Here is a 115,796-nt window from a genome sequence, read left to right as displayed (position 1 = left end):
CCTTTTTCACTCGTGCATCCTTGAGTTTGTTTTGCTTTGGGGAGCATGTGGCAGGAAATTATACATGAATCCTTCCAGTTACTGTGAGCTTTGCCACGCTTTGCATTCACACCCTTGTTTGCTCCCGTCTCTCACAGTTTTCCTTCTTCTCTTAGAAAGAACCAGTAGACTCCAACCAGTGTATTTTTACTTAGGATTATTGCTAGGCTTCAGCCTGTCATTTTTCTTGCATGTCTCAGTCCTCATTTCTCCTCATTAGCTACCCAGACAGACACACCACCTTTGACATCCAGTTTAGGAGCTTGAACTCTGTACGTAGTCAGCAGAGAGCAGAAGTACCTTAGAAGAAAATGAATCTGAGCGCTTCCTGTTTGAAGGTGTGAGAGGGTGGGGAAGGGACTTGGCTCTGGCATCAGAGCTCTCTGTAGCTCTCTGTAACTGGAGTTTCCGGAAAGGAAATAAGTAGATAGCCTGCTCCTCTCTATATAGGGAGGACAGCTGACAGAGGAGAGAAACAAGTGAGTGTCTCCATCTGAATTCATACACTCCAGGCCCAGAGAGACATTCAGGTCCTGTTTATATAGTAAAGCATCTTTGCTATACCAGGTAGCTCTAGTGAGATCCTACTGCTGCCCATATCTGTATGAGTGTGGGCATTGGCAGGAAAGCAGAAGTCAGAGCAGAGGCAGGATTGTAAAAGTCCTTGAAAATAAGAAGTCGACCCACAGCAGTGAAAAATGCTGTGCTGGAGCCTATGGGCTCTCTTTTAAAGCTGTGTCAATGTTAGGACTTTTCTGTCAAGCAGAAGATTGCTAGAAGTCAAGGGTGTGCCTTGTTCTCTCTCTCTCGCCCTGTACAAATGTACTGATTTTTGTCTGGGATAGAGTTAATTGTCTTCACAGCAGCTTGTGTGGGGCTATGTTTTGGATTTGTGATGACCGTAGTGTTGATAACACAGGGATGTTTTAGGAATTGCTGAACAGTGCTTGCACAGCATCAAGAGCTTTTCTGTTTCTCACACTGCCCTGCCAGCAAAGAGGCTTGGGGTGCACAAGAAGTTGGGAGGGGGTGACCCCAGCTGAGCAAAGGGATATCCCACACCGTATGACATCAAGCTCAGCAATAAAACTGGGGGAGTGGAGGTTGGCTGGGGACTGGCTGGGCATCGGTCAGTTGGTGTTGGGCAATTGTTTTATTTTGTATCACTTGTTTTTCTTGGTTTTGGTGGGATTTTTTTTTCTCTTTGTTTTTTTTCCCTCTTTTAAAAATTATTAAACTGCCTTTATCTCAACCCACAAGTTTTCACACTTTTACCCTTCTGATTCGTTCCACCATCCTGCTGGAGGGGAGTGAGCAAGTGGCTGTGTGGGGATTAGCTGCCTACTGCTAAAAAAAATAATCTCCGACTTGTATACCTGTCGCATGGGCCCACCATGGACACCTGACAAGGCAGTAGCAGATGCAAATACCCTCACTCCTCCCCAGCCACCCCAGACTCAGTTTGACGCAGTCACTTAAATCCTTTGTCTAAATTGATATAGTTTTGTTGTCAAAACAGAGATTCCCTGACTAGATAGGTTTTACTGTTTTCTGCAGATGTACATGCTACCTTTTTTTTTTTTTCCCAAGTGTAGTAATACAAATAAGGTTGCCTTTTCAGCCTGGAAATAGGAATAAAGGCATCCTGTGAAGTCCTGCTAGTCTGTGATCCCTTTTGAGTGGGTGAAAACAATGGGATTTCAAAAGGCTGTCACCTTAAAATGTCTATTGTAGGTACAGTGCACCTACAGGCAAGGCTAGTTGTTGTGGTGTGTTTCAGCAAAGGCTTATTCTTTTCTTACGTATCTGGTATTTTAATTTCTTCTGCAAGGATCGATATTTCAGTGAAGGAGAAGGAGAAGCATTTCAGAATGAAATACTTGGTGATAACATGAGAAGGTGGAAGAAAAATCACCCTCCTGACTAGACTCAAGCTGGGAATTCCAGTGTGGGTGTTATCCCATGAACGAGTACTCAATGAGGCAACAGGACTCTTCTGTTACCTGGGTGGCTTTTCTTCTTACCCAGGTATTCCACAGCATTGGATATTGCTGGTCTTGAGACAGTCTTAAGAACTGTCTTGGAGAAAGCAAGCAATAAACAGAGGGAAGTGTAAAGCAGACTGATCTTTTATTGTTTCCATCAGTGGTCAGGGAAACTGTATAGTTAAATAATTAGTTGTTATAGTTAATATTAGTTGCTGTAGTTGTACAGTCACTTAGAATTAGCTCCTTGAAAGAAACAATCCAAAGGGTTGAGAGGGAAGTGGCCAAGCAATAAAGCAGAAGGATGCCTCACATCTAAGTGGAGGTGTTCCAGACAATAAAATAGCAGGAAAATGTGTGGCAAGAGGGAGTATGAAACATCAAAGGACCAAACTCACTCCTGTGAGTGGGAGGACGATCTGTGTAACACCATAGACTGTGTGCCACAGCAGAAAGCTGTACGGATGAGTGACAGCTGGTGTTCCAGCTCCTTCCTCTGCAAATCTTTCCATCTCCCAGTGTAAGTGTTGGTGCTTTCTGCCCATAGGGTTTGCTGTGTTATTTTGCAACAGCTCTTGTTGCTTAACCTTTGAGGTGCAAGACATATTATTCCTCCTCATGCTCTGAAGATGATAGATAAAGTTAGAGGGTGGTGATAAGGTATTAAAATGAGAAGAGTGTCAGCCACAGAGAAGGGGCCAGTGCTGAAATACGAAGGGCGCAAATTAGCACATCATATCTCCAAATCTGAACTTGGGAGCTGCAGACTCTTTGACGTATTCAGGTTATTGGAATACATGAGACTTCCATTCCTTGCTTGCCTTTGTACTGAACTCTTCAAAAAGCTGGCAAGTTCTCTGTGTGCGCCGTTTAACAAACAGCCTACGTCACGCAAAGCTCTGGGCTCTACTTCCAAGGCTCCTGGACGCCTCGGCCTGCCAAGCAGCACAGGTGGTACCAGGAGGAGTGCAAGCAGGGACCAGCCAGGACAGCTGGGATGGGAGGTTTCTTAGGGTACTGTGACCCTGCTGGCAGCCTTTTCTGTATGTATTTTATTTGACCCTGATGGTTTTGCAGCTGCTTTGAACACCATTCCAGCTGAGATCTACAGGGCTAGAGGACTAAAGGGAGTGAGTTGTCTCTGACTTGGTCTGCTGAGCAAACCTAGTCTTGTCAGGTGTTGCCTTGGAGTGGTGGTAATGGAACCACATGGTGGTTTAATGTGACATTCTTGTATCTCCAGGAGATGTGGCAAAGAACCTGGAGTATCTAATGTCTTTCAGGAATCCCTCCACTTAATCAGGCAAAATGTGTATGCTTTCTCTTGAATATGAACATTGTCCCCGCCCTGGGCAAAGAAGATAAAAGCTGATTATAGGAAATGGCCTAGAAAGAGGTGGAAGTGCAAACATTGTATAACAAAAAAAAGTTGAAAGGGATCAGCTGAGAAATTAAGACTAAAATGGCAAAAATACAAGCCTGCGGTTAAGTCGTTCTCTTTACTTCTCTGCCCACTTTCTTGTGTCAAATTGATTGTCAGAGCAAACTGAGGGAGAGTAGAGGGTTATTGCTGGTTTAGCATTAGTGATGAATCACGCGATTAACTTGTATGCTGTGGTTTTATATAGAGCTCTGCTAATCTTATGGAGCCTTTATATACATCAGAAAATCTAGTCTCTTCAGACTTGCAAGTTGCAGCACTTTGCCCAAAAGTTCCTGCAGCCATCCCACAGACCCCTGGGACAACTAGAGTGCAGTTGTGATGGTTTGATTTCTTTTAAGTACTTCCAATCTTGATTTTTAAAGACCTCTAGTCTTGACGAGTCTCTGCTTCGAAGTTGAACTTGAAGTAGCAATCCAGAGTTCACGTTCTAAAAAAGTTGCATCTTGTTTCCAGTGTGAAATTTGATGATGTGTTAATAAAACATACAAACAATGTTAGGACCTCTCTTGAGACAGCCCTCTTAGCACTGGTAAGGGATGATTGATCACATAGGGAGAAAGTGTGGAGCTGTGTGAGAATGTGGTGTGGAGTGGTGGTGGCTCTGTGTGGAGAGGTAATTTGGGGTGAAGGATAACTGATTCTCTCCAGCCGTCAGTAGCAGCAGCAAGTTTTCAGTTTAACTCCACTGCACGAGGCTATTGCTGGGATGTTGGGGTTTAAGCGGTGGCAGAACTGTTTCCCCGAAAGCCCTGATGACAGTTAGGTATTTCTGCTGTTTGGCATTTTGAAGTCTGCAGATACATCACAGCTGGCTGTATTTGCCAGTGTTTAATTCAGTTTATTTCAGTGTTTAACAAGTAGAGAGGTGGTTGGGTTGCCTTACCAGGTTTTTCCCCAGCCCATTTGCTACTTAATGGTTAATTCTTCTGCCTCTGGTGGAGTGTGCTGAGCAATCTCTGTGTCTGGGTGGTAGGACATTTTTTTGCCAAACTGTGTTTTGTGAGGCAATCATGTCTTGGAAGAAGCAGTTTTGAGAAGAGATGTCATGCTGGGCATCACACACTTAGAGGCCAGGCTCTGAGATAGGAAGCAGACATTCATCCTGCCCAACCTTCAGCAGAAATGAGACCCTGTAGTGGAGGGTGGGGTACCTGGGAGGGGGACAGCCACCACTTCAGCCACAAAACAGGAGCTAACAACTCTAATATGCGACGGTGTGCCAGTGCTCTGGGTCCTTGCACTGTCTAGTGCTGAAATCCAGAAGGGTCTTCAGGGCTTGCACTTGGAGGAGGAAGAGAGGAGGCTGCTGCTTGGCACAGCAAACTGCTGCTTTTTTTTTTTTGGTGCTGCTTTTCTGTCAGTGAGTGAAGGGGACAAACTCTGGGTTCCCTTGTGAGCCTTTGGGACCATGGATTGCTCTACTGTGCCCTCTGTACTACTATCCCAGAAAGGTGGTAACCTTTCCTGTGTTTGCTTCAGCTTGGTTCCCAAAACTGCCTCTCCTCCACAGCAAAAACACTGTCAAGATATATTTACCATGAAGGATGATGAGATTTTGAGCAAGTAATTGAGATGTAAAGCTCCACTTACAAGAGCAAATAAACTAGAGCTGCTTCCTAAGCTTGTGTTTTAATTGGAAGAACTGATTTCAGTACTTCCTTCCCAAAGTCCTTGCACTATCTCTGGGGCTTGATATCCCGTGGCCTAGTTTTCATGGAGCGCTCTCGTGGCAGTGCAGTCCCTCACCGAGCTGCACTTGGATGAGGGAGAACAGTGCACGTGGATGGTGACGCTGCGTATGCCTGGAGTTTGATTGCTCTGCTATTCAAAGTTTCCAAAGTGGAAATACTATTTGATGTTTACTTGGCAGCTCTTCTCCTTGTTATTTGTTCTGGTTTAATTGTATGGAGTCGGGTCTGTTCCCTGGCGTGCTGTCAGTAGTGTGTACTGCTGAATACGATGCCTTTGGGGGTGGTAGTGAGTGACACCTTAATAAGGGGTCCTGGAGATGTGGCTTTAGTACTAAGCTGCCCCCATTTCCCAACAATTGTCAGTTTAGGACTTATTAGTCACACATCCCTCCTCTGAAACAACTATTTTTAATGCTTCTGCTGTGTGCTGAGTCCTCAGAAGCCCTGCTAAGTTTTGCTGTCTTTGCTGAGGATGGCTGCTTTTTAATTGCTCAGGTGGAAGAAGCAGGACTTGAAAACTCAATCAACATTATCTCAGCTTATCTCCCCGTGACCAGTAGATTTAAGCAGATCAAGACATTCATAGGGATCATGTGCTGATGCAAAACAGAGCTAGCTCTAGAGGCCAGGGCAGATTACATGCACCTAGACTGTTTTCCCCGGTGTCAGCTATCCACGCCCTTGCTTTCAGCCGGTCTCTGCCACCCCAGTGCCAGATGGGCTCTCTGCTGTCATGGCTGGACAGGTCTTTCTGCCAAGTGAACAACCTGGCCCTGTTGGCGCATGACCTCTCCTAACTTCGTCTGCAGCGTCAGGCCCTTTTCTCCTCTGGCCTTGATGCCCCCTTGCAGCACCTGTGTCTCAGGGCTGTGACTGCCAGCCCAGCATGTTAATTTAACCCACTGTGCAAGCTGTGGCACTGCATGTGGAGAAGCTGTTACCTCTTAGCTTCTCCCAGAGGAGTCAGGGGAAGAAGTGACTTGGGATAGCACAGCCCAGCACTGAGGGGTGTGGGGGAGAAGGGCAGGGTTACCGCTGAAGCACAGTGCAGGGAGCTGAGGCTCAGCTGTCCAGCAGGATTTGGTACGGTTCCTCTGCTGGAGCCCTGTGTCTGCCTGCCCCTGGGGTGTTTTCGATCCCATCTCTCTCTTGTTTCATGGTTTATGTCAGTGTGGCTTGGACAGTGGCTAGCGAACAGGCTCCGGGCTGCCATCGCTTCCTTGGAGGAGATGGGGAGAGCCTGGTGCCTCTGCTGGATAAAAGCTTGGCAGAGAGCAGGCTGGGCAAAGCAGCTGCTGCTGCTGACAAATGGGATTTTGTCCCCAAACCTCTGGGGGCTAGGCCGGGGTCTGGCATTATCCCTGGCCTGCTTCTGGGCTTAATGAGCTACCTTATCTATCATGTTCCCCATGGCAGCTGGGGTCTCTTCAGGATTAATTAAGGATCATAACTGTGACCTAGTTACCAGACTTGCACTATTGTTACTGGAGCTCTCTGAGCCATCAGGCTGTTGAGAGAGCTTCTTACCTGTGCCTGCTCTGGTTACTCGCTCCGTATATCCTTCTGGGACTGACTTGGAGCCCCAGGCAGGATCACGTTACATTCATTTCTCTAATAGATTCTTGCCTTACCCTTGAGTAGCTAGCTAACCGCTTCCTGCTTGCAGCACACCAGTTGGTGTGGGGATTAGATGTGCTGGCCTACATCTTTTGCAGTCCCCGTTTGGGAGCGAGGGCTGAAGATGGGGAGGGATCAGGTGCAGGACTAGAGAGGATGGTGCTGGAGACAACGTTTTGAGACAGTCCAGTTCTGTGCTGCCATGCCTTAGACTACACTGAGGCTGAAGGGATATTGCAAGGTCTCTCTTCTCTCAGCTCCGCAAATCCTTCTGATTTCCTGTTTGTACTTTATTGTAGCAAGCCTTTAGGAATGCTCCACATAAAGAAGCAGAAATGACTAGAGCTTGAGAAGTAAATTAAGTTCACGCTCTTCTGACTGTGCTTCTTGCCTGCCAGATTTTCAGGCAGGGCACTGTTTCAGCTGGGGACAACTTGGTCTCATATTCCTGTGGTCTGCTACAACCAGATCCTTCCTGCAGCTGGGGAGGGCTTGTAGCATGGGGATCATGGTGGGGACTTGTCCCCTTCACATCTTCCTGGCCTCTGCTTCCCTCCCTTGGCTGCTTGCTTGATGAGAGCTCACCTTATGCAGTGCATTGAATCTCATGCAGTCGGGCCATTGCACAGGCTCACAGCATGGTGCACGGGGGCTGCACATGGCGTGTTTACTGTTCATGTGAAGAGGGTTTATGTTCCCAAAGCTCCCCTTGGTCGCCCGTGGAGGTAGTCCTTAACTAGCCTGATGTTCTGCTCAGGGTCTGATCGTGTCCCCAGCGGGATCCCGGCAGCTCCCAACTGATTTTAAACAGGAAGAGCATGAAGGAGGCTGTTGAGTGGCACCCCTGGGAAATAGCGCTTCACGTTGTCCTCAGAAGCACACGCAGCAGGGGAACTGCTTGGCTTTTCTCCTCTGTGTCGGAAAACATCTTTCGTGTTCCGGTGACCTGCTTATTATATAGGTCATCATCAGCTAGAAGGAAAAAACAACTTCAAAAGTAGGAGAAATCTAGCAGGATTCCTCCACTGAGCAGCTCTTTCTGGAAAAGCAGGGAAAGCTGCCTTGGGGGAGGGGGCAGGCAGTGTGGCCTGGGTCTCTTCCACCCACCTGGGCAGACCAGTCAGAGAGGAAAAACTGCAGCTGGAGGGGTGTGTGATACCCTGAAAGCAAGCAGATCCAGTGTGGCCTGTGATGGGGGAACAGTGCATTAATGTAGACAATAGGATCTTGACTTGAGTGGTCAGGGTTGTTTGCCCTCTAATGGCTTTCTTGGGATTGGTTGTGGTAATTAGGAGGTTGTTTCTGCAAGGTCTTACCTTGGTGCCATGTCTGCACAGCGGAGACCTGTGCCATATGTGCTGGACAGACAAGACTGTCACACCAGGAGTGAAAAGGGGACACAGAACAAACAAACACCTCCGGATGTCAAAGGTAAAACTGAGACCTAAACCAAAATTCATCTCAGTGTTGTTCCAGTGCCATTACCCCAGGGCTGCTCCACTTTGCTCGTATCAGAGCTGACACCTTGTGATACCCACTGAGAAAAGAGAAAACTCTTCGTGTAAACTCCTGACTGTAATCTAAGCAAAGGGATAAATTGTTCTGTGAACAACAGGTTTGGTGAAGTCTAACATCAGTCATACCTTGGCTCTGGTGCAATAACTCATAATACCCCTCACTATCCTCACTTCTCTCCCAAATCCCCTAAATATCAACTGGGCTGGAGACCCCCTGTGCCCTGGCTACTTCCTGCGTGGGGAAGTGTGTGTATGTGTTTCCTGGCCAGCCAGCAGGCAGCCCTTTCCTTAGAAGGAGCACAAGTGTGACTCCCCTCTCTACATGCTCACTGAGGGATTTCTGTTTTCCTTCAGAATGCTTAGAAATGTGATGTTTTTGAGACAGCTAGGCTTGACTGGAGAAGCTGAAATCGCTCAAAGGCTTCACTAATAATCAGGGTGAGGCAACATGATCTCGTAAGTTGTTAACTTAGGATATGAGATTTCAAAATGCTGTGTTCTTGGCAGTGAAGAGGTGTATGGGGAGGTGGGTTGTGCAGCGAGCAGAGGGCTCTGCTTTTCTGTTTGCTGGGCCCCCTCCTTGGGTTCTCATCATAGCTAAGTGGCTGCTTGCTGTAGCAGGGCTGGCTGAGCAGCCCCTCGCTGGGCACTTGTGCTGTTGCTGCGTTCGCCCCTGCTAAGCCTGAGTGAACCCTCTCCAGTTGCAGGAGGCTCCTGGCACAGAGTCATGTGCTTGAAGGTGTGACTGACCTTTTCCTAGAAGACAGGTTCTTGCAGAGCTGCTTGCTTTGTTTTAGGTGTGCTTGTCTCCTGCAGCCATTGCTCCTTGCTTTATACCAGCATCTGCTGCGCTATCTAGATAAAGCACATACCTCTGTCTGTGACTGGACTGTCCTTCCTCTTCAGCATCCTGATCTTGGTGGTTTCTATTTAATATGTGCAGATACCTCTGTGGAACCCAGTTCCCCTGCCTTGTTGATCCTTAGGCTACACGTGGACAGTCATTTCTGGCTCCTGGCTTACCACCTTGGTGAGATGAGCAGTGAAAAAAAATTATTCTCCAATTATAACCTCCCTACAGGTTTGCTCACCTGCCAGGTGATTCACATATTCTCCCAGTGTCTGGGCAGACTCCACCAATGTGCAGCGGGGCTGGGGTCTGGGGAGACAAAGCAGCTGGTGGTGGATAGTGGCTCATGGTAGCTAGTGCCAGAGCTGCTGAGCCTGGAGCTTGGTGGCCAGAGGAGCCCTGTGCTCCCCCTTACAGTTCGGACAGGTCAGCTGCAGCTGTTGGAGAGAATCTCATGAGCTGCTCCTAAACCAAGTCCAATTCTTGCCTTAGAAAAGAAGGACTGTCCTTTTCTGAAGAACTGCTGATCCTTCTCCTAAACTACTGGCTTTGAGCAAGTCAGAACTCGGTGGCTTCCGGGGGCAAAGCCTGTTGCTTGTAGCTTATTAGCTGTCTAACCCAGGGTAGGCAATCCTCCTTGTCTCCTCACACCACAGCAGTCCAGAGAGAAGTCAATGTAGGAAGCAATTCAGCACTGACATTTTGAACAGAATGACTTTTTTCTCACCTACAACAAAAAGACATCTCCCGTGCTTTGTGAGCCCAGCCAGAGCAAAGCGAGCAATGTGCCAATGTGCTGCAGACAGCTTGGAAGTCTCACCCAAGACGTAGGATTAGGGTAAGTTCCTAGCACAAGATTTTCTGAGTTAAACGGGATGAGTGCCCTGAGGCTGGGATTGTCACATTTGCTTTATGGGTCCTTGCACAATGAGGCTGCTGTGTGCTGCGGACAGCAGAGCACTGGAACTGTCATGTACTTGTGCTGAGAACGTTAAGGATAGCCTGTTGCCTTTGCTTGGAGGAAGGGTTTGATTAGAAACTGTCTTGTAAATGTGTGGTTATTGAATAAATTGCTTCTTCAGTATGTATGAGCCATCTCCATATACGTGCCAAGTGCATCTGTCCTGGGCAGGCATGCAGCTGGTCTAAGTAAAGCAGATCAGCTTTCCTCGTCACAAGCTTTTCCTCATCAAGCTTTTTCTGAATTGCTCCCTGCGTGGAGCAATTCTCCAACAATATTAAACACAGCAACAGGGGTGAGTCAAGCAGATCTTGTCAAGACTGCCCTATTTTTGCTCTTTTTGGTTTTATTATAAATTGAATCCACTGTTTCACAGGGCACAGTACTGTTACCAGCACAACTGGTGGCAACAAATAGCTACACCAGGAATGGTATCTATTGTGTGGTAGCTGGGGAGAACCTCCTGTTCCCAGCATCTCCGGCCTGTCTGGGGCTTGTTCCCATGAAATTGTGGAACTTAACTAAAGGATGACTGGCCTGTGAAAAAAATCATTTTAACCACTGATTAACTGAGTTTACTTACGTGTGTCTCATTGTCTTCAGAAGTTGGTGAGGCCATACATTTAGCAAGATAGAGTGTCTGACTTAAATTCTTAAATGGGAAGCAGGGTGACCTGGTGTTGTAATGAGCAGTGATACTTTCCTGAGGGGGCAATAGGTGTTATAGTCCAGACACAAACCAGCCCCGGGGTACTGGAGGGCAGGTTGAGACCTGTGCGGGCAGACGGGGATTCTTGCACCTCCTTGGGAAGTGTCTGGTGTTGCTCTGGATAAGAGATGAGGTGAGGCGGCCCTTGGACTTGACGTCTTGTGATGGAGGCATTGGCAACGCTGCCTAGCCTGTGGCTCTGCACAGCGTTCTGTTGCGAGAGCACAACTCCAATTTGCTCAACTCTGCTTAGCTCATCCAAATATAAGTCTTGATATGTTTAACACAGGTTTTTACACAAACCATGGGACAACAGTTTAATGGTTACTGTAGCCTCAGATGTTGCCGAACTGTTGTGGGTAGTAAAAGAGCTGTACTGGAGCACGGAGGGTCTGTAAACAGCAGCCTGGGTCTTGAACATCCACCAGTTACTTGTCTTGCAAGCTGCAATTGTCCTATGAAAGAAATAACTTTTATTTGAATTAATTTCAAAGTAGAGGATGCTTGAAGGAGTAAAACACTGTGGCTGTTTGTGCTTCAGTGAGCTTGCTGCAACCTGGAGTTGCTCTTTCCTGCGTGCCCCCCACCCTGGCAGTGCTCAGGTCCTGGCTTCCACCTCTGGCATAGTGTAGTGGCCCCAGCCTGGGCCTGGGCTGCCCAGGGTGGCAGTGAGGAGCACAGCTGGGCCCTGCCAAGCAAGAGAGGAAGGATGGGGAGAGGACTGTGTGCTTCTGGATGCATGTCAAGGGATGTGAGGAGGCAGGGTGAGGTCACTGGAAGCTCAAAGTGATGGTCTTAGCATGGCTCTGCTCTTCTTTGTGCAGCCTGCAGGTAGTTCCCAGCAGCCTCTGTCCCTGCACGGCCCCCTTGATCACACGGTATTTTCAGACACCTGAGTAAAGCAGGCAGGATACCCTTCCCACCGAGCCTTCATCAAGAAGAATGACATGGCTTAATTGCAACCAGTCAAAGCCTTAAGGATCACAGCCTCTAGTACGCTACTGATGTCTCTGGTTGCTCAGCCCAGTCCAGTGTGGCCGCAGCAGCTTGGAGTGGGACCATGCAGGGAAGGGACACGCGATGGGTGAGTGAGGTGTGTTCCTGCCTGTGCGGGAGACCCACTTGCAGGCTGTTTTGAGAGGCCGTGGTACTTGGTGCTGCTGCTTTCTTTGAGGATAGAAATAACTGCTTGCTAATCTGCCTATTCCAGAATGGGCTGGGCTGTGTGGAATAATTAATTAATAAAACTGGGAGTAGGTAAGGATGAAATCTGGGGACAAATCTGCTCAAGGTGACTGCCGGGCAGTTTTTAGCACTGTCACTGCTGGTGACTGTAGTATGTGCAAAGGCAGGAATGCAGTGTGCCTTTTGGGTTGCATTTGGTGAGGAACTGGCTTTTATAGCAGGGAGAAGTTTGTATGCAGCTTTCAGCTAAACTTCCTCTGATATCACCTAAAAATTACCAATCATTTTACATCAACCTACACTAGGGGAAAACAGTTCAACAGGGACCAGAAACCTTGCTTTACATTAGCCAGTTGCCCTCAGATGGCTCCAGAAGGATCCTAGACTCATGTTCTTCAGTGCCCTTTGTGGTGTGCCTCACGTGGGCCTGGGACTCACAGGTTTGGTACCCTGCTCTACCACTTCTTGCCTGGATGTCTGCTCTACGCTGGTTTCTCTGCCTTGGCTTCCTCCTTCCTAGCGTCCTTGCACCGACCTCTGAAGTATACGGCAGGGTGCTGCATGCTGTTGGCCAGTGGAAGGCTTCTTGTTCTCTCCATTTGGTGTTAGAAATAAAGGTGGCAATGCCATAAGCCCATGTCCAGCGTTGGACCTGTCCTAAGCACCCAATGGGTAGGCTCAAGTTGGGGGATGATAGAGTCTCTGTCATGACAATCTGAAGTGCTCCTTTGGGATGGCCTAGCTTTAGGGACATCACCTAGTTCTTCAGCCCACCACCCTTGTATGGGAACGGTCCTGTGCCTGGAGAGTCCTGAGCGTGTAGAGGGACTAAACTGGATTTACAGCTCTCTTGTGCTGGGTGAGATCATGTTTGGGGGGACAAGAAAATAGAGCAGTGTCCCGGCATGAATCAGCCATCCAGCTTCTCCAGTGGTACCAGGCAGTCCTGCAGGGTGATGGGCTGCAAGGATAAAGGACTGACTCTGCTCTTGTGACAGGAGGGTTTATGCTAGGCAGTTGTGGCTGGCTACTGTTCGTGAGAGAAGAACAAGACTCCAGCTTTGGACTGAAGAGCTTCCCTGCTGTCTGGGCATTCAGAGCTGAAGATCTGGTAGCTAGATCATGACTGTTCAAGCTCTTTAGTTTGGAGATTCAGGATTTATCTCTGGGAATTGAGGAGACGAGGCTACAAACAAGATTTTTCTGATTGGATGTCATTTCAGATTTGCAATTGCAGGTATTGCAATTCTCTTGCTTTTTAAAGGATTTTTGCTAGCTTATTTGACTATTGGCTTCCTTTTCCATCTGTTTTAAGCTGAACTTCGTGATGGCACGTGGTTGTGCTGACTGCCTGTCAGTGGCTTTGAACGTGGTGGCCGTGTTTCAGTTCAATGAAAAGCTCAAACAACAGTAAAGCTTTTAAAGGTCCCTAAGGGATCTCTGAAACCACATACCCAGTGGAGAGGCCTTATATACACTGCCCAAGAAAGAGGCTGTAGGAAACTTGAACTATAGTACCAATGAGAAAAAAAAAACCCAAGCATGCAGAAACTAATTATCCAAATACTAAATCTGTGAGGGACCAGGCTTCGTTAGATCTGCTGTTGATGGCAGAGAAAGCAAAGTTGCTCACAAATTAGAAACCAAGTAAGTGGAAAAATAATCTGGATTGCCTGCAACTATTTGCCAGCAGTGTAAGGCAGACAATGGTTAAACATTAATTTCTATCTAGTATCTTCTGTACTTTTTTTCACTTGCCCAGTGCTAATTCAGTGTAACTCTCTGGAGGGTGAGATGGCACACACAGAGCCGGGGGGAAGAGGTGCTTTGGGGTGAGGATATAGCGTGAACGTCCACCTTTGTGGGATATCCTGCCGGGCCAGGGCTGCTATTGCCACTTAGACCGAATGCCACTGAGCTGCTGGAGCAAACGTGTGCTGCTGTTGCAGAACTCTGCCTCAGGCAAGGTGCTACTCAGGGCAAGCATGGGCAGGAGGAATTTGCCTTGACATTCAGGGCTGCTTCCTCTCTGGAGTTACCCTGCTCCAGTCAGCCCCATTATGTACAGCGGTATCTTTGGACAAATGAGAAGGTGATGACTTAGCTTGTGTTATAACCCCTGCCCTGGGTTTCTCCAAGCCCATCAGTTATGAGTCACTGTTTGTTTATTTACAAAATGCACGCAAATGATATCAACACTGATTGCAGATGCTGGTGTTTGGACATCAGGCTGTGTTTGCTGAGCAGACGGAGGAGTTGCACAATCTGTGTTAGTAGTCACCCACTCCTAAGAAAACCAGGCAGATATCTCAGTTTGTCCACCTGACCAATTGCTTTAGCCTAATGACCTAACTTTCTGTGGTTGCTTGTAGTGCGTAAGGGGTTTGATTTTTCCTGCTGCGAAGGTGGTTTAGCATGTGTGCGCTTTGTATCATCTTTCCACCTCCTCTACCGCATAAAAGCATTAGGTCAAAAGCTGTAAGAGCATCACGTCTGCACAGCTGTATTTCACTTGTGAAGAGGAGGGGTTGTATAAAGGACATCATAGAATCACAGAATGGTTAGGGTTGGAAGGGACCTTCAAAGGCCATCTAGACCAACCCCCCTGCAGTGAGCAGGGACATCTCCAAACAGATCAGGTTGCTCAGAGCCCTGTCCAACCTAGCCTTGAATGTTTTCAGGGACAGGGCATCCACCACCTCTCTGGGCAACCTGGGCCAGTGCTTCACCACCCTCATCGTAAAAAAAATTTTTCCTTATGTCTAGTCTAAATCTACCCTCTTTTAGTTTAAAACCATTACCCCTTGTCCTATCACAACAGGCCCTATTAAAAAGTCTGTCCCTATCTTTCTTATTAAGTTAAAACAATTTAAGGAGTTTACTAGTGGTTTTTTTTTTTTAATGGTAAAGTCTCCTCTCCACAGTCTAAGCCCAGAGCAACCATTGTGAATGCTAATACCACCAGCAGAGCAGTAAGCACGGCTCAGCTGAGAGGCAGAGTTTGGTGCTGTACCCCGCTGAACAAGGACATTCACCTATGTAAGAGCTTATGGTGTGGCTGGCACCAGGAACCTTTAGTTTACATCATCTGGAGGTGAGATAAGGGTACATCTTTACAGCAGCAAGGAATTGTTCCTGTAACTGTGTGAGAAACATGTATAAAGCAGTTGCAGTAAAATCATGCTCTTACTGTCTGGTTGAAGCTGTAAGAACAAGGCAGCCCACTCCAGAGTTGTGGCAGAAAATCTGCTCTAGCATGGTCCTGAGCTAAGATAACAGACAACAGGTAGGTGCAAGTAGTTGTTGGGCTAGTATAAGAGAGCTGGGAGTCTTTGTTTAATGTAAATAAGCTGTGATGGAGGATTCTCGTACTCCTCTTCTTTGAGTCGTTTTTGTCCATGACACCAATGATTGCAACATCAGCGTGATTAATCCCATGCACGGCATTTATCTAAGACGTCTGTTCCATCCAAGGTTAGACTGTTTGTTTGCACAGTGTGTTGTAATACTTTACAAACAAGAAGCAAAGCAGCCCTGTCTGGAGGTGTCTGCCCTCTTTAGAGATGGTGGCCTGTCTTCTGCTTATAAGAGACAGAAGGAAGAACCAAATGCATGAGACACTGAGAAACAAGCCTGTAAAATCCCATACCACCAGGCGGGGAGGCTTTGTTTCGTGCAAACAAAATTGGGCCCTGAATACCTGAGTCTTGGCTGACTGTGTGTGACAAGCAAGTCAGATCAAACATCCATCCAGCTAGCAGCAGGCACTAAGCGAAGATGCTGGGGTGCACTATGCTCCTGTCAGTCCCCTGAGCCAGAGGATACAGCCCAGGACATAAAAGTGCTGGTGAACCCACTTTGCACTGATCTGCAGAAGGGATTATTGATCCCTTTTTGAACTTGGCTTGATTTAGATCCAGAACTTGGCAATGAGTTAGACAGTTCTGTATGATTTGGAAATGAACTTCCTTCAAAGAAATGAGTATTGTGTGTTCAATGTCAGCTGCACTTTCCTGTCCTCTAAACTCTAGGATAGCATATCACACTGTCTTGCTGGTCTTTACAGCTCACAGTTTGAAAGGCATAAGGTTTCATTTTGGCTAAGCAGCCTGTAATACCAACAGCTTGCATTTCTGACATCTTTTGTCATGGTGTAAGTATTTATGGCAACTCTGTTATGCTGGAGGGTTTTTTCCCTAAAGGTCAGGACAGTTGCAGAGGAAATAGCTTATCCCTCCCTGTGGCAGTTCGTTACTGTACCTCTGCAATTTCTAATAAACTTTTGCTGGTTAGAAAAATTACCCTTGGAGTAATTCAACAGAACTAAATGCTGCCAACCCTAATTGTTCAAGAAGTTGACTTAGTGGGATCTTTCCCCTCTGCCTTCTAGTTATGAGCTTTTGTGGTGCACTTAAGTTTGTGAGCAGGACCATTCTGCATTACTAGGAAAACAAAAAACTGGATGCTCTTAGCATGAAGTTCTCCTACCCCCTGAAATAGGACACCAGATCTCTTCAGGTGAACACAAAATACTGAAAGACTTGTAATAAAAATAATAGGAGTTGGAAACAACTGGCCTGGCACCGTGGCTCTAATTATAACAGTGTTCAGCCACTGCCTGCATTTGGCAGAGGTGCTGTCCCCTGTGAAGAAAGCACCCAACTTGAACCTGTGCTTGGCCATTCTCCAGTGCCTGGTTTTGTGCGGCACTTTTCTGGGCAGGCAGCACCATTCTCGTGCTGTTTCTCCAGGGAAGTCCCTCACACAGGACAAGTTTCAGTGGATCACTTCCTCATTCTGCTTTTTTGCTTCTACTTGCACAGTTTAAAAGTTACCACAAGCTTGAAAACTGGGCAGTAGCTATGTGGCTCTTGAACTGGTGTAGGTATGAATGCAGCGATGGTGTAGGCTGTGGAGCCTGCTCACGTCAGCTGAGCATCTGGTCCTTCTGTGCAGTGGTCGTTATTCAAGAAACCAAACGACCCCCTGAAGAGCAGCTGAGTGTAATATCTCCTCTCTTCTCCTCCTGGCTGCTTGGAGGATCCCAAAGCTCAGCAGGTATTTTCCGTTCAGCTGTGGTAGCAGGCTCTGTAAATAAGTCTCTATTCAGCAGGCTGAGCAGGAGAGTTTGTGTGTGTCTCCCTTTAGGCTGGTCTGGGCTTTATCATGTTCTGCCCCCCCTTCCCAGATGCTTCCTTCCGTGCTTCCATAAAGCGGGATATGGCATGGCTTTTGGTTTGGTCTTTGGAACAGTAAACAAAACAGAAGGCCAAAAGCCAGCTACTTAAAACACACTTGTCTGCTGTGACTGGGAAAAAATCTCTACTTCAGATACAAGCATTGCTGAAAAAAATCTCTCCTTCAGATACCATTTGCATTACTCATCCTCCTGGCAGGGGTTCTGGGCTTTGTCTGCCTCACTTGGTTTGACCCTAACCTGTCTGATCTTTCTGTTTTTGGGACACCTGATATGCTGTCCCTTTCTCCCATGGATTCCGGGTTCCAGCTGCTTCCTACATCTCCAAGAGCTGATAAAAAAGATCTCGTACAATGGGTCAAGGTACAGTGATAGAGAAGAATGCTCTTGGTCTTGACAGGGCTTGGTTTATCAGGCGCACTGCAGACCTGGCATTGAGCTGAAAGGCAGAGGCAGAGGAATGTCTGCTCTCCTAGAGGGAGTAAACCTGACCAAGAAATGCAGGGCTGAGTGACTTCTGGTGGGAAATAAATTCTTCTGAGAAGGCCTGAGGTGCTGCAGGGGACAGTGGCTTCTTCTACACTTCAGGATGACTCAGAGCAGCACATCTCAAACTCACTGCAGCTGTAGCACTGCTCTTTTTTTGACCTATTCATCTTTCTGTGACAAACAGCTCCTTTCTTCCCCTTTCTGTTCAAAACCAGAATGTGTTGCTTCCTGAAGGTAGAGAAGGGAGAGGTGGCTGCAATCGCTGGATCCTGGCTCTCCACGCCAAAGGGTTTGCCCTGCTGCCAGCAACTGCATGTTGCTTGCTGTTCCTTGGCTTGTGTGAACACTTGGTGAGCTTCATCCTTAGAGCAAGCCTAAATTGCTGAGGATTTTCTGGAGGTAAAGTGAAAGCCAAAAGCTGAATATGGACTCTTTTCAAGGGTCAGAGCGTGCTAGGAACTGGCTTGTTAGTTGAGTCCGTGTTGTGGTTGGAGGATTCACATCCATTTGCAAAATTCTGAAGCTAGATGGTGAAATACCCTCTGCTCCTTCCATTTCCCAGCACTTAGTCCAGTATAAAAGCTCTATTACAGCATTTTGACACTTAGATATAAACCATTCGATAGAGGAAATGCTGTACAGTAATGGTTGTGCTGCCTCCTTGTCCTGCTGCTGGTGAATCTCCCTCTGTTGGCAAGCTCTCATTCATTGGCATGACAGCAGCAAGCCTGCTTTTAGCACCGCTTCCAAACTTAGACAATGCTTGTAACAGACTGTTAGGGAACAGTAACCTGGGACTGCTAACAAGGTGAGCTTAGGGGTTGTTCTGGGCTCTCAGCTGGCTGCTGGGTCTCTGTCACTTAGAAATAGCCTCCCCTGTTAGAGTTGCAAAATGCTGCAGCCAACCTGTCTCAGGCTGGGCTGTGAGAGAGAGAGAGAAGCAGGAGCTCAGGTATTGGGTACCACAGACGGGTCCTTTGCATTGATCCTGCTGGCATGAAGAGGGTTTATGCCACGCTAAGGCTTGCTGCAATGTGTTTGAACAAGAGAAACCCTTTCCTCTTGCTTGGTAGAAGTATTCATAGCCCCTTTGAAAGGTTAGTTTGCTACCAGGGAGCTTTTCCAGCTGCAGGACAGATCTCAGGGCAATCAGTTCCCCTCTGTAGGGTGCAGGAATGATGTGGAAAGGAGAGCAACTGGCCACCCTGTGTCTTTGGGATGTGCAAGGCCACTGGGACTGTAGAGCTTTAGAAGAAGAACTAGACAGTTGTGTGCTGACCAAACTCAGTACTGTCAACAGGAGTTTCTCTAGAAAGCTCAACATCCTCCTGCCCACTCTGCTCTCGGCGTGGCTGAGTGTGGATGCTTTTGGCTCTTCCCCTCTTCCATCTTTCCTATGGAAACTTGATGCCCTTTAGCAGGGGTAGACTGTTAGCTTCCTCTAATCTGGAGCGAGGACCCAGACTTTGGATATTTTGGGACAAAGATTTTCGACTGTAGGCTTAAAAGTTAACATCAAATGTGATCCAGCCCAGTGATCAATGTTGGTTGGAAACCAGCCTAATGAAGTGAGGTTAAGAACTCGAAGCATGCTCCTCTAGCACTGTTCAGGCTGATAATACCTTTCTGGTTTATTAGGTGGGTGGTGCTGCACTGTGCAGCATTACTCGCTCTGGCCAGGCCTGCCCCCGTGCCAGGGTCTGTGCAGCAATGCCCCTGCTGGGTGAGGACACTGGGTACATGCCCCACGAGTGGGGAGCTCCATGTCCCAAAGGTCCGAGATTCACTCCTGTGAACTCAGCTAGCGTTTTCCTAGTACTGGTCTCCCTGCGCTTTGGGTACTGGGCTGACGCAATTGTGAGCTCAGTGAAGTCTGAACTCCGCTCAACCCTGCAGGCAACAGCAGAGAAAGTTCAGGGACTGAAAGCAGCTGCCTGCCCTTGGTCAGCAAGATCAGCAGAAAGACTCTGCTTGTTTAGCAAGCACCTAAATTTCAATAAAACAAAAATGCTTCTGGGGCCAAGGAGTTTGGGGCTAGGCTGTAATGTCGGGAAGAGAGGGCTTATTCATATTTTGTCCATATTCATATGGACAAAAGAGGTGCATGTGTCCAGAAGGAAAAGCTCCATGTCTGGGGCCACCTCTGCTGGGAGATATTTTAAAGGTGGGTTTGATCTACATTTGTGTAACAGATTTCAAGATCTTACAGTGGCTTAAGACGCTACAACCAATGTAAGTGGTCAGAGACAACTTTGTACATGCCCAGAAAGCTGTTGATGGGATTCTGGCTGGATCCAGTTTGCTGGGATTTCTCACTCCTGAATCCTTCTCTTCCTTTAGGTCAGTTCTGGAAACTGTACAAGTGCATGAGCTCCCTTCCCTCCACCACTCCTGGGTGGCTGAAGAACTATATAGCTTCACACAGGGAGTAGCAGTGTATTCCTCTGCCGCTGCAGGATATGTCCTGGTGTCAACGTGTCTCTGTCCCCTTGTCACCCTTCCCCTCACCACTTCAGCTTTACAGGTGAGTAGTGAAAGTAGTTCAAATCACCTGCAAAAACCGGTCAGCAAATAGAATACAGTATTGCAATTAATAGGGTGCTTTCGATCTGAGACAGCCAGAATTTCTCTTAGTGGCCTGAGCAGTTCCAGAGCCTGGGCACTGCAGACTCTTTGCTTTACAGCAGTGGAGCACCCCTGCATCCTGGGTGCTGAGGAGGGGTGATGGGCTCCCCCAGGCTCTGTCAGTCTTTTCCAGTTGTTGCTATAATTGGCTCATGTCACCTTCCTACCTCTTTTCAAGGCTCTGATAACAAGCACCTAGGACAGCCAGGTGACCTTTGGCTGAGCTTCCTCTTTAAACTCTGGTGGCTTTTGCTTCATTGCCTAGTTGTTACACAGCAGTAAAGACCCGTTCTGATAGCAGTAGAGTCTGCTCCCTCCCCTTTCCCCTCTTACTCACACAGGATCAAAGCTCTCTGAATTTGCTTGAACAAATTTGCATTTAGGTCAGTGAGAGATTTACTTGAAGAAAAGATTTTTTTTTTTCTCCCATCTTTTTCTTAACTTCAGAAGAAAGGAAAATAAGCACAAAGGCAGATGGGAAAAAATTGTGGGCTATAAATAAATAGGTTTGGCACACATGGGAGGACAAAGTCATTAGTAAGAGAAAATCACTGATGTGGCAGCAAGCTACATCTTCAGTTGATGTAAAGCAGCATCTTCCCACGGAAGGAATGGGACCGTGTCATTGTCATCAGCTGAGCTCCTTAGTGGACCTGTTCCCATATGCAGTGCCTGAGCTGACTGCAGCTGTGTCCTTCCACAGCAGCAACAAGGGAAGCATGGACAGCAAGTCTTTGGACTACATTGATCTTCACCTGCAATTTTTGGCTACTTGTAGCTGTCTGCTTAGGCTGCCTAAATCCCTGCTGTGCTTTCTGGATGGAAAGCGGCAATAACAGGGTGGCTGTCCCATCCCAGCCCGTTGGGTTGATGTAGGCCAAAGCATTGCAGACTTGGTTGCTCAAGGCCTGTGCCTCCATCTCTAGAATGTATTGGGATGGGACACAAAACAGCTATGGAAGACCCACACTGGGATCATGGTGGTCATGGAGACAGGACAACCTTGTTCTGAGAGTGCTGCTAGTGACTGGGAGGCCTGGGTGCGGTTGCTGGTTTCATCTTAGCTTGTGCGTGTTGCCTAGACCAGCTCCACATCTCTTGGTGCTTCCTCTGTAGATGGCAAATACTTCTTTCCACTCGTTGAGAACCTCAGATTTTCCAGGAAAAGTCTCATTGTGGCTTTTGGAAGCCTAGCACACTGTTTTCCTGTTGGCATATTCTTAAAACTGCAAAAGTATGTATAGTGACTGGTGTGCTCTGCAGTTTAAATATTAACAGGACACGTGAGAACTGGGGGTTGCAGAACAGAAGTGGTAAACATTCAGTTTAGTTGCTAAACTTAGACCCATTCACTGTAGCGAGAAGTTCAGGGCTTTCTGAATTGGGCTTGAAGTCAAAGGTTAGCTGTAATTTCATGCAAGAACGACCCACCTGAATTCTGGGCGGGTCTGATGCTGTGCAATAGCTTTGCTGCCCAACATGACCGGGTGCTGCCCTGCAGCGCGCAGGGACCACAGCCCTGGCAAGGCTCTGTCACTACGACAGAGGTGGCAGATCCTGGGGCTTCTGGTCTCCCGATTCATGGTCATACACATAACCCCAGGGAAGGACTTGCTGAGAATGACTGTATCATGTCTAGGTTGCAGGCTGGGAGGTGGTATTTGAAAGAGGCTAGCTCAATGCTTTTTGTGCCCAGTTACGGCAGTCTTAATAAAGAAGCTGGCTAGTTTGGCATGATTCATCTTTAATGAAATCATGTTGCATTTTATCCAATTTCCTGCTTATTTTTGTATCTTTAGAAAACTGAAGGCTGGAGGAGGCCTCAGGCTGCCCTCAGGTGTTCATCTGAAGAAAAGCATGAGTCACACTCCTGGCCGTGTCTCTTCAGCCGGTGGTGATGCCGGGGTGCTGCCTCTGGTGGGGTGGCAGCACATGGGCTGAGGTCCTTCTCCCTGGCTGGGGCATTCAGAGGGGGCTGGCTCCCAGGGCCACAGTTTCTGAGGGATGGGAAAATCCCATCCTGCCCAAACCGAGGGCAGATAACGCTGCAAAGACATTTGGACGCTGGGACATGTGCTAGCTGAACTGGGCTATCTGGAGACCCCATCCTCTCCACTGCAGGACCTGATGTGTCCCTGTTGCTCCTGAGGGACCCTTTTTTTTTTTTTTTCCCCAAAGATCTTGCTATGAATATTCTTTAATTCTTATTCTTTTGACATTTTTTCTGGACCGCTGCAGGTGTGGATGTCTCGCCAATGGGTTGCTGTTGGTGTTGTGCAGTGGCAGCCCAGGGCCAAGGACTTGGTAAGTGAAGGAGCCATCCATGTCCACCACAGATGCTACTAGTGTATCACCTAGAAGATGGGCTGGGGGGTTTTTGGGTGGTGGAATCCTTCAATAAAAGCAAGTGTTCCTATTTCCTGCTTTTATAAGTGGGAGTGCAACCACCGCATGTTTCTGACTTCATAGTTCCCTAAAATGGGTAATACAAGGCTTCTTTAGCGCCTCGGGCATATTTAGCATCTTTTCTGTGTTCTGGTTTATTTCCGTGCAGAGAAAGAAAAGCTAATAGTCAAATGCCAAAGAATTTAATGAGGAACAGATTGAGCAATGCTGGAAATTGCTTCACATGTATAGATCCAAGATCCATAGCTCTGTGGGCAGAAAGGCTGTGTCTGAGGGGAGGCATGTATCTCTTCAAACCCAGTAACTCAAAGCGCAGAGGGAAAGAGAAAGATTTAAGAAACACAAACACTCTTGAGCCAGCAGACTGTTGACCACGGGATGCCAGTGCAGGAGGGAGAAGGATAGCTGGCTTCCCTGAGAAGCACAATTCCTGGGATTGTGTTCATGGCTCTGTGGCAGCCTGCATTGCACCAGCATTGGTTTGCTGTGGCTATGAGGGACGTCAGTAGGCTCAAGAGACAACGTGTAGGCAGTGACTGTGGGCTGGCAGCGGTGTGTGTAGCCTCGCACCAATGCTGACGTCAGCGAGGATTTGTGTCCTTTTCCCACTTGCTGGAATCTGGTGTGGAGGTGCTGGGAGCTGCTCCTGACCGATCGTGACTGCTGTGGGTGCAGCCAGCACATGCTGAGACTGGCTTGATGTTGTTGGCTGATTTAGAGGGGAAAAAAGGTGCAGCTGGTGGTGGGAGAGGTACGTTCAGACACTGCCCAAAGCAAAACTTCCTGGCAGATAAGGAAAAGGTTTGAAATTGTCTGGTGTTCCACTTGGCTCTCCTTTTCATTAAGAAAGCAAATGTCTTTTAACTCTGCATGAAGTAACTTTTCAGTTAGAGATATTAATTTTAAAGAAGAAAAAGGAAAAAAGCTGGAAAAGGCATTTAAACAAAACCAGTTGCTTTCTGAGAATTGGAAAGCTTGATTGCTTGGGCTGATTCACATTATAGGAAACTTCACTTCCTTTTTTTTTTTTTTTTTTTTTCTCTTGATGAGGAGTGGGAGCAAAATAATTTCTGGTCCAACTTCAGCACAGCTTGAAATGTGTCTTAGAAAGATCCTTACTGCTTGGCTGTGCTCCCTGGAAGCACCGTGTTAGAGCCCATCCACTGCCGTACACCATCGCAGGCAGTTTTCAACAACAAAGCCAGACCCGTGTAAACTGGAAGTGGTTTGGTAATGTTGGAACGAAAACTGGAGGATTCCCCACGTGTTGAATGAAGCTGTCAGTTCCTTAATACGTGGAGAAAAATGTTTCATTTTAACCCAATTTCATGTAGTAGAACAAGCTCCCTCTAAACAAAACCAGCTTTTAAATCGCAAAGCCTCCAAACAAGTAAGTGCTTGGCATTTGTGAACAAAGCAGGAGTGATTCAGTTAAAGTGAACAAGAACATCTCCTGCCCAGAGGATGAAGAGCAAGGAATGTTTGATGTCCGAGTCTGAAAAGGAGCCTGTAAAATACAGGCAGGAGAATTACGTGTGGTTCTGCTCTTCTTGGACTTCGGCACAAAGTTAGGAAGCATTTCTCCTGATATGGTAAGAACCGTGCTGGGGAGAGGCGTAAGGGACGGAAAATGTCGTCTTTGCAGTGGTGCAGGCAACGTACTGTATTATGAAAATTGGCAACTGGTCCGTGCGGACCCAGGAGAGAGGCCAGGATGCAGAATTACAAGGGTAAATAGTTATTTATGAGCATGAGGTATCCCAGCCAAATCAGAGCAACCTTCACGTGGTTTGACAGGGGGATCTTACACCCTCCAAGTGTTCAGGTACGATCTGACTGATCCCTGACACCCACACTGCCGATGGCTAATCACAGGAAAACTTTGCAAAGCAACTCCATTTCTGCAGCATTCCTGCTGCTTATCTATTGATCCAGCTGTCCCAGGAGTGGGCCTTGCTGGAGTTACTTGTCTCTAACGCCAGGAGGGTTTCTGAACTGTCAGAGGAGCTGGGACACGGGTGTCATCTTGGTTGTCCAGGGGTGTCCCTGTCCTCCCGGGCACCTCTGAGCTTCCACACAGCACAGGCCTTGTGCCCAGGATGGGCCGTCCTTTAGCTTTTTTTTTTTTTACTTAAACAGAGCAATACCGAAGTCTCTGGTGAAATTTCACAACCTCCTTATGGTGCAGTGCATAACGTGAACTACTGTGTGTTTACAAGGCTGGTATGTAATAGTGTAACGCTGGTGAGCGCCCTCAGAGCAGGCCAGCTCTGGGCAAGGCCTGTGAGGCCCGCTCCCTGCGCTCCCACCCGGGCTCGCTTTACAGCCTGGCTGGCAGGAGGAGGAGGAGGCTGGGCCCCAGCTGCAGCCGCTTCCCGCTCCCTCTCCCGCTGCCGTAATGGCGGCTGCCCTCGCCGGCCAGGCCCAGCCCCCGCCCGCCCCTTCCGGCCAGGCGCCGCGGCCCCTTTAAGGGCGGAACCGTTGCTACGGGGCGCGGCAGGCGCGGAAACTGAACTGCGGCGCGCGGGAGGTGTCATGGCCGCCGGCTGCCTGGTGAGGGGGCGGCCGGGCCGGGGCCAGCTGCGGCTTGAAGGGTTTAGTGCCGCCGGGGCTGGGCTGGCGGGGGGAAAGCCTGTGGGACCGGACTGGGCTGAAGTCTGTCGCTGCCCAGGGTTTTAGTGTCACTGCGAGGGCTTGGGAGGCCGCTGGGGCCGGGTCGGGGGGTGCTGGAGAGCGGGCCGTGGCCTTTGAGGCCGGGGGGGCGCGGTGCTGGGGGTCCCTCGCGCTGGAGGGGGAGGTACCTGGAGTCCCTGGGCTCGGGGTGTGGTGGGAGGGGTCCTTGGGGTAGTACTGGAGGAGGCACAGTGCGGGGTTGGGGATGGGGAAGGTCTCCCTGGTGTTTTGGGCGAGGGAGGAAGGCAGACCTGGTGCCGGGACGGGGGTGAGGAAGGCCTGGGAGGCACTGGGGTGGTGAGGGGGGGCAGCTCCGAGTTTGGGGGCGTCTTAGTGCCGCTGGGTTTGGGCTGTGGAGTGGCCTCGTGCAGCTGGGGCTGGGGAGGAATTGGGGGCAGAGCTGGGCTTGGAGAGGCTTAATGCTTCTGGAGTGGGCAGCCCTGGGTCTTGGGGTGCTGTGTTTTTATGGAGGGGCGCGTCTAGGCTGACAAGAGGGGCTGGTGCAGGTTGGGGGGAGCTCTGGATCTGAGGAGAAGCTGTTGTTGGGGAGGTCAACCCCATTCTGGGGCTGAGCGGTGTTTGTTTGAGCAGCCTGGGGCTGCGGCCAAGTCCTGAGGGGGAGCCAGGCTGTGATGGGGGTTGCCAAGGAGGCAGAGGCTGTGTATGAGAGCAGGGACTGAAGGCTGATCAGGCTGTTCTGAAGTCTGGACAATTTTCAAGTATTACAACCTCTTGTAAAGGTTCTCTCAGTGTTTTTGTTTTGTTTTTATTTTTGTTTTTAATTTCCCCTGACCTCAGGCACTGTTTTGCCTTTGCAGCAAGGTGTAGGGACATGCTGTGTTCCCCAGGTTAGAGGAAGGATTAATGAGTCAGTCTATTTTGCTGCATTTCTGATTCTTCCTGTCTGTTCTGGCAAATTTGTCCCTTCTGTGCAAACAATGGCCTTTTGGCTACCCCTGGGCTGAGATGAGCAGCTGTCAGAGCAAAGCTGAGCCTGACTGCCTGCTGAAGTGTTCATCAACATGGCTGATCTGTTCTGAAGTCAGCTTTGAGGTCTCTGCACCAGCAGCATGTTGTAAAATTGCGGGAATCATTTGTGCAAGTCACCTAAGATCCAGGGAGTTACCAGCTTGGATAATTTGCCTCTTTTAAAGTTTGTCGATACACGTGAAATTCGCACTTTGTGTTGCGCAGTGTTCTTATCTCTGCCTGGCTTTTGTGAGATGAATACGTGACTTGTTTCACTTGCCATAGAAATAGAATGGTTTTATTATGTGAAGATGGTTCTTAACCTATAATGTCTGAACGTTATTGTCTTCTAGGAAGATCCGTCCCTGGAGAGACACTTCAAAGGCCACAGAGATGCTGTCACTAGTGTGGACTTCAGTCTCAATAAGAAACAATTGGGTAAGTTGTCTCTCTGGGTTTTGATGGCCAAATGATAAAGAAAGAGCTTCTCTGCTTTAGTTAAATAGCGGGAGCGGTGAAGGTACTGAGCTCTACAAGAGCAAAAAACTTGGTTTTTATGGTGAAGAGATTTTGGAGAATTTCAGGATGAACATTTCTATGAGGTTTGGAAAAAATCCTGTTGTTGAGCCATGCCAGTGGCAGATTGTGTGCGTCCTGCTAGAGCTTTAGTGACATCTATCACTGCTTATCATTTCATGTACCTGGCTTTACCATGTAGTCAATTTGAGGTGAAACCTTACTTCTCCATCTTCTATTTCTCTCCTTTGGACAGCTGCCTGTGGTTATGGCAAGGCTTGTGTCCTAGATGCTGTTGAGTAACCCACTGCGTGTGTACTGAGTAGGAACCAGAAGGATTTTTGGCTCTTGGTGAAGTTGCTGGTCAGTCTGTGTGGCGTGGTGAGTGTTGCTTTGGCTTGCAGAGAAGATAAGGCAGAAGTGATAGTTTGAGGCAATATTCATGGTGGGCAGTGAGCGTGGTAGGAATGAATAAATCGAAATGCAACAGTCTGGCAGGTAGTAATCCTGTTCTGGATCTTGCAACCTACACAATGCTCTGGAAACTGCAAGGGAGTGAAAATGAATCAAACTTGTCTTGGAACCCCTCTCTCCCTGCTGCTGTTTTTATTGTTGTCTGCTGTCTTTTCCTTTCCACTTCCTCTGTCTTTGATTGCAGAGTAAGAGTTCGCTCCGCACTGTGTCTGTGATTCTGTTTGTGTATCCCTAAAGCTTTGTCCAGCCAGTGCAGATCTCTTTAGCAAAGGTGCTCTGAATGTAATTTAGCTTTGCTTTTGAATGGCCTTTCAGAAGTAGTACGGGCACCTTTGCCTCCATCTAGATCATGAAAGAGTTACTCTCGATATTTTTGGCAAATGACATGAGGGAAAGAAAGGGAACAAATTCTTTGATTTTAATTTTTTTTTCTGGTACTGTTGGGTCAGTCATGTATACTTGACTCTTATCAAATTCTAAAGTTCTTTTTCCCCATTTCTGTCCTGTAGAAGAAACAACCAAAGCTAGAGGACTCAGTCTTTTTATTCCATTAGATTGCTTGCCCAATCCAGTAAGGATAATGGTTATTGCCAACAAGTCACATATAAGCAGTGTCGTATTGAAGTGCTTTATTGAGATGTCAGAGCATTATTTTCATTGAACTTTTAACATCAGTCCTGGGGAAGCTGTGATATTGCAACTTAATATCTTTGCCAGCCAATGAGTTAGTGTAGTTATCACTGACATTCAAATCTCTTGACACTAGGCCCTGTGCTCAATCTACTCTTACGCAGTTGTCTTCCCTTACGTTTTTATATTGCTAAGGAAAGGTGTTGCCTGTATGAAATACAAAACCAAACCAACATTTGAACTGACAAATGTGTAATGTTTTCGTGTTGTATATTCTGTGTTTGCCTGTGGAAAGTCTACAAAGATTTCTGTTGTTTAGGTATTAAAATTAATTTGAAGGGTTATTTTTACTGTAGTTGTTTAAGACTTTAAGTTACTGCAGGCATATGCTTGCTCTTTTACAAATCACTAGGGTCCCAGTACTGCAAACTTCACACAATAAGTTGGGCTTTGAGGGGTGAGCAGCTCTTCAGCTTTCACTGTGCAGAGGTGGTCTGGGGCCTGAGCAGGGGAGTTTTAGACTGGAGTGGAATTTACTCTTGTGTTTGGGAAACTTGTTGCCTGGTATTCCTGGCAGGGACTGTCATTGCTCCTGTCAAATGGGGAGGAGGGTGTAGCTTGTATGAAATTCAGTGTCATGGAGATGTCTGGAAGCTCTCATTTGAGATGTGCTGCTGTCGAGTTGGAGCTGGCCGCTGCCTCCAGCAAGCAGTATGTCCTGCTGGGGGTGCAAGGCAAAGAAGGGAGCCCTTGGAGACAGTATCGCTTGTGCTCACAATGGATGTAACATGCACACCTGAATTCTGCTTCCTACTTCTGTGAGCCTTTGCTTTTGCTGCTGAGGGAGATCTTGGAAAAGGCAGCATCTCTCCTGGGCATCAGCCACCTTGCCATAAGTAGAATCTTAAGTCTAAGCCTGGGGTTCTGGGGTCTCCCTCCAGCCCTTTCTCTTCTTTCTTGTCTTTGGAGAGTGCCTTTCCCCTCTTCTGTTCCTTTCACCGAAGCCCAAGAGTAAAGGCAAGTTGTGGTGGTGGTTGGTTGGGTTTTCTTCCCACAGGTGAGTGTAGGCATGAGAATGAAAGAGCAGGCATGAGCAGGTGGAAGCACTTCATCTCCATCCATAGTTTCTTAAAGCCTCTCATGACGAACACCAAGTCCTGGTGACCCCTCCTGCTGTTAGGAAACCGAACACTGCTCTAAGCCTTTGCAAGCCTGGATTTTTCATAAGTTGCTAAGAACTGCTGAGCTGACTTTGATCAACATTTTGTAACAACACGAGAGAGATGTTGGAGGGGGATGTAGCTGGGTTGCCTTTAAGTCACCAACTGTCACAGGGCTTCTCTGCTTAATCTGTGGTGTGTTATTTGGTACTTAATGTGCTGCAGCTGTTACTGCCTCTGCCTCCCAATAAAAATGACGAGATAACCTTCATGCAGAGACTACCTATATCTTTCCTTAGTGTGTATGTATTTGTAAGACGTTTTGTGACTTGTGTGGCTTTTGCCTGTGCAGCTGTTGCACGAACTGACTCTTGGAACTGGAATTGTCAGTCCAAGCTGATGCATGACTTTGTTTTGTTTTAATTACTAATGAAATATACAGCATGCAATACATCTGTGAAGTGCAAAGGACAACATGCTTGAGATTGCTGGAAGCTGTGACTGTGAACTGAGTGTGAAATGCAGTTTCAGTGTAACTGCAGTAGAACTAATGTAAGTTTGGTTCTGCTTTGTCTTTTTATTTCAGCAAGTGGCTCGATGGATTCATGTCTGATGATCTGGAGTATGAAACCTCAGATGAGAGCCTATCGCTTTGTGGGCCACAAAGATGCAGTGATGTGCGTTCAGTTTTCACCTTCTGGTCACCTGGTGGCCTCAGGCTCTAGAGACAAAACAGTCCGTTTATGGGTTCCCAGTGTGTAAGTATCTGTTCCCTTCTGTCTCTCTTTTTGTGTTTTAATGATGGGTTGGGATTTCCCCTTGCTTCTTGATAGCAGTTCTTCAGCTGTGGGAAAGGAAAGAGCAACCACTTTATGTGGCAGCCCTGACAGAGGAGAGGTAATTTGATCTTGAAATTGCATTGGAAACAAAGCTAAAATCCTTTGCAAACCTTAAAGTCAGTATTAACTTGCTATGTTAGTATAACAAATCACTAATGTAACTTATCAGTGGTGAATTATTCGTTTTTTCTTCCCCTTCCTCCCTGAGTCTGTTTTTCCTCCTAGCAAATTGATCCTTTACCAGAGTTAATCAAGATGCTGAAAGCGAAGTTGAGTTTTAGTGATGGAGATAGCTGTTCTGTGAGCAGGATGGGTGTTACTAGCTTGCATGGTTACTGTAGTCCACAAAACAATTAGGTAGCTTTAATCTTTGTATCTTGGTCTCAAACTAGTAACTCTGTGTTCCACTGATAGTAAGTGATGGCATATTATTAAGAAAAAACACTACTTTGGATTGTGTATTGACTTTTTTTGTGAGCTTGCTTATGATTAACAAGAACTTACACTTTTAATACCTTGGCCTTCCTAATAAATATTTATAAAGTTTCCATTTTTGTGTAGAGGGTTTGGTTGCCTTAACTCGTTAATGCTTGTGAAGTCCTTGACAATCATCGGCTGAGAGACCTCAGAACTTCTATTCTTTTGCTCTATGATGCTTTAAGTGTCTTCAACAAGGAACACTTGGTTGAAATACAAGACAAGCAGGAGAGCTGCAGAGCTTTTACTTGAAAACTTGCTGCAAGTAGTAAGTTTTTTGCAGCCAAGATGCAGAAAAGCAGCTGCCAGCATTTCCTCTAGTTTCTTGATTCCCACACTAAACAGTGGGATTGTTTTTTCTGAATGGACAGGCATCTGTAAAGGCATTTGAGATTCCTTTGCTTGTGAGGTTGTAAATTGCTGCTATCAAAGACTACAGGATTGTGTCCAGAAGCAGATCTGGTAATTGTGGGGGCAAATAAAACAAACCAAAACCCAAACAAAACCATACCCCAACTTTAAGATAAACATGTTATTTCAGGAACCTGGGAAAACATTTCTAGTTGTTTATTTTTGGAACAGGTTGCCCAGAGAGGTGGTGGAAGCCCCATCCCTGGAAACATTCCAGGCCAGGTTGGCCGGGGCTCTGAGCAACCTGATCTGGTTGGAGATGTCCCTGCTCCTTGCAGGGGGCTTGGACTGGATGACCTTTGAAGGTCCCTTCCAACTCTAACCATTCTATGATTCTGTGATTTTTGATGAGTGATTCTAGTTATGATGACCTATTGGAAGCTTTATTTGATCATATATTAAACCATAAGTAACATCTGCCATGGAAGTGATAGGTTCTGAAAATGACTTCCAAAAAATCTATTATAAAAGTGACTTTTAAATATCTATGATAATGCTTGCTAGAATAATACCCTGCTCCAAGTTGAACTAGACTGATGTCCCCATTTTCCCCTACCCATTAATCATCGTGATGCTCAGCTGAGACTATCAGAATGCCTGAACTCCTGTAAGTGTAAATCCCTGGCACTCACTTTGTATTCAGAATGAGTTATGCATCTGGGGCAGATACTTTTGTCGCATGTGAGTTACAGTGTAGAGGCCCTGCTTTTTGGGCAAATTCCAGTTTCTCCTTTAGCTACAGAACTGTCTCCGTGCTTTCATAATGGCGGAGTAACTAAACAGTAAATATGGTAGAAATTGCATAGAGTTAAAACTTAATTTATAGTGAAATAAAACTGAAATGTACAGCTTGTAACTTCAGTTATAATTAATTTCAGTTTGGTTAAACTTTTGTGGAAGAAATGATCACAATGACATGTCAGCATTTATATTATTAGAAGGCACAAGGTGGATTATGATTAAAATTTAACCTTGCTGCTCATCAGTCTCCTATAGAGAAGCAGTGTCATTTTGCTGTGTCCAGAGCTGTGCTGTTAATACAGAATGTTGAAAATAAATTACAGTGTAAACTTGTTAGATTTCTCAGAAGCTAAAGTATAAATTTTGAGAAAGGACCAGGATGTGATGGAGAAACAGAACTTAAATGATGTGTTGGGTGATTCTGTCTTGGTTGCTTAGGGATGTGAGCTCTGTGGTCTAAACTGCACCTATGGCTGTCACGTAAGCAAAGGGCCAGTATGGAAAGAGAGTTGTTACTGTTAGGCCAATTGCAAATAACTTGGTGCATGGCACCTTTAATCTGTGTTTATTTAGCATTCTTTTGTCAATTTACGTTCTCTAGATAGAACAAAAAAAGAGCACTGAGGTTGAATGAGATTTGAGACCTTCAGCTTGCCAGTTTTGCACTGTCGTTAAAAGGGAAGGGAGAAACTGCCCCATGGTCTGTTTGTTGACCAAAGAATCTGAAAACTTGCAGTCCCTTTCAAGTGGGATGTGTTACTGAAGGAGTTAACATGGGTTTGTGGATTTTTGTCTTTGGGATTTGTTTTTTATAAGCCATGCTGACAGAATTTTGGCATTTCATGTTTTGCTGTGAGTTTTTATCAGGCTTGGGGATGTTCTGTGGTTTTGGACAGGAAGAAAACTTTCCTGAGGAGTAACCTTTACTGTTCCTTGCCTCTGGCAGCTAAAGGATTAAATAAAACTAGGCAGCTCTGACCTTTTCTGAGGAGGGAGGGAATATTGCTGGAAGGTACATAGTATTTTGAATTTTTGGCCTTTCCACTTTTAGTAGTCCTTAGCCTCAGTATACAGCCTGTTAAATCCTAATGGAGAAGGGAACAAATCATCTTGCCTTTTCTGTTGTTCTCTTCTGTCTCTGAATATGGAGTAGTGCAGTACATGCTGGCGATGCATTTTGAACCAAAAGTCCCATGTACCTGTTGGATCTCTAAATATGTTGTGCTTTGGATCTCTGAATACTCCTTGTGCTTATTTGCCAAAAGGCAGCCTCTTGCATTTATTTGGAAATGATGAGTAAAGAAGAAGAATAATAAGACCTTGTCTTTTGGCTTGCCTGGCTGGGTTAATGGGAGCTTGCTCAAAGCTGTACAACATCAGACATGCTGAATTCAGTTGTGTTATTTCTTGTGTGATGCTACATAGGAAGCATTCAGCTGGAATGCGGGCCGCTGCAGGAAGAGCTGTGAGGTAGTTGCCTTTTTGACTCTGCGTAGATGGATGGTGAAAAACATTTACCTCCCTCCTCACCTGCCTTGCAGCAAAGGACCTGGAAACATTACAGAAACGCAGTGTCTTGTTTTATATTGTTGTTTCCATAAATGCTGTTTTAAATGGTTGCACAAATTAACAACGCCGTTTTTCCCCCTTTATAGGAAATATGGATTGTTTCCTGTTGGATTAGGCTCTGGTGTTGAACTTGAACAACTGTTTTTAGTTGTGAATTCTCTGTAGCTCATGAAGGATGAGTGTGGGGTTGATCAACATTTTCTTCCTACTGTAAGCATATGCAGTTTCCCTAGAAATGGTGATTAATAGCACTGCTCAGCACACTTTGTGTTTTCAGGTACATCATGTCTTTGCTGTCCTACTGTGCAATTTTAAAGTATTCTTTCCTTCTGTGTAGCAAAGGAGAATCTACTGTCTTCAAGGCTCATACGGCAACTGTAAGAAGCGTTCATTTCTCCAGCGATGGCCAGTCCTTAGTTACAGCTTCTGATGACAAAACAATCAAAGTGTGGACAGTTCACAGGCAGAAGTTTCTGTTCTCACTTAGTCAGCACATAAACTGGGTTCGCTGTGCCAGGTAAGTATGGCATTCTGATGAGTACAGGTAAGAGATTTATCCCTCAAAGCAGAGACTGAGCATCGTGGTCAGCACGTTCTATTCAGGATGATTCAGGTGTGTCTAGTGACCGAAATATATTGCTTACTTGTGGAGAGATCCCTCGAGCATTAGTTGCGTACCCACTTTGTGATTCTTCAGTGATTTTTGTAAAGCAGAGACTTTCCTGCTTAGTGATTTACTTTTACCTGGTATGGAGACTTTTGCCTTTTAAAGTCGTTAACAGAAGCAAAATGAGAGATTTATATTGTAATTGTTATTTCAGCTTGATTACTTTTAGTCATGCCTCTAATTCAAAATGATCACCTGAGCTCCTTCTGAAATACTGACAGTGCTGCCATAATAAAAATATTATTTCCTGATAATTGTCACAGATTTGGTTTTCAGTTTTCCATCTCAGTTGTTGTGAGGAGTTTTTATGTATATATGTATTTAGGGTAAAGCCACAGTTTCTTTGTAGGTAAAAAGTTCATTGTATTCCTGAATGTGATGGTGGCAGTGCCTGGTAGTGTTATAGATGCTCACAGTAGAGCAGAAAGGATGTTTTTCTAGTATGTACCGTGATGTTTTCTAGTTAGGGACTCAAGTCCTGCTCCTGTAGAATTATGCCTCTGAAGAGGTATATTGATCTGTCTTGTATATGAAATTTTGGAATAAGAACTTAATACATTCTTCTAAGGTACTAGAATGATGAAGCTACTCTTGCTGCCGCTGTTATCTTGGGAGTAATTGTATTGCTCTGAATGTTTGTGGCAAAAGTAGGAATTGTTTAGAATCAGAGTAGAGAAACAACTTGAGATACACTTGAATTTAAACAAGTAGGACAGGAGATCTGAAGTCAGACTGAAGACTTGCCTGAGGGTTGCTTTATGTGCTTATGGAATTAGGGATAGTTTGAGGCCTTACGGCATTGCTTTTTTTTTTTCTTCCCCTTTCAACTTACAGTGATTGGATTTTTAGTCTTACTGATGCCAGCGTGACTTGAGTGAGGTGTGTTTACCAACATACCTTGACAGCTGGCAAAATCCAGTTGACTACACACACCTTTTCTTTGAGGGCACTTCTTAATTATTGTAACTCTTGTCTTAGATTTTCTCCTGATGGACGATTAATAGTGTCATCCAGTGATGATAAAACTGTCAAACTGTGGGATAAGATCAGCAGAGAATGTATCCACTCCTTCTGTGAGCATGAGGGGTAAGTACCCTGGCGGTCCGCAAGGACCCACCTTCTTGTGATTGCTGAAATGGAGACGCCTGGTGAATATGCACCTTGTTTTGTGACTGCAGTCAGAGGTCCTTGTACTGGCAATCATTTCTACCTCTTAAAAAAAAAAAAAAAAAAAAAAAAAAAAAATCATTAGCACCTATTAGAAAAGCAGCCAGCAGAGGATGAGATGCAAAAAGAGGTTCCACAATTGCTTTAACCTTTTTATGACTTGTCCAGATTGGAACCTTGAGGCTTATGTTTCAATAACTGTCTGATGTGTCAAGCCTTAGTTTCTTTTTGCTTTTTTTATATTTGGAGAGGCTTAAATTCTTTTTCTTCTTCTAGCTTTGTTAAGCTTTTTTTTTTATTTTGGTCTCAGTTGTGTAGTAAATTGAAAGATCAAAAGTGTACTGACAGATTGGTACTTGGATGCTTTGTTTCATTCTCAATTTTTTGAATAACAAAGCTATTTCAAAAACCACTTTGTATTCAGAAAAACAGCTGTTCAATTGAGATTTTTTTTGTGGGGAATATTGAGCCACAGCAGAATTAATTTGTCCAGAAACACAAAACAAGTCCTCAGAGAACTGAGGCTGGAATCTTCCTAGTTTCTTGTTGCACTGCATTTTTAAGTACAAGGTTTTGTTCTTTCAAGGTAATATACAATGATATTAAGACAAATTTGGACAGAATTATTTTTCCCAGTGAATAAGAGTACAGCTTGTCCAAACAACCAATTGAAATATCTCGGCTTTGTCAAGATCTGTTACAAGAATACTCAAAGGGTAATTAATTTTATCCAATTTCTTGCATGGATTGGGTGAGGAGTTACAAAATGCTCTTCATGACGATTCTAAAGGTTTAACTGTACTTATGTGTTTAAAATAAGAACTGATTGCAGACAGGTCCCAAAAGGAATTTGGTCTCAGCCTTCCTACCTTCTAAGTGGCAACACAGGATTTCAGGCACAAATTCAGCAAATTCCATCTAAAGTTAGCTGAGAGTAACAGAAGAAAACCTGCTCAGTCTTGTACACACCACTGTAAAAATCCTGTTAATAGATGATGTACGTTATGCAAGCATTAAATGAACACTTGTAAATGTTGTTGTGACAGTCAGATCCATCAGAGTTCAGGAGGCTTGTATCTACAGCTCCTACATGTAATCCTGCAGTCTACCTGGGATTATAAACAAAGTTTTAAGAGAAATTTAGCAATATGAATTTTCAGATTATATCCTCCTTTCTTGAATGTTCAATAAATCATGATGTAGCTTCCCTTCTTGAAAAGCCCTTTTTGGTCTTTAGCAAGAGTTGAATGTAAACAGTTGGATTTAATTACAATTTACAGGTTTGTGAATCATGTGGATTTTCATCCCAGTGGTACGTGCATTGCTGCAGCTGGTACAGATAACACAGTGAAAGTGTGGGACGTTAGGATGAATAGACTTCTTCAACATTATCAAGGCAAGTTAAGATCTTTAGAAAAATCAGCCCTTACCACGTTTTGGTATGAATTGCTCTGAAGTCCAAGGACTGTTTCTCCATCACCTGCTGTTTTTCCAGAAGGGCACTGGCTTAGACCTGCTGGTGGAAGCCTGTTTTCACCAAACATCGTGCTTTTCTTTGTGTTAAGTCCAAGACAGATTCTCGTATATTGGTGAGAAACACTTCTGTTCTGATTTCTTTCTCTGTCCACCATCAAAAAAGTAAAAAAGCCCTGATGTTGACACTATCTTATGTCGCAGGTGTTACCTGTGACACCACTTGGCTCTTACTACTGTTCTTGAGTAAATGATGCACAGTAAAAATTATATGGCCTTTGCCTCTGAATAAGCCTGTAGGAGGAGTCAGGTGCATTCCAGCAAAGCAAAAGGTGAAGTTCTTCATGACAAACTGAGGAGAAGTTAAGAAAAGAGAACAATAAGAATCAGCAAGTTGCAATTCTATACCATGATCCATATTTACTGTTTTTTCTCCAGTGTGTCCTTTGGTTTTTGGCTTCCAGAATTGCCTTTGACCTTGTTATGACTTGTCTGGGTTGGCTTGTCCTTGGAGTAGCTAGCTTTTACATTTAGGAGTCTACATTTTTCTTCCTTTTTACCTTTACCTTCAAAATGACATCTCCTCCCGTTAGCTGTTGCCAAGCTGATTAGTGCTGCCATTTGGTAGAACTGGATGGAACAGTTCTTACCCATCCCTGCAAGCTTCTTTGAGTTTAACCATACTGTTTTGTGTGTATTAGTTGCTTGAGCCTAAATATGGCTTTTATTTCCTTTACTACTAACGATTTTTAGGGCTGCATATATACACGAGCACTGTTTCTAGTACAGATAGCTTATTCAACTTAATTTTGTTAGCTTTTCATGAAGACCGCTTCTGGCATGCTAGTAAAGCTGAGCAGAGATATGGGACTGGAGCTTGGTTTATTTTTTTTTCTGTTGTCCACATCAGATACTGTCAGTCCCTGCTGCGACCGCCTCACAGCTGAATGCCAGGCAGAAAAGACAGCAGTAAAATAGTTTACAGTTGATTCCTGCTGATTTTGCAAGTTAAGAGACAAGAACTGAGTTCTAAATTAAAGCTGTTGGTCCCCCTGGCTTTATGTAACTAGAGTTGTTCTTTAAAGCGCTTTTGACTGTGTATCCCTTTGCCCATAAGGTGATGAAAGAATTTCCTTAGTCTCTCAATATAAGTTATCTGTTTCCCCTGATACAGAAAGGCAGAGAAAGCATAGTGATGTTTAAGGAGTGGAGTTCCGCTTGTTTTCCTTCAGAGCAAACTGAAACACTAGACCTCTTCTGGTAGGTAAGAGCAATGGGAGTTACTTATCTTGAAGCTTCTCTGCAGACAATCTGCATTTGCTATTACAATCATGAAAGTCTTTTGAGTTCCCTAAAAAAAGTAAGTAAAAGCTCCCCCAAAAGAGGTTGCTGTGAAGTGGGAGCAGTTTGCAAACTTTAGCATCCTTTTGTAATTCTGCTGTATATAGAGTGCTGTTCTGTGCTCTTTACATTTAGATGGAAACACTGTTACGATCAACTGATCTGACACAAGCACCCATGGTGACACCACCACCATTGGAACAGGATTTTTTTCTTTGTTAGAGTTAAAAAAAAAAAAAAAAATCACTTCTAGCATCAGCTTCCTGCACCTGGATTGTATTTTATTCCTGACTTCTAAATGTGAGGTCCTTCTCTCAAGTGTATTCTCCCTGTGTAGTCAAGTGAAGCACTCTTTGAACTCTTTCAACAGTAAACCTGCCTAAGCTCCTTGAACTCTCATATGATACGATTTATTTCTTTAATTTCTTCAGTTATTCTTATGGACTCACAATCGCTTCCAGTTCTCTGATAGTTAACAAAATCTAATGGAAATCAAACCTTTTGAGGACTGTTCATTGGTATTGAGCATTACAGTGATGACTATTGAAATGTGAGTTTTTGTGTAATCAGTATTGTTAACTTGTGACCCATATCAGAACTTGGAAATGCCTTTCTGAAGTCTTGTTGCTAAAATAGGTAGCATGTTTGAATACTTGAACAGTGTCAGATTGTCCTTTGATGTACTTTATCAGCTTTTCAACAGTGGTGAGATCCAAAGTGTGTGTTTCCAGCCACAGTATAACTTGGCTCAAAAATAATCTCTTCCTGCTTTCCACTCGCTGCTATTAAATTCTCTGAATCGAATGTGGTTTAGGTTTGGCTGCCAGCTTTATTCTTTGTCTTGGAGTTATATATTTCCCCTATATCCCACCCTTACTGAATGGCATTTTTAGTCTGACACCCTTGCTATCAAAATGATCTTTTCCTGTTATGAGTTATTTTTAACAGCTACTGTGTAAATCCTAATTGTGTATTAAACTTTGTACTAGAAATAGTCGTAATAGCCAAAGAAACCTGAGATTACCGTTGTAGCTGTATGCAGCCACTTCATGCTCCTGTGATTGCAAACTGGTGCATTTTTACCATGTTCTGGAGATGTGTTTGTAAGTCTTGTTCTTCTGAGGCTTCCTACACTTGCATTTTGACTAAATTAGATTTGGATTTGTGACTCTCCCGTGGGACGCTGCCATCTCAGTCCCACTAGAGGGCATCTCTTCCCTCAGGACGTGCTTATGCTGCCTGATTTCAAGGGAATCCATTTTAAAGCTTGAGTTGCATCGAGGAGTTAATAGATAAGTAGCCTTGCCACAGGCTCCTGCGTATTAAAGCTGGGTTGTTTTCCAAAAATCATTAGTCTTTTAGCAGTGTTGCTCCTGTTGCCAGGACTTGTTCCAACTGTGACATTTGTAAATGGAACTTGGAAGTAGAGAGCAAACTGCAAAACCTTTTGTATGATGTGGGTTTTTTTTTTTTAGCAAAGTGAAGTATGCTCTGGTCACGTTTCTGTACAGGAGAACAGACAGATGCTTTATTCAGTCCTCTGCTTGGCGCTAACTTTCTTGTGCAGCAGATCATCCCCCTACAAAAATGGCCGATGCCTATTACCTGATATTGATTTTCCTGTGTGGGGTTGTGGGTGGGGCACCCCTATTGCAGGTCTATGGAAACAGCTGTAACCTTTTGTTTTTATTGCTGTTTAAAAAGAGCAGTCGGTACTTTTAATACAGTTCAGCTGAGGCTGGATGGTGGTTATCCAGTCACTGGGGTCTGTGGCTGTGTCAAGTCTGTCCCAATTCATCTTCTGACTGCTGGTTGCTAACAGGTTACGTTTGCTGATTACATAAAAGTAGTATTGCCAGACTCGGGACAGCTGTGTTCTGTCATTCTATAGGCTGGTGTGACTCTGTTTCAGTAATTGACTCCCCAGAATAAGTTCCTTAACTAGCCATTGTTTTTCTAAGGCTTGGCTGGCGGAGGGGTTGACTTGTAGCAACAAGTCACTGGGAGATGCCACCTTGTGCTGCACTGGATTTATTGTTTTAAAACATAAAATAAAGTGAGGTTGCAGGATGTGTTGGCAAGTTTTTGGAGAGATGTTGTGAATGGTCCTGTGGGATGGATGAGCTGTTTTGGCAGAACAGAGATGAATTTTTCTCTGAACTTACAGCAGCCAGGAACTCCTTGGGCACAGAAGCTGTGACTGCTTATACAGCCACAGTCTGTGTGATTTCTTTCCATTATGAAGAGATTTTTTTTGTGAAACTGGAAATAATTTATTCTCTATCTGGAACTGGAGGATATATCATTAACTTTCTCTGTTTCTTGTGTGATTCCTTTCAGGACTTGCCTCAGTTGAGACAATATGTTTACCTTTATCTGAATATATTACAAATCACTCGGAATAAAATTTTGAAAGGAGAAATGTATTAGCATTCTTTCAGGAGGAAAAACTCCATAAAGACTTTTTCTCCTTTTATACGTAGTGTAATATAGGGCTGAGGGGGTAGAGGAAGACCTAGCTGTGTGATAGAGGCAGTATTCACCAACAGGAATAACTGTTTAGAAGTCACCTGTGTTGTTAATGTTTTGTTCTGGGTTTTTTAATAGTCCAGGTCAAGAAGAGTTACGTTTTCAGAAAGTGAGCTGAAGTGTCTAGTGTTTAAAAAGTAGATGCGTTCTGTTTCGCAATTGAGCAAGGTTATTTCAGATTTCTGCATCAAATCTGCATCTGCAAAAGATAATATTTGGTTCTAGTGTCTTTAAAATTGTATTTTGAAGGGAGTTTAACATGCAGTTTGGATTTGGAATGCACAGTAGACTCTCAAGAGAATATAAATTTAGATGGGGGAGATGTACTAGTAGATTTAAGATACCAGAACATTTGGAGGGCACATAGTATAATTAAGAATAATTGGGTAGTTAAAACCCTCTTCAGGCATAGTCTTAATATTCTGTAATGTCGCATATGGTCAGAAAGCTGTGCATGTGTACGGTACTGCATGTTCTCATAAAGAAATATGTTCAATAGCCTGTTTTGTAGAAGTTTGGGGAGGGGAGAAAAGCCTTGTGTTAGGTAGATGTTTAATGTTACAGTGAACTTAAGTGTAGTTTGACTTTTTTCCTAGAGCATTTTCTTTAACTCTTTTCAAAATAACTCTTAGGCTTCATCAGGCAGGAAGGATTACTTTATTGGAAGCTCACACTCGTGAGAGTTTGTCTATTCATACTTGTTTAAAATTTTTGGTGAGGACAGCTGAAGGAATAATGCTTATACTGGACCACTTTCAAGTTGCTGGTGGTTCTTTACTCATTTCTCTGAAATCCAGTCTTGGTTAGAGTCGGGTAGTAAACCAGAAGAACCTGTGCAATGCCAACTTTGAGTTTGTCGTTTGTCGTAATTTCAGTCTTCTCCTTACTGTACCAGCATATAGATTTTATTCTAGAATCACTTGGAAGCGAGAACAGCAGCTCCGTGGTAGTAAAATATGTCAATATGTCAGCGTCCAGCTCTCTCACAGAATTATATAGCTCACTTGCGCGTATAGTTACTTTTTGGAGCAACGCTGGCAAGTACTGTTAAAACTCCCAGAATAACTGGCAAAGCTTCCTTTTTCCTTTCAATAAAGTAGTGCCTATTTTTACAAGAGTTGAATACTGCCCTTGTTCTCCAGTGCTTTGAAGAGTTTTTGTGGAGTGTTTCCCCCATGATGATTTTTCTGTTAAACTTTATTACAAACTTTATTATTTTAAACAGAAAATTGGAATGTGCTTGTACTTTATTCTTTTGCCTTGGGCTTATGTATATTGGTCTTGGTGATTATTATTTACGTTTTTTCCATCTTTAGTGCACAGTGCTGTGGTAAACAGTCTTTCCTTTCACCCCTCTGGAAACTATCTGGTTACTGCTTCCAATGATTCAACTCTTAAAATTCTGGACTTGCTAGAAGGAAGACTTCTGTATACTCTTCATGGTCACCAGGTGAGACAAAGCATTTTATACAGTAACACACAAACACACAGCAAAGAGGCAAACTTGTGCTCGAGCCTTTCATTCTTCATGGCCAAAAATATTTTGAAAACTTCCTTACATAAAACAGTGATGATAGTACCAATAATAATCCTTGATCATGACTGTTTTGGAGGGAAGGCCTGTGGAGAGGGAAGAAGGTAAGGCCGGAATGGAGAAGATGAGAAAACAAGGCAGAAAGGGAGCTCCAGTATTGGGGATGCGAGCCTGAGTCCTAAGGGGCACAGTCAGAGCTGCATCCCAGACTCTAAGCCAGGGTCTGTCGTGCACTCTGTGCTGCAGCTCTTACTGTCTCTAGAGTGGTGCAAATATCCCTTGGCCCCCTGTCTGAAGTGTTATGAAGATAAATGCTGTTCATCTGACAGGAGACTTAAGGACAGTAGTGGTAAAACGGGGGGAAATATATTTTGGGAGGTGATTTGGGAACATATTTCCATTTTGTTAACAGTCTGAATTAAATAATTGAAGGTGATAAATGCTGTGGGTCAGTTACATTTAAGTGAATGGCCTATTAGTATTATGCTGCTGGATGTGTTGCTTGTAAGGTTAATTATGTGAATGCTTGGAGCTCTCTTTTAAAATGTGAAATGAAAATAAATAGACTAATTTAATTTTGTGTTGAGTGAGGCTCAAAGGCATGAAAAAGCAGACCGGCTTTAAAGGTTCCGTTTCCAAGGGGACAAAAGAGAACAGAAGTTCTTAACCTACTGTTAAAGTCTCTGTTAAAGTGGAGGCTGAGCCTTAAAGCATCAAAACTAGCTGGGGAAAAACCACAGCCTGCAGCTGTTGGGGGTGGTGGGGGAGATGGTTCTGGACAGTAGTGGTACCTGCGTAAACCGCAAAACCAATAATTCTGGCTTCTTGTGGCTTTATGTTTAGTGACTGCCTTGTCTGATACCTAAAAAGGTCAAGTTTGTTCTGTAACTTCTCTTATACCATGTATTAATAAACTTTTCTCCTTTTTTTGGTAGTATTAATGGGAAAATAAGACAAATTCATACTTAAAGCTCTACTTCATAGGAAGATCTGATTAAAATTGACCAAAGGATTCAAATGCTGAAAAGAATGAGGGAAAGATAACAAATGCTGGCTATCATAACATGTCAACCTTGACTGCATAAACTTTCTTATTTTTGAAAACTGCACTGAGTGGATACTCCCATCAAACAGGAGCGCTTAGGAAGTAGCTTTCTGGAAAAACCTAAGTGGACAGTGGATCTTTGCTCCTCTCATCCTTGCCTGAGGAAGGGATGTGCCTGGTTATTGTCCACCAGGAGGCTGAACCTGCTTTCCATTTTCCTCCCTTCTGAACTGTAGGCTGCTCTTTGAGTCTGTTGCAGAAAGAGTTTTGCTTTGAATGAGAGTCCGAAACTGATTATGGTGACGTAAGTCTTCAGAACTAGGTAATGGAAAGTTCCTTTAGGCTGGTGCTGTACTTATCTCTCAGGGCTTCTACAGAACAGTTGGTTTATAAATCATCTATTCAGAAGTAGAGTTAAAGGTCTGTATAATTTTGCCCTCTCCTTGTTTCAGATCAGTTAGATATCTGCCAGTCTCAGACGTCTAACTGATGTTGGAAACGCTTTGACTCTGGCATAGCTGAAGGGTAGTTGCTGTTGTGGGATTACAGTTCCCTTGGTTTGGAAACAGGTATAAAAGTGGCTGGTGGTGCTTTCTGGTTTCTGTAAGGGTATTGCACTGAGGTGGCTGTGGAGCCAGTCCAGGGGCTGGGCAGGCATTCCCTCTGCTGGCACATGCTGTATTGTTGTGGATTGGTTCTTTTAACGCTTGATTTTGATGCATACCTTGCTTTTCCATGAGAAGTAGTTGATAACCTGTGCTTCGTTCATAGTAAGCAACCGGCAGTGGTAACAGGGCCCAGCTTTCATCAGGAGCTGCTGGTGTGAATTCCTGCACTGGCTGCTTCTCTCGCCTGCTCTACTCATAGATAAACCCAGACTACTTAATACTGAGGGCTGCTTTTTTTTTTTTTCTTCTTTCCTTCCAACCTCGCTGTGATTTCTGCTAGTATCTCTTAAGTGGCTAAAAATGAAGTGGATGTGGATTTTTTTGGTCGTTAAGTAGACTTGCCTTTTTAAGTGAGGGCTATAGGTTAGTGAACAGCCTGTTCTGAAGACATTCTTGAGTTGTGACTTTGTGTGGGTGAGTATGCTGGTTGAGACTTTGTCCTTACTCTGACAGCTCACTGCTCTTATGTTGTTCTGGGAAGGCTCCATGCAAGTGGACACTTGAAGGAAAAAAACGTAAGGTCCTTTAGACATACTTTGACGCAACTGCTGGAGTGCCAGGAATTTGTTAGCAGCTGATTAGCTGAAGTTTACATAGGGAGCATTGCCAAGTTTACATTGCTGTCTTTAACTAATGTAGCTGGCCCCCTTGTAGCAGAAGGATCATTAGAGGCAGGAGTTTGCAGCTTGGAGCTGACATCTTGCAGCTGTGAAATATCATTCTGTACTGTGCTGTATATTTTCGTTCTGGAGTGCTTCAAACTGTGAAGTGCTCTTGCCTAATTCCACGCAGATGAGACACGGGGTTGGTATGTAGGTCCACCTCTGGTACTGAATCATCCTTGGGGAACAGAATGTTTTGGGGCCCATAAGTCACCTCCAGAGAGTCGCTGGAAGAGAGTGGGTATGTACACAGTGCCTGTCTGCCCTTTGGGGGGATTTGGTTAGAGCATTTCCAGGCTGACTTCCTTAGTGGAATGGAAGTTCTCGGTAAATATTTAGTAAACATCTGCATGGTTATATTTATAAATAGGAAGACAGAAAATGCAAAGTTACATTTTTCCAAGCAACCTTGACTTGAACCATGAAGTAGCTGCATTCCACCTACCTGCCTGGCGTAAGTGCCTCTGCTTTGCTGGCTGACCAAAGAGCAAGATCTTCTGAGCAGGTGCACAAGAAACAAATGTGCTCCTTTGCTGTCTGTTGCCAGCTCTAGCTAGGTGGCATTAAACATCCATGCAGGCCTAGTCTTCTATTAGGGGTGTGAGGACATCTTGGGGCTGTGCAGAACTGGACCAGCGAAGGAAGAGGAGGAGTGTGTGGCAAACAGCAAGCAATTTAATTTTAGACTAGTATTTCTGAGTATTAAAAGGAAATATGAGGGCTCTGTTGTTCCTTGGTGTTTTGTTTTTTTTTTTTTAAACTGACGCTTTCAGGAGTTAAAAAGCTACTGAAAACTAAATTATAAGATGCCAGTACAAATTTTCTGTTAGCTGTAGCCCTTAACCTCTGGAGAAGGAAGGTGCAGACATGACAGTCTTGCTCTGTGTGGCAATAGAGGAGTTTTTCCAACGATCAGTGGACTGCAAATCCTTACCATCTCTGTCCCCTGTGCTTTTTTCCTTGCTTCCCTTTCAATCTCCCTTTTTTGTCTTTGTATTACCGCTCTCATTGTGCGGTTTCTAGGAATCTGCCCTTTTTATCTAAACACTTTCCTTGTCCTTACCATTAGAGACTGGATTCTTTCCACAGCCCCTATTGCTTTCCACTCCATCCCCACTTGAGGACAATACTCTGCTCTGTCCTGTACCTCTTGATTTGCCCTTATGCAATGCCTGTGCTGACACCTTTTCCCCTCTCCACATCGTCTTTGGGGTATCTGTATTGTTTGTAAAAAGACAACAAACATCCATGGCTTTCGTAGCATCTTTTTTTCCCAGCTCTTGCCTCTTTCTAAGATTTGGATTTTCCTGTTTGATATTTCTTCTATAGGATATGTGTTGCATCCTGTACTAGATTGTGAAGCAAATGTGTGTAACTATCACCTGTCTTGCCCCTTATTTCGTCCTGCCTCTGTCATCTTCTCTAAATTTAGCTTTCTTCTTCTATGTCTCCTGCTATTGTCTTTCACTTTTTCTGATGAGATTGAATAGATCTTCAGAGCTGTGGGTTTCCTTACTGTGAATTTGTCATTGATCCTGAGTTAGAGGCTCAGTGCTTCCGCCTTACCAAAAGGTCTGTTAATTTGAATTGGTCTTCACTGAACTCTTCTCACTGCTTTACCTGCTGCTGAAACCAAGTGATAGGTGAAAGACACATAACATCAGCTTCTTGTCTCAGGCTCTCTATGTTCTTTGGCACTCAAATGCATTTATCAAGTTCCTTACCTGCTCTTAGTGTTTTCTTAATTGTCTTGATGCTCTTTGCATCTTTTACTCCTCTACCCTCTGTCATTCCAAAGTCCATCTGTCCAAGTGTGACTTTCCTTCTTCTCCTGTGACATTAAGCAGTTGAAAGCACCGTGAACAGTGGCAGTGGCTGCTATGTTTATTATTATTTCTTTTATACCTTGAACTGATGATCTTCTGCCTGGGTTCCTAGCATGGTTGTTGCTGCTGGTTTGCTTCTCAGACCTCATCACCACTTGTATCTCCTTTTTCTCTTTGTACTAGTTAATCTATTCCAGGAGAGTTTGATTGAATATACTGGCTCGTATCTTCCCACTTATACTTTTCCTTTTGTGGGCAGCAAAAGAGGAAGCTTTCCTTTAATTTGACTATTCACATTCTCTAGAGCTTGTTCCAGCTCTTGGCACCTCACTCTCTTATCCGGCGTTTAGTATGCATTAGTTTCTCCTAGGATTTGGAGGGGGAAAAAAATAATCTACTGACATCCTTGACCTCACTTGTATCTCCAACTGCCTTCCTCTCTGCTTCTCCTTTCATCATGCAGACTGTGCATCATTAAACTACTCTCCTCTGGTTTATTCCTGAACTCTCTCCAGCCTGACTCTTGTTTCTTCTGTTATGCTGAAGCCAAAATGTTAGCTCTGTTCCTAGCTGAAGCTTGCAAGTCTGGCCTCTCTTGACTTGAATTGACTATTGGTGTTGGCCCTGCTGTTCCTGAAATTATGTGCTTTCTGTCCTCCAGCAGCTCTATGGGGGAGGAAATGGTGTTCAAGAGGCTTCCTCTGTGACTGTCCACTTGTTATTTATAGATGGTACACGTTCATCTGCTATCTGCATGTAGGTATGACTGTTTGCTCCAGGCATATTTCCATTTCTCTGAACTAAACTCTTGGCCTTTATCTTAAGTATTTATTTCGGAGAGGATCTATTTTTATCTCTAATTTTGAAAGCTTTGTGCTCAGGGATGCTATTCCAGTTGTCTCTTGTCATACCTGCATCAATTTTTACTGATACAACTGTTCGCATCCTGTCAGTCACTCATTCAGTGTTGTGATCTGTGTCCTGGCTTTGGATCCTGTCTCTCCAGGCAATTAACGCATTCAAGCCATTGAGAATAGTTCTGAACATCTTTATCTAAGGCCACAGTTAATGTTTTGTGTAAGCTGATCAACCTGTGGATTGCTAGGGCAATAAAGGCCCTGTGATCACTAGCCTCCTTCTGTAGGAAGTGGGAAAGCAAGCAGAAGGTATAATCTCTGCCTCTGGGAGGTAGTCCGTACAGAAATTAGATTGTGTAATGCTGTGCTTCAGCCTTCTTGCCTACATATGCAGCGTGAAGTGGAACGTCACCTGCTGCTTCAGCTACCATGGCTGTCTGACCTTACCTGGATCTTGTTCATCGGGAATGCTACTGCAAAGGACTAGGTTTGATCCTGTTAGCACTTATGCTGTATGGCTGCCTTTTTTTGTTTCCAGTTTCTTTGCCACATCCAGTGCGTGAGCAATTTGTCCTTTTCAAGCTCGTTGGGGCTTAACTCTACCCTACCTGGTGGTACTCTTTCACTGGAGAAGATGAGTTGAATATTGATTAGTGGCAATGTTCTTCCCACTCAGCATTTCCAGTGGATGACTTTTTGCTCTCTTCTGTACTTTCCCTCAAACTTTCTGTAGCTCTCTCCCAATATCACCAAAACTGTTAGTATCATTTCAAACTTTGACATACACAAAAGGTCGGCAGTCCTCACGCTGTTGTCCTGCTGAGGAGTAAGTAGAAGCATTCCTTACCGCTGACTTGGTCTAGCTCATTGTCCAATCCCTTCTTTCTGCAGCTTGCTGTTTAATCTAAGGCAAGAAGCTGTAGGAGTTTGGGGACTGGTGCTAGCAGCTTGTGTACAGCACCTAGCACAATGAGGATGCAAAACTGGAACTTCTAACCCTCAGGAAATACTAGTAGAAAGGCATTTGTATCTCGCTATGGAAAGAGAAATAAAGTGGTCCTTTAAAAGGTTACTACATCACACATGTTCTTGTTGCATGGGAAATAAGCTTAAAATTCTCCCTACAACTTATACAGAAGAATATTCAACTGCTGCTTTCCAACACTTTTGGTGCAAACAGGAAGTTTAAAGGAGGGAAAAATAATCTGAAGGAAGATTTGAGTTCTTCAGTCTCCAGCCATGTACCTGTTGTCCAGGACTGCATCAGAAACCTGTTGGATCTCTGTCGTTCTTACCTGAGAGTTAGGCTGTGTCTAGTCACTGTCATGTGTAGCTCTTTTTGTGTGTTTATGTTAAATTGCAAGAGTATTTGGCAAACTATTATTTGTGTGTTGCTATAGCAAACCTGTTATATCTAGGAAGAGTGATGTAAGTCTATGTAGCAAAAATACTTTTCACTTAATTTATGTCAACAAATCTGTAGAGGATGTTGTGTCTATAGACTTGTTTGTTCCCCTCCGTTCAATTTATAAAAGAATGTTCAGTCTTTGGTATCAGTTTCTATTTTGGGAGGAATATGTTCTGTTGAACTTCCTCTCCTGCCCTCCTCAAATGCCATGACTTTAGAGTCGGTTGATGGCGTGTTTGCATGTGTTTTGTATTGTGCTAAATTTTGTCTAAATACACTGAAATACTTACATTGATAAAAATAATTTTGTGGAACATGGCTCCTCTCCAGTATTCCTCACTTGTGCTTGTTTCTAAACATTTTGTCTTAGGCAATGTCTTGAATAGTTTTTCTGCCCTCCCAGCCTCGCTGCTTTATTGCAGTCAGAGTGCAGCTTCTGTATCCTCAGCTCTGTTGTCTTTGAGCGATGCTCACCACTGAGCAGTTTCCTGACTATGTGCTCGTTTCTGCCTTTCCTTATTGCTTATTTGTCCCTTGCTTTTGCATTATTTCTTTCTTTTTTTTTTTGTTTTCTTTAGAGAGTCTCCATTCCTGACAGTGTGGAAAGTAGGTGGGAATAGAAGGCAGAGGCATGCTTTCCTAACTGATTGATGGTGGTATCTTTAGTTTGAAATACCTGCACTATTTAACACTGTGTTAGTTGAACAAGCTTAGTCACACTGACTGCGCAGACACTTTTAAATTGCTGCTACTAGATCACTTCAGGCAAGATCTCCTGAGCGAGATCTTTCTATTAGAAGGCCTCAAAATCTTTTGAAATCAATGCAGGTGAAATGATAATATAAAAATGTCTTAATGTGTTCTAAGGAAGCTAAAACTCTTCGTACTGGGAGTGACCACATCAAGACTCTAACTTTGCTGGCATACTTGAAAGCACCCAGGACTGTGGGACGCAGGCTGCAGTGAGAGTTGAGTATTTATCCCAAATGCAATCTTTGGGTATTTGTCTACCTTCAGGATTTATAATGACAAATTCACTTTTACAAAGTAGAAGAGAGAGAAGGGAAACCAGAAACAAACTAGACGTGCGATGCCTGTTGGGAATGTATGAACTCTTAATAGAATATTTTGTCCTTGCAACTTGATACAGGGTGAAGAGAACCTTTTTACTTGCATTCTGAGATACATGGTCTTACTTGAAAGAGGATAACTACTTCTGTCAGGAGGTGTGTGTTCGTGTGGTGGGGTTTTCTGGTGGTTGTGTTGTGGCTTTTCTGGTTGTTTTTTGTTTCAGCCTGTCACAATTTGATCTTGCTTTCCCAGCAGACTTGGCTGTAGGCAGCCTCTGGAAGTGCTTATTCCTGCCTCTGGCCATTTCAGCTTGGGCAAAAGCTCAGGCTTAGGACAGCCTGCAGAGTAACATGTTCAGTAGCTGACATAAACAGCTGAGGACCCAAATAGTGAAGCTTTATTCCAAGCAGAACATTTTGTCTGTTGTGCCTGTGCTTGAACACACGTAATGATTTCCCAGCTCTGTTTAACCGCATCTCAGAGTGCCTGCCTCATCCTTCCCATGTGCGTTGTCCTGTGTGCTTTCTGAAAGGCTGCAAACATACTAAAATAGATGTGCGGTGTGAAAAGCGTACTTCTACTGAAGCAGTGCTGTTGCAGTCAGCAGCATTTAAAGTCTCTCAGAACTGTCTTAAGAGCCAGGCTTCTTCAAAATGCATTAACTCTTGGCATCTCTTCTGTGAAACTACAAAGAGAAAAGCAGTTTTAAGCTAGCCTTCCATTTTTCAGTTAAAAACCTGACAACTAACACAAACTCGCACAGATCGCTAGCCTGTAGCTTAACCATGGTGAATGGTGGTGGTGTAAGGAGTGCCTCTCTGCTGCTTGCCTTCTGTGCTGCTGCAGGTGCCTGTTTGATTTGGAGCCTGTATCATGGCTTGGCCACATGCTCCACATGTAAGAGGATATGAAGTAGTGATCCTGTTTTGGTTTTGATGGCTTTGGATGTCCCCTCCTTGACTTTGTCCTGCTAATTGGTATCTGAAGAGAATACCTTCTGCGAACCTCTGCTGTTCTACTGGTGCTTCTGTAGCACTAGCTAAGTAGAAGCTAATGTACAAATACAGTCTATTCTGCTGCTGCTGCTCTGTCTGCCATCCAGTGACTCTTCTTTCCAGTGCTCCTCAGGCAGCCTTGGCGCTTTCTACCTCCTGTTCTGGAAACAGTGATTTTTGTACTTTGTGAACTTTCTGACTGCCAAATCATAGAATCATAGAATGGTTAGGGTTGGAAGGGACCTTCAAAGGTCATCTAGTCCAACTCCCCTGCAAGGAGCAGGGACATCCCTGACTAGGTCAGGTTGCTCAGAGCCTCATCCAGCCTGGCCTTGAACGCTTCCAGGGATGGGGCCTCCACCACCTTTCTGGGCAACCTGTGCCAGTGTTCTATAATTCGCATTGTAAAAAATTTTTTCCTAATTTCCGATCTAAATCTACCCCCCTCTATTTTAAAACCATTACCCCTCGTCCTATTGCAACAGGCCCTACTGAACAGCCTTTCCGCATCTTTCTTGTAGGCCCCCTTGAGGTACTGGAAGACCGCTATCAGGTCTCCCCAGAGCCTCCTCTTCTCCAGGCTGAACAGCCCCAACTCTCTCAGCCTGTCCTCATAAGAGAGGTGCTCCAGCCCTTTTATCATCTTTGTGGCCCTCCTCTGGACCTTCTCCAACTGGTCCATGTCCTTCTTGTGTTGGGGGCTCCAGAACTGGACACAGTACTCCAGGTGGGGTCTCACCAGGGCAGAGTAGAGGGGGAGAATCACCTCCCTCAACCTGCTGGCCACGCTCCTCTTGATGCAGCCCAGGATGCGGTTGGGCTTCTGGGCTGTGAGGGCGCATTGCCTGCTCATGTTGAGCTTCTCATCCACCAGCACTCCCAAGTCCTTCTCCTCAGGGCGGCTCTCAATCCATTCCCCGCCCAGCCTGTATTTGTGCCTGGGATTGCCATGACCCAGGTGCAGGACCTTGCACTTGGCCTGGTTGAACTTCATGAGGTTGGCACTGGCCGACCTCTCCAGCCTGTCAAGGTCCCTCTGGATGGCATCCCTCCCTTCCAGCGTGTCGACGGCACCACACAACTTGGTGTCATTGGTGAACTTGCTGAGGGTGCACAGTTGCTGTTCAGCCTGGAGAAGAGGAGGCTCCGGGGAGACCTGATAGCGGTCTTCCAGTACCTCAAGGGGGGCCTACAAGAACGATGGGGATAGGCTGTTTAGTAGGGCCTGTTGCGATAGGACGAGAGGTAATGGTAATGGTTTTAAAATAGAGGGGGGTAGATTTAGATTAGAAATTAGGAAAAAATTTTTTACGATGTGGGTTATAGAACACTGGAACAGGTTGCCCAGAAAGGTGGTGGATGCCCCATCCCTGGAAGCGTTCAAGGCCAGGCTGGATGAGGCTCTGAGCAACCTGACCTAGTCAGGGATGTCCCTGCTCCTTGCAGGGGGGTTGGACTAGATGACCTTTGAAGGTCCCTTCCAACCCTAACCATTCTATGATTCTATGATTCTATCCCACTGTCCATGTCGCCGACAAAGATGTTGAACAGGGCCGGGCCCAGCACGGACCCCTGAGGGACGCCACTCGTGACTGGTCTCCACCTGGACATTGAGCCGTTGACTACCACTCTCTGAGTGCGGCCATCCAGCCAACTCCTTATCCACTGAGTGGTCCGTCCATCAAACCCATGTCTCTCTAGTTTAGAGAAGGATGTCGTGCGGGACAGTGTCAAAAGCCTTGCACAAGTCCAGGTAGATGATGTCAGTTGCTCGTCCTTTGTCCACCGATGTCCACCCTTGTCCAAATCTGAAATAAAATGAGTAATTGGGTTCTGCTTTGAATACTGAATCTTGTGCATTCAGTTATTTTGCTTCTACAGAATCTTTGACTTAAAATGCTGCTAACCTTGGCCAGATTAATTAATGTAAATTGGCTGCTTTGGTTGCTAGCTGGTCAGGCATGTTTTGAAGTTATATTGTGGTGGAGTGGGTAAGAGCTTTAAGCTTTGGGTTTTTTGCAGTGAGCAGTTTGCGTGGAATATCTTAGAAATATTTAGGAGAGCACTTCAAACCTCTCCATCAGGTCGCTAACTGAAGGCTGCATTTAACAACATTCAACAGTGTCACTGCTTTTACTAGATGAACAGGAGTTTTGGATATTTCTAATTCTAAAGGGAAGTGAGAACGATTGAGAGGGAAGAAGGGAAAAGCTTGCGGCTGTAAAACTTGGTTTGTTTCTGTCTGTCTTAATGCTGTGGATATTGAAAAGTGGATATCTTAAAGTGGGTGCAGAAATGTGGAAAATAGTAATTAAGTGCCAATGAGCATGTGAATTATGGCCCACTTACTTAACAGATAAGAGCTTTTTAAGTTTTGCCTTTAAACTGCTGATGTCAAATGAGAAATACCTTGTGAAACCATAATGAATGAAGCTTTATGACACTCTGTTTCCTTTCATGTTGTCTGAGCCTATCTTTTAAATCTATTTGCAGGGGCCAGCCACCTGTGTAGCCTTCTCAAGAGCTGGAGACTTATTTGCCTCTGGAGGTTCTGATGAACAGGTATGTGACTGGTTTATTTTGGATAGTTTTGTGCCTTGTTACTGTTTTCTAGGCATCTTACTGCTTTCAAATAGAAAACAAGTATTAAAAATACTGAGATCTATTAAACATAGACTTCTCTTAGTGAGGAAGCACTTTGGCTGGATTGTCTGGGAATAGGTATGTGCAACAGAGGAAATGTTCCTCCATATACAGACACTATAGCTACGCCATCTCCCATGACTGCGACCAGGTGGTTTTGAGTCTGACTGGATGCAAATACAGGCTGCGGGTCTCTTTGTAATGGGAGCCTGGTGCAAAGCTGTGCTAATGCTTTCTGGGTCAGAGTCAGACTTTTCTCTGCTGACCTTGATATGTATGCTTGGATTAAGAGCCTGGATGCCTCCTACTGCTGGTAAAGGGTTTTTGTGGGTGAAGCAGTTGGGCTTTTGTGGGTGAAGCTTCTTTTTACTTCTGGTTCTGAGTTATAATCCAGATTCACATTTCTTTAAGAGCTGCTGGGTTTTGATTTCTTTTGTCAGTGGAGGAAAGCAAAAACGTGCCCAGTATGTCTGGACCATGCTGAAGTAACTTGCTTGGGTTCTGTACGTAATGTATGTATTCAGTTGTATGCTATCAGGGAGGAAACCAATCCTAGAGTTGTAGCTCAAGACAGTTTCATGAGCTACTGTATTTTAACTCTATTTTATAGATTTGCCGAGATAGGTGGCATAGCTTGTCATCCTGTCTCTTTAAGACCACTTTTTATTTAAGCCTTTAAACAGACTGTTTTGAAGAGATGCATCCATTTGTTGTCTTATAAAAATATAATGGGGTCACTAAGGTTTGCTTTTGAAATGCTTATCTAACAAAATAAATAAATATACCTCTTTGCTGCTGTTTCTGTCTTCCTTAAAAGCCCTGATGTAGCTGGAAGTTGCTGTTACATTGCAATTCCTTGTTACTTGTTTTCAATAGAAAATTTAAGAAGTCTTATTTGTCTTCAATTTCTAGGCATAGCCAAGAAGTTGATTTTTTAATTTAACTTTTAGTTTAAGAGGATGTGTCAGCCTACATTTCTCTGTTCTGTAAAGTAGATTCCTTCAAAAGGCTTTTATTTTATCAGCTCCTGTCTTTCCCATGGTTGGGATTTCTTTAAATGAAGTAATGCTCATTGCAAAGTATCACCTGCCGGTGTTAAACTGGAAATTGAATGGCAGTGCTTCCCCAGACAGGTGCTTTGTAAAGGTACGCTTATGGCATGGCGTCATAACTGACTTCTTTGGCAACCCTTTCAATCATGGCTCAAGGCTGTGCGTTTCTGAACGTGTATATTGGGAAGGATGGCTGTTAGCTTTCGTTTTCTTGGCTCCCATGAAGGAACTGCCTCTGTCCTCTTAGTTTGTATCTGAAAATGCAGACTGTTCTTCCTTTCATGGATGGAGAAAGATTTTTAACATTATATATATATATGTATTAAAATCACCATTAATCTTAATTTGCCAGTTGTGTATATACAGGAAGCTCTTTCAGTGGAATGGACCTTGCTGAAAACTAGCTTTCTGAATCCAGGAGGAATATGAGAAATAATAAGAACATCTCTACAAGTCAAAAATAATCTTTTGTGGGGTAATTTAGACATGACAAATCAACTCAGGATCTCTAATACTAGTCTCAAAGTACTATTTCTCCTTTTCCTGTGATTGAATCTCGTGATAAACTGGTGACTAGTTGTTTGGGGTGTGTCTGATAAGTGCTCTAATGTTAAGCATGGTATTTTAATATATTTGTGGTTTTAATGGTGTGTTCTGCATGTTGCTTTGAAGTTCTCTAGGTAGCTCTAGTTTCATGATGTTCCTGACCTCTAAAGAATTTTGGAAGAGGTCACTTACCCATTGAGAACACAGTTATGCTATGTCTGTATTCAGTAGCATATTTACAAATAACATCCTTAATTTAATCAGTGGCAGAGCTTTCTTATGTAAGCTTTGGTGTATATCTGCTGACTCTGATGTGTTGACAAAACTGACCTTTAAGCTAACATAGATGGAAAATTTTAATAGAGATAACTTCCTTCTGCAGGTGATGGTGTGGAAAACTAACTTTGATGCAGCAGATTATGGTGATGTACTGAAAACACAGAAGTCTGGCAGTAGTGTGGATGGGACCCGTTGCACTCTGGTAGGTCAGTGTACAGAAATCTCGTAGAGTTCACTTTCTGAAACTTGAAAGCATATGGCTTTTTCAGGCAGTCGAACTGTAGAGCTATCTTTCCTTAGTATTTATTTGAGCTGCAGGATGTTTGTTTTGTTTAACTGTACTTTATAGAAAAAAAAATATAATGATTTTAAAAGGGAAATAAATTCGGTGCATGTATATATGCACTTTTAAATTAACAACCTGTTTTTAAGAATTTGTGGTAGGCTTGGGTGATAGTCCACAAAAAAAACCCAGACATAAGTAACATCTGAAGTCAGTTCTGTTAGCTGATATGAATCCTTTAGGCTGATGTCAGTCCTGAAAATAGATATTGTTCACGATATCTTTTCACTGACAATCAGCAAAGATAAGAAATCTCTGTGCATAGACTTCACATGTGAAAAACAGGTGATGCACTGTACTGGAGCTTCTTTCCTAAATACTGGGAGACATCAGTTTATATTTGTTGCCTCAGCCATGTGTTAAGAGACATCTGAGTTCTGTCTGTACCTAGTGGATAAATCCACCGAGTAATTTGGTGTGATGCACTGATCAAAGTGTGGTACTGATGTTGGATGTCATGGCTATTATGAGAATAACCCTGTAGAGTTACTGCCCATAGGAGTTACAAGCTTCACTTGTAACAATTTACAGTGCTTCACTTAAACTTCTGTATTTTATCTTCTCAGTCTTTGGGTATTTTTGATACATTTGAGTATACCTACAGGATTCTGAAATACGTTATTACTGTGGCTGGGTTTTGGTACATCTTGTTCAACATGAGCTATAAGCTAAAAAGCAGTTTGACCCAGGGGGTTCATGCATACATGTCATGGCCTCAGTTGAAAGGTAAGCTTCTAGCCCATCTGTTGCTTTGTGGCAATGTCTTTAATCTTACCAACGTAGATCATCTTTACTGGGCTACTAAGCTTCTGTTCTTTCTTAAACGTAGCAATGTTTTTATTTAATGTGACTTCAGTCCATTGCTCGAGGTATTGGAATAGCCATAGTGTTCTGCGATGGACAAGATCAGTCTAATTTGCTGCAGTCTAAACCTAATGCCTTACTACATGGAGTGCTCTGTAAAGAAAGCAAACACAAGCAGAGGATATTAGTGCGAGGTGAGTGGGAGAGGATGGTAGGAAGTAATCACAGAAGGAAGGAGGAGGAGGGGGAAGTGTTTATTGATCCTCAGCTGGTTTTAGCCAAACTGACTTCCTCCTTTTCCTCCTCTCGTGTGTGCCAACTCTGAAGTTATGCAGGCTATGAAATTAGCAGTCCAATGACCTCTCTGTTTATTAGCCTGTTATACTGGACTAACTTTGAACTCTATCTCCTTTAATTTAAGTTATTGTGTAGTATAATTCTGGACTGAAATACAGCAAAGACAAAGCCTTTATGGGCAGAAATACTGTTTCCAGTTTGTAACATTCCAAGGAATGGCTTAAAAAGTGTAGACAAGGTGTCCGCTTAACGGGAGATTATGGCAAGCTTGGGCCAGCTGTACTGCTGTTATTACCAGAGCATATTTACTATATGGTAGTAACTGCTTTTATTACCAGAGCCAGTTGTCATTTAAGGAAAGGAAGGGAATGCCTGAGGCCTTCTAAAACATAGGTCTTTGTTACAGAACCTCTTAAGATGTGCGTTCAAGGTAGCTGCTGAACAAAACCCTTGAACAATGAATAACCATCCTGATCATCTGTTCCTTCAACAAAACTATGCCCCTGTAGAAGAGGGTTTACCTGGCAAAACCTCTAATAGATGCTGCTGGGACCCAGCTGTTGGTGTGCTACTGACAAGGGCTTGCTTTTCTCATGCTCTGAGCCTGTGGGAAACAGGGCACTGCAAATTATTTGAGGTGTACTATATTGGTTTGGGCTAGGTGCTGTGCTTTTTACAGAGGGTGAAGCAAATCCATGCTGAGTCATGTGGAAGAGGCATACTTTGGTTTGGGGACCTAAATTACTTCAAAGGAGTGAGTGTTTTGAACTGCCACGCAAATGCAACCTTTGGCTAGGGCATGCGGCGTGGGAGCTACTGATCCCAGCAGTTCTACCTGAATATAAAAGGTGTTGGAAAGTTACTGTGTTATGTGCAACTTCAGTAGGATCAAATTGAACGCTAGTCAGTAGGATTCTTCCTTCCTGCTTACTCGTTGGGCAAATGTGGTGTTATCTTTTGGTCCGAATAGCACAAATGATGCTTCCGTTAGATCTCCTAGGTGGGCTATGGGCATGAATAGAGACTTGTCAATTAAACCTTTGAATGCCTTCAACGTTAAAATAATACTTGGTTAAAAAGTCAGAGAGAGTATTTTTCCAAGGAGAGCTTATGCTTTCCCATATAGTTGTATAATTTTTTTCTTGAGCAGAAGGCCACATACTGATCAAAACAGTGGCTGTGTAAAAACACTCAGTTTAGTATCCATTTTCTCATGGGGAGAGTCAGACTAACATGTAAGTGCTAAGAAAGAATAACTGAACACAGACATCAAAACTAGTTTGTCATCAAGGTGAATAGGAAGAAAAAAAGAATCTTAAATAACCTGTGGGATAAGAGGCATGAAACACTCTGTAACCGGTTCGTAGGATTCCTGTGCACAAAGCTCATCCAGCATATGATATTTAAAAGCACAGCAGTATTTATTGCTCTATTATAGCCTTGCATAAGCAGTTACCAGCATAAGCAGTTACAGTTCCTAGCATAAGCAGTTACCAGCGTATTGTTTTCCCTTTGTGAGAGTCTCACCACCCCGATTAAGCCAGAGACACTGCTGAGCAGGAGGATGATGATCAGCGGGGTCAGAGCAGAGAAGGGAGGGAGGTGCAGCACCTTCAGGGCGTCCCCTGTCGTTCATAGAGTGAGCTCTGGGTCCTTTCTCTCTCTCTCTGCTCTCAGCTGCCTCTGTTTATCCCCTCGGCAGATTCAGTGGCAGAGTACTGACTGGGCGTTGGTGCACGCGTGGCCAGCGCATGCGGCAAGGCCTGCGGAGTATGTGCCCTGCTGGACAGCAGCAACATCCTGCTCAATAACAACCCTCCCAGCTCCCCTCTCCAATGTCGTGTTCTCACAGCTGTGTGCAGCTTCTAATTCCCCACAGTGGCCCTACACAGACCATCACTGAGATCCCTCACATGCACTGTCAAGGTTCGTGAGCTTGAAAACAAACTTGCTCTAAACCAATTTTCACTTCCATGGGCAGAGACTGGAGCCTTTAGAAGATGCTGGTGTCTCAGGCTGTTGGTTAAAGTTCATTATGAATCAAGGTATTGGGCTTGTTTGCAACAACAGGCGTGAACTTCAAAGTTGCTCTGCCCACCTGCTTGTTTTCTGTAAATATCAGAGGCTTGGGAGATGCAGCTTGCTTTGAAAGTAAAACTGCTCTGTGCAAAGACTGATGCAAATGAAAGAGGAACTCATGATGAGCAGGAATTGCAGTCATGACTGTGATGTAAAAGCGTAGACACAGAAGTGTGATAAAGAAAACACTAAAGCTGTCAGAAGTGAATTATAAATATCTGTTAGCATAGATGAGTCTCTAAATGTTAGATCAGAATTACAGTAGCTCTGAAATAAATGCTTACTCTTAATAGCAATAACCATTCTCTTGTAATTTAAGTGTTGCACAATTGCAAGTTAAGGGCAGGCGCTCGTGGTGCATGCTGTATGAAGCTGATGGGAAGAAATGAAGTCTTATAGTCCTGTGTCTTGATCCTATGAGCATTTGTGTTTGCTTTAAACTAGAATCTAAGGGGTAGGAGTAAATTCATGCTTTAAGCTGGAATATTGAGTGATGAGAACCTAAAGGAAAGTCAGAATGAGATACAGATTTCTGCATGTGACTTCAAAAATATGGGCTCTTATGCTTGTTTTGGGTTCAGTAACTGTAAGCATCGGGGTCTGTCTGTATGAAGATTTGTGTGGGATCAGATCAAAGGACATCCACAACGTGCTCACGTGTCTGATACGTTGTGAAAACGTTCATCGTGCGATTTGTTCTTTCCAGAGAGGGCAGATAATATGTTTTATTTTGGGGGTTTGATGGTGGTTTTTCTCCAAATACAAGGAAAGCCTCGTACATGCAGTTACAGCTGACGTGAGTATACAAGAATACTTCTTTCATTATGATAGATTTGCAGCTATTGTTGACTAATTCCAAGAAGACTATGTATGGTCAAGTGTTACGAGCAAATGCTGAACAGTTGATGTCACATGGACAGTTAGAAAGTGCTTGGGTGTTTAGATAAACTTGTACACTGACAATTATGAATAAAAACATTATAGTACAAGCTAAGCTGGTAAATGGTTTTTCATGCAATATTATGGAAAATATTAATATAGAGATTCTTTACTGAAGTTTAAACATACACCTCCTTTAGGAATGTTGTAACTGTGCAAAATAGTACCTGGCAATGGAGGAAGCTGATGAGGAAACTTCGGTCTAAGCCTCTACATACAACTTTCTAAAGAAAAATACTTCAAAGCATGTTTGTGTTGCAGTACCTCAGAGGCAAAGCTATCTTGAATAGAGGAAGTGGGAGCTTCACATCTCCAGAAAGCAGTGAAATACACAGTCTGCAAGGGTTGTGTCGTCTGTTTGTCTCAAACTAAGGGAATCCTGGTGAGAGAGGTAAAAGGTATAGCAGAACCTAAGCTTGCAGGTGATGGAGGAGTGTTTCTCTTGCCACTTTAGTTGTGAATTTTGCAACCATGTAACTTAAATATATGCAGCTCATTTGAGTGGATGTGCAGATAGACTCAAAAGCAGGTGATCCCTTGGTAGGACAGTTTGAGAGACATGGCAGAGGTGCAGAGTTGTCCTCTCTCACTCTGTTGCCAAGAAGTCTGTCTATTGTTTTGAAATTCAAGAGCATGAATATTTTAAATATCTTTAGCTCCTTTGAAGTTAAATGGTTCTCAGTTGTGGAGCTACCAAACTTGAAAGCGAATGGCTTTCAAGTAGCAGACTTCACAAAGGGAAGCTTGAGAAGAGCAGCACTTCAGTGGAAAGGACTTAGAAACAAGTAGCCCATGACTCTTCAAATGTGTCTTTCAGTTAAGACAGGTAATTTACCCCTCTTTCTACACTGCTGGGTATAAAACTTTCTCCAGGCATTGGAGTATGCTCATTTCTTCAATGGCAATTTTTCAAAAATATTTCTGTTGAATAGGATTGGAGACTAATTCCGAAAAACATGATCTAGTCGTAAAGTTGTCTGAGGCCTGTAACTGAATGTCCAAAGCTGACTCCACCTCTCTCCTTTGCTGGTTCTGTCTTGTGTTTGGTGACCTTGGGTGCCTCCTGTGCTCAGCCCGCGGTCTCTGTGCTGAGTGCAGCAGTTCATTCTGTCAGCCGCTCATTTCTTGTGTAAATAAATTCCTCCTGAGTTACTCATAGGCCAGATGTGCCTTTTCTTTTTTGACCTTTTGGCTCCCAAATTGATAACTATCTCTAATTTTGGCATCCATTAATACTTATGAATACTTCTGTGCATTTTTTCTTGCTGTGAAATCCCCTCCTGCTAAGCAATTTCATTGCACAGAGCTGCAGCTCTTTGCAATTGGATGTGAATGTGTGTTGTCATTTGCACCTCCTTCACCTCCTTCTATTTATTTATTTTTAAGAGTTGTAAGGGAGGAATCTTGTATTCAACAGCAGGGGATCCAGCCTTCAGGATAAATGTGGTCTGCAAAATTATTATTTTTCCTGATCTGCTTGTCACCTTGTTTTTCTGAGGATGCGTTCCTACTCTAGGAAACTTTAATCTGGTACACGATTGTTTTCCTCTCGGAATAGGTAGGTAGGTTATTTACTTAAAAGAACAACAGTGTGGTGAGTGCTCAGGATGTTTCCACTGTTCTCTAACCTGCTTGGCTGTCCGAGCAGAAGCTTCGTAGGGATGGGCAGGAGTCTTACTGCAGCTGATCATGGGATGCTCAGGAGCTCTTCCTCACATCCTGCACAAGTGGTGTAGTTGCGGATGAGTACTCGTAGCCACCTAACCTTTGCTCTTCTTTCATTGAAGGAAGCTCGCTCATGTAAGCCTATTGCAACATGTGACCTTTGTTGTGGGTTTGGGTTTTTTTTGTGTGGTTTTTTTTTTTTTTTTTTTCAAGGAGACAGAGGTTCAACGGGAACGGAGGAAAGGTTTTTTTTCCTCTCCTTCCTTTGTGATGTGAACAACGCTGGGTCTGTACCTTGGCCTGTGCCTGAAGAGGCTGTGCTTGTAAACTTTGTGAGAGCCAGAAGGATGTAATTTTCTTTCGTCTCATGTCCTCCTTTTAGCAAGAGCACCTAGTAGTTCTTTCTGTGCAAGAAGTGTGCTCCTGTGGTGTCTTCCCTCTTGCCAGAACCAGAGATTTAGAGCAGAATGAACTCTCAACACCTCAAAAACTGCCAGACACTTAGCTGACTAAGGGAGCTGTCATGGCAGGCAAGCCTGGCTAGTGGAGAATGTTTGCTTTGTCTCTTCCTGCCTGGTTCAGCATCCTCAAACTCTGGGAAAATAATCACTTTTCCCATTGTGATACTATGGTTAGTAGGAACTATGGCTGATGTGAGCCAGAAAGAGCACACTGCCCATTCATTTATAAACGCATGTTGTTGCTAACAAAGAGTTAGAAACTTGATCTATGCTCTGTGTTTACAGGCCTATCTGAACTCCTTCACCCTTGTACAAATAACCTGGTTCCAGCCCAAAACATCCTTCTGGCAACAGCGTTGCGTCTTCTGTTTTGTGGGTAGCCCTGAGAGAATAACCCCTTGGTTTCATCACTGAAAAGGCTGGATCCAGCTGAGCTCTAGAGTCCAGCTCTAATTCACTGGAGAGTGAAGTCTAGCAACAGTACCAGACTTCTTCATCTCGGGAAGCCTGAGTTTATCTGAGCAGAACTGGGTAGCTGTATCAGTTCACTGTGCTCTTTGAGGAGCCTCACTGCAGATCTCGCTGATTTCCTGCATCTTAATTTGACTGTCAGGCTGCACCAGAGCAAAATGAATGGTTTTCTCTCGCTCCACCAGATAAATGTCTACCTCACAGCTAACAGCAGAGCTTCTTTCTGGAAGATATTCCAGAAAGCCTCTGTTAATGGACTAGCCCTCTAATACTCTACTTCAGCTTTTTTTGTTGTTGTTGTTGCTGTGTGCAACTGAATTTTTCAGAAGCTAATGGGTTTTGCCCCTTTATTGTTATTTCCCCTGAAACTTTTGGATTTGCTTTTCTCCTGATCTGGTCAATGTAAGGACAAAAGGGTGCGCATGACAAAGAAATGAAAACTTAAGCCTTCCCTGATTTTGTATGTTAACATTTTGTACCCATTGTTGCAGGCTGTTTATCATAGCTTTCATATCTTGATGAGGGACCTGAGAGAAAGGAAAAGGCAGAGTATAGGCACCCTCAGCTTGGGTTTCTGAGAGGCTCTGAATGACTGCAACAACCTGCAACAGCTTTCCCCGTTAGTGGGTGGGAGCAGCAGTGCTGCTGCAGCTGTTTTCCCTTGTATTCTGGTTTGACAAGATTTTTTGCAAAACTAAGAGGATCAGCTTTTAATTTCTGTCATCTTACAGTGAATAGATTTGTTCTTTAAGGCACTGGAACAATAAGGCAAGTCCTGACAAGTCATTATTGGTCAGAATAAGAATTGCCTTTTAAGTTCAGCATCTCAGGCTAATTAATGTAAATTCTCCCACTTGGGTTGCCGCTGTATGTGGCTTGTTTTAGTGCTTGAGTCATAATTCAAAGAGAAGAGACAGAGGCAAGATTTATATTTTTTCCAAGCTGCTATTGTGTCAGCTTTGAGATGGATGAAGATGGCTCAAGCTTTAAATGTTTCTAAGATCTCAAACTTTCCTGCTAAAATTAAAACTTCAAGCAAGACTAATATGATATATACATATGTTACATAGCATTTACATATTTCATTGGAAAGAGACAAATTATTCTGATGAAGAAAATTAGCTGGAAGTTGTTCATGTTTCAGAAGATCACTGTGTGTGTTTTCTTGTCTTGGAGACTTCTGCTTTTAGTGTAAAAGAACCTGTAGCTGGGTAACCAAAGGCTGAGGATAAATGCTTTGTTTCAGTGTTTGACTGCTTTGTCTTGGGAGCTTTTCACAAGAGCGACCTTGAACAGGGACGAGGAGCAGCAGTTCAGTTCCTGCTGAAGTTTCTTACCAGTGGTTCTCATACTGATCTCTCTGTTCCTATAGTGGCTTGTTTCCACACAAAACTGTTCCTTTAAGATTTTTAGTGCTGTTATTCTCCAGGAGCAGTGTTAGAATAGCCAGTTGAGCATCACCTGTACAACAAAGCTTACTTATTTAATCCTAAGTTCTGGAAGACCTCTTCATATCTCCTAAGAAAACGCTATCACTGATGGGAGAGGAGAATTGGTTAAGGGAGGTAAAATGCCTGTGAAAGTAGGAAAAGACAAATCTGAAATGTTGAAGGCTACCCTTACATTTTCCTTCTCAATAAATACAGACCTGCTTTATGTTTTTAAGCAGCTGGTAGTCATTAAGTTTCACCTGTCCATGCCCTTCCTACTCGGCTTTCAATGTCCAGCATCACTGCTTCCTATCTTCACCCATCACAGAAATACCATTTCTGCTGTGGAAATGTAATATGTGCAGAACTTTCCTGTTCGTCTTCGAGGTCTTGTAGAGGGCTTTCTACCTGTTTAAAATGTAACTGAGATTGGAAAGGAGCTGACTGTTGAAAATTAGTTCTTATTATTTTAGCATCTTTCCTTAGACTGTGAATTGATGTACTGTTACATGAGTTACTAGTTGTTTGGAAACCGTAGCTTAATTAGAGGTACATTCCTTACTGGTTTTGGGTTGTGGTCATCTCCTTTGCCAGAGCTTATCAGAAACTGGGATATCTGCTCCTTCCAGTGCCAGATAAACTTCTCCTTGGAAATCAGTGCAGGGATCTACTTTCCTTCAACTTTTTGTATAAAACAAAGATCACATAGCACAAAAAACTGTGAGCCCGATCTCAGCTGGCACACAACCAGTTGATGCCATGGTATATGTAGTGGTGCCCAGTATAAACCAACTGAAAAGCATGGGCAGCATGTGGCTCGGATGCTTTTACCAGTCTGCATAGGTGTTTGTTACCTGAAGTTATCTTGAAAACCATGATACTAATGTCTGTCTTGGTTTAAAAGTGACACAGAGTATAGAGGTGAGGCTTTGTCACAAGAGTGCCTTGGGATTTAAAGGGGTTTGAGATGCACTTACTAACTCTATTTCTTCTTGGGGTTATCACAGACTTAATATTTACTGGTCTGTGGCAGAATTTGGCCGTGACTGTTGTCAAGTGACAAGGTGACAAGTTTTAATGTTTTAACTTGATGTTTTTAGTAGCACCAATCAGGAGAAGGGTTCTGTCTAAATAATTTCTGGCCTCTTACTTATCTAAACCAACTTACTTTTTGATGCGAAGCAAAAATGAAAAGGAAGTAATGCTCTTTTCAACTCCCTTCTCTCTTTCTCCCCCTCCCTCCCAAATTCCCTTCTGTTACCACAACTTGAATCCTGAACTATGATATGAGCAGGGATGAATGGTCCTATAAATTGTTTCACAAAATTAATTAAACTTGTATCCTAATTCTAGTTGTTACCCTGTGCTGATCTGGACAGATGTGGAGTAATGCAGGTCTTGAAGAAAATGATCCAGAAATTTCAGGGTTGCCTTGAAGAGGGAGTGGTTTTCCAGTCTAGAGAAATGTGCTTGTGCTTGGAGAGCTGTTCAGTCAATGGTATTTTGTGTGTAGCAGGGAGAAACGAGGTTACCTCTCAGTTTTTAATGAGTCCTCCAATCTGGCATGGTGTACTCCATCCGTCCTTCCTGTGGAGCTTACCTTAAAGCGAATATGCTTCCACTGGATGTCACTGTTGCTCTCTGGGAACACATTTAAAAGATCTCTTTACCTGTGGTGAAAACGACTCCTCGAAATAGTAGACTTTTAATAGGATTTCTCTCTTGTTTGGATTAGTAGAATTGGGGTCTGAATAAACAGTGTGTACCATCTTTGGGAATTTTCTGCTCCTCTGTTATTTCTAGGTGCATTTTTTTTCAGCTAAGATAGTGAATTTAATTGCATTTAGTGAATTTTAATACATTGTGAATTGAATACATTGAATGTACATGTTGCTTAAAAGGAATGTTGTCTTTCTAGATACACAAAAATTAATTCTTGATAACATCATCTTTGCTTTAAAAACAATCAAAAACCCCCAAAACAGTAGATACACTGTGGAAACGGATTTAAAGGGGCTTAAAGGTAGAGCTGAACCTATCTCTCGCACCACTCAGTTCCTCCCTTCCAGTGGAGAGGATTGCAGAGAAGGGAAAACAAGTATTTTCTCTGGATTGAATGACAAGAATCCTACTTTTTATTAGCAGGTGTAGAATTCAGGTAGGTAGTTATCCTGTCAATATATCTTCTAAATACCACCGTTTAGAAAGCAAACTGGTATTTTTCATTGTCCCTTACAATTTTAATACGATGTACATGTGTTGTGTAGTCAACACTTGCCCCCCACACCCCAGTCAGCACTATAATAGCTGGCCGGCATGCTGTTTACTCAGAAGAATTTTCGTAAGAGGCTCAGTAAGAGACCTCTGGAATGAAGGCTGATTAATTTTCCCCTTCCCCCAAGTAGTTGCACTGTGCTGTCTTTAAGTGGTTGCTATAAATAAATCACTTCTGTTTTCCCTTTGTCACTGAGAGCTGTATTGTATGCTGAAACGGCTCATCTATTCTTCCTTTAATGTTCAGCTGCTTCTCGCTATACTCCCAGCGCTTAATAAGCAGATGTTGTAATAAGATATTTAATGGCAAATACATTTGTTCGGTTGTGCTGAATAAATGGCACACTTGAACTCTGACTAAAATAGATGAAACCTCTGCAGCAGTGTCATTGTTTCTCCTGCCTGTCCCCAGGACTGAGCTGGCACTTTACCTTGCAGGTGAGTCAGATGGGAGCACAGGTGTCTCTCTCTGTAATTGTGATGCTCATCAGTACTGAGACTGTCACGAAGCCAATGCATATTTCAGGGCTCTTTCTGTATTCTTGCAATGTTTTTAAAAATCTGTTAGAATTTGAATCACTAGTGTCTGGCTCACCACATGAGAAGGGTGGCTGTAGCTTGGTCTGTGAGGGTTTTCTTGTTCATTCTCATGGACAGTAGCAGGGATGATTTAAGTATATTTTTTAGAATTTGGAAAAGTTTCAATCTGGGGGCAATTCAGTTCTCACTCATGTGGGTGCATATTTCCTTTCAAGGTATCAGCCGTTAAGGTAGTGGCAAGTACAAGTTGTAGTCTGACTGTTAAGGGAAAGTTTCCAAACATTTCTCTCTTTTGTTAAAGCGTGAAGGGCAAAGCTTCCCCTGAAGGACCCCACAATCATGCTTACCACTCTCAAATTTGAAAGCTGTACTAACGATTCAGTAGAGGTGGCCTTGATTGCCTCTATAAAACAGCTTCAACTGGTGTTACTGCCGTATCTGAACTGCGACAGAAGTCCAGGTAAGTGCTTATGGCAGACAACCTGTGTCTCTGAGCATTGCAATCACTTTCAATTTTTTTTTTTTTTAATGAAGAAGAGGGTGTTTGAGCTCATCAAAATGCTTGGCAGCTTTCTGAAATGAATGTCAAACAGAATTCTGGGGGTCCGTTTGGACTTAGGATACCTGTAAAATGCCCCAGCATCTGCCCTGTTAAGTCCTGGCTGTGTTTTCTGAGCAGGCAAAGCTTTCCTTGACTGTAAAAAATGAGTCTTTAGCATGAAAAACTCAAACGGATTTAAAAAAACCCTACCCCTGTTTTCTCCTTGATGCCATGGTAGGAAGGCCGTGGTATCACTGTTCCCTTCTGTTCACTAGGCTTCTGGTAGCAGAGGGGCATGCTTTGGGTAGTACCAATACAAATACACCTCCTCAAAAAAAAGTGAGTTGAAATTAGCCTAGTGAATCTGATCCAGATGGATGGAAACGCTCTGCTTTACCCTGTGAAAGGAGAGTGTTGTGCCTGTGAGATGCAGCAGCATGCGTGTCCACCTTGGCCGGGCTGGCTGTCAGCCGATCCTTTGCTGTTGCCCTGCTGTTCTGTAGGTCATGGGATGCATTTACAGCTTGCAGCGTTTCCCAATGTGTCCAGCTGAGAGTTTGCAGGCATTTTCAGTGAGCTCCACCTTGTGCTGGCCATGCTGCATTGGGCAAATCCAGGCTTAACGCTTGTTGAACGCTGTATATTGGCCCCCTCTTTGAGAAGCCTACTTGGATGGGTCCCAAACTCCAGATTGCAGCTTGGTGCCATCAGAGAGGGTGGGATGAGTAAGAAGCTAGAGCAAACTGACTTCAACTTCTCTGCCTGACTGTTTGTGGGCAGCAATTCAAAGTGCTGTCTGTAGGTGTGGGTGTTGGGTACTTGTTTTTTGCACCTGCTGTGGCATGATAGGCTGGGTATGATGTGTGTGTTCCTAGAACTGAATATTCAACGGCCTTGGTCAGTTGAAAGCCTCCCTTTTGGGAGTCACGCTCCACGACACATTGACATAGTTTTTATTTGCTGGCTGGATGTGTCCCTAGTTCAGACAGATGAAATAACTCAGAAAAACATTGCTGAAGGCACTAGCTACAGGTTATCTTCTTGATGATGATGGGCTGTAAGGAACCTTTCAGGCAGCTGTGGTGTTTGAAATGGGGCAGTATGCCATATTGTCATGCTTCTGTTTTTAAATGTAGATAAACTTCTGTTCTTGGGGGTGTTGCCACCGTTCAGAGTGCCTTCAGGAGCCCATGTGTGCTTTGTGGAGGTGCCTTTCATGAGGTGGTACGGTATAGCCTGTGAGCTGATCAGCAGAATGTAGCATCTGTGACAAACAGCTGCTGCCGCCCCTGGCTTCAGCTTGGCACAATGAGAGACCACCGGACCCCTAAAGCATCGGATATGGGAACATCTCTGCAGTATTGCTCTTGCAATTACGCCAGGCTCTTAAGCTTTGTGGACTGTAGCAAAGATAATATCAACTCTGAGTTCAACCCAGCAGCTTTTTATGAAAAGCTGTCTGACATATGCTGTAAAGATAGAGGGAGAAAATATGTTGGTACAGTCATTCTTCTGCTTCTGTGAGTCAGCTTGTTCTAATGGGTTTTGAAGTGGATAGCTCATCATCATTTGGGGCTTTTAAGTGCAGGTTGTATGCGGTGTTAGCTCGCTCCAATTTCTGCTGTGCCGTGATGGACTGGCCTAAAGTTCTGTCATCCAAATAAGACAGTCAACCTTAAAATAACACGAAAACATGGGTTTTAATGCTAATTACCCATTGAAAGCAGTGTTTTGGTTTTTTGTTTTTACTTTTGAAAATAAACAGAAAATAGTATATTTGTAAGACTGGCTTTATCTCATCTCTGCAAGAACATCTTTGAGTTGAATAAATCAATGCATTGGTGAGCAACACGTGGCTCTTGGGCTACCTGCCGCACAGGAGCAGTTTGAGCGTGGGTCCCGTGCCTAGGCTGTGCCGTGCGACCCGGAGCATGGGCTGTGTTGGCCTAGGGCCTGTAGATAATCCAAGTTATCCAAGCCAGTGGGAGGAAGCAAATTAGCGGAGGCCAGTGTAGCTGGTACCACCTGACAGCCAGCTGTGTCCCAGGCCTGTGGTGTGGCACACTGATCCCTGTGGAGCAGTTGTTATATGTGTCCTTTAAACCTTTCCTGCTCCTTGTGCAAAACTGGTCTTGTGGTGCTTGGCTGGATGAGGGTGGTGTGGTTGGCCCTTTCTAGCAGTCAGTGGACAGCAGCAAGGCATTCTCTTGTCAAAGCCTGCTATTGCTGTGGCCTCTCTTTTCCCCTCTCTCTTCCCTGTGCGCCCCCCGCCCGCCTTAGCGTCCAGCTTTCCTATGTAGTCACATTTCTGTTCCTTGCACTGCTTATTGCTTGTTTTGCCTAACTGTGGAGCTGGACCTCAGCCTTGGCAGCCTTTCTGTGGCCTAAATCGGTGACTCCCAGCAGCACAAGTTTTTTTTTTTTGTATAGATATTGTAAATATATTATTTTGTGTGTTTGTATGTACCTATATTTATGTATATGTATCTTCATAATGCACTAAACAGTTTTGGGTTTAAAGTTACGTGAGCTGGTCTAAGGTCTTGTTGCAGCTTAGTTGCACATCTGCATGCACCTGGCATCAAACACCGAGATGAGAAGGTGAATCAGTGCAGTGGTGATGAGAAATGCATCCATAGTCATGCGTATGAGAGAAGAGATGGAAGTAACTCTTCACTTCTTGCTTAGAAAAAGTACATGCAGGAGGAGTTAGACCATTTTTCAATCTGTTGGAATTCCTTGCTGCTTTGTTGATTTGCAAACTTCAGTCATTTATGTGAGTAATAAGTGCACGAGATGGAGCTGCAGCAGGCACAGGGCCATGGAGAACGATGTTCTGAGTGATGTGATCTTGGCTGTAGGTTCAAATTGTCTCTCTTACTGTAAACTGAGAAACTTAAGTCTGCAATTGCTTAATCAGTTGCTACCTTGTTTAGTTAGATAAACTCTGAACTGCTTCTAGTGACGGTAATGCAGATAAAAAATGCAAAAAAAAAAGTGTTTGTTCTAGAAGAACGATACCATTTTGAAAGCGAAGGACAGAAGAATAAGTTCTCTAGTAAAGATCTATTTGTACTTTTAAAACTTAATTTATTCTGAATGAGACATTCAAGCTTGCATAACTAAAACAGTTGAAACTTCAAAGTAAACTTGTTCTTAACCTCATTGAAGAAGGAAAACAAGTTCAAGATATAAACAAAGTTAAAATCACTAAATCAAAACTGTCTGGTTGAACGTATATTGGAAGATCTTACTTTTGCTGAACTTAACTACACTACTGCATCCTTGCCTTCTTAGAACTACCAGACGTGGAGAGAGGCTTTTACTGCATTGTTGGAGTGAAATAATTGGACTCCTCTCAGGGTAGCTTGCTTAATTCTTAACATTTGGATGTGGTACTTCCATGTGGCTCCAGTAAGTGTTCGTTTCCCTGTACACTCTGTGCCTGTGTACCACATGAGCATGCCAGAGCTCTTTGCACATAACAGTCTTGTAGCAAGGTTCAGGTTGTGTATCTAAGGTTGGCCTTTCCTGATGAAAGTTTAAAAACAAATAAATGCAACCACCACCCCCCTAGAAAACAATAAAAACCCTCCATCACCTGGTAAAGACAGACAAGTCTGCAGCAGCTCTTCCTTTTCCAGCTGTGGCAAGAATAAACAATTCCTGTTCTCTTTTGCTTATTTCTAATGGCATAGGCTGTCCTAATGTAAACTGTTCTTTACTGTTTACAGCAATCCTTCTCCAGTTGCTTGCATCACAATAGCAGATTGTCTGTTTATTTTTCTAGCAATCAGAAATGGATTGTGGTGTTCATCTTAAGAAAACAAAAATTCAGGATCCTGGTAGGAACCACGCACAGCAAGAGGAGATGACCAGTCTCACAAGTACCTTGGAGCATATTATGGGGCAGCTGGATGTTCTGACTCAGGTATGGTTTGCTCTTTAATTTTGCAATGAAAAAGGTACCTCTGACTAGAAGAACTGGGAATATTCTGCAATAGTTTCATAGAGTTTAAAATGTGGTTAGTTCAAAGCCTCTACTTTTTAGTAGTTTTTTTATAAATCTGTCTTCATCTGCTTGTCAGCTTATCTCTGTCGATTCCCTCACATTGACTTCCAGCTCAGGCCCTTCTCTTCCCCCAGTTTCTCTCTGCTGCAGTGTAGCAGAGTGCTGCTTGAGCCAGCTCTGGTACCCTGTGCTGTCAGCCAGGGTTTATCTAAGGTGATGCCTAGAGGAGTGATTGGCAATAGAACTCTGTTTGGTGAACAGTCTCTGTCTCTCCTCCCTCCTCCATCATACTGTAGTCTATAGGTAAACTCTGTTCACATCTTGCTCCTTTCTCCCACCCAACATTCACCTACACAGTCCAATTTCTGCAGTATTCTCCTCCCATCAACAAATCTGGGCCCTTCTGTGCCTCATCTGAAACATGCTTTTCACCCACAGCTAGCAAACAGCTGATCCCTAAAGCATTAAAATACGGTTCCTCCTCTGTGTCACTGAGCAATGCCTGAACAGTACCAATCGTTAATCATCATCACAGTATGTGTTTACTTAATAAGATTTTGGGGATAGAGCTGTTTTTTGTTTAACTACATAGCTGCTCATTGCTCTTGTGAAGAAATGCCATTTCTGATCACTGTCTAGGGCTGAATTTCATTGTGTATTTTTGAGGTATGTGAGAAGCGGGGAGCAAATATGGGATAGTAAACACTGGTCATCTTCTGTAGGTGAGACCATGGTCATAGGATGGAAAAAAAAATCTGTGTGGGAGGGTTTTTGGGTTTTTTTTTTTTTTGTGAGTTTGAGTGTTGTTTCTGAAGAAGGAGAAGCAGGTCTTTGAACACTTGGTAGTGAACATACCGATTACTAGTCCAAGTTAGCTCTCTGCTCTTGAGAAGTACTTGTCAAAAAGTATAAGATGATGGGTTGGAGAGCCCCTCAGTGGACTGAAGGAGGGGTGACTTAGAGATTAAAAAACATTCCAGGACTACAGACAGTCTAAAATAGTGTAGGGTGAAACCCAAAAAGGTATTTGACAGAAATGCAAGAAAGCAGTTTTCCTGTGATCTCTAAAACGCTGAACACTGGAGAGTGGGGAAAAAAATCTTGTATGACATTAGACCCTTATGCTTGTGAGTAAAATGCAACCTAGTGTATGCACAAAATATTTTTACTGTTTTTATGTCTCCCTAGTCAGTTTGGAATGTGATCGTTATCTTTCATTACATAAATCAGATCCACACTTCTGAAGAAGGATGTGTAATGGCTCCTTTTCAACCTCATAGGTGTTTAGAGGAGGCAAATGTTGCAGTAAACAGTATGTGTGGGATCTAAGCTAGATATAAGCAATGCAAACATCTCTCTCAAAGATATTGTGTAACGGTATAAAATTCCAACAGTTGTTTTAAACCTAGCAGAAAGAGAAATTGAGATCAGTGGGGGAGGAATAAATTAGTAGGTTATAGGATAAAATTGGAAATAGGCCTGAAATTATAGTAAAAAACCAAAAACCTGCCTTGAGTAACTCTGCTTTCAGCAACCTTTTACCTTTTCTGTAGCTTTTTTGCCATCCTTCAGGTACTTAATTTCCGATTGGTTCTAATATTTGTATGTTGTATTTTGTGTTAACACATTTCAATGCATTTGTGCAAATAGTTGTTCCTGACACACCGTTGAAATGGTTTCAGAATTCTTCATTTTCATGCCAAGGTTTTGATATTTAGCAGTGAAACAAACCAACACCAAACAAACTTAAGCAAGTGAGCCTAGAAGCAGTCCTTGTTCCTAGAGTAAGGGAGAATGTTCCTCAAGAGGAGGGATGCAGGCAGATAGCAAGGCAGAGCCGTGGGAGGTAACTCTGCAGGGCATCTGCTTGCGTGGCTAAACTTTATTTTTTCCAATGCTGAGGGAATGCAGCTCCGGTAGAGCTGCTGTTACCTGTCTTTCATGCAACTAGCTGTTGACCAGGAGGAGCTATGGCACGCTGATCGCTAGCAGAGATCCATGTGAAATGGAAACAGCGTCTGGTGGAGTTGGGTTGGGTGTCTTTCCTAGCCCTTTCTGCCAAAGCACAACTGGGTGCTGCTCCCCGCACGTAGCAGGTTCAAACCAACATTGTGTTTCGTATGGCAGGTTTGGGCCTGCTGACTTCTTTTTGTGAAAGGGGGACACCACTACTTCTTCAAAAACAGAACAAAAAGCTTTCATAAGTAACACATAACAGGTATTGGTGTCTTTCCCTTCTTGAAGAAGGGCTGAGGGTGCTCCTGGTGCCCTGCTGTAAATCTTTGTTCATGATTCCTGAGTGTTGCTTGTTTAAAGAGAACACAAATGGCTTAAGCAAGGCCTTACAGTTGAAGGGAAAAGACAGAGTCCCCATAATGTTTCCAGGAACTCCCTCTTGATACAGCCACCCATGGTTCTTTCAGGAATTGATAATTTGTTAGCTCCCTGGCAGCTTGGGTGTATGTCTAATGTGGTATTTTGAGTTCGTGCACTTCTTGTTCTTGTAGTTTCCAACACTGTGTTAACATGATGTAAAGCACCGGTGGGGGAAACTTAAAGTTGTGATAAACTACTCTGGGAAATTATGCAAATATAAACGTAATTTATTTCGCTAATATTTATTTCTGTAGCTATCATTTCAAGGTTTACCATGCTAAACTTGGTGTCATGTAAAAGTGGGAAGGAGAGAAAATACTTTCAATTTCTGCTGAAAGAGGCAATAGTAACACAGTCAGCTGAAGGCTGTCACCTCCTGCCAGTGCACAGCTTTGTTCTGTGCCGCACACTTGAAGCTGCATTGTCTGCTGCTCACCAGTTCTCAGTACCTTCCCTCTGTTGACAATAGATTTCCAGATGAAGTGGGGTGTCATGCACTTGGAGACAGCGGGATTGTTTTTATTCCATTAAGAGCTCTCTTCCTGCCAGACGCCAATTGCAAGTGGAAGCGCTGAGGCTGTAGAGGCGTCGTACCCCATGCGTGTGGCAGGATGCAATTGAGCAGACTTTCTCCCTCAGTTAAGACACTTCAGTTCTTGTTAGAGGAAGATGGATCAGAAGAAACTAGTGACTGTTGCATACCACATATAGCAGTAACTGCTATTTTGAGTAGATACGGCCCCCTCAGATTTACAAAGCTTCATTTTTATGTTGTTGACTCTGCTATGATTTTATTCTTTAAGGTTTTGGCAACTTTCTTTAAACTGGTCTTTGATTCAATGAAACGTTCCTCTCTTCCTCCTTACCAGAACTCTGTCAGTACGTCTTTTGTTTTACTTGTACGAAGGTGATCTCATGTGACCTGACTGGGTCTTCATTTTTTTTTTTTTTTTTTTTTTCTAATCGTGGTTTGTGTTTGGCCATACTTCACGTGCAAATAAAGCAGTTAATGTTTGACTGCCTTTTTCAGAAGAGTAGCACATGCTTAATAGTTCTGCTTCCTTGAAGGATGGAGTGAAATTGAGACCCAGACATAACCTGGTTGTTTCCAGTAGTTTTGGATTACTTAAAGATACCCTAGTGCCTTTTTGCAGGTAAGCAGGCAATTCAAATCCGACAAAGGAACGAGGAAGATGACAGTAATAAATGTATGATAAAGATGCTTTGCTCTTCCCTTTCCTGCAACTTAGTATCTTGTCAGTATCTCAAATTTAAAAATCCTGTTCTTTACCAGAATTTCAGAGATGTGAAAAGTGGGAAAATGCAAGATGTTTATTGAATTTTTATTTATTAATCAAAGGCTGGATCTCAGTATCTTAGTGTCTATATGAAGAAGTGGACTGAATATTAAAGTTTAAGGGGAAAAGAAGGTGATGTTATTTCTTGGATAACTTCCTGGAACAGAAATATGTGTTTTGGCTGAAACAAAAATGGAGCAGATATTAAGAGTTTACTTGGTTCAAATGCATTTTCTGCACTTGCAGCTGAACAGCACTCCTGAAACTGTGAGTAACAGTCTTGGCTGCAGTGGAAAACTTGGTTTGCAATGATCATGTTCAGAGAGTTTATATACTCTTGCCCTCAGTCCGAACACCTGCAGCTGCCACGTTCACTCTGTTAATCTTTAGTACTGGTGGGCAATGGGCACTGAGGAAAAAGCTGCTGTTTTTATGTGGGAAGGAAGATACCTACTCCAAATGAAGAGTTCAAAATCAGGTTAGCATAAAAATTCATAAATAGCTGCGATAATCCACCCACAGGAAACAGCTTTATATGCTCCCCCAAACTAATCTTGCATTGGAGCTGGGAGAAAACAACAGAGTGAAATGGAAAAGACACGATAAATCTGTAAAATAATCCAAGCATGAACTGAAAGACAATCTAGCTTGTCTGAGATTAAAGGATTATTTCACTCCAGAAAAGATTGCAGAGGGAGGGAGAAGAAGAATTTCTTAAATGAAATTATTTAGCTTAAAGACTTGGACACAAATGAGTTGCTTTTAATTACAACTGAAAATGTTTGTGTGCAATGCTTATAATGAAAATAAGTATAATGAAAATTAGTAAAATCAAATTTGTCACTCCTTTTTTTGAGATGTGGTCTCCAAAGTCTGTGTTGGTGAGGAATGAATGTGATCCTTCTCTTCTGAGAGGTATTGAATGTAAGCAATTAGTTTAGTAAAATAAATGCTTTGATGGCTTCAAATAGTTACAAATTGAGAAGAAAGATTTTTTTTTTTTTTTTTAATTTTTTTTATTTTTTTGGGAGAGGTTGTAAGTGCTGCTACCTCTGCCTGGTGCAGAAGTGTTAATTTCTGTGTAAGTCTCAAGACCTGAACACCCACTGGCTACTGGCAGACCCAACACATAGAAGGAAGAACTGCAAGCAGTTTTTGTTCCAAAAGAAATTATTTGAAATACATTTCCTATCTAGAAAAATCTATGAAATGCTAAATGAGCTTGTTTTTTAATTCTTCATTTAAAGGATGTAGAGGCTATTTCTCGTGGGTCAAAACTATCTCTTGGAGATGCAGCTTTGATCTCTCACTGAAAACAAATGAAGTACCCTGGTTGTTGGTAGCCTGCTGTATAATATAATCAGAGCTACTTTTTTTCTGAGATTAATTTCCAAACTATGCTTGTTATAAAATCGAAGTCCCGACACAAATACATTTTTCTTCCTTCCAAGACTGCCTAAAGTAAATGCACTCCTAGGGATATTGCTGTATTAGCAGAACACTGTCTAAAGGCTGGCTTCTCAAAAGTGCTGATCATCTCCCTCCCTGGAGGTCCACAGGACCTTCACCTTTCATTATCCTTCAGTGGGGAGGGATACTAAACACCTCCCAGAATTTGTTTTCACAAGAGACCTTGAAGATTAATATATCTTCAATATATATCAGCCAATATATCAGCCATTGGGTACCAGCAGCTGGGCTAATTCAGCTGAGTGATTTGCATCCTTTCAGGGTGGCAGGGGAAGGATATGGGAAGCCTTTGTGGTTGAGTGAGACCTCCAGTCATTTAGAGTTCTAACCTGTATTGTGCAGTTGCTCTCCTGGTACATGCTTGGATACACATCGTAACTTGCTCTGTTTCTGTACTGTGTGGTGAAACTTGGAAGTCTGCTGACTCCTTTTGCTGTGCTGCTCTACCCCTAGAGGTCTAGGAGCTCTGCACCAAGGAAGCTGCCCGCCGCTGCACAGGAGCTTGCAGCCATTCCCTTCCAGAAATTTGCAGGATCTGATGCAAGTGCCATCAGTTTAACTTTGATCAACTGTCAAGACTGAAGCAACAGCAATGTGTGATGAAACATTTTTAGTAAGAGGGCTGTAAATGGAAAGTCTTTTACAGATGGCTTGTGTGCCTTGTGTCCCCACACTGTGTGGAAGAAATTGGGAGAGCCTGTGGCTCATCCTCTTTGTGGCTAGGATTGACTTAATACAAAGGACACCCTTTTCTGTCCTCTTTGGTCACTGGTCCTGGTACTGACCATGCTGCTTGGTCTGGCAAAGTGGACGATACTGAATTTTTGGGTACTCTTGTATGGTTTTCCTACTCTAAAAAGCACAAGCACTGCGAGTGATAACTCGTTGTTGCTGCACTGTCTACTGCACAAGTGGACTTACGAGTGGACCCATGCAGTAGACCAAAGTTGCTCCTGTAATTACTTGAAGGGTTGGCTAACTGATTCAAGGGTCTGCAGAAAGTGGAGTGTACCGGGAGGTGGAAGGAGAGGTGGCAGCTGATAATCGTAGAATCACAGAATGATTTAACCCTGCTGCCATGGGCAGGGATACCTTCCTCTAGCTCAGGTTGCTTAAAGCCCTATCCAGCCTGGCCTTGAACACTTCCAGGGAGGGGGCATCCACAAATTGTCTGAGCAACCTCTGCGAGTGCCTCACCACCTTCACAGTAATAATAAGGAGGAGGGAGTAGCTGAGTAATACTGGTTTTGAATTTTGTAACTACCCACTTCCTTCTTGCGGTGCTCTGGGCTGCTAAGTATTAAACCTTTACATTTCAAGTATTGAGTAGCATCTGTCTGACTGTTGGCTGGAGAGATCTGATGGGACTATGAACTTTTATGCCCTGCCCTAGAGAGCAGACATCAAGGTTGTTTAGCCACATGACTTCTTGAGCAGATCTGGAGCTCTGTGTCGGGATCCTGATGAGGCCAGGTTAGTGCTAGCATTTGCACTTCTGCAAGCGTCATCACGTATTGCTACTCACATGACCCAAAGTGACGTAGGATGAATGTGCCAAACCTGTGGTGAGGAGGCTTGTGGGGGCTTCCTAGCCCACAGCTGTGCAGCAACACTGACTGATATGTTCCTGTCTAGCCACGCTGGAGCTAAGTGTTTTGTAGTAACAAACAGAAAAGTTTGTGGAATTTTAAGTGTGTTACAAAGTAAACCCAGAAAAATTAATGAAGTTACTTTGAAGAAAGATGGAGGGGAAGACTGAAGCACTACATGAGCTGTCTTCTTCATTCTGAAATAATACACTATCCATAAATCAGCTTAGTGTGAAATATTCTAGGCAAATAGGCTTTGTGAGAATTCACCTTGGAGCTTGCGTTCAAAGTAATTGAGATAGTGAGGAGCTACAGAACATATTTAAAATGTCTCTGAGGTAGCAGATCTTGTTTTAGTCTGAGCAGATGAGAGGCTATCATTTCTTTAGACATCATTTCACATTTAAAAAAAAAAAAAAAGCACCAAAACCTACCTTAATTGTGTATTTGATCTCTGAGATTAAGGCTGTGACCACTAGAATAAGGCTAGTCCCGGCATGCAGAGAGCCTTGCTGCATTCATTTGCTGCATAAAGTGTTAATAACTGAAGGCTTCGTGTCTTGTTATACTCTCAGATATGAGGCTTATTTTGCTTTTAGTCTAAACTGCCAGCTTTTGCTGAAAATGCTGGCTACCTGAATGTCGGTAGCTGTTTCAGGTCCCATCTCAAAACCGTGTTAAAATATAACTTGCATGTGAGGAGGGCAGCCTAGATTTCTTTAAGCGTGCCTGCAGATAGCGAGGGTCTGCTTTGAGTTTCACTAGATGCAGTTGCTGAGATCGCAGGGAGGCGGACAGCAAGTCAGGGCAAAACAGGAGGAAAAGCTGCTTCTTACCAGACGGGTTCGTCCTTGAACCTCAGAGTGACTTTTGCTGCACAAGTTCTCCCGTGAGCCTTTTAATCTTGCCACTGAAGTTTGGTATTTTAAACTATTGTTGGTGGAAGGATTCATTTATTTATTTATTTTTCTGTAAAAGGTAGGTAGGGTGCAAACCCTTTCTGCGGTAATTGATTTCACTCCTTGCATTAGTTTAGAGAAAGGGCTCTGGAGGAACCATTCCAGTGATCCACATACGGTAACTGGGGCCTCCTCTTGTTGATATTACACACTTTAAGTGGTGCGTTTGAAGGTTGGCAACTGTACTCCTTTCTTGCAAGACTGTTTTTACTCTTCAGAGTAGTGCCACCAGGTCTCCTCAATGCTGTGCAGGAGTCTCTGGTCCAGGTGTCAAGAATTTGTGCCCTATGTACATACCTATGTACCTCTGAACCCAGTCAGTAGCACTAGCCAAGGAGGGACCTTTGGATGCTAAGGCAGCATTTTTATGATGCAGTTTACTTGCTGTGATTCTTGGCGATATTTGAGACTGCAATTGGCTCTGAAATGACCATTTTCAGGGAAAATTGTAAGAAGTTGTAGTAGGGCATCTAGCTCTTCAAAACCAAACCAGCCTTGGCCTTACTTGTTAGAGAGGGCAGAGCTCTTAAGCCTGCAACTCCGGGTCAAACATGACAAGGCTCATTCTGGAAATCCGTGGGCCACCTGTAGTCTTCATCGTACCTCTTGAAAGGCGTTCCCTGATCTTTCCTTGTACCAGCACAGTGGAGTGTAGAAGCTGGGTGCACGGGAACTTACAGACTTCTGCATTGTTGCCTGTTCTTCTGCAGGTGCATTTTTTTGATAAATGAAAAGAAAAGTGCTGTCTTCATGAATTTAACATGTCAGATGGAAAAGAAAAATCTGAAGAGGTGGAAGTAATGTTTTTTTTTTTCTTTGGCTATTTGATATGTTAGCGCCCTGTAAAATCCTTCTCAGCATATCCTTAAAAAAACTGGTGGAGTGAACGTTTAAGGATCTTTGTATTAAAGTAAAGCTAGGAAAGGACTTCTACCTCCTTTCGACATCAATGGAAAGAGGGATTTTATGTTACGAAGTGATGACAGGAGTAGAAGTGTGAGTGTAACACTTGGTCTGCACATAGGAAATAGCCTATCTACTTTGCAGTCAGTGTACAGGATTGTATCCCTTGTAAGCTCATCTATGCTGTTACCTGATCTGAGTAACTGTTGTATCAATTGATGGGGTTTTTGGGACCCCACAATTACTGGAGATAACCAGTAATTGTCCAGTGTTATGTCCCCTGTGCTATTACGTGTACTAGCTAACTTGCAGGCCAGGAGCTGCACCTTTTTGCTTGCAGAGCACTCGTCCCGTAGTGGAGTGAGCCTAATGTTATTCCACAGTTCCCGTGCTCTTTGCCCGCTTTGGCCTCAGTTCAGTGCTGCTTGAGTTAATGAGCAGCTGTCTCTCCAGGTGGATCTCTCTCTCCTGGCAGGGCCTCCCACCACTGCTCCAGAGGGTTGCTGACAGCCTCTGCTTGCTTGCTCTGCACTCTGCTTTTCAGGTTTCCTTTGGCAGCTGTAGAACTGGTTTCTGTTGGCATTCAGTCAGCACCTGATTCCCCTTATCTGTAGTCTTCCAAAGAGGCAGGACTGAGTGTCCCTCCAGGGCTGCTGCAAAAGCCTCAACCCTGAGGCTAGCGGTTCTCAAACTCTCTGCTGCTTCATCAGACAGGGAAATGTTTAACAGGGACTAAGGAGAAGATACTGATGAAAGCATCTTGGAACAGCATCACAAATCACTCTTATTTGGATTGAGGGAGGAAAAATAACATGGGGGAATAGCATAGGGGGCTTTTCATCATGCAAGTGACTGTTGACTACTGGGTGCTTCAGTTTAGGTGTCCTAGGGGAGGATGGAGCTGAATATTCCCTAGAATTTAGTAAATAGGAGGCAACTTTATCTACATAGTTTCTGATTACTGTTTCCAAAGAGAAGAGCAGGTTTTTTTCTAGGCTAAGTCCACAAAGATGAATGAAGACAAGTGTTGCAGGAAGTGCTGGCAGAAGTGATTTAAGTAAGTTTTCTTTTATGTGAAAGATTCCATATTCTGTTCTAGTGTCCATGCTCAGTATTTTACTGTAATGTCAGAAGTACTCCTTAAAAAAATAAATAGGTTGATCTTTCTTCTCATTTAAGCCTAAGCTGTTATCCTTCTGCCAGTTTGAGCCAGGACTTTAATAAATTATCCAGCTTTTACTCCCTGGTGCGTAATGGAGACATGTACTGTGCTCCTGACACAACAGGAACCCAAGGTCCTGCCACAGAGAAACGACTCAAGTGTGAACCCGGCTCCAGTGAATCCTCACTGAATCTGGCTAACAGTATTTTCCTCCTTGGCTTAAATGTTGGTTTGTTATCTTCAGTAGCAAAAACATGCAGGAGTTGGAATGGGTACAGTTTAATTTGCCTACCAACAGGGACTTGCTTTATAAATAGCAGCGTGGAAATACTGTAAAACTCTGTCAGCTGCTAATAAAGGAGCTTTTCTGTTATATTTGAGTTACAATATCGCACTAATAGCAGCTGGGCAGTGTTTGTGCTTTCCCTTACCTTCCTAGGGTGTCAGATGCCCTGTGTGTTTTGGGCATCGTATATTCAAGTCTAAATCAAGTAGTCATCAGTTCCTACTTTGGACTTCCTGGATTTCATTTCTGACTGCTACTTTTCCACTTTTAGTTTCCAAAAAATACTCACTGTGAATTTTCTGCTTATACTTACATGCAATTTCCATTCCAATAAACATTTTCCTTACAGCCTTTTCACAAATTCAACACTTTCTGAAATCTGCTTTACTTGCGCTTAGTCTCGCAGTGCTGCGTGTAACAGCGCTTAACTCACCCCAGCAGAACCGTGGTGGCAGTAAATCAGGGGATGTAGGAACAGCAAGTCATCTGGGGCTTTGCTTCTAGCGGGGCAGTGTGACCAGGACATTAATTCAGTTGATTATCTTTCTAAAGGAAATTTGATGCAATGCTTCACCCTCCCTTTTTAACTGAGTCTTGAGTTACTAGTGCTTCTTTTTTAGATGGAAAAGCCAGGATCCCTACTGCTTTTCATTCTCTGTCTGGTTGCGTGCAGGGTAAGATATTCGCTGTAAACCCCTGGTAGACACGCAGCCTGCTGTGTTCTGCCCTGAGCAGCTTTGCTCCTGAACCCTGTGAGACAGCCACTCGGCAATAGCCTGGCTGGACACGAAACAGATGAAATCCTCTCTCCTTTTAATAGACGGTAGGGCTCCTACTGATCCTAGGGCACCTGGGATGTTACCTGCTGGCTCCACAACTCTTCTTCTGCTTCTCTGTGTACTGCAGTTCTTGTGCATCAAGGAGGTGGCAATAGAGGTGGGAAAAACTTAAATGAAGCTAGTGTTGTAGCCTCCGGGAATATTTAAGCAATGCAGGGTTTTTTCTTTCAGCTGAGGTTTTCTACAGTCGCAGCAATGCTGCATTAGGCAGCAGGAGTTCGCTCTTCTGCCTTGTCACAGGTCAGCAGTAGATGTGCAGTAGAAATAAGCTTTGAACTACGTCTGGGGAGGGAAAGAAAGGTAAATTCTATGATGCACAGCCCTTTCTGACTTTGTTGATGTGCAGTCTTGCAAGATGACTTTGTCATAGTGCTTGCTGTTGTTTCTACTGTGTCTGTTTTCTCTTCCTGTTCCACCATTCATCTCATTCCCCAAATAATTTCGCAGGAGACTTTTCCTAGGCTTAAGTGGCTTTCGCCAAGCTATTTCCTCTCTTTGTGCTTTCATTTCCCCAGCTGTAAAATGGGGATAATGAGACCTGCTTTCTTTTGTCAGGCACTTAGAGATGCGCTTACGAAATGCGCTATGAAAAGGCTTTCTATGTATAACCTCTATACAAACAGCGGTTGTCCAAGTTTGAGTTACTTTATTAAAAGTCCAAGGTTCCGAACATCGTTTGTTTTTAGCAGAGGATGTTATTTATGCAGTAAAAATGCTAAAATGTGAAGCTATTGATTGTTACTGATAAGTTTATGGATATTAAAGCATTAAATCATCACTGCCTGTTATCAACTGTTCCGGTGCCTTTGGAAACTGAAAGCGGTTCTGCATAGCTCGGTGCCTTGATTACCTCACGGTGATCGATAAAAGGTTTTCAGCAGAAGCTTTTATTGCCATGTGGTTAAAATGTTCTTCCTGTGCATCCTGTACATGATGACTTCAGCTCGAGAAGAAAGATCTAACAATCCTTCGTGGGGTAACTAGATTACACAAAAATATTTAGGCATTATGTTGAGGTAGATATTGCCACTTTGGGTTTCAGTTCCTCTCCATCACCTGTTGCACTGCCTTGCGCTGGGAGGGTTTTCTTGCTTGTCGTCATGCTTGTCCAGCAAGTTTTGCATGTTTTAATTGCAGCAGACTGCATTCAGGGAAGGGAGGAAAGAGTTGGAAGCAGAGAGGCAAAATCAAGGCTAAAACTGGGCAAAACTGTTCAAAACCTCTCCAGTGTGTGGTGGCTCATGAACACGGAAGGACAGAACCTGTCCATGAAAGAAAATGCAAAGCCCAATTCGAAAGCGCCAAGTGCCAAAACGGGTGCTCAGCATTTTCTGCAGGAGAGCTTTGTGCCCACCAGCCTATGTTGCTCCTCTCTGAAGTCGTGTGGGGCTCTGCCCTGCCAAAATGCTGATACTGGAGTTACAGCCATGAAATACCGCAAAATACTCGTGTGGATTTAGCGTTTTATTACCCACTGAGAGCACAGTACGTAGCTTGTCTTTGTGAGCAGCTCAACAGCAGCTTTTGTTTTGTTTTGCAGACAGTTTGCATCCTGGAGCAGAGGCTGACGCTCACTGAAGACAAGCTGAAGGAATGTCTTGAGAATCAGCAGAAAATCATTCAGAACAAAACGAGCTGATTTCCTGATATAAGAGAGGAGCCACAGACACTGGGAGGTTTGAGGTTGTTTGTGTTCCTAACAGACTGCGTGTGGCTCGCTTTAATGATTTTTAGCACAATCTATTTTTCAGTTGGAAGGTACAGTTATTGTATCTGTAAATAAGCTTTGTTACTTTACTAAAATAAAAGTAATATTTTATTCATGAGCACGGATAACGATTGTGATCACCTGTGTTTTCCAAAGATACAGCAGCCAGCGGCGTGTGGTCGGAGTACTAACTGGGAGGGTTGCATCTCCTGCTTTTGGTGCTGTTGAGTTAGTTTTAAAAAGTTTAAGCATCTTGAAGCTGCCAAATGTCTGGCGCAGGCTGTGTTAGGCTTGTTGCTGAGCTGTCTGCTGGTTATAGGTGACAGGCAAAGAGCTCCCAGGATATTTTGGGCAGTGAGAGTTCACCTCTGTTCTCAGTGCATAGTGAGCAGGTGAGGTCCCAGCACAATGGGCCCCTGGAGAAGGATCTGTCTCACCTGAGTCCCAGGTGGTGCCTGGCAGATCTGACAAAGAGCAGTTCAGACTCTGGATGGTATTTGTGCAGAGGTGATAAAGCCAGTGGTGGGGTTTGACCTGCTTCCTTGTGCAATGTGTGAAAAAAAACAATTGCTTCAGGCTGGAAAAGAGACCCTGGTGGGTCAGATGTAGGGTGGATTCCAAGCAGATTTTGTTTTGTCTTCACCTGCTTGTTAAATTAAAGGCAGGATAGAGGGAGAGGAAAGGCAACCAAATAGCAGAATGTTTGCTCTATTGTGGAACTTCCCTCTTCTCGCACTGGACTGCCTTTAGTTTTCTGTCATTTTGCAGATGTTTTCACAGTTGTATAGCTCATCACTCGCACCTACATTCTCACCCTGCTCCCCTCATCGCTGCCCTTGACTTTTTCGGGCTTTAGCAGGTGTTCAATATGTAGCTGCACAAGAATTTGGACTTCTGGGAGATGCTATTCTCCAGCACCTCTTCTGCTAACACACTGGAGGTCTCCTCTCTTGCAATAAACTATTACCCACCTTCCTGGAGAAATGAGCTGTAGGAACTTGAGCGTCTCAGGGTTAACGAAACCCTCCCCATTACTATCTGACTTTTTTGAACAGGGGGGCTGCCTCAATCCCTACCCTTGGTGGTCCCTCCTGCTGCCACCACCTGCCAGCCTCACACAACTTCCGCGGCCTCCGTCTCCAGATGTGCTGCGGGCATTCTTGGATGCTGGCCCAAGGCCTGGCTGCCATTCTTATTTCACATGGGGCTTAGCAGATCTTAAGGTGAGCCTGTGTGGTTTTGGTTTTGTTTTATTTTTCTTTTTTTACACCTGTTTCTGTTGCAGGCTATGTCTGCTGATCTGGTGTCTTGGTAGTTTTAATCCTCCTCATCCCATCTCAGGGAAGCTGTTGGCATTCCCTTGCCATCTCCGCGAATCTTCTGGTCTCCTTCCCTCCTGGTACTTTCTACCTCTCTAAGAATCCCTTGTTGGCATTATCACAATATTTCACTCTTTCACTTGTGGGAAGCTGAGAGCTTTCTCATTTCCATGCTTATTGGGTTGATTATAAATCTGAGTTTCTCTCTGCTCTGCCACAGACTGTTTGTTTTCTGCTTCTAAGCTCAGAGTCTGATAAATCGTTATTTTCTCTTAGGTTCTGCTAATGGAGTCAATTCAGTTATATTCTTCTGTGCTCTTGCTATAAGCTTTCAGAGGCTTTCTGCTGAGAGAGTGACATCACTTTCATTGAAATGAGCTTGTGTGGTGATGTGGGTGGGTGGGGAGGAGAGGACTCAAAGGTACGTGTGGCCAGTTTGCTGCTAGGAGAAGGCTGTTCCTGCCCTGCTCTGCTGCAGCTGAAGCGACGACAAAAAAGGAGTGGCAAGAGCCTAATTTATCAACTTGATCCTCAGTGTTGTGGACTGGCCTTTAGGGCAGGGGTGTGGAGAGGAGAAGAAAATTTTTAAGCTATTCCAACAGTCATCAATTTTTAAGCTTCACTTTAAAAATAGCCTTTGCTTCCCTTTCTAATGTCTCAGAGACCACAGAAGCAATTTGTATATAGTATTTTAGGGAGAATGGCAATACAAATGACTTGGGCACATTCAATACAGATGCTTTTTCTTTTCAGATGTTCTGAGTGAATCCATTTGAAAGATTTAATTGTGCTTCTAAATAGATGAGATGCTCAGATGCTGAAGGGCAAGCCACTGGGATGTAGGGAGTTGCTTTTCTGGACTCAACATCTTAAAAGCACTCATTTGATCAATACAGCATGCTGTTGTAGAGGTAACCCAGGGTGAGTGGGTGTGGGGAGTCAGGAGGAGAGAGAATCTAACAACCTCAGTGTGATTTAGGTGGCAAGAAAGGTAGTCTGAAGGGAGTTTCTTCTGACAGTACTCTCCATCTCAGTCACGTCCTTGTCCCATATCTCGGCAACTTGCTCTTTCTTCATTTTCCCCTCCTTACAGCCTCTTACCTGGAGTAGGGTATCAGCATTTAAAATGTAGCAGCACTTCTGAAGGGTGGCTGTTGCTTGAGAGGCAGGCAAGGTGTGGAAAATACAGGATTTAAATTATAATCCTTGGGCTTAAACATTGAGCCCTAACCTGAAAAACACATTTAAGCAGCCCAAATCTTATTGTGTGTCTTGTCCCTAGGCTCCGTGCTTATCTCTATCCACTAAGCACCACAATTTTTGAGTGCTGAGGAGAGAGTAGCCTCCAGAGTGAGTTAAATCCACTTTTCCTTTTACATTCACATTCTTTTTTTGACTTGGAAACATCTGCAGCAACTGATTTGTGAAGCTGTTAACTTGGGGAGCAGTGGAACAGCCAAGCGAGGAGCACGGTGCTTGTACTTGGGCTGACATTGCTTCTGCGCTGCATGAGGATGTACCCTGCCTTGAAAACCACTTGTGGGGAGGCTACAAAGAGTTAAGGATTTTGTTTTGGATCTCCAAGGCATGCTCAAAGCCAAGTTCTTAAAAAAAGTAGTTTAATTTGTTGCCATTACATTTGCCAGAGTATGACCTCACTAAACTTTCAGCAACAGTTCTTTGTGCCGAGATTGGCCCCTGGGGAGCCCGGCGCTGCTGCAAATGGCTTTTTGGCTGCTATGACTGTGGAGCATGTTAAACATAACCGTGATCTGTGAAAAAGTAAGAATCTTCAAGCACTGCCCACTTTCCTTCCTGTCTGGGAGCTGGAATTGGACAGATACCACAGCTGAGCTCATAACTGAATAGGTAAAAACACCAGCGCGCGATGGTATTGACTCTTCTGGCCAGAAAGGGAGATGGCCAGGAGCATCCTCTGCCTGCAGGGTCGTCACTGGACGTGAGTCCGCCAGCTAACTAGAAAATAAAATCCAACTGTGATCTAAGTAGCTGGGCTAAAACTAGCCAGCCTCGTGGTACCAATCACTTGTTATATAACATCTTTAAAGAGCTGCTTTTGAACAAAATGTTTTTTGAAACATGAGTGAGTAGGAGGGGAGGGAAGGGAAGCGAATCGTTTTGCAAAGGTTTGTCACTTGTGACGTGAGAGCAGGGCTGCTGCTTTCTTCTGTTGCTTTTTGAAATGCTTGGTCTCCAAGTGCTTCTCAAATCGCATGGCCTGATCAGCTGTAGTTCTGGGAAAGAAATGTGATAGGAAGGAAGATTCTTTTCTTGATGCTCATTTGCATATTTAACCCGGATTTAGGCTGCTGTAAGGAGCTTTATGTGCATCTCTGGGAAAGCTGGGATCTATTTCCAGCTCTGCAACAGAACTGCCATCACAGGGAAACGTCACTCTTCAATCCTCTCTTCTCCTTATCAGGGAGATGCATGTAAATTACTTCCTCTTTGGAGGTACAGGTTCTGTGGGTGAAGAGCTTGTTAGAGATTGGAATGTCATGTGTCAGGGATGGGAGAGGTGGGCTGGCTTCCAGAGCACAGGTCTCGAGCATCCTTTACTTTCTCCCTGTGTCTCCCTGTGGCACAGCAGCCAGCGCTGCTGGGAGATGTGTGCCGAGCGCCTTTCTGCTGTTTGGCACGAGTGGTGGCTATTGCCTAGGGCTTCAGGTGGTGTTTCAAGTTAACTGGTATTGCTTCTGAGCAAAGATTGGGAGAGGGTGCTGTGGGGTGATTTCTGGTATGGGATGAGCATCATGAACAACTGGGGATGTTCTGGCAGAGGGTAACTCATGGTCTGCTTAGCTGCAGCTGAGACAGACCAGGTGACCCCTGCTTGAGGCCATGAATTTGCCATCTGCAAGGAAGTCTTTCCCCAGTGACTACCCTTAGATTTCTTCATACTCACTCCAGTTCTTCCTCCCTCATAATGTAATACAGCTGGAAACACACCATTTTGTTGTCACGAAACAGGCTGAATCAGCGCTGTGACCCAGTGCCAAAAACCTGTCACCTCAATTCTCCTTGGCTGTTTCTGCTCCCTGCAGGCATCTTCCATGCAGCTAATAACTCACTGCTGCCTCCAGACACTGGTCAGCCTGAGGATACGGTGGTGCTCTGTGTGGCACGATGATTTTTCTACAGATGTCCAGTGAGGAGTGCTACAAAGGCTGATCCAGCTTACTCCAAGAGCTTGTGGCGGCATGGAGCATGGGCTGTTGGTGGTACCTGTTCTTTCAGCTGGTGACTGAAAGGGTTAAGCTAAGTAGCTGCCTGGATGGAGCTCCTGCATGGCCTCACTTCCCTCTCAGGTGGCTGCTTGCAGCAATGTTTCCATCATCACATTTGCACAGCCCTGCTGAAGGCCAGAGCTGACCTTTGGTGTGCAAATCTCCCAACTGGAGGGAGAGCTTCACTGCTCAGCTGAAATGAGCAGATCTTACGGGCCCTCCCAGCTTGGGAGTGTGCTGGGCACCATGAGGTCCTCCCAGGAGGAGAAGCTCCTTGCAGAGCTGGCAGGGTGGTCATTCCTTTTCCCCTTCTGTGAATCCATTCTGCTACATGCAGACATGTAGATGCTGTAACAGCAAGAAAGGCTCTGCCTGCTGCTGCGACGGGTCCATATGGTGTGGCAGGCACCTTGTGCTAAGAAGAGTTAACCAAGATGTTTTTCATCCTGTGAAAGCCTAGGGATATCCTTTTGCTTTTTAATTTTTTTTCAACCCTCCTATCTTCTAGTTGCTCAGCTTCTTCAAAATGCTGTGGTTGCTTCAGAGGACGTTGTTCCTTTTGTCCTGGGGGCAGTAGATGTTGCTTCTTTTTTCAGTGTCTTCTGATAGAGGCCTGTGGCTGGAGAAGTTTCTTGTAGTGTTTTGGGCTTGCTAGTGTTGTGGTTTTGTTAGTGAGGGGGGGCCTAAGGTGGCAGCTTCTGTAGGAAACTGCTAGAAGTTGCTCCCCTTTGTTCAGTGGACTCGGCCGGGCCTAGGGCGGATGCGCTGCTGGCCAAGGCCGAGCCGATTGGTAGCAGAATGTCCCGTGATAACGCCTCTGCGATAACGTATTTAAGAAAGGGAAAACAGGAAAAAAAAAGAGAGAAGAAAAGATGTGAAGAAGCTGAGCGGGGGCAGAGGCGCAGAGGGGGAGGCGCAGGCCTTGCAGGCCTCACCCTCTGGCCTCTTGCCAGGCAGCCAAATGGGCCCGACTCGGTCCAGCCCGGCTGCAAGAAGTGGAAAGGAGATGAGAAGTGAATAAGATGTAAAAAAAGATCCTGAGAGACATCTACCAGCCTGTTGTGAGGAATGGCTGCAGACGCCAAGGTCAGTTCAGAAGGAGGGGGAGGAGTAATGCGGCTCCTGGCCAAGATTCCCCTGCAGCCTGTGGTGACGACCATGGTGGAGCAGGTTGTCCCCCTGCAGCCCGGGGTGGACGCCACGCCGGGGCAGGCGGGTGCCTGAAGGAGGCTGTGGCCCGTGGAGGCCCCGCTGGGACAGCTGTTCTAGAGGGACTGCACCCGTGGAAGAGATGACCCACGCCGGAGCAGTTCCACGAAGGACTGTGGCCCGTGGGAGGGACCCCACGCTGGAGCAGAGGAGGAATGCGAGGAGTTCTTCCCCCGACCATGAAGCAGCGGTGTAAAACAACGTATGATGAACTGACTGCAACCCCCATTCCCTCTTCCCCCCTGTGCCGCTTGGAGGGGGAAGGTAGTAGAGATAATGTTAAGCTTGGGAAGAGGGAGGGGTGGAGGGAGGTTATCTTGTTCTCTGTCTCATTCTCCTGCTGTTTGTAGTAATAAATGAATAGTTTTCCCCAAGTCGAGTCTGTTTTGCCCGTGACGGTAATTTTAAGGATTTCTCCCTGTCCTTATCTCAAACCTCGAGCCGTTTTTCTTATATTTTCTCTCCCTGTTCTCTCGGAAGGGGCGGGGAGCGAGAGAGAGACTGCGTAGTCTGGTCCTGATCGGGGCTGAACTACGACAGTTAGACAAGAATTTTCCAGGAATTAACGATGAAGATTTTGGCTTTTGGTGCTTGTCCCTTGTGAGCATCGGTCAGTACAACCAAGGCAGAGGTAGCTATGCTATTGCAGAAGCTGCTGAGTGCTCCAGTTTCCTGTACTAAACGTGGCTGGGGCAGAAGTGTGTGACATATTGCTACTGAGAGCTGGTGGCCCACAAGCTGGTATGGTTGAAAGTTTAATCTGGCTTAATTGCAGATCCTGGGAGAGAATCCAGTAGTGGGAAGGCAGGCTTTGGTTTTGCAGTTTTCCTTCTGTGGTGTTTCATCCCATCTTGTGTCTGCCTGCGGTAGTGGTAGAGTTTAAGAAACCCTTCCCCAAAGCAGCTTCAGACTTGGTTAATGCAGTGAGGTCAAGATGGTGTTTGGGTTCTGCTTTTGAGGCCGTAGGGAAAGATGGCACTTAACATGGAGAAGCTTTGCAAAGCAAGGCTGTAACAAGCTCCTCCTCCACTTGCTGTTTCTTCCTTTCTGCTGAAGTCTGTGTTTGGCTGTAGGTGAAGTCTCTGTTAACAGGGTGGTACTTTCCGATGCGGAGGTGGAGTGAAGCAAAGGGCTTGGAAAGGGAGCGGAAATGGCAGCATTCAGCTGGGAAGTGACTTACCCCAGGCTTCAGGTCTGAGAGTGTCGGTAGGAAATGGCAGTTTGACTGTTCTTGGCGCTGATGCCGCTCAGGAAAGGTGCGCTCTAACCTTCCTGGTCACTGGGCATCTCCCCTGTCATGCTTCACAGCCATGGTGGCACAGCTGGAAAGCAGCTGGGTAAAACAAAACCATAGGATGGGGGGATGTACTGGAACAAAAGCTCTCAAGATGATGCCACAGCAGCAGAGACTAAAATCCTGCACATGTGATGGGGATGGGGAGGAGTGATTTGGGAGAGGTACAGCTGCCCTGCCATGGAGCTGTTCCCTTCAAGGGCTTGGTCTTCAGTACAATGATGTGACAAAATACTACGGTGCTTCCACTTCTTCAGGAGTGAGAAGGGCAGGCTCCAAGCCTGCAGGTTTGCGGAGCAAGGCTCCTCAAGGTGACCTGTTTGAATGTGGCTGTATCTCTGTGCTGTTAAGTTGGTAAACAAATAACTGTAATGCCACTTGATCTTTTGCTTAAAGATCAATGCACGCCTGCTGGGTTATTCTTTTGTAGGTCTTGTTTGTTTCCCAAGGGAGAGATTATTTGACCTGTGTATTTGTGTGATGTGTTTCTTTCTTTTACTCTATTATTTATGAAATCAATACATCTTTAAAAGGAACATTTGCCAGAAAGTGTCTGGAGCAAGGTGTGCTGGAGGAGAATGTGAAAAACCTGTCTGCTAGCATGGCCTTTCCCGTCAGCCAAGCATCTCTGCTGGAGAGGGGGAAGAGGAGCTCACCTGAGCACAAAGGAGTGGTTTGTCCATGAAAATGCCTTGACAGCAGCCCAGGTGATGAGGGGCAAAAGCAGAAATTCTTGCCTGTGTACCTGCAGGTCATGCAGTGAAGCAGCGCCAGGAAGAAGGGATCATTCTTCTAAATTTGGCAGCCGAGGTGAGAGGGGAGAGGCATGATTCAGGCTATGTGCTGAAAATTCTTTACCTGGGGCTGTTATGGTGGCACTGAGCAGCCTCAGTTTGCTCTGGACACTTTGCAGCAGTCCAAGGGGCTGCTTCGTCTCACTTTTAGAGGGCAGATCTGTCGTTGCTGTGCAGCACCCTACACGAGATGGTACAAAGCTGTCCCTTGTCCATGCCAAGGCTGCCCAGGCTGTTGGTTACCAACACCCTGCAAGAGCCCGGGTTTTTGCCTGACCAGGGGCCACGTGTTCCTTTGCCTCCAGAGTCCCATGCCCCAAACTGACCTGCTGCTTTCCCAGCTGTGGTGTTGCCAGCCTTCCTGTGCAGACAAGGAAAAGTCAAATTCTGTGTGTAAGGGAGCAGCAGCGAGCGGTCTTAGCTGACCCAGCCAGCAGGAATGTATCTCGTTGCCATGTTTTGCAATGGGATCCACTGGTGAAGTGGCTCCTGAATAGCCAGAAATGTCCGAGGTGTGGCTCAGGAGCATCCTGGCTTTGCCTTCTCACTCTGCCCCCATGCGAGCTGGAGAAGGGTCATCAACTGCTCAGGTATGGTCACAAGCTGGTGTGAGCAAAGAGCCCATGCTCTGCTGGCTCCAAGCATTAGTAGCCCAGCACTGACATGGCTTTTTTAGAGGAGCCAATGCCACCAGAAGAACCAGCTTCTGAGCCAGCTGATGTAGCACCTGCCTTTGATATCAGCTGGGCCTGCGGGCAGAGGCATCTTCTGCGAAGAGTGAAGCCTTGTAAGAGAAAGTGCTTATTCCCCTGTCACTGCTCCTGTGGTTTTCCTGTTGGGAGTGTCTGCTCCCTTCGAGTCAAAGCCAGTCTGAGGCCCAGCAGCTTGGAACACAGATGCCTGCAGAATAAGTCCTTTGAGGATGTCCCAGAGCCAGAATGGGGACTGGGGGACTGCAGGGGTGGCCCTGGAAGGGAAGAAGAGGCACGGAGAAATCAGGCAACTTGACCAGAGGGAGCCTGAGGATGAACTGCCCCTTGCTGCTACGAGGTAATAAATTAGGTAACCTGGGCACCAGGCAATAAACCACTCTATCTTCATGAGTGGGGCGGCCCAGGGAGGGAACGAGGGTGAGATGGGGAGCACAGCCCTGCCAGGGTGCAGCAGCAGGGTGCACACATAGGTGCCCCCCTCCCAGGGGACAGGGATCTCTCCTGTGCTGCCATACCCACTTGTGGGGTCAGGAGCAAAAGCACCTGAGAGAAGCCCTGGCCCCTTGCTGCTCCCCTCTGTGGGATTTCTCTGTGCTAGCATCTCCGTACAGGGCACAAGAGCTGTGGCAGCTGCGCTCCCCAGCAGCGATTCCCGCTTGGAGTTACCTCCATCACCTCCCCAGTGCTGCCAGAGGCAGCAGCCGACAGGGAAGCTGGGTGTTGTCTAACTCGGCGATGGGTTTGCTGTTCCCAGCCTGTGGGCGAGGGCCCGGCTGCAGCAGCCGGCTCTGGTGTGGTCCCGAGCGTGCGGCACGCCTGGGGTGATTTTGGCACCTCTGACAATTTGCTGCCTCAAGCAGCTGCCTGCTTTGCCGAGAGCCACCCTTGCTACCCGCTTACAAAGTGACATTTTCACAGAGAGAAACTTGACCAAGATCTAGAACCTGGGATTGGTGCCGAGTCGTTCCCTGCACTGGGAATCGGTCGGTTGCTTTGCTTTAAGAAACGAAGTTGAACAATTCTCTGGCTCTGCTCCCTTTTCCCACCTCTCCAAAAGCCACCGGCCTGTTTGTTTCCCTGCGGCCGATGGGTTTCCCTGCGCTCCCTGCCCTGCGGCTCGGTGCGTTTCGGAGGTTACATTCCTTGCTGCAATTACCCTGCTCTCCTGCCTCTCCTTACTGCATGCTGCCTTTGTTGCCAGCTCCTGGAGGAGAAGCAAAGATGAAAGAGAGCAGAGATGATTATATTTAATAGCAATGAAAATTGGTGTGGTGATTGGGAGCCATTTTCCTTCCCTCTCTCCCACTTATTGAAGTTGGGAGGCAGCTTTGAAACTGCATGTGGTCATCTCACCACGACTGTGCCGGGCTCCGCTACGGCACTAGAGAGGAGGGGAAAGCCAGCTGCATGTTTTACGTGCATCTGTGTTATTCAGGCTTTCCAGCCTGAATATCAGGTAGTCAGGAAAGTGGCTTTTCCCCAGCATTTCACAGGCTTGTGCAGAGAGCTGGGGGGTCAGCCACCCCTCAACCTGCAACGAGCTGCTCCGGCCTTATCTTGGGATCCCAGCCTTTGGGAGAGGTGTTCAGCCAGAACGCCACTGCAGCTGCTCGGGTTTCGCTGGGAGAAGGTTGTCGAAGGTGGAGAGGTGCCGAAACATCGATCGGTAGATCCCCGGCAGACACCGCAAAAGCTTCTCCCCGTCTGGAGGACTGATGTGAAATGGACCTCATGGCATGTAAGGTATTGTTTGGAGAGGTCAGTGGCTCTGCCAGCAAGGAGGGGACGGAGCTCAGGTGTGAGCTGAGAGCTCCATCACTGCTGATGGGTCCTTCAACAGGCAGGAAAGAGTGAGACAGCCCAAGTGAGGCGCTTGTTGCCCAGTAGAGTTCCACCATCAAGGTTTCCTGGGTGGCTGCGAACAGAAAACTTCAGGCCAGAGAGATGGGAGGCTTTTCTGTCCTTAGGGGATTCATCCGTTGGCCAGCACAGAAATGTGTCGCATTCCCTGGGCGGTCTGTGATGGGATGGAAGGAGACAAAACACCAGGGCATGGGTAGGAGAGCCTGTTTGTCCCTGATGTGAGCCAGCTGCGATAACAGGTTATACTTGCTGTGAAGCTCATCCTGATCTTTGTGCTAGGGACTGTACGAATCTGAAATGGAAGTTGACAGGTACCCCGGGGAAGTCACCATCTGCCTTGAGACAGGAGATGAATAGATTTGCCCAGCGAGGCAGGGATGATAGAAGTGGGTGGCCCTGTCACCAGGCCTGGCCCTTGGGGAGCAGCAGGTTCCTTGTTCCTGGGCTGAAGCTGTGGCTCGGTTACAGCGTGCTGGAGGCTGCGTCAAACTTTCCACTGCCCTGGACCAAATGCTGCTGACTGCAAGCGGCTTCCCCCAGCCTCTGCAGCCGGAGTGGAGGATCCACAGTGAACCCATAACCTGCCTCCATCCTCCTGAACCCTCCTGCCCGCACAGGCCAGTGTGAGATTCCTTTTCTGCTGGACAGGGAGATGCTGGATCCGGGCTCCACCTCCTCCCCAGGTATCTCTGCTCTCCCCAAGGAATGAATCACCCCAGGGCTTTTGGTGAACTGTGGCTTTGGGATGACGGAGAGCTGTAGCCTTTGTTGGCTGCACCTCTTCTTAGGATCCTTTTGCCTTTTCCCCACCTTTTTCCCACTAAACAATCCTTGTTTTCATCCAGTGATAAAATTTATGTGGTTTAACTATTCCCCTCTTTTTCCTCTTGCTCACTCTCAGGCTGCATGGAAATCGTTCTTAAAAACGTCTACATCAGTTCATCTGAAGTCGATTTCTTGGCAATCTAAGCAAACTGCTGTAATCCATCTACATTGATCTGCACCAGTTTAACTAATAACTCTGTTGAAATCCCTGAGGTTAGTTAAAACTAGCCCCTGCCTCTAAATGAAAGGGGTTTTGCAAGAGATTTAACCCTTTGCCTTCCCTTCCCAGTTACACAGAGCAAGTAGTGAAGTCCCAGCTGGCCGCCCGGGAGTTTTCCCTCACCGGAGGGGAGAGCAGGTACCAGTATGGAGATAGTGCAGAGCTGGAGCTGGGGCCAGATGGGTTGGGAGGTCGCTTCCGAGGTTACTGGCTCTGGCCGATAACGTGCAAAACACGTGTGCACAGAAAGATGGCACTGAAATCGCTTTGACTCAGCAGGGCATCTTCACAACCATTCATGGGACTGTTGGACTGGAGAGACTTTAATGCTTCCTTTCCCCTGAGCCATGACACTGATTTTCCTTTTTCCTGAGCCTTTTCTTTCTTGAGTTTGCATCCTGGCTGGACGTAAAGCTGCTCTGTGGCCTTGCAGGATAAGCTGCGCATTGTCCCTGCAGCTGGTGGTGCTTGGATGGGTCCTGTCACATCAAAGCAACAGATGGGCTGGTGGCAGACCTGTGCAAAGTGTGGGAAATGGTGTTTCCAGTAGGCTTTATGTGGAATCATGTTTAATTTTGTGGGTTTTGTTCTCATGCTGCGCAGGGATGAAGTCCATCAGCTGGTACAGCCCATCGACAGGCCACTGTGTCTCAGAGTGACAGCATACACTTGGAAACCTCTCATCACCCTCTAGTGTGACAACCAGGTAAAGCCAGAAAAACGATGTTGGGAATGGTCAGGAAAGGAATAGGTGTGAAACCTTAAGAGAAGAAATGTGGTCACAGCCCACCAAACAGCCAGCAGCTCAGCTGACGGGCCAGCTCTGGTTTTTGTTTGCCTCCTACTCACCTGTGGCCTCTGTTATGGAGCCTGGGCTGGCTGAATCGCGTTACCAGAACCGTGTGCGCTGCGTTTCTCATCGCACCCTGGCACTTGTGGGCTTCTGCAGGCCCCATGGCTGAGGACCTTGCCTGGAGGCTGAAGCCTCATTGATGGGTTCAGGGTGGTCAGTGTGTAGAGGAAGGGAACCCGTTCCAAAGACACGTGGGAACCCTGTCTTTCCAGATTCTCTCACTAGCATCAGGGCCACCCTTGTCTCATCTGCAGACACAAAGGTTAAATCCCTCTTCCTTTACTTTCCTGAGCTAACAGATGAGGACTTCTTATCCTTTCTAGGTGAGCTTTGTCTGATAGAGTTCCCCCATGGAGGAAGGAGCTGTTCATGGGCTGGGAATGGAAAGGCTTTTGCAAAGCTCCCCTGCAAGAGGTTTTCAGGGCCAGACCTGTGAGCTGGACCTGACAAAGCAGAACTGGAGAGAAAAACACGCACCGCTTATGTGCTGGTACGTGGGTCTCACCAGTGAGTCAACCTACCCTCAAAAGTCTTGGATAGGGCTGGAAATGGTCCTTTTCTCCAGCAGGGAATCTTTCACAGAGCTCCACCACATGCCTGCTGGTAGGTTTCTCAGCGCTCCTGTCTGATGAAAACCATGACGTAGATGGCGTGTCACGTAATCGCAGCGTTGTGCAAGCATCCTTGAGATCTTTGCGGGAGCCCTGTGAGATGGGAGAGGTCATACTCAAACCACCCCTCATGGACAGGGATCCTGACTCACTGGACGGTGGAGTGACTTGCTTAAGACTGCGTAACTCGTCTGCACGTGCTCACGTTGCGATCTCCAGCTTGGACATGGAGACACTGGTTTGATTTAAGCTGGCTGGCGGGGGTGCTGCTGGCAGTGGACGCGCAGCATGGCTGAACCGTTCGGCTGCCTTGCCACTGTCTCAGCTGACTTCTGCAGCCCGAGTGGAGCTCAGCTTCTGCAGCTCCGGTCTCTGAGCCAGCAAGAGGCCGAGCCAAGATCAGCACCTGTGTTCTTGTTTCTTTTGGCCCGGCCATCCCATAGGATGCTTGCGGCTTTGCCTTTTGGAAAGCACCCCAGCGTTTGGGCGCTGGATGGAGACATGGCGGAGCAGGGAGAGTTTGGTTTGGCTCTGGACTCCCTGTCCTGAGCTGGAGCTGGTGAGCTCAGCTCTGAATACCTAAGCCTTTTCCTCCTGTAGACAGGGATAATATTTCTATTAATAGGGGGGTGTGAAAGTCGAAGCCAAACGAGCAGAGGTGCTGCTGAAAGCTCTGCAAGTGTCGGAAAGCTACGAGAATTCCATGCTGTGGTGATGTTCTCCTCTCTGCTAATATGGTCCAGGAGACAGAAATGTCAGTTAAAACGGGTTGCTGAGGGTGAACCAGTCTCTTCGGAGACTGCAGAACGGCGTCCTAAAGACAGGACCTGCATCCCTCATCAGCGTCCATGCTTGGCTGAGGAAATAACTCGTGGCTGTGTTGAAATGCGTTCGGTTGGGTCACAGCCCAGGTGCGGAGCTGCAGGGGCCGTTTGATTTCCTGTGCATCTTACGGCTCATCTCCTGAGTGCTTTCTCAAGAGGCTTTCTTATCTCCCACACCAAACCTCCTCCCTTGTTGATTCTCCGTAGGCTGTTTTCTACACTGATTTTGTGACTTACTCCCTTCCTCTTTTTCTTGTAAGGGTTTGATGCTGCCTGGTGAGTTCACTGGAGACCTGTGAAAAGGGATGGATCCATCTCACTCCTCTTTCTTCCCTGCAGACTGCTTCTCTTGATGTAAGTCCTTTCTCCCCACTGTGCTGTGCCAAGTGACCAGGCACGTCTCTCTTCTCCAAGTTAATTTTATTGACTCACCTTCAAGATGCTCAGAATTTGCTAATAGAGTTTGTTCCTGATAAACACCCCTTTCCTTGACCGTCAGTTGTGATTCTCTGTGGTCAGTGTTGTGTGGCTTGGTGACTTCGATTTTTCTGGTGGAAGAGAATCAGCATCTCCCATTTCCCAAGAGCTGCTGCGTGGTATGTTCCTGATAACGTGTGGTGGGAAATCACCTCTCAAACCTGACCCATGGAGCTTGCGCTGATGAGATAAGCATGTGCTGGATGTGATCTGCCCTGGCTGGTCATGTTACACCCGCGTTGCACAAAGTGGATTGCTCAGGCGGTGTTACTTCCTTCTGTAATACATTTGGGGTGACACACACACTTTCACCATTTTTCAAGGTGGCTCGGGGCACAAGGAGGGGCTGGTGCAATAGGCAGGAGAAGGAGCCAGGTGAGGCTCCCGCTGCTCAGGCTGGCTGCTGTGGAGCAGAAGGATTTCAGAAGTACTTTTAATAGGGAGTCTACAAAATTTGGACATGCTCAACGCTTTCCCTGAGCTGGTGAGCTTGACCTGCCAAGGGGCAAAGCGACAGCTTGGTTCCCCCCGAACCCTGTCGCTGTGTGCAGCTCCCCAGCCGCGGGGAAGAATTAGTTCCACAAACCATTCCCAAGACAAAAAGCTGCAAATCAAAGGCAGATGACGTTGCTCGAGCAGCGTGCAGGTGTATCTGCCCTTCATCGTGCAGCTCTCCCTTGGTTCCTGCCTCCAGCGTGGTGCCTGTGGGTCCGTGGGGCATCTGGTGCGAAGTGGGAACGGTGCTGTGGTGGTCTCTGTGGTCAGGCCAGTGTGCGGATTGTGGGGGCAGATGAGGCTGCATGGGAAGCATAATCAGGAAATGATCACACCTTTTCTTATCTTAAATACCACTCCTTATCTAAATGCCCTCGGTTGTGTCTTCTGCAACAAAATTTCCAGGTTTGAGCAGAAATGAGTTTACGAGGTGGCTGCTGGGATGTGGATGGTTGAGCAGCAGATGCCTGGCTTGCAACAACTTGTCTTTGGTGCATGATGCTTGTGGAACGCCTCCGGGCCAGCTGATTTCAACCCTTTGCTTACCCTGGACCCCATGTTTTAGGTCTCTGTACTGCCCTGGGGCGTGCGGTTTCACTCTGGGAGCAGGATTTCCTGCAGTGAGAATACAGCGAACGTAGGGAAAGGAGTGTGGCCCTCCAGTTTCACCCTGATTTCTGGAGGAGGTCCTCTGCAGCGTTAGGAAACACTCAAGTGCTCTAAGCTGTTGGTGAAGGAGCCTGGTTTCACTGCAGCAGGTACGTCCTCTCCAGCTGCCTTGGTCCCGGGCAGGTGTCTGCTTTGCTCAAAGCCCATCCAGCGTTTCTATATAAACCCACTTTGGGAGGGATGTTTCAGAGCTCTAATGTTTTCTGTTATTGAATGTTACGACCCAGATCAATAAAAGTGTTTCTTAGCTCTGCAACTGAAGGAGCTGGTGTCACTGGAAGCAGTGCTGAGCATGCCCTCATCACATACGCTCCATCAAGAACCAAGGTGGGTCGAAAGGAAACGCTGACTGATAGGTGCCTGGGAAACAGGTAGGCCTGACAGCTCTTGGAAATGTGTCATAGCCATGCCAGGTGTTAAGGAAATGTTCAAAGTTGAGGTTACACACAAAACTTTCCCTCTGCCCTGGATCCAGGTGGGTTGTGAGCGGTGCCGGGGCATGTGCCTGCTGGGCAAGGAAGAACTGGAAATAGTTACACTATGGCATTCCCTGATTAGTTGTCTGTCTTAATTTCTCCCAAATTTTGACGTGTGTGGACAGAAGAGCACTGAGAATCTTTTTCCATAAAAAGTGCCTTTGTTTCCCAGCTGACTCTAGATCCGATTGGAACGTTTTGAGGTGGAGGGTAATCAGTCACCCTTAGCACAAACTGCTTTTGAAATGCAAGTAGAAGGTGCCATACGCACAACTGGATGTCAGAGACCTTGATCCTTATTGATTGCTCTTTTAGAGGGAATCCTGATCTCCCTTCCTCATGTTACGTAGATGTTATGTGTGTTTTCATATGCTCAGAGAGTCGTGTTGTGCCAGATGCACCAAGCAGCGATTTTCTGTTTTTCATTCACTGTTTAGAGACCTCTGGGGTCTTTGGGAGAAAAAAACAATGAATATTCTTTTATGACAGAGAAAATGTATTGTCTTTTTAAAAATTGCTTGCTTGCTTGTTGCTTAGTTGTTCTTAGCCTTCCAAGAGGCCAAATGTTTTTTGTTGTTGTTATTGTTGAAATCTAATAGAAAACTTCCCATTGGATAGCATAGGGGAAAATTTTCTTTCCCAAAGGTGGAAGTTTTGGGAGTCTGTTAAGTGCTTCAGTGGGAGTCATTCTGCAGCATCACCAAGGTGGCATCTGCTGCCAGCCTTCTACTGACTTGCTCTGCGTAGAGGGAAGGTAGGTGAAAGACTGGTGAACAGTGAATTTGCAGAGACTTTTGTCCCTGGCTAAAATGCAAGCAAACGCACACAAATAACGCTGCTTTTATCTGCCCAGGTCCAGACAGTGCCCAAAGCCTCCCCTTGACATGACTCGCTCCTGGGCAAGACCTGGAGAAAATAGGTGTGGTAATTCAGCTGCAGATCTTATCCTTTTCTCACGGCCCTGTGGTCAACCAGCTTTGCCAGACGTGCAACTAGGGATCCTCCTGGTTTGCGGGGAGGGGACTGGTTCCTGCAGCCAGTCTGGGACACCGGTTTCTATCAGCTGTGTCGGTTCAGTTCTGGTGGTGGTGTTGATGTAAATTGGGTTCTCAATCCATTGAGTAGTTCATAAGAAGCAGTTCATAAAAAATGTGTATTGTGCCTTTTGTGGATGCCCTCTCCTCTGCAGGCTTCTGTGAGGGTAAATATTGTTAGCTGAAAATTTTCTTTTTACAAAATTATGGGGTTTTGTTGTCCTTTTTTCCCATTTCTCCTGTTTTCCCTTTCTGTGTCCTCCTTATTAATCCTTAAGTAAAACCTGAACATAAAGAAAAAAAATCCATATTTTAGAGAAAAAAAACCAACCCACCACTTAAAATTGAAGGGGGAAGGTGGAATCCAATTTGATGAATAATAAATAATCTCGGACCCAGAAAAGCCTCAGCTATTTTTCTCAAAGCAGCCAGTGCACTACCAGCTTGATGTGCTGCTATAAATATTGGCCAGGTTCTTTCAACTCTTCTGAAGGTAAATGAGAAGCAGTTGCCAGGTTTGCTTGGTATTGCACGTCTGGGATGATGAAAGGGCCAAAGAGACTGGTAGATCTGTAATTGTGAGCAGGGTGCTCAGCCATGCGGTCTGGGAGCCCAAGCGCCGAGGTGCAGAAGGGAGGCATGCGCTTGATGTGGGATCTTCCTTTGCCACGGTTTCTACCTGCCAAACACCAGTCTGGGAGATAACTCGCGCTGGCTCCAGGATGGGAGGATGCTAAAAGCGTTCCTGCCCAGACAAAGAGACGAACCTTAGTGACGTGGCGCCGGGTGCACCCCTGGGCATTTGCATCGCTGCTCAAGGGCGAGGCGTTTGGAGCGCCGACGCTTCCCGCACACCCTGTGGTGATGGAGCAGTTGGACATCAGTGGGCAGGTTGGTGCTGTGATGCCTTTCCTTCCTTCCTTCCTTCCACCTTAGAGGAGCATTTCTGCTTCCTCCAGTTCCACACAGGACAACTGAAGCTTTGTCCTCTCTCTGTTTTCTGACAGTCAAATTTTTATTCTGCTTTCCTTCACAAACTTCTTCAGATCCAGTAGAGCCCCTTCTGCTTGACACCCCGGTAACTCCCAAACACACAGGACTTGTCCGTCTCTGCAAGAGAGACAGCCTTTTCAACACGGCCCAAGCCTCAGATTTTGGCTTCTCCCCGGCCCAGCCCAGGCCTGAAGGAGGAGATAAGTACAGCCTGTGTGGGTCTGACTGGAAGCATCTCCTGTTTCCAACAGCAACCGTGAGGGATGCCATGGGGTTAACAGAAGAATTAGGGGCCTGTGCAGACCCGTTCTTCCCCGGCGGGCAACGCATAGTTTAAGCTGTGCTTTCCGAGCATAGATGGTGTCCAGCCCATTGTGCTTAAGAGAGGACGGCTTCTTCTCCAGGAATGTACAGCCTCCTTTTTTGTCCACATTTAAGCGTGTCCTCCAGGCTCTGTGGAAATGCCCCCATTGCTCCAAGGCTGCTGTTACTTGGCCAAGAGGGGTTCTCCAGCGGCGTTGCCTCAGGAAGCCTGGCTGCGGTCCCTGCCTGTGCCTGGCCGTGCCGCAGTCAGCCCTGGTAGCATCGCAGCCGTTTCCATGGCAACAGCACGTGCATGGCTGTAATAAAGTCAGATTACAGCGGCTTCACTGTGTGCGCAGGCAGGAAAGGAGTTTTCTGAGGTAAGAGCTCAAATGACTCGGAGAGGAGAGTTTTGGCTGGGCAAGGCAGAGTTTCCAGTGGCTGGGGAGGCTCCTTGTACAACGCTAGAAATGCTAACGAAGATTGAGTGAGTTTTCTGCGATTTTTTTTTTTTTTTTTCTTTCTTTGCCAAGTAGATTTTGTACACACTTGTACTGGGAGCTAAATTGAAAGGGTGATTGTCCAGAAGGGGCTATGGAGCAGGTCCCTGCAGTCTCTACCTGTCCCACAGGGCAATAACGGGCTGTGTATGTTCTTATGTTCTTAGAAGTGGCTTTAAAAGTTGGTGTGGGATCCAGTGTCAGCTTGGACTCCCCTGCTTGTCATGGGCCAAATGCCAACACCAGGCTGTGGGAGAGCTCGCACACAGCCCTTGAATTTGATCTCCTAAGAGCAAGAGCTGGGCAGGACTGTGTTTGGGCTTGGCCAGTGATGAAGAAGGGACCGTGCTTGCTCTCTTGCCACGGCCAGCCCAGGTGATGGAGTTGCTCTGTTAGCTTTCAGCAGGGTTACCAGCATCCTTCACGCTGCCCTGGGAGGAAAATGGAAAGGTTCATTTGTTCTGCAGCCCTGGTCCATTCTGCTCTCTTTCCATTACCCTTCCATCGCCTCTCTGCTGCGATAATCAGGATGCTACCCTCCCTGATGGTGGCTGACCCAAGGACCCTTGGGCCGAAGGACTTGCACGGTCCCTGTTCTCTCTGCAGCACGCCTGCTGACCTCCTTTGGGGTTAGGTGTGAGCGGCAAAGCCCAGGGCAGGTGTTACACTGGTAGGGCCGGGGCTGCAGCCGATGCCAGGAGCTGTATGGCTTGGCAGATGATGCCTTTGCAACACCCTGACATTGTCTCCTCCTCTGGAGCGTGTGCTGTAGTCCAAGGGTGTCCATTTGGTATCTCTGGAAGCCTCTTCCAAATTAGGCCATGATGGGACTGTTGGTGGCGGCTGTTGATGGCACTGTTGGTTGGTTCCTCTCCAGCACTGTCAGCACGGCAGCTGAGTTTGCAGGCATCCAAAACCAGCACTTTGGTTAAAAGCAGGAACCCTTTTAATGTGGTCAGGCCTGGCTTTCCCTGTCCAGTTCAATTACAACTAGTACAGTGAGATTCCTGGGGGGGGTTTAGGAGCGCAATTTCTACTTAAATGTCTAAACCGTACACAAGACCAATGGGATTTGAGCACTACATGGGTTTTGGAGGACCAGGCATCTGAGCTGTGCTGAGGTGGGAGCGGGGATGCTGTGGCTGGGAGGACACTGAGGGAGAACACCAGATGCATCTTGGTGAGGCTTCTTGGGTTTCTCCCGGCTCGGTCTCGTGGGGTAGCATCAAAGGAGGCTGCCAGTGGAAACAGAGACCGAGGTAACACCTCGTCGTGGCAGAGCCTCGGGAGCCCTGGCTGAGGGAAACCCGCCTGCCCGGCTCCAACCGGGCTGGCCAAGCCAGCGCGTCCCAGTGCAAGGCGTGTGGCTGTGCTGCCCGTCCCTGGGCTGTGCGATTGCTGCCGGTGGACGGGACTGCTGGCGGCTGCCTGGGGCGGCTGCTTGCGGCAGAAATTAGAGCAAGCACCAGCGGGGTACTGCGGCCCATGGAAGCTCCCAGAAGACTTTAGGGAAGGATTTGGGTGTGGTTTAACGAAGGTCAGGCCCTGTCACAGAGGTTCAGGACCAAAACCACCCTGTGGTTTACTGTGCTTCCTGCCCCGTCCCTGTCACTGGCTCTCCCGTGTCCCCCGTGATGCTGCTGTGAGCTGCACATGTGTTTTGGAGGTCTCACCTGGGTAGCACCTACCCGACCGGTGCGAAAACCAGGGACCAGCTGTAGTACCAGCCCTGCCGGAGGGATCGCAGCCGTTTCGAAGCATCCTCTTGGCTCAGCTGAGCTTGGCTCGCTTTCAGCGCCAAATTCCTCCTCAGGAAGTGCAGTCTTCATGAAGGAGACACGTTAATTAGCAAGCCGCCTGCTCCCTGCTTTGGCATGTGAGTAGGTGGTGTTACCTCTGGAATTAGGCTGAGATCCGTTCGGTATTTAGGTGCATTTGGTTTGCAATGGCTTGGAGGACCCTTAAAGAGCCCCTCTGAAGCACGCTGAGCTACGCACAACCTTGACATTGTGTGTTTTCTCTCTGTAGGTCTGCGGCTTGCCAGGAGGCCTCATTCCCAAGCTGGTGTCCCCCGGCCATCTCGATAAACTGTGGACAGCCGACGGCCAGCAGTCGGAACAGATCCCGCTGGTCGTGAGTACATCGTCCTTTCCTGGCAGAGCATCCGCAAACACGTCCACGATTATCTTGGACTCTGTCACGACGGAAAATCGCTTGGGGAAGCTTATTCTGAAACAAGATTTTCTCTGTGGTTGGTTGGAAGTCAAATGAGGAAATCCCAGCTTTGCCATGGCTGGTCACGTGGCTTCCGCTGCTGTCCCGAGCCGGGAAGAATATTACTGTCTGCGTTAGCCTCTCTCTTCCCCATCTCCAGCTAAACCTAAGGCTTGAGAGTTAAAAGCCCAAGGGACACGTTTCAGCCTGCTATTGGACCCTGACAGCATGAAAGGGAAACTTAAAGGGTACAAACACCATCAAACCCACTTAATTTAAAATCAGTTCTTGGCCATTTCCACCACCAATATGGTTCCAGTGCTAGTATACAGTCTCCAGGTGTCAGTAAGTTTTGGCAACTTCTCTAGAGCATGAGGAGCCAGGATCTCTGGAATCCAGCTTTTTTTCCTAAGTCTTCTCAAGAAGTTTCCCCCTTCTGCTAAACTCTAGGAGTAGAGACTGAAGATGCTAAAAAGACTACGAACCTTGCTTGTGTTGTAGTTGATAAATTAAAGTTTCTACCCTTTTGTAAATGATTTCCAGTAGTTTCAACATTTTCTTTTTTCTTTTCATTTTGTCACTGAAAAAAAAATGAAAGGAAAAAAGGGGGAGAAGTAATGAAAAGGCCAAATGTTTTGTTTTCTGCTTAATCTCTTGAGAACTTTAAAGACGTGGCTCATGCTAATTTATTGAAAAATTAAGAGAAATTCCACTTTCTGCATGTGATTCCCCCTGCCCTTGAAATAATTCACCCTGCCTTAAATTAAAATGTTTTATTTGGAAACTGGGGCAGAAGGTGAGTGTTTGTGGGTGTGTTGGCAGGGGCATCCTGAGTGGATAAAAGCTTTTGGAAGGGCAGCAGGCACCCCAGTGCTGCAGAGCGAGCTATACTGGGACTTTTTTTGAGTAAAACCGTGGTGGGTGCTGCTGGGGTGGATGAGGAGGTGAAGATGCCAGCCCAGAAAATCTTTAAATACTTCCAATGCCGGAGCTCAGCCTCCACTACTGTTAATTTGGGAGCTACTCCCCGCTCCTCTCTCAGGTCTGCGGGATCCTCTGCTCCCCAGGGCAGCAGGACGGGTGCCCAGTATCCCCCAGGATGGCTCCTTACCCTCTCTGCCTGGGTGTTTTGCTAGGCATCAAAGGGACTGGAGGAAAAGCCCAGCTGCACTGAGGGGTGTGTGCCCTCCTTTCCCGTCGGAGCCCCTCTGGAAGATGTTTGTGACTAATGCCGTGTTTCTGTTGTTTAGAGGAAGGTTTCTGGCTCCGCGTGTATCCCCGTGCTGGACTGCTCAGGCCTCCGCTGCAGGACCTTGACCTTGGGGTCGACTGCAGCTTTGCTGAGCCTGTGAACTCCTGGTTGTCTGCAGCGTGAGGGTGCTCCCAAGCCAGGCTCGACAAGAGGGACTGAGCTTGGTGAGTCGTTTCCTTCCTGCCTTTTCTGAGCCTTTTCCGAGCCTTTTCCCACCCGTGTCACCCAGCTCACCGAACATCAGCCCTCTGTGGCTGCTTCTCCACGGCAGCTTCCTCGGAGCAAAGGTGTCGGGCGCACCCGGCCGTGCTGCCCAACTCTCTGCGAGGCATCGTTTGCTGGCGCCTCCGAAAGAAAATCCCGCAGCAGGGGATGGCTGCTGTGCCTGCTTTCCCCAGCTGATGATGTTGGGGAGGAGAAGGCACGTCGGGAGAGAATGACTTCACGGAGCTGCTCCGGGAAATTGGTCACCCCCCCTCGCAGCGAGGGCTGCTGGAAGGGAGCCCAGGCGAGGCGCTGCCAGTGATGGCTTCATCCTCGTACCCCGTTACAGGCGGTGTTTGCAAACGCTGAGGCGATGCTGTTCAGTGAGGAGCCAGCCGGCTCGGCTGATATCGTCGCTGTCGGTGGCTCTGCTCAGAGCCCCGAGAGCCCCAGGGTGTTTTGGCTCATTGGTCGCGGCGGTGGGTTTGGAGTGGGAAAGGTGAAAGGAGAAAGCTGGCTATTTCGCTGATTTTTCTCAAAGTAAATGAACTCTGCCTGAACAATGAATGCAGTACAGCTGTTTCTGGACCCCAGAGCCCTGCAAGACGAGGATTTTCCCGTTTACAGATGTAGCAATGTTCTCCAGCTGCGCCTGAAGCCCAAGGGGGGATCTCCTAATGCAGCTCAGCTCCCCTGGAATCGATCGCTGGCGAAACGAACCCAGGCCTCGGTGTGCTGCGAGATATCCCTGCAATCCACGGTCGCAACAGCAGAGCTTTGCGGAACCACTCCAGTCCTGGTGCAAGAGCCGCACATGGCCAGAACCCACCTGCTGTGCGCTGTGCAGAGGGGACCCCCCTGTCCCATCCCCGTGGAGCTGCTTTTGCAAGGGCGAGAAGCAGTTTCATCAAAAAGCATCTCCACTGGAGTGCCAAAAATGCCTTGAAATTATCTATTGTGCGTTGGGGAGGGGGAGAAATGTAGAACGGATGGTTCCTGTAAGCTGTTTCACATGAAATGCCAAAGGATGGAGGCAATTAGTTAATTAACTCCACTAGCCGCCTTGGAAGGGTGCTGGCCACCGCCCTGGGATTGATGGGGCTGTGGAAGGCAGCTGCCTCCCTCGCTTTGATCCGAACCAGTGTAAGCATTCGTGGTGGCTGTCCAGAAAGCTGGGATCACGCTGGTGTTCTGCGGTGCCAGAGGCTGAGGTGAGAGATGGCTTCTCCTTGGAGTCAGGACCAATAATCTGTGAAAATTTAAAAAAAAAAAAAAAAAAAAAAAAAAAGACCCCCTCCTCTCTGCACCTCTGATGAGGAAGATGTGGCAAAGCCTTTGCTGCGTTCAGGTTTGTGCTTTGAGAACAGGGATGATTTCTAGCAGCCTATCTTCTAGATAACGAACCCATTTCAATCTTGTGGTTAATTGTATTAAATAGTTATGAGATTTAGCTCATTTACCCTGTGCTTTTTCATATCCTGGCTGACCACGTGGTGTCAAGTAGAAGCGATTAGGGGAGGTGGACTCCCTGCCCAGCTCCTCCGCCCGATGACGGTGCGCTCAGAGGCGTCGAGGATTGTCGGCCACGCGCTGAGCGGCTCGAGCAGGAGAGAACACAGTGGTAGCATCCAGAGCGCTCTGGGAGCCCCGGGAAGCTCCGCCGGCACGGGGCTGGGAGCTGTTGCATCTTGCTGCGTAGCGAAATGCTGCCACACCTGTGCAAATTTCCCCGTAGCCCGGGGCTTGGGTGGAAATGTGTTGGATCATTAAACCGAAATAGTTAAGAGCTACTTGAAGATGGAAGATGTGAAATCAGGCATATGAAATGGCGATTGTGTCTAGGTGATCCCCTGAGCCTGCCTCCAAACAGAGCTGTCGTTCGCAGCAACTCTGGTTCTTGACTTTGCCCCTGGAGGGACAGGCAGAGCTCGGAAAGCCCGGCTAAGCTTCCGCTCCATCTTTGCAGAGCGGCTGGAGCTCGCCTGAAAAGGCCAGGACGTCAGCTTGCGTTGAGGAGCCAGCCAGCGAGGTCAGGCTGGTGGTGGCTGTTAGGACAGGACCTAAGGAGCGTCTAGGAGAGGCCTGCGGACCTGGGACACAGACCCCGGGTGCTGGTCTTCAGGCAGAGTTGGCCCTGCTTTGTGGAAACCTTTGAGAGAACTCCCAAGAGCCAGGACTGCACCAGGGTCTGATAATGCCACATCTTTTCCTTTGGTAGTCAAGGCAGCAGGGTGCCAAGCTAATTGCAGGGGAGGTGCCATGCCATGTGTTCACCCTGCAGCTCCTCAACGGAGAATGACGTATCTTACCTCAGAGCAAGGGGTGGATCAGATCCTGGGAGCCACAGTTTTCCCTTGGAGACTTGTGCAGAGCTGGAGCAGCTCCTGCCACAGCTCCCAGGCTTGGTGCCTGCTCCAGGCCAGGCTGCATTGGTACGGGGGCTGATGGAGCATCCAGGGGTTGGGTGGCAGAAGGAGGCTGCTGGTGCTATCAAGGCTGCAGGATCCTCTGCTGAAGCATCATTGATTTGTACCATTGGCTTCTCTCTGTAACTGCAGCTCTGAGGCACTCGCTGGGCTGGGGCGGAGGGAAGGGAAGCCGGCGGGGTGATGGAGGAGCAGTGGTTTTCAGTACGAATAAACGAGACGCAGGCAGCTTGTTTTCCTCCTGTTTTGCTGCTGGTTGTCTTCCATGCCTATGTAGTGAGATGTCAGGCTGGGATGTTCCCCTTGTCTCTGCGTGGCACCGGCTTGGTCTGTAAATCCCCGTCCCCTGCATGGGGACAAACGCAGATGCTTGGTCACCCACTGCCTCTCCAGGCGACGGTCAGTACGTGCTTCCCTGTGCTCCTGTCACCTCCTTCCCGTCGCAGCTCAGAAGCAGCCCTCGAGCTGTAGCATCTGCTCTCTTTAGCTTTACAGCGCTGAAACGTGCGCTGGCTTCATCACGTGTTTAGCACTGCTGACTGCGATGTCCCCAGATATTAAGTAACTTCCCAAGCTGGGTCTAGCTCGGACCAACGGGACCTAGGACTGTTTTGTTTACACCTAGGTCACAGAGAGCGTTTGGACAGATGAACAGAAGAGATGCTGCCCTCCCCAGCCTGCTGGTGGGAGAGGCAATCGCCAGGACTGAGTTGAAGATTTGCTTGGAGAAAGATAAAGCGCAAGTCTCTCTAGTGGAGATGTCTTGCTGGGCCTGATGATACTGTAAATATTTTGGAGAGGACCAAAACTGATGCTAGATGGTTGCCCATCACTATCGGAGGCGATATTTGGGAACTGAAAGCCCAACTCTAGATTTGGTTTCTTCTTTCTCAGGAACAGGGCTCAGCACATGGGACTTGCCTCTCCCCCACGGAAGAGGGGCTGGACAGCCCAGCGGCGTGAATAACATGATGGCTGTGCCCCCCTCCTGAAAGCAGCCTCAGGCAGCTCCCGTTAGATCACTCAAAATCCAGCCCGGCTTGGCCTCTGTCCCATTTAAACAGCATGACCGAATACTTGCCAACGGGGAAGCCTTGTTTGATTGTGGAGGTAATAAGATGATTCGAACACAAGAGCTGATAGTTTCAAGTAACTGAAACTTAACCTCGCCGTATAAAGCGTTATTGTCCTGCCACAGAAATCCTCTGTCCGGGAGAGCACAGCTGCAGGGAAAATAAATGCTGCTCTTCTTTTTTTTCTTTCTTTCTTTCTCTTTTTGCTGTTTGTTTGTTTAAAAACCAGGGACCTTGAGTTGGTTTGCTCATGTTGACCGCGATGGAGCAGTGGTGGGACGCGGGTGCTGAGCTCTGCCCAGGGAGCTGGGGCTTGCCGGGGGATGGCAGGACGAATTCCCTTTAATCCAGGGAATTAAATCCCAAGCAAAGCCATTGACAGTCATGGATTTAGTTGAGATCCAGGCCAAATCCTGGCCCCATTGAAGTTAAATGGGAGCTTTAGCTGCTGGTTTTGGAGGGTTCAGGGCTGGGATGTGCTGCCAGGTGTGCAGCACATCTGCCCCCCTGACCTCAACAGGGCAGGCTGCCCTGCCCAGGGCCGAGCGCACGGCTGGGATCCTGTTCCCTGGGCAGGGAAATGTTCCCAGAGCACTTACGATGGTGGTGTGTGCCACAGTTGTCTTTTCTCTCTCCTGTGCAGGTCCTGACTCCAGACCAAGGCCACCTTGCTCCATTTGAGCTGCCTGTGAAATCCCACCGAGCAGCGGCTGCTAATTTTCAGCTGCCTTCTCATAACTGTCCTCTGTTACAGAAACAGCTCGTCGCTGCCTGTAACCAGCTGGAACACCAGATCCTGCCGAGATCTGTGTTGGATGTCAAGGCAAACGGCTCTGGGATGGTTTATCTGGGGGTGGAAGACCGCTACCACCAACAGCATTGCACCAGGGCTGCTGCTCACCTGCTGCCACGGTGCTGTGGGGCCAGGACAAGCGCTCCCAGACAGGCTGACCTTCCTAGGTGCGTTATAAATGGCATTTTATATATGGATTTGGAAAAAAGTATATATGTGAGTGGCTGTTTTGGGCAGAAGCTGCTGTTCCCCTGGTGCTGGGAGCTGCGGGAGCAGCCATCTCCATCAGCTCCGCGTGTCCAGCTCCTGCCTTCCCAGGTGCTTGGGGCTGGAAAGACCTGGCCTGGAGGCTGTGCTGCCTGACTCGCATGTTGCTTTTCAGGCACTTTAGCCCATGTTTATGAAGTAAGGGGATTAGCTTTTTTGCTTAGTTTTATTTTTTTTAAAAAACTTCCTATTTTCTCAAATTCCTCGCCCATGCAAATCAGTGGGGTGGACAGTCCTGATGGTTTTGGGTGCGCTCAGAAATCCCCACGGGGATTTTTTTTCTGGCAGGGCTGTGATAATATCTTCCTGCTCCTAGCCAGCGTGTCATAAAAACATTTCTTCTTAAGTTGCACTTATTTATTTGTCCAAATACACAGCAGCCCAAGCCTGTATTTGTGTGTGCGCTCAAATGTCTTCCAAAAGCCCCTCCTACCACCCCTGCAAAATAGTTGGACGGTGATCCAGGAATGACAAATATCTGCCAAGGGAATGCTCTGGAGTGAATGAACGGGAGCTGTGAATGGGAATGGCTCCGTCCGCGTAGCGCTGCGGCTGCCTGCCGCGGTGGTTTCACTCGGTGTGAGACCGAGATAACCGAGGCGATGCCCTTGCGTCCCAGGGGAGGGGGAAAGACCCCGAGCACCCAGCTCAGGAAAGTCCCTCGCTCAAGGAGGAGGCTTCAGTAGATGCTTCATCCAAGCTTTTGTGCTGGCCTGGGTCGAGGTCTGGATTTGTGCTTCGCGATTCACACTGAAATCTGTGCTTTGCTCAGCATCGGCTCGCAAAGGGGAAGCAGCGATTTGTAATCTGTTGTGGGAATCAGCTGCCCTGTTCATCAGAGCTTTCAGCTTGGTCACAGGCTGTTTGTCGAATACGTTGTAAGAAATTCAACTGCTTGGGACTGAAATAATGTCACTTTATTGTTAATATCCAGGAAAGCCTCAGAGACTCTGTCCATACTAAACGCTGGTTCACAAGCTAGTAAAATCCTGCTGCTGTAAGTGTTTTTCTAGACAAACGTGATTTTTTTTTTACTTTGCTCTTGGGAGCTAGCTAAGTTTTATTATTTTTTAAGCATTGCCTCTACAAGCTACTCAGACTTCTCCAAGGGAATATCTTTACCATTACTACTAAGTAGGTGCTTTGTAAAAGGATTAGAAAAATGAAGGCTGAAATGAAATCCAGGAATAATAAATCATCTGGTTCTGAAATTGATTCTAGACCCAAACCTTTTTGGAGAAATTTCTGTTTGAAACCTTGTGAGGGATGGGTATTGACTCCTCTGACTCCGAGCTCGGCCACAAATCTTTTGTGAGTTGGGTGAGAAACGCGTGCGGCTTTGCTGGGGGCTGAATTTCCATCAGTGAAACTCGAAATTGGGTTCTGGGGCAGAGATTGTCCCCGTTCGGTCTGCCTGCTGCCTTCACCTCCTCCCCAAGCGGTGCCAGGGCAGAGGCTGCCACTCTTCCCGTGAGCACATGATGCCCAAACCCACGCACTGCTTGGCATCCCCTAAGTTATTTTCTCTGGTTTACGGGCATCTTCCTTTGTCTTTTTTGGAATACTTGGGCTTTTGCTTAAAACCATTGCAATAATGGGAAATGGTTCTGACAGAAGATCCAGCCGTTTTTCTTGCACATCCTCAGCACAGAGACAGCAACTGTTAGAAGAAAACCCGACATATTTTCCAGATGACACATTTCTCATCTGCCACTGTCACAGGCACTGGGGAAACGCAAGAGCGCTTGCCCAACAGCCGTTGTAAACTTTGCTCTGCTGGCAGTACCCTGCATCTGCCACTCGCTCTTCTTTCCCAGGGCAGTAGAAACAGAGTCTCCAAGCTCAACAAAAGTTTCAAGGTCCAGCTTTTCAGGCCCACACCTACCACGACCCACATGGCAAACAGCGCAGCTTGGCTCCGTGCCCTTGGAGGTGCTGATGGTGTGGGGCTCCGTGGACCACGTGGCCCTGCATCTTGCATCTCTCCTAGACCCCTTCTGCAGCTCCCGTGGGAATTCCTGGTGTGCCAGGACCACACCACTCTTTGACCTGAATCTCTGGCCCTTCTGTGCTTCCTTTCTTCTCTCTGCTGCCCATAGTTAGGGGCAGATCTCAGACAACAGGCCCATGTAGGTGTGGAAACAGTAGTTGATGTGGCTCGGGCTGGCTAAGGAGGACCTCAGTAATGGACTCAAATCCGCAAGGACCAGGGTAGCTGTGCTCTGGGATGGGCGTGATTGCCACAAAGACCTCCCGGAATCCTTGCGTTCTCAACTCGGCGTCCTTCAGCATGTGCCAAACTGATCCAAAGCAGCTCCAAGTCTTGTGTCACCTCTGCAAAGCCTTGACCTGCCCGTCTCAAGCCAGAGATGCCTGGTGAAGCTCCTGTTATCTTCCACAGGGGTCCGGAGCAGGGACCCTGGGTCTGCTCATGTCTCCCCAGGTAGAGATAGCTCCAACTGGCAGTGTAACATCCCTCTCTTCCTCCATCGAGATGCATGAGCAGGGAAACTAGCCCAAAACATGTGGTTTTATCTGTTTTGTCTCTTGAGAAATCTCTCTTTCTTCAGTTACTTGGTGACCCGTGTCTTAGCCCAGCTGGGAAAGAGCTGCTTTACAACACGTGGCTGGAAAAGCGAGGCTGAATCGGAGCGTTTTGGCTGAAGGTGGGGTTTGAGCACGGTGTGGGCTGCAGGAGCTGCGAAGGCTCGAGCAGCCCCCAGGAGCCTCCCCAGCCGCTCGTGAGCCATCTGCACCTCTCCTAGGGGCAACCCCGTGCTGGCGTAGGGATTTCTCTATGTGTGCCTTATCCTAGGAGGGCTTTTTTTCTTTTCTCTCATGGGGAGGGCTGCATGGAAATAGGCTGCTCTTTGCACCAAAGGGGTTAAAGTCTGCTCCCTCCTTCTAGGCTGACCATGGAAAATACAGCTCATGCCAGGGACTAAATGCAGGATAGAAACTAGGGCTCCTAGGATACGATAATACAAATAACACGATTTGTTCTACAAGTGACGGAAACCAGGAAAGCCTGGTTTCCGACGGGTTTGTGTTGTGGCGTACGGGGTGCTTGTGGGCTCCCACCGACCAGTAACAGCTAAACATACGCTCATCAGCTTCTCAGCAGCCACCAAGCTTCACAGAATTTAAGTTTCCATAATAAGTAGGAGTCCCTGTACAGTGTGGCTGAAAGTGTTTAAAAAAAAAAAAAAAAAAAAGAGAGGTGGAGAGCAGGATGGTATGGCTGCATAAACCTTGTTTCCATAGAAAATCCAGTTGTAAAATGTTGCAGGCAGAGCATTCTCTGGGGAAATTTAATGACATTTCCACCAGTTTCTGCCCTAAACTATGCATCTGCTTTGTGATGATGCTCATTTTGCTGGAGCCTTGAAAGGCAGAGGTGGCACATGACAAAGTGTTGGGCTGCGGTTCTTCGGGTCCACAGGGGAGCGGAGGTGTCACTCTGGTCATCGGTCTGGCTTTTGGCCATCAAACTGGAGAAGCCTGTGTCCGACTTCCCGTATGAGCCTAGGCTGGGGCGTTCTTGGCATTGATTGCTCCTGCAGCTCAGACCTAGGGGTGTCTGGGGGCTGACGGATGCTAAAAGCAGAGCCCTGCCGCCATTCTTGGCACCGGGTGTGGAGCGACCCCTGAGTGGTATCCAACACAGGGAAGATGCCGCTATCATATAACCGGCTTCTGGTGGCCACACAAAGAAGAAAAGAGCAGCTTGGTTTTCTGGTTTTTTTTTTTTTTCTGCTGAGATCATGTCACTCTTGTTTTCTAGGAGAGAAGAAATGTGTGATGGAGAAGTTTAGTGGATGCATGCTGGAGCCCCATCCGTGCCACCCGGCAAGGGCCAGAGGAGCGGTGGGGACGAGGCAGGAGTTTGGAATTAAACCCATCAAGGACGTGCTTGCTGATTTTGTTCCTCATCAGGATGTGGTGAAGGCTCCTTTGTGGCACACTGGTGAGAAGGAGGAAGTTTCTGTCATCTTCACGAGGATGGCAGTGGGGCCACTGATGGCCCCTCACTCCAAGTACCTACTGGTGAGGAGAAACCCTGGCAGAAATTGATGACCTATGAGCGAGTGGGGGAGATGAGGGAGCCCCGTTTTCGTCCCCACTTCCCTGGGTAGGACACAGCATGGTACATAACCCTCTCTCCAGTGCCAACCCAGGGCAGCTGTGGCTCTGGGTCCTCCTTGACAAGTTGCCCCTTGTTTTAAGAGATGAGCGTCAATGCTGTCACCAGGTAACTGTGGTGGCCAGGAGGCTGCTTCGCGTAACTGGGAGGCCAGATCTGAGCTGTGTCTTGCAGAAGGATGACACAGGCTGAGATGACTTGTTGCTGTGAATGCAGTAGATGTTACTGGGACACTCTGTAAGGTTAATGGGAAGGGAGGAGAGGGTCTTAGGGTAAACAGAGCGAAGCTGGCAGATGACTGCGCCATCTATGCGCAACCTCATCTAAGCCTATTTATATAAATCATGTGAAACCCAAATTAGAATTTCATCCATCTGCTGTGCTGTAAGTCACTCTTCCACAGGCACCACAAGCCAAGAAAACGCTCTTAACTCCCTAAGATCTGCCTGAAGCGTGAGAAAGGTTCGTATACAAGCTGCAGAGCTGGTGGGAGGGCTGAGATGCTGCACGTTGCAGCATTCTGCAGGGCTGCAGGACATGTTGTCACCAGATCCTCCAGTAGACACCAGTTTCTTGACATCAAGGGCAAGCCAGGAGGAGATGTGGATGTTCAGTGATGCTCCCTACCATGTACAGGAGCACAAGAGCTCACCTCTGCCTCGTGCATTACATAACCATGGGCAAGACCGTCTCTGCCTGGCTGCTGATCCTAAAGCCAGTGCCCAAACACTGGTGTGAACTTGTAGTGGTTTAGCACAATGAAGAAGGTAGGGAAATGCCCTCTGTCCTTTCCCAGGTTTCCTACTTGTACCAAAGCTGGGCTTTTCAGCCTTTCCCTGAGGGAGGTTTTTACACTCTCATTTGCTTTGCAGATGCGCAGGGCTCTGCTCGGAGCGGCTACTTGGGGGAGTTACACCATGGGCAAACATGACCACAGGTTTTTTTTTTTTTTCCTGGCTTTGTGCATGGTTGCTAAACTTGCTGCTCATCTGGGAGGACGCTTCCTGTAGGAGCATCCCGCGGGCTGATGGCTCGGCCAGCCGGACGCTGCCCTGGCAGCCAGCATGGGGCTGGCCCCGCTGCTGCAGCGGAGTGATTTCTAGGAAGCACATCCTAGGAGGTCCCTGATGAAGATGATGACTCACCAAGGGATCTTTTGACCTCTCTACTCGGCAGTGTTGCAATCTGGCTTTCTTGGCATTTAGCGCTTTTCCTGTCATTAAAAATAAAAACCTACTTTTTTTTTTTTTGTTTTTAAATTTTCCCCTGCTGAACTGAAGATTTCAGCAACAGTTTTGGGGTAAACAAGCAAAGATGACA

At 45.9% G+C, this 115,796-nt stretch overlaps 1 protein-coding gene across 5 annotated transcripts; it reads left to right on the top strand.

The window, feature by feature from the left end:
- Positions 1 to 20,189: 20,189 nt before the first annotated feature.
- POC1A (POC1 centriolar protein A) lies at positions 20,190 to 104,853 on the top strand. 5 transcript variants are annotated; one of them, XM_086755513.1, is made up of 12 exons: positions 25,111 to 25,268; positions 26,711 to 26,795; positions 29,724 to 29,895; positions 33,512 to 33,691; positions 34,820 to 34,927; positions 36,289 to 36,404; positions 41,668 to 41,801; positions 52,911 to 52,979; positions 55,041 to 55,139; positions 70,572 to 70,712; positions 83,216 to 83,358; positions 104,132 to 104,853. In XM_086755513.1, the coding sequence occupies exons 1-11, from the start codon at positions 25,251 to 25,253 to the stop codon at positions 83,312 to 83,314; spliced, it is 1,221 nt and encodes a 406-aa protein (XP_086611639.1). In that variant the 5' UTR covers positions 25,111 to 25,250; the 3' UTR covers positions 83,315 to 83,358; positions 104,132 to 104,853. The 5 variants fall into 5 exon arrangements, with proteins under 5 accessions (XP_086611643.1, XP_086611641.1, XP_086611642.1 ...); XM_086755517.1 differs by lacking the exons at positions 25,111 to 25,268; positions 104,132 to 104,853 and adding an exon at positions 20,190 to 20,208 and having other exon boundaries at positions 83,216 to 83,511; XM_086755515.1 differs by lacking the exons at positions 25,111 to 25,268; positions 104,132 to 104,853 and adding an exon at positions 24,916 to 24,938 and having other exon boundaries at positions 26,715 to 26,795; positions 83,216 to 83,511.
- The last annotated feature ends 10,943 nt before the right edge of the window (positions 104,854 to 115,796 follow it).

The sequence above is a fragment of the Chlamydotis macqueenii genome, chromosome 10, assembly GCF_036417535.1.
Source record: "Chlamydotis macqueenii isolate bChlMac1 chromosome 10, bChlMac1.mat, whole genome shotgun sequence".
NCBI classification, from domain to species: Eukaryota; Metazoa; Chordata; class Aves; order Otidiformes; family Otididae; genus Chlamydotis; species Chlamydotis macqueenii.
This window is presented reverse-complemented; position numbering and strand designations above follow the sequence as displayed.

Bases quoted from the DNA above. Each gene is read 5' to 3' on its own strand.
- POC1A (XM_086755513.1), top strand. The intron at 36,405-41,667 runs GCAAGTTAAGAT...TTCCATCTTTAG, and splicing joins ACTTCTTCAACATTATCAAG to TGCACAGTGCTGTGGTAAAC. The intron at 55,140-70,571 runs GTAGGTCAGTGT...TTATTTTTCTAG, and splicing joins ATGGGACCCGTTGCACTCTG to CAATCAGAAATGGATTGTGG.